This window comes from Thunnus thynnus, chromosome 8 (assembly GCF_963924715.1).
Source record: "Thunnus thynnus chromosome 8, fThuThy2.1, whole genome shotgun sequence".
NCBI lineage: Eukaryota > Metazoa > Chordata > Actinopteri > Scombriformes > Scombridae > Thunnus > Thunnus thynnus.
This window is the reverse complement of record NC_089524.1, coordinates 23,920,920-24,058,654: the sequence shown is the minus strand read 5'-3', so window position 1 is coordinate 24,058,654 and position 137,735 is coordinate 23,920,920. Positions and strand designations below refer to the sequence as shown.

At 39.2% G+C, this 137,735-nt stretch overlaps 6 protein-coding genes and 5 long non-coding RNA genes across 15 annotated transcripts; 8 read left to right on the top strand and 3 right to left on the bottom strand.

Moving 5' to 3' along the window:
• The first annotated feature begins 17,984 nt into the window (after positions 1-17,984).
• On the top strand, positions 17,985-20,270 carry LOC137187996 (granzyme B(G,H)-like). The gene is made up of 5 exons (XM_067597322.1): positions 17,985-18,136; positions 18,240-18,399; positions 18,683-18,818; positions 19,102-19,329; positions 19,443-20,270. The coding sequence occupies exons 1-5, from the start codon at positions 18,079-18,081 to the stop codon at positions 19,605-19,607; spliced, it is 747 nt and encodes a 248-aa protein (XP_067453423.1). The 5' UTR covers positions 17,985-18,078; the 3' UTR covers positions 19,608-20,270.
• A 3,163-nt stretch (positions 20,271-23,433) lies between these two features.
• LOC137187994 (granzyme G-like) lies at positions 23,434-58,579 on the top strand. 3 transcript variants are annotated; one of them, XM_067597318.1, is made up of 5 exons: positions 23,434-23,931; positions 56,547-56,700; positions 56,994-57,129; positions 57,408-57,635; positions 57,749-58,579. In XM_067597318.1, exons 1-5 carry the CDS (start codon positions 23,757-23,759, stop codon positions 57,875-57,877), a joined length of 822 nt encoding a protein of 273 aa, XP_067453419.1. In that variant the 5' UTR covers positions 23,434-23,756; the 3' UTR covers positions 57,878-58,579. The 3 variants fall into 3 exon arrangements, with proteins under 3 accessions (XP_067453419.1, XP_067453418.1, XP_067453420.1); XM_067597317.1 differs by lacking the exons at positions 56,547-56,700; positions 56,994-57,129; positions 57,408-57,635; positions 57,749-58,579 and adding exons at positions 24,035-24,194; positions 24,477-24,612; positions 24,893-25,120; positions 25,234-26,066 and having other exon boundaries at positions 23,772-23,931; XM_067597319.1 differs by lacking the exon at positions 23,434-23,931 and adding an exon at positions 56,275-56,422.
• On the top strand, positions 28,883-47,529 carry LOC137187995 (granzyme G-like). 2 transcript variants are annotated; one of them, XM_067597321.1, is made up of 5 exons: positions 28,883-30,249; positions 30,365-30,524; positions 30,818-30,953; positions 47,050-47,277; positions 47,391-47,529. In XM_067597321.1, the coding sequence occupies exons 1-5, from the start codon at positions 30,075-30,077 to the stop codon at positions 47,517-47,519; spliced, it is 828 nt and encodes a 275-aa protein (XP_067453422.1). In that variant the 5' UTR covers positions 28,883-30,074; the 3' UTR covers positions 47,520-47,529. The 2 variants fall into 2 exon arrangements, with proteins under 2 accessions (XP_067453422.1, XP_067453421.1); XM_067597320.1 differs by lacking the exons at positions 47,050-47,277; positions 47,391-47,529 and adding exons at positions 31,232-31,459; positions 31,573-32,405 and having other exon boundaries at positions 28,906-30,249.
• On the top strand, positions 35,816-38,219 carry LOC137187991 (uncharacterized). Its single transcript, XR_010929311.1, has 2 exons — positions 35,816-37,616; positions 37,810-38,219. It is a non-coding gene; the product is annotated as an uncharacterized lncRNA (long non-coding RNA).
• LOC137188002 (uncharacterized) lies at positions 42,639-46,748 on the bottom strand. Its single transcript, XR_010929314.1, has 3 exons — positions 45,859-46,748; positions 45,537-45,733; positions 42,639-44,418 (listed from the first exon to the last, which is right to left on the bottom strand). It is a non-coding gene; the product is annotated as an uncharacterized lncRNA (long non-coding RNA).
• Positions 58,580-62,982: 4,403 nt separating the features above from the next.
• LOC137188456 (uncharacterized) lies at positions 62,983-64,081 on the top strand. The gene is made up of 2 exons (XR_010929411.1): positions 62,983-63,783; positions 63,977-64,081. It is a non-coding gene; the product is annotated as an uncharacterized lncRNA (long non-coding RNA).
• Positions 64,082-66,027: 1,946 nt separating this feature from the next.
• LOC137188001 (uncharacterized) lies at positions 66,028-73,498 on the bottom strand. The gene is made up of 3 exons (XR_010929313.1): positions 73,169-73,498; positions 69,764-72,049; positions 66,028-68,928 (listed from the first exon to the last, which is right to left on the bottom strand). It is a non-coding gene; the product is annotated as an uncharacterized lncRNA (long non-coding RNA).
• A 9,624-nt stretch (positions 73,499-83,122) lies between these two features.
• On the top strand, positions 83,123-85,416 carry LOC137187998 (mast cell protease 1A-like). The gene is made up of 5 exons (XM_067597323.1): positions 83,123-83,263; positions 83,379-83,538; positions 83,832-83,967; positions 84,243-84,470; positions 84,584-85,416. Exons 1-5 carry the CDS (start codon positions 83,206-83,208, stop codon positions 84,746-84,748), a joined length of 747 nt encoding a protein of 248 aa, XP_067453424.1. The 5' UTR covers positions 83,123-83,205; the 3' UTR covers positions 84,749-85,416.
• A 2,641-nt stretch (positions 85,417-88,057) lies between these two features.
• LOC137187999 (granzyme G-like) lies at positions 88,058-117,971 on the top strand. Of its 2 annotated transcripts, XM_067597325.1 has the most exons (6): positions 88,058-88,061; positions 115,867-115,942; positions 116,084-116,243; positions 116,565-116,700; positions 116,887-117,108; positions 117,215-117,971. In XM_067597325.1, the coding sequence occupies exons 2-6, from the start codon at positions 115,885-115,887 to the stop codon at positions 117,365-117,367; spliced, it is 729 nt and encodes a 242-aa protein (XP_067453426.1). In that variant the 5' UTR covers positions 88,058-88,061; positions 115,867-115,884; the 3' UTR covers positions 117,368-117,971. The 2 variants fall into 2 exon arrangements, with proteins under 2 accessions (XP_067453426.1, XP_067453425.1); XM_067597324.1 differs by lacking the exon at positions 88,058-88,061 and having other exon boundaries at positions 115,788-115,942.
• Positions 88,580-89,845, top strand: LOC137187993 (general transcription factor II-I repeat domain-containing protein 2-like). The gene is made up of 2 exons (XM_067597316.1): positions 88,580-89,547; positions 89,741-89,845. The coding sequence occupies exon 1, from the start codon at positions 88,601-88,603 to the stop codon at positions 89,522-89,524; it is 924 nt and encodes a 307-aa protein (XP_067453417.1). The 5' UTR covers positions 88,580-88,600; the 3' UTR covers positions 89,525-89,547; positions 89,741-89,845.
• On the bottom strand, positions 90,458-98,635 carry LOC137188000 (uncharacterized). The gene is made up of 2 exons (XR_010929312.1): positions 98,203-98,635; positions 90,458-98,074 (listed from the first exon to the last, which is right to left on the bottom strand). It is a non-coding gene; the product is annotated as an uncharacterized lncRNA (long non-coding RNA).
• Positions 117,972-137,735: the final 19,764 nt, after the last annotated feature.

Genomic DNA, 137,735 nt, shown 5'->3' with positions numbered 1-137,735 from the left:
TGAGTAAATGTACTTAGTTACTTTCCACCACTGGTTCCCAGTAAGTTAGTGTTTGCTTCGGTCAGAGGTAGCAGAGTGTGTTTCCAGAGCATGAAAGGCAGCATCTCACACTCCTTACTGGAAGGTTCTGGCTCCAAAAATAAAATATGGTGCCAACCATAGGCAGCAAAGGCTTCAAACTGGCTCCAATCCAATCTACAAAGTGAGCAACAGTCACATTTTGATAAACTTCACAGGGAATAATAGAAAGGAGCAATCTTTAATGTCATTAGTGTCACCTTTGCTTTTCCTGCTATGACAAGTCAAAATGTTTGCTGTGAAAAGGGCCCATTCCCCAAGGAGCATTTTGGCTTCTTGCTTCCTTTTACATGCGCAACTGATCACACAGATGACATTAATCAAAGTCTGAGAAGTTTCAAGTGCTTAAGGCTCAAGGTTGACATTAGGACTGGGCCTCCTGTACTGTAGCAGAAATCCTGCCTCCCTAGAAATATTGTAATGCCAGATCCTAAGAGAAAGAGAACGCTGATTAGAGTCAACCACAGTTCATACCAAGTCTTAGGTCCAGGGGGTGGACAACACAATAAAAACACCAAATAGTAAGGATAAGCCACACAAATACTGTGCAGTGGGATATTGAGTCATTTGTTAAGAAATCTTTAACAATTGAAGGTTGGGAGGGATACAATGCTACACTCTCCTGATCTCATAAAGGTTATTGTTCAGAAGGCTCTTGCTCTTTAGTGTCCATGAGAACACTCTTTGATTTGTTTAGCAGTGTTTATGTGCACATCATGATCTTGGAAAACAGTATCACTGTGAGAGAACAGTGTTTGTGCCACTTGGACCTTTACATGGTCTCATTCTTTGGCTGTTATATGGCAGAGCAATAATCAGATGTAATGACACAAGATGGCTGCTCACACCATTACAGATCCACAATATTAAACTGTTGGCAGAAGTCAATGAACACTGAAGGCATCCTTTGGCTTATTCCAAACATAAAGTTGCCTGGAGGAAGGAAAATGAGTGAAAGATGAGATGACTCACCGGACCAAATTTGGTTGTGAATATTGGAAACTTGAAGAAAGCAGGACAATGAATAGACCTCTTCCTGCTAATTATCAATCAACTTAATATGTGTCATCTGTGTAGCCTGATTTATTATTGTGATGTAATTATTTCAAGGTCAGACATTTTTCAAATGTGGTTATGTTCTCCACCTTTATCACGCAAGATTACTTGTGTGGATCAAGATTCAAACAGAAGTGAAGAACACAGAGTTTAAAATGTTGATTAATGGCCTTGTTTGCTTCTCTTGAGGTTGGACTTTCTAAGTTCTACTTAGTTCGACTTTCTACTCTCCTCTCCGCCCACAGTCTGCTATCGCAACTTGTCAACATACATCTCTATGTAAAATCACTTTGGTATTTTTAATGGTACTTACCGATGCCGTTTCTCATGTGTAAAGGTTAGTGTTGACATTTAGATACAGCATGCTGTTTTCCTGGAGATGTAATGTGACTGGATAGGTCAGCTGAAATTATGCTGTACAGCATAAATTTCTGGGTGAACTACTTAAAAACAGTCTGACAATATGGGGGACAGAGAGCAAGATTCATACAAATTTTCCAAATGGCATTATTCAGTCAAGTGTACCTGACTTGACCTGCACACATCTTAAACCTCTGAATGTTTTTCCTCCAACCAATTTGTAGAGGAAAGACATCATTTAATTGTACCTATGAGACAGCAAGGCCATGACATCGAGCCGCTGAGTCACTCTCTGTAAAGACTGCGCTCCCCCACATATCCACCTCCACAGCATACATGTCTGCAGGAGAGATTAGACTATGCTACATTCCTTCCTTAATGTCTTCAGTTCTGATTATATCCAGACACAATACGTCTTGTTCTTCAAGGTTCCCAGCTAAGCAGACTGACCAGGAGGCAGGAGCTCACCATCTGAAAATGCAGACGTGTAGTTGTTATGATGTGTCTCAATGATGATGGTTTTACGGTGTGCCGTATGGTTTATGTTGGATTGTGTTGATGGAGGAAATACTGCTGGTGGTGGTGATGCATTGTGTAGTTTTAAAGAAGCACAGATTAATCAGTTCATGATTTGTGACTACATGGGAAATTCAAAGTAATCACAGCCTGTAATTTGGGTCACATAGTGGCCATTTCATGAACTTTATGATGTAAGAGGCTAAAAACATGGTTATAGTGTCAATACAGTATAAATATTCTCATCTAGACAACATCTGGGAGGCATACATGAAACATTTTCTTTCTGCTTTCTTTACTTCATAAAACTTTGTGAGTGATAAGACACAAGGGTGATGAAATGCATGTTGTAGGTGGCGAGGGCCCTTTTGTTGCATGTCATGTCCCACTTTCTCTCCCTCATTTCCTGTCATCTTTTTACTGACTGTTAATAAAGACATAAAGATACAAAAAGACTGTTGTCAGCCTACATGTATGGCTATGACTATGTATAAGCTGAGACAATATTTTTTTGAACAAAATGTCATGTGAAAAAACATGCATTGATCTGAACTGAGATAGAGATTTGGATTCAAAATTTTAAAAATGCCTTTATTAACAAAGTACAGAATAACGATGAAAACATCTATTTCTTCCATTCATAAAACAAGACAAAATTTAACATGCACATACTTTCAGTCACATTTCCTATACATGTGCAACCACTACCCGCCAACACACACACTCACACTAATGTGCACACACCCATACACACACAGACACAGGCAGATAACAGAGACACACACACAAAACTCACAAACCTGTGTGCAACATTGTAAAAATAAAAAAAAACAACAACACACACACCACATCTAAAACACCAGACACCATGATTAGCACTACCTTTAGTACACAGAACACAGTGTTCTACTCACAGACCTATAATCACTTGACTCTCCCTCAGTCTGCAGACGTCTACACACCAGACCCTCTGAAATACATCAAGCTCCTTCAACTCAACATATTATTCATATTCAGCCCTGAGGCACACAGAGAGCAACTTAAATAATAATTTTGGCTCCACCAGAGCCCAACAGCCTTCAATTAGTAATGCCTTGTAAGCCATGAGGCCAACTGCCAATTTAGACTAATGAAATGAAAATATTAAACACAGCACCTTTTGCCTTTGCCTGCACATAACACATTGGACCCAGTAAACACAAATTTACTGCAGTCTTATCAGAGATAGCAGATAGTAAAGGACGTACTGTAGAGGAAACACTAAATACGATGCATGGATTCCGGTGCGTTATTGTACAAAATGCACATTTGAATCAAAGTTTGGACAAAAATAATTGGTTGCTAGTGCTCCATGAGAGAGAAAGAGAAAAAGAGAGAGAAGCTGTTGTTGGAACATTGCATTTGAAAGTAGCCCACAGAGACATGTTAAGACTGTTCCTGTCTGTTGCCATCAGCAAGACTGACGGTTGCTGCAGATTCCATCCTCAACTTAAAACTAAATCTTAGTTTTCCTCTCATGGATACTTCAAGCCTCAATGATGTGCATGTGTCCCATTAGAGCACTCTTAAAGGGACATACTGTACTTCCTGACTTCCAAAAGCAAAGAGAGGCCATATTATGAAAGAATATTACAGTCTGGATCAGAGTCTGGATAATGGGGGCCAATGGCTTTCTAACAAAGTAAACACAAATTTAATTCATGTGTGTGTGCCCTTTGTTTTATTAGAGAGAGATTATAAAACAGTCCATTTGGTAAAAGATATCTCCCGGGCTGTAAACTTGAGAGATATATACCAACCCTGCTATAATTTTGCTCAAGAGATCAACAGAAGCAAAGAAAAAAAAGAAGAGAAAGAAATTCAGCTTCATATATTGCAACATCAATAGATATAACATGTGCTCCTGTTTCCATCAAGGAGGATGGTGTAATGGCCTGAGGTGAGGTAAAAGATCACTAAAATAACACCAAACTGGACATGTCTATCAATCTTATGTTTAGGCTGGTCTCACTCAATGTAAGGATTCGAGAAAAGTAAGCTCAGCTCTATAAAGGGCCACTCGATAGACCATGAAAGGAAAGATGAAATCTGTGTTGGCCTGCAGCTTCTTACCACATCATAGCACTTGGTCAAACAGCCTCTCCAGCCAGGCTGCCTCAATGAGGGACTTATGGGGGAGGGATAGATTTGTAAGGGGGGACCCATCCATCTGGGAAAGTGAGCATTCAGAAACAAAGGTCTCATAGAGTGAATCTCAGCATGTTAGCTGTTCTTGTGCCATCTTCAGGGAGATTGAGGCAATTTTCACAATAATAATTTTGAAAACTCTGTTTATATTACAAATATGATTCCATCCACAATACTGTTTTTGGATCGTTTTTTAAAAAAGATCACCGCCCTTTGCCCTCCAGTTGGTTAAACCTCTGTCTTGTTGTCTAAAACTTGTGATTACTTATTTGTGTTTCAGTAATGACTAACACATGAAGTACAAATATGCATGTGTTGTCATTGCTCTTTTTTTTTGTTGTGGGATATAAGCGTAAGCATTATGTCAAGGGTCAGATACATAACTAACACCTTCTAATCAAGACAAACTGTAATTCATAGTCTGCAGCTTTGCTACCTTTGACTAAATCCTTATTTTATGCTTGCAAATTCATCTGGCAGCATAAACATAACCAATGGAAATGACAGAAGGTGTATTGCGTGATCAGCTGACAGACAGTGCTCTTGAAGAGTGTGAGTAAAAATTTGAACTGTTGAAGAAACTGGATGGAAGGCCAAACAAAGTGAGAATGTTTTGAATGTTTTCCACATTAGTGTGGACATGGCCTATGTAGGAAAGAATGCTATTTCCTGTAATAGTACTGTTACAGCTCTCTACAACAACAGCAGCTGTATATTTACCCAGCTTCAAACGTGTTGTTTTTCTATCTCAAAATGCATCTGCAACACTTCACACTGAAGTCTTTCTGCAAGGCATGTTCTCTTTGCAGAATACACAAATTACTCATCCATTTCCTAAAATTCTTATCACTCTCATCTTGTAGCGGTGATGGTAAAATAAGAATAACGAAGTTTATAGGCATGCATCTCAAGTAACCACACTGTCTCACTGAGAGAGAGTTGCACCAGACTTTGCTGAGTGACAAAACCTCCTTCTGTCCAATGAGTCTGATTCAACAGAGTGTCTTACCATTTGTACATATAATGTGTCCTCCTGATCCCCTGTTTTTTCCACCCTGTGTGTATTGTGCATGAACTAAGTCACCTTCAAGTGCCCATTGTTTACACAGCACATGGCAGAATACACATGGCAGCTTTATTATATTTTGGCTTGAGTCCCACATACCAACCAGTACCAATTTTTGGTAATTTGATAACACAATATTTATTTTGGAAATATGCACCATGTAAACACAATATCCACTAAAATTAATAATAGTCTTCAAACTGTATTTAACAGAGGCCCCACTTACAAAACAAGGCAATAATTATCACCTTAAGGTCTTTAGCACTAATATTCTGATTAAGTGGTGCATATAGACAAACCACTTTGAACCACATCAATTACCAATTACCACAAACCAACTGATACACAATGAATGTAGGGTTTTGGGGCCCTGGTGACTGGGAGCCTCCAGGCAGTTGTATGCTTTGCCCGGTTCTGCCTTGATTTAAAAGTGGGGCTCATTTTCACTGGTGCAAGTGCTGTATGTCAGCTTCTCCAAGTAGCTTAACTAACATCTGGGGAAGCTAAATCTTCAGACACCTCTTGGCTTCCACATGTTCCTACATCTGACTGCAGATCTGGCAACAATAAAAAGTTGCACTTGCTAAAACTAGGTCATGGCCACAGCTACCTGGTTGGAATAACCTGCATAATGCCCAGGGAATCCTTCATGTCTTCCTGACTTTCCTTTGAGTGTGAGCTAGGAGCATTAGAGTCGCAGTGGAACACTTAAAGCTGAGTAGGTAATGTATTTTAGAGGCATTTTTTTGTTATATTTGTTGAAATTCTCAGTACATCTTGACAGCAATCAATAAATCAAATGCTCTGACAATAAAAAGAAAAATATCCAGTATCTGTGGCTGGCACAGGCCTGTAAGAAGTTGGTCCAATCATTTCATTCAGCCTGAATGAAATAATTGGACAGGCTACCTGCCTATCTGCGCACACTCAGCCTGTGCACTCATTGCGCATGACTAAGAAAGTTTAGAGGCCAGGTGAGCAGTGGGATACCGACGGACAGGAAGTGACGGGACTGCATGAATAGTAGAAGGAGAGAAGAGAAAGACAAGATTATCAACAGAAAGCAGAATGAAAAGCAATGTGCAATCACCGGACTATTGCCTGTAGCATTGGGGAAACTGAACAGTGCATAACCTTATAAACAACAAGACTTTCAATGGAAGTGAACTCGGCTCCCAAAAGTGAAAAGCAGCGATATATTTTTACGCATCACTGCGGCTTCAGGTCAGATACTGAGCTACTGGGTTCGGAGGTGCGGGGCCGGCTCTCTGATGGACTGGTGACTGAGGAGGTTTTGGAGACGGACAATTTCACTCGAGCAGGTAGATGGGACACTCATTACTTTTGTGGTGGACTTCAAACAGGTTAGAGGTGGTCTGGTTTACAGTTTACAGTTTACTGAAGGTTGTTGTGCCTTGAGAGGAAGTTGTGTGTGTGAATGGGTGCAGTAGGCTAGTAAGCTGTTAAACTGTTGTGTTGCGTGCGAGTATGAAGCGTGTGCATATGTCCATGCTCCTCTGGTGGGAGGGGCTTAGGACAGAGAAGAGAGGGGGGAGAGCTGCAGAAGGAGGGCTTTATTTTCAAATTCTGGCTTTTTTTTAATTTGTCTTTACCAGAACACTGTCTACCCCAGCTTTAATGAGGTGTTGAGTGTCTTTCCAGTCTCAGATCTGGTGTGCCAAAGGTCCAGTGATTATCCAATTTAGTACCTCATAAGCAACTGAAGGGAGTGAGATCCAGTGATTCTGGCAGCTGAACATATATCACTGATAATAAGCCTGGAAAGAATGAGTGACAGGGATGGGAGAGATTCTACTGCTTCACAACTCAAGCTGTGGAAGTGGGTTATGATATTTATCTCTACTTCTAATCTCTTATAAACAAGATGAAACATGCAAGCACATTTTAACCACAGGTCACCGTCTTAGGAGTTTATGAACTACTTTCTGTTGTGGCTTGGGTCTCAGATCAAACCACAGATAATTGCAGCAGCTGCTCTGTCATGTAACATGGCCTCGTTACATTCTCATTCTTATGCTTTTTTATTTTGTACTACTTGTCTGAGGGGTTGGATAGGGTAAAGTGTGCAAGAATGGAAAAGAAGGGCAAATGAGCAAAACACTGAAATTACTTAAACAAATGTGGATAATATGGAATTTCCACTTCCTCTAAATTAAAAATAAATTTCTGTATGGGTTTGCTGAATCTCTACTTATTGCACATGGTTGTTTGAAGTTGCAGTTGTGCATATTTTTTTAAAGAGGTGAATTCAAGCCCTCTCTTTTGCTCCAAATACCGTCCCTCAATCCGGACTGCCTACTCTTCTTTTCCAGAGGTTATATTGCTTAGGCAGATAAAACACTCCTGCAGTCGTGGTACTGTAGGAAGTAAAATTCTTCTTCAGTCAACACTTGACCTTGTCATTTTTTTCATAAAATGAAATAACTTTACAGCAGCATTGTCAGCATGAGTGTCAAATATCCTGCAGCATTTAAATATTTTCCAGTGTTGCACAGCTGTGTAACAAAATAATCTCATAGTGACAAGTTTTAACAACTTCAGATTTTCTAAAAGAAGTTTACAATGTTAAATTCATGAGTGTTTATGATAATAACATCTCCACTATTGCATCAGACCTCAGCAATATCCTACATTATTTCACAATTTGTTTTCTCAGATCATGAGTGGCCTGTAATATGAACACTCTGGGAGTTTGAGGAGAGTATCATACTGGGACTGCAGCACAAGGCCAGACATTTGAAACATGAATCACTGTGGCAAAACAGATTAGTGTTCATCCTTTAAGCATGTCAAACAAGGCAAAACAATATTTCCTTTCCAGAGGTCATAAAGGCTCTGTGTATCCTGTGGATGAAGCTTTACTGCATCAAAATAATATGCATGTGCATCAGTTACTAAACTCCTACAGTCTATAAGGTAATATGTGCAGACAGTCCATGGTGACTGGTCCTATTTTTAACAGCAACTCAGCAATCTTGAAAATCAGTTGTTGCAGCAAAATGTGATCTAGAATTGGTGTTTATGTTGTATAGTGTTTCAATTTTAGAGGGAGAAACTGAAGGTACTGGGGCCACAATTTCTCTCCGAAGTGATCTGCAGTCATGCCATAAATATGTCTTGAAGTATGCACAGGCCCGACTCTTGACAACAGGGGGCCCTAGGCAAGATTTTCTTTGGGGGCCCTCCTTACTTTGCCTGGAGACGAGAATGATTAAATAAAACTATAACCATAAAAAGCTTAATTATAAAATAAGGGTTGCGTTTAAAAGTAAAATACATAAGAGAGAGCTTTTGAAAAATGTGCATCTTGAAATAAAGTGGATTGATCATACTGGACTCTTTTTTTCTTTCTCTTGTTTATTTTCTGTGCCTTCAGTTCAGATTTGAGTGGGTATGTTTGCTCAAAAGATTTGCGTTTTCTCTCGAAGCGGCTCTTCACAATCACCACGGTCTCAGAACATATGAGACATACTGGTTTTGAACTTCCTGTGGGAAGAATGAACATGTAAGAGTCTGTTCATTCTTGATTAAAATCTCTGTTTTCGCTGTCTACTTTTCTCTTTTTAGAGCATGCCATGTGAAATTACTTTTCTCCATCTGTAATCTCTCATCACATCTCTCCCCTGTTTGTGTGTGTTACTCAAATCGCAATGCTTATCAGAATGCACAGGTTTGATTGGCTGAGTAGCACCATGTTAGATGATTTACGATACATGCAATTGTTGTGTGAGTTTGCTGGGTGGCTAAACCGGTGCCATAAAGAAAAGCTGTGCCGGGTCAAATAGAAACGCTGTGTCAAAATTTAAAAATTCTCAATAATTAATCAGTTATATAAATTAGATATACTAAATTCTAAACCTAGACATGGGGCCCCCTGGGTCAGAGAGATGTTGATTAGCTTGACATGATCTACCCATCGAGGAGGGGGCACGCACAAACCGCTTGGATATGATGGGAATGAGATACCAACTGTCATCACCACCCCCTCAGGTATCCCATCACACCATCCTTCTTACTATCAGCTGAAGAACCTCATGCTCCCTCCTGTTGATTCCTGCGTGTCTTTCCTCATTTCCTTTTGAACAGTTCTTCAAAATGGTCCTGATTTACCCAGCCAAATGGAGTCAGAGCTAGGTCAATAAACAGCAGGTGTGACAGTGAAAAATAGCAGCTATTATGTGAGTGACTGAACTGTTGATGTCATGTTACACAACTACTAAATCATTAAGAGAGAGGGCAGGCTAGCTTTGGTGTATAAAACCACAACAAAGCACAAAGGAAAGTTATTCTAACATGTAGCCAGAACAATTAGCTAAGCAATGAAACGGCTCTGACTCTTACAGCAGTAGATTCTCATGGTGAGGGTCCAGCAATGTACAGTGAGGCTTATTATAGTTTTTTGTTGTAAATCTTACTTTCAGTCAAACACACTTCCAACCCACAAAGAAACCTTAGAGCACATTTGTGGTAGTAGGGGTGGTCTTTGGAAAATGAACCATGTCATATTTTCATTATCAAAGCAATGACTCACAAAAGTATATACCCATATAGACCCATTAGGCACAAATGCACATACGTGCGCAGACACAAACACACCACCCCCCTCCTGTCTGAAAACAGCTGTCAGGAATCATCCGATAAGAAGTGCTCATCTGTTTTCTCTATTGAAAAATCTCCTTTAATGACAAACACAGACTGTCTGACTCCTCTTCCACCTCTCGGAAAGGCCACTCTAAAGATACGCACTCTATTGTTCTCATCTTCTTTATTCACCTCCTGTCTGTCCACTGTGTATCCAAATACCTGCCTTTTCTTCTCCTGCTGACTGCCAAATACTCAGAATACCAGTGTTCTTTTCCATCTGGTGGGACCAATCTATTCAAGGTTTCCTGTGTAAAAGTGATCTCTGGGGACTTGAACACTGAGAAGCTTGGCCCCAATAAAATGCATCTACACTGCACTGCAGGTATTCCCGTTTTGCACTATCAGATAATGGTAGATACTTCTCAGTAATGTATAAATATCTTTGTAAAATCCCCTTATTGCAAAATACAGTGAAGACACCTTAAGCGGAAGAGGTGTTCAAAAGTGTGACCTGATTCATATCACAACTTAACAACTTACAACCCATTAGAAGTGTGTGGCAGTGTATTTATCTGCAGAGACTTTGCCCTCTGCCAGTATTTTCTTATTTCTCATTATTTTGCTGTGTTTGGAAAGCCTCTGGGCATCAACCCCTGGGCAGTGGGTGTGAAGTCCCCAGCCAATAACTCGTACATAACTCGGACTTGTAGTGTGGCGACCAGGTTACATCGCTGTTTCCATCTCTCTCCTCTGTTCCGTTCTGCTCTCTGTCTCTGTGTAATGGATGTATAAAGAGTTGCAGGTCTGTGTGTCTGCTTGACTGAGCGGGTCTGAGCTGCACATTCACAGAGCAGAGAGGCCACAGCGGACAGGATGAAGCTCTGCATTCACACAAAATCCGATAATGCGGCACCTTCCTGCAGGGTGGTGCAGAGGTGTGGGTTTGTTTATTTGTGGTTTAGAATGTAACTGCCGTGAAACAATGAGAATATAAGATTTTATTTATCTGATTCACAGCTTTGTTCTCACCAGTGCCGCTCGCTCTCTTCATTCACTCTCTAGCTCACTCGACCATTGCCGCTCTCTCGTTAAGGGAGGTAGGGGCCAACTTTGATTGCTGTGTGTTTACAAACACCAACCGACAAATCCTGCATAGCATACCTTTAAGAAATTAAAGCAACACATCTAATAAGTTGTGGACTGTTTAAAACACACAACTCAAGTTGTGTTAAATCTATGCACTCGCTCACACCAAATCAGAAACAGCCATGTAAAAACAGATGCTGGATGAAAACAGATGATTCCTGTGAAATTCACTTCAGCCTCCTAGAGCAGAGAAGGCAGGGAGAGAGTTTAACATGTCATGGTTCAGGGAATGAAGCTAAAAATCAAAGTGGCTACCTGTCGCACTATTCCTCAGGGAACCTGTCCTTACAATAATGATGACTTTTCCAATTCTGTCTTTTTAACTTTAAAAAAACAAAAGAAAATCTGCTCACAACCCATCACAGACATAGAGATGGGTCCTGAACTGAACAGGCTATATGTTGGATATCATAACCCAATATGATATTATCAGATGGAGCTAGTTCTAACTTCAGCATCTGGCACTTCGATCATCTCCCTCAGCTATACTGAGGGTAATGGGAATGTCTAAATATAATCTTACCATTCCTATTAATTACATCTGACCCTTACGTTGTCCTCCATAAAAAGGGCTGATGTATTAGTCTTATGTTGCCTACTTACAGACCTGTTTTGCACCACAGCGAAAACCTATACAGCACCCTTTCAAAGGTCTGTTTTTGTTTCCATACTGTTTGACCAATGCATTTTTCTTTCAGAGGCGCTCTGTGTGGTCAGAAAACTGGATCTGTGTGCTCAGACAGCCGAACTGATGAGGAGACACTGCATACCGCGAAGGTATTCTGTATAAGCATGTGTATATGCATATATCTGCGTGTGTGTGTGTATGAGAGTGAGGCAGATGTCACTCTATATTTCTAGATTACCTGAGACTCTGAATGTCTCAGTCAGACTTTAAGTACTGTAAAAAAGACCCTTTATGTGTCTCTTTTGATGAGGAATAAGAACTACGGCAACTGTTTGAATTTACCCAATTTATGACAGTTTTGTAAACTCCTTCCCTGAACAGCGATTGTCCAGTCGACGCTTAACAGCTGTAACTAGGCATGGCGGGCCTGTCAAGCTTTGGATTTATCTTCATGTTGAAGTGGTATGCATGGGGTTGTAGTAAGAGTAATGGTTTGTGGTTTTCTTTTTTAACACTATAAAATCAGAGAGCAAAAGTGTAAGTCGTAGTGAAAAAAGTGAAATGTTAGTATTTTGCCCTCCTTGACTAGGAAATTTGAGATGTGCTACCTTTTTTTAAATATTTTTGGAACATGCCTACTGGATTTTGGGTTTAGCACTCCACTGAGAATCGTTGTTGAAGCACAACCTCCTTTTCCAATTCAGATTTAACACTGTATTTGCCTGCTCTAACATAAGCTGCAAATGTTAGTATGTCTGGCTAACTAGCTTACTACCTACGGTAACCCAACATTATTTCAAGGCCAAGGCAGAATTTCATTCTACATTATTTTGTGGGGTTCCAGGGGTTACATTTACATTTATAAATTTGGCAGATGCTTTGTACTTACAAAGTGATGTGCAAATGAGGTACAATCCAAGCCACTGTAGACAAATGCTTTTTCTTTATTTGAATATTTTGCTTGGGACAACTTTTGCCTCATGTCTTTTAGCACATACATGCAGCCATTAAATTAATATATATGATTCCTTTACAGGGTTCTCATTTTAAAACAAGCAAGCTGGAAACATTAAAAGGTCAGCTGGAGGCAGTGTTTTCAACCAATTAATGGAGCCAATGTTAGCTTAATTAGCTAGCTAGATATTCTGACAAAAACGCCAACAGCAGGAGTCAACAAAATCAATGGTTGCTGGCTAGAAATGAGAAGTCTACTTTCTGTCTATAATCACTGAACCATTGTTTAAGATTTTACCAAGAATTTCTAGAGGTAATCTGCAACTGTCATCACTGTTAACTGCATATGTGCCAGAGCATAGCAACAGTAACTATTGGGGGGTGGGATTAAGCAAATTGTCTGATTCACTGGATAATGTTAGTTTTTGCTTTATATCACAAGGGAAATTAGATGTTTATCTTCACCTCTGAGATTTCTTCAATTTTTTTCTGTATTTTTTGGGGGGAGGTTTGGGCGGATGGGGCTTGTAATATTGGGTTATTAACACAAACCCCACAATTTATCACAATGATCACATATATCCCAATTTATCAAGCCCAATATTGGAATATTGGCTTAGATAAATAAAACTGACTAGACTTGACTTCTCAAACTCTATAACCCTAACCCTAACCCTTTTCATGTAATAACCCCAGACTAGACTGAACCAGACCAAGATTCAGGTCTTGTTGTACACGTTTTAAAAGTGGGTTTATACCATTTCCTCATTTTTGACTGGTCCACTTCAAAGGCTTGACGAATAGTAGAAATTAATACATGAAAGCTTTTTAGCTACCGGTATCACTTTTCTTGCAAAAAATGGGGCCTAAATGTTTTGCTGGAAGAGCTTCATTCTTCAACAAAATGAAAGGGAGTAAAAAGAGGAAAATTCCCATCCTCTTATTATGCTGGTTTAAATCTGATACATCTAAATATGAATTCCATGTCTAAAGCGGATAGACACCATATGTTTTTTGGATTGAAATGGTTTAAGCAGAAAAGAAAAACACCCATAGAGCTGATATAATTTATGTCGTTCAAGGCTCAGTCAAATTATTTGTCTCTTTTCTCTCTCTTTTTTCTTGCCTTGTTATTTGAGCAGAGAATCAGTTTTTGGCATTAAGCCACCTGTAGTTTTCTCAGGTAATTACAAACATTCATAAACTGTCTGAGTATTCATATTTTCATTGTTTAGGTCAATATTGTGGGGTTTTGTGGGTGCTTACACAACTACATTGGACAGCTGTGAATGAACAAAACAGTCAACAAGAAATTAAGGATGTGCCACTGATGTAGTTTGTTTGCAGTTAACACCCACAAGAAGCCTCTGATGAAATAAACACAGCATGGCTTAGTAGTGGAGCGAAATGTGCTGGAGATGTGCTACTTGAGGGTAACAGCACATCCTCTACAGAAAGCACAAGCAGAAATAAGATTAATCAATTTAAGATATTGATATTGGTTTATTAGATATACATATTGGTTTGAATCATATGGAAGAATATCTGGTCTGCTACTGAGGTTCTGGTAAGTGCAGTAGGACTGACTGTCAGATGAGAGGCCAAAGTCTGCATCAGAAGTCTTTTCCATGAAATGTGAGTCTGTGGTGGGAAAGTGAACTTTACACACATGCAAACACGCACACACTTTGATAAGAAAAACACATTTTCCTGTGTTTCACAACAGTGAAAACATTGCATCTTATGAGTATTTATTCCAAATTGACAAGTCCTTTATTAATACCTTTCTCTTGCTATTTCAATTAGTGCCATTTAAATAAAATGCACTGCAGGTTTAAGATATGAGTCATTTTCAGAGCTTTCCTAACTATAGAGCTGCATGAAGTCTGAACAATTTCTGTTTTTAAAGTGGTGACAGTTACATTTTTTTGGCATTTTTGTCATGAAATTGGTCATTTTAAATGAAACTCACATGTATTACAGATCACAGCACCGTACAATGACATTAAGAGAAAATGAGAGGCACTTTGTGGAGAGGCATTAAAATTCAGATTTATCAGTGAGGTGAAGGCAATGCTATACAGAAAACACACATTTTGAGCTTGGGGGCAAAATCAAAATAACTGCCAGTGCTACATCCTTTTCTAGTTTATTGGATGTTTTCATTATGCACTGTCTGTCAAAGTTCATTTGAACAGCACATACCTCATTTTAAGTGAGTATAAACAGTCAAAGGCCTGACTTGGAAGAAAAATGTTTTATTGAAATCACAGGTGCACCTGACAATGCTTTCTTGTCTTTCTCTTGCAAAATCTCTCCAGGCATCAACAGCTAGCTCTGTCTATTTGTGTAGCATTACTTTTCCAGCTGTGAAAATACTGCTTAAATAGTTTTAAAATGAATGAATGACCTTTTATTCATGCAGGCTTAAAACAAGTGGCTGGAGGTGTAATTACAAACCTTCGCTTGTTTGACAGCTACTCTGTTCATATTACTAGAGGACAGGTGATTAGGCATGAAGCATTAGTTAGAAAATGCAGTTGTATGTTAAATCTTTTCATCCTGAGAAAGGAAATGTTTACTGCTGATTGCATCATGTTTTGAATAACCACAAGGCTATGCGTGCTGTTTGTTCTGTAGTTTCCATTTCAGTGTAAATGACAACATCAAAGCAAAAAGATAGCAGTTTACTGTGGTTTGTGTCACAGACCTTATGGGATGCTGTGGAACAAGCATTATCAGTGTGAATTTCATAAACGGATGTTCAATTTAGTAGGGTGGTGTGTCAAACCTCAGAACTTTTTTTGAGCACTGGCTGAATTATGTGTATGAGTATTGAAAACACTCTTCTTCCTTCCTGCTGATGTAGTGCAGAACAGTTGTATGTATGCACTGAAAACATCAAACAAAACCTCAGCAGAGTCCTCTAAATTTGTTACTTTATTATCAATAAATGTTTTGGTATTTTCTTCTGAATCTGGATCAGCATTAAAATGCACATAGTGATAGCAAACCATACAATACATGTGCCAGATTGTATTCTTTCAAGTAAGTGGAGTAGTTCTTGAGCAAACAGTGAAAATTTTCAAGAATCTATCTAATCTATCTTGCGATGATTATCTATGGTTAACAACCTAGACCATGGTGCAATAATGAGACTGCTAAAAGGACAAGATGAGGTCAGGTCAGGCGTCATCAGTGTTTTGCTGGCATCATATTGTGCAACTGAAGAGTGATAGTGTCAATAAACAGAAATTAAGTCTGGTTTTGTGGAAGTATATTATAACCATCTTGTGAGGTCAGCAATATTGTCTAATTTCAGCCAAACTGAATGTGTGAGCATATGTGTGTGTGTGAGTGTGTGGAGCCCATTTGGGAATGCTGTCTTATTTCTGTCTGGGAACTGTCTTATTTCTCCTGAAAACGGTGATGTGTTCCCATCACAGAGGCTGAGCTACAGTCTTGGAATCCAGACTTGTCCTGTCCTTTCTTGTGGACAGGAAGTGCTTCTGTTTGGCAGCTTGCATCTCCAGAACACTGGGCCACTCCACAGTTAGTAAGCCATAATCCTACTGTGAGAAAGAGCATATATGAAAGAGCATACATCAGGGATGCATGGTTATAGGTGGGAGAAAGAGTGATGTGAGGATGAAGTTGAATAACTCTGACTATATTTGTGTAAAACAAGAAAGACATATGTAAGAACAACACAGACATGAGTCAGCTAATATGTAGATAATTGTTGAAAACAGTCAGTATCACATCAGGGTGGCTTGGGGGCCATAAATCTCTTTTACCATATGTGATTTCGGTTAAACCCACAGTTTGATACTGTGAATGTTTAAGGAATGTCTGTTTCTATGTCTGTTGCTTTTTATTGTTGTCATTTTCCTTTCTTCTTAATAAACATGCAATTTGCACCGTGATTGATGTTTTTTATGACTGTTATTGCATTCCCCCTTTCCTTGTTGCTGTGTCCAATGGCTAAACCAGCTAGTCCTCTCAGCCCCATGGTGCCTATAAAAGTGACGGCCTAAAGATAAAGGCCCTGCTTTACCAAGCAAGTTCTCCTCTGCATCCCATCCTGTAATTCCCATTATGGTCCTGGACTCCAGGAGCTCACATCCCAAAAACCTGTTCTCTCATGTCCTTCTCATCCTCCCCCACCTTGTATTTTTTCCCCCCTCTTAAACACACGCAAACTCTATTGTGCATCGTTCAAAACTATTATAATAACATTTTTGACTAAGATATCAGGCGGACATACTTGAGTCTAGACTGAGGTGTGAAGAGATGTAACAGACATATTTGTATTCTGTGGTCAGTTGGCTGCATACTTTCAGGCTTGTGAAACTATTTTCAGTGTTGCATGGCTCTTCAAATCTTTTTGATACAGAGCCTCATTCACATGTTTGGTCCAAAATTATTGTTCTGATCCACCATCCAAAATCCTTTTTCATCTCTCATTGGTTGCTAAAACACAGCCATAGCCTACGATACAGCAGTGCCTTGAAAGTGTATTTTCCGTCATGTGTGCCAAACTGAAACAAATAGGCCTGCTGAGCACACAAGCTATGAACAGACATTATAAAGAGCTTTTGATTTATGTCACAAATGCATTTTCCTAATAAAGAAATGATTATAGTTTGGCTCCTTTCTTAAAAGGAAAAATTAAGATTTACCGAAATATTCTTTTACTTTAATGCTGATTTATAAAAATGCAGTCTACTGACTGATCTCCTTTTCCCTTCAACAGACCTTGATGACTTCTTCATTCCTCTGGTAGCTCAGTGGTCACATTTAACTTTAAGTTCCATGAACCACACTTTCAAACTCATTCTATTTTCATGCACTGTGTTATGATGTGATAACATCAGAATAATGTTACCTTTGGGACCGTGTGACAGACATACAGGCTCCTCTGAGAGAGTGACGACTTTGAACAAGAAATGCTCCTAGAGGTCTTCAAAGCGGTGCATGTTACCACAGAGGAATCAGTACCTAAATTGTGACCAGGTATAACACAGTTTACTACACTGATCTGATTTATGCTGAAGCGTGTGCCATTACCCTGCAGTCATGTACATACTTAAGAAGTGACTTTTAATGTGATGTAAATTTCAGCAAATTAAAATCCAGGCCAGATATTTGTGATAAAAAAAAGTGTTAAATTTAAAGCATTGTTTACCTATCAAAAATCTTGACTTGAAATATCAAAATATCTAAATACAATAACAAATATACTCAGCAAATATACTCAGGCAGTATGTAATCAGACATGAAAATGTCAAAATCTTTTGTCATGCTCTGTAGGTGACAGAGGCACCCTCCTTATGAATGTGGGTCAAAACCACATTGTTTGCATATGCACATTCCACAAACGCTTCCTTCTATCTCTAATACAGCAGAGCATTTAAAGACTGAAATTGTCGGTGATGTGTGCCATTGATCTTCAGTAGCTCAAGTGGACTGTGATCTCACCATGAATATCCAGTGTAAACTTGTTATACTGATACTTGCGCTGACTCTTGATGATCAAGGTAAGTTAAGCATAGTTTATAATGTACATACAGGGTATTATAGTAGCATTATAGTAACATGTATATATATGTTTATATTAATTTATTTATTTTCCTCTCCTAGTTCATACAGGGAAAATTATTGGAGGTCATGAGGCTGTGCCACATAGCAGGCCCTACATGGCGCTTTTGGAGATGAAGACGCCACGTGATCAAACAAAACACTGTGGTGGCTTTCTTCTGAATGAGGATTTTGTGATGACTGCAGCCCACTGTCAAGCCAAGTAAGTTGAACAAACTTTATGTTTACCTACTGACACAGATGATTCTAGGAATTCTGGATCCCCTGATAGAATAAAAACCAAGACTCTCTTATTTGTCCCCACATGTATTAAGATTGCAGCAATACATGATATCTATGTAACAAATATGCTCTGTGATGGCTTTGTGAATACAACATAAATTTAAGTCTCTTAATATTTTCATATTGTGAATGCAAAGCCTACACAGAAAAAAAACTAGTTTATTCTTAGATCATGTTTTGCATTTAATTTCATGTCATTTCAGGTCCTACACAGTCTTACTAGGAGTTCACATTTACAGAGAAAAAACTAATGGCATACAGGAGATACCTGTGGACCAAACATTTCCACATAAGGACTACAATGCAACTGACTTGACAAATGACATAATGTTACTCAAGGTAAAACATAGATTAATGACTTTAAAATTATTGCAATTAATAGCAAAAATTTTATTTTTGTTTATTTTTGGAATTTTAAATTTTTGTTTGTGATTATTTGCAAATGCTCTATTGAATGCATTTATCAAAAAGAGAACTTAAATAATGCATGCACATCCCTGAACAATAAATAATCAGATAATGTGTTAGTAACAGATAAATGTAAGTATTGGAGAAATCTGAATTGATATTTTACCTTCATACTTGTTTTGTTTTTTGTTTTTATTTCTCCCTGTTCCACAAGTTGAGCTCCAAGGCACATTTCAGCAAAACTGTGAAACCCATTGGTCTCGCAGGTCAAGGTGACGGCTCTCTGCCAAAATCATGTATAGTCTCCGGCTGGGGCACAACAAGCAGCAACAAAGGATATATGTCTCATAGACTCATGGAAGCCAATGTAACACTAAGTGATGAAAAGCAGTGTGTTGTAGAAAACTCATACTGCTCTCAGGGAGACATTGGACCGGGTGTGGTACGTACATTTATAACATTTATAACATAACATGGACAAACAAACGTTGGTCAACAATGATACTTAATTCACTGGTGTTGAGGAATCACTGCATCCTGTATATGTACTTCCAGGGAGACTCTGGTGGTCCACTGGTCTGTGAAGATGGAAAGGCATACGGGGTGGTGTCCTCCGCCTTCAGTCCACATGGAGGTGGCCCAAAAATGTACAATTATGCCAAGATTCCTGACTATAGATACTGGATCGATTCATTCATGAAATATAATGGAAAGCTCTAATACATGTTACATTCAATTGACCAAATCCAATTTGAATTTACAATAGACTACTTCATTTAAATTGTATAACACTGGAGAATTTCAAAATTGATATTTAAGTTGCTGTTATCACTGGCTGCATAGCAATGACACTGCTAAATATGCTTTGCACAGATTTAAAAATTCAAAATATACTTTACTTCAATGTTTCTAAATCATATCTGTTTCTAAATCAATGAAATTTTCTTTAGGCAAATTGAACCAAAACTCTGAAAAAAAAAAAAATGATTTGGTCAGTTTATGTGACATGTTTTGGCTTTTTTAAGGCACAGCGGTTTTTCTGCTACAGAGGCTACAAAAATGTTTTGTCAATGAAATGTAGGATATTCCAGGCAAATTCCAGGTATTGCTACAGTTAAAACCAGACATTTAAGTGTACACTCAATGCTGTTTTAGAGACGTCATATCTATTGATATTTAAACATAGTATGTCCTGTCTCTTAAATACAATGTTGCATGTAAGAAATACATTAATGCTCTGTGCATCTTCTTTTAGACTAGATTAAATGAAAACAGACTCATTTTTGTTTGTTTTGTACTAAACAAACTTTTGCTTTCTCTGCATGTTCTCTCAGTTTTTCTGTGCACTTTGCTTATTGAGCATTAAATCAACAAAAAAGACAACACTGCCTCCTTGTGAACTGACTGTTTCGGCATTAAATAAGACTACTTTGTTTTATTACTCCTCCAAATGTAGACATTTTTAATTAATTGTATACAACTAGGAAGCTCACTTATGTTAAAAATAAACCTGCTTCACATCTCAAATGCACCACTGCCTCAATACACTTTGATTATCATTACTATTTCAAAATGTGACATCAGATGAAAAGTCAAAGTGCATGGTTTCTTTAAATGGACATATTTCATTGAATAAAAAAGCTGGAGTTGCACTAATGTGGCTCACCGCAGCTCTTTCACTTGATCAATGCATCTCAATAAGCCATCTTAAATGGACTCGCTCCTAAAACATTGTCATCCTAAAGGAGATGACAGAGCGGAAAGGAAAGAAAGTCTTTATCTAATTTGCAGTTAAAGGAGATACTATGGTTTTGCGCAAGCTGTCAGCACACACCCTTGTTGAGCCACACACAAAGCAAGCCATTATGTACTCTTATCAATGTCTGCTGATGTGTCGAATCCACTTTATGCAGTTCTCTTAAACCATCATTCAGGTGGAGATCAATGATTAGGAACCACTGTCTGTGTAGTCAGGGATGGCTTTGGGAGTAAATTTATCTTCATCATATGGTGAAATTGTGGACCCAAGTATGCCTGATGTATCAATGAAAGGCTTGTGGTAGTCTGCACATAGGCTTAACTGCTTCAGGTGCGCAACACTCCCCTCAGCCTGTGGCCTCCACCTCTAGGCCCTCAACAATGCAAATGGTAAGGCTTTTTTAATTTCTAGTAGTCCTGCGTCCATCTTATAAAGTGAGCCTTACCAAGAATGCACCACGCTAAGTGAATCATGAACCCAGTACAACATCAACATGACTGAAAAGTCTATCCCAGTCATCTCTGTTGCTTGATGAACACCTCAGTGTCCTATCAACTAAAACTATTTTTACAGGTTCAAGCAGACAATGTGAAGTCCCTCTATAAACGGAACCTGGAGCTGGACATTAAAAAAGTGTTGGAGATTAAAAAGCTCAAACTAGAAATTGAGCAACTGGAGTATGAGAAGGCAGTATTGCAGTGGATGGTACCTGAAAATGTTTTTGTTTAAGCACGATTGACATTGTATGCTTTGACTTTTTTTCTTTTCCCAGCAAAGGCAGACATTTTAATGAATAAACAAGTGATTGGTTTATTCTTTTTTGTTGTTTTTGTTGTTGTTACATTGTTCAGTGATGGCCTGTCTGATGGCTGTACCAGTGGAGTGATCGAGGGCGATGGGGTCCACAACGACGGGTGCCATTAATGGCTCTCTCTTTCCTTATAGTGGCAATGTTGTGGAACACCACACATGCTGATGTTATTTGGCAAGCCTGCTTGGGAGAGACCCTCAGGCCACGGAGGCAGTTGAAACGGGACTTGATGACCCTGACAGTCAACTCTATGTTGACCCTGCATTTACAGAGAGCCACATTAAAACACCTTTGTAGTGGTGTCTGTGGGTCAGGATAAGGGGTCATCAAGTATCGTGTACATGCGTATCCTCTGTCCCCCAGTAGAAGTCCTTTAAAATGTTGTGTTAATAAAAGGAGAGGAAATTACTTGATCAGTGTCACAGTTAAACAAGCAATAGAATTAACTGTGTATATTTGCCATAACTTGCTCAAACCGATGACCCGGTGACGACCGAGCCAGGCCATCTAGCATCCAGACTTGTGAACATTAATTGGTGGTCACAAGTCATCTGCAACGGCATTTTAGGTTAATTTCACAATGAAAGCACTGAGACAAAGTTACCAGTGACTGCTTTTTAAAGGGAACCCATTGTGTTTATTAATGGTGACAAAGTACTGTAAAAAATTTTGTGCTTTATGTGAATATTTCTGACAAATGTGCAAAGTCTACTGTGCAGCACTATTACAAAGACATAGTGTAGCTGCATTATATTCGTCTTCATAAGTTGCATTATTAGCACCGTATCTCTGTTCTGACATTATATTGTAAAGCTATTTCTTTGTTTGTGACAGTGTTAGTGTTATCACAGAGAAACTCAGCAGCTGACGTCAGGCTGCAGCTATAACGTCGTTCCTGTGGTTGCTTCCTCCTCCACACTCTGTTGTTTCTGATTCCACAGCGCGATATTCAGCCTTGTATCATGAAACTAGTTTTCTTCCAAATATGATGATATTTTAAAGTCTTTAGTAGAATGATGTTTTAGTGTCTGCTTTTTTTTTTTTTTTTGCTAGATGGAGTGTTTTGGGAGAACCACCTTTGAGAGGGGAACTCTGGGTGCAGGCAACATGGAAGGAGGTTAAACATTATTCATTTCCATATACTACCCATACTGTAACGATACAGTGCTGGTTGAAAATCAGCAAAGTTTCCCTTTAATACATCCATGGTCTACACTCTAGCAACTCCAGCCAAACTTGCATTTGTGTTTCCTTTGCAAAAACCTGTTGGTTATTCCTCATACTCAAATACTTTCTCTTTTAAAAGCAAAGCATACTGTTTGAAAATACAAACATTATAGCATAAATCTAAGCACTGTGTTGCTTGTCCGTGTATATTTTTCTATATAAGCACTCAAACCATCCAAGGGTTATGTTAGAATGAATAAGATTTCATTAATTACAACAAGGGTAATAACATAGATAACAATTTTATTTAGAATACTGTATTATAATGCTAAGGCTAAGTAGTTCTACCCTGCAATACTCAAATAATGCTGTCTTTACATCCATACTTTAAATCATCAGTACAAACTTGAAAACACATGAATGAATAGGCAATATAACAATAGTTCAGAAAAAAAGAAAAAACAAAACAGAAAAAACAGACAAAATAGAAACAAATCCTTCCCTCATCACAACTGATTTTATTACTGTAAAGGAACAAGGGCATGAAGAGGACGCCAGTGGCTTATGTTCAGGAAAAAGGTCTAACAGTGGTTGGCACAGTAAAAGACTACAGAAATTTTACTTACTAACTGTTGCCTGTCTCACAATTCAGGCTTCAGGATTTGGTGGGGAATCATTTTATTTCAAAACCTTAAAGACTGATAAAAATATTACTTTACCGTAATGTACAATAATGTAAATACAGTAATAAAAATGGAGTGTGTCAATTGATCTCTTATGAGTTTTTTTTTTTTTTTTTTGGCAGCTAAAAGGTCTAATTTCATGTTACTATAAGTTTCACGAACACCACTTTCAAACCACTGCTTGTTTACGCACTGTCTTATGACATGATAACATTAGAATAATGTTTCCTTTGGGGCTGTGTGATCTCTAAGAGAGCCATGGCACTGAGCATGAAATGCTAATAGATCTTCAGTAAATCTGCAAGGCTGTGTGTGTCACATCAGAGTCATCAATAAACCACACACAGCATATGTAATTTATCAAACACTGAATAAAGACTTTTGACTTGTTCCTTGAAAATCTAACCTTTGTGATAAGGGCCTCCTCCTCAAAACCACATTGTTTGCATATGCACACTACACAAACGCTTCCTTCTTTCTCTAATACAGCAGAGCATTTAAAGACTGAAATTGTCGGTGATGTGTGCCATTGCTCTTCAGTAGCTCAAGTGGACTGTGATCTCACCATGAATATCCAGTGTAAACTTGTTATACTGATACTTGCGCTGACTCTTGATGATCAAGGTAAGTTAAGCATAGTTTATAATGTACATACAGGGTATTATAATAGCATTATAGTAACATGTATATATATGTTTATATTCATTTATTTATTTTCCTCTCCTAGTTCATACAGGGAAAATTATTGGAGGTCATGAGGCTGTGGCACATAGCAGGCCCTACATGGTGCTTTTGGAGGGGAAGACGCCAAGTGGTAAAACAAAACACTGTGGTGGCTTTCTTCTAAATGAGGATTTTGTGATGACTGCAGCCCACTGTCAAGCCAAGTAAGTTGAACAAACTTTATGTTTACCTACTGACACGGATGATTCTAGGAATTCTGGATCCCCTGATAGAATAAAAACCAAGACTCTTTTATTTGTCCCCACATGTATTAAGATTGCAGCAATACATGATATCTATGTAACAAATATGCTCTGTGATGGCTTTGTGAATACAACATAAATTTAAGTCTCTTAATATTTTCATATTGTGAATGCAAAGCCTACACAGAAAAAAACTAGTTTATTCTTAGATCATGTTTTGCATTTAATTTCATGTCATTTCAGGTCCTACACAGTCTTACTAGGAGTTCACATTTACGAACAACAAACTAATGGCATACAGAAGATACCTGTGGACAAAGCATTTCCACATGAGGACTACAATCCAACTGACTTCACAAATGACATAATGTTACTCAAGGTAAAACATAGATTAATGACTTAATTATTGCAATTAATAGCAAAAATTTTATTTTTGTTTATTTCAGGAATTTTAAATTTTTGTTTATGATTATTTGCAAATGCTCTATTGAATACATTTATCAAAAAGAGAACTTAAATAATGCATGCACATCCCTGAACAATAAATAATCAGATAATGTGTTAGTAACAGATAAATGTAAGTATTGGAGAAATCTGAATTGATATTTTACCTTCATACTTGTTTTGTTTTTTGTTTTTATTTCTCCCTGTTCCACAAGTTGAGCTCCAAGGCACATTTCAGCAACACTGTGAAACCCATTGGTCTCGCAGGTCAAGGTGACAGCTCTCTGCCAAAATCATGTATAGTCTCCGGCTGGGGCACAACAGGCATCAACAAAGGACATATGTCTCATAGTCTCATGGAAGCCAATGTAACACTAAGTGATGAAAAGCAGTGTGTTACCGAAAACTCATACTGCTCTCAGGGAGACATTGGACCGGGTGTGGTACGTACATTTATAACATTTATAACATAACATGGACAAACAAACGTTGGTCAACAAAGATACTTGATTCACTGGTGTTGAGGAATCACTGCATCCTGTATATGTACTTCCAGGGAGACTCTGGTGGTCCACTGGTCTGCGAAGATGGAAAGGCATACGGGGTGGTGTCCTCCGCCTTCAGTCCACATGGAGGTGGCCCAAAAATGTACCATTATGCCAAGATTCCTCACTATAGACACTGGATCGATTCAGCCATGAAACATAATGGAAAGCTCTAATACATGTTACATTCAATTGACCAAATCCAATTTGAATTTACAATAGACTACTTCATTTAAATTGTATAACACTGGAGAATTTCAAAATTGATATTTAAGTTGCTGTTATCACTGGCTGCATAGCAATGACACTGCCAAATATGCTTTGCACAGATTTAAAAATTCAAAATATACTTTACTTCAATGTTTCTAAATCATATCTGTTTCTAAATCAATGAAATTTTCTTTAGGCAAGTTGAACCAAAACTCTGAAAAAAGATAAATATGATTTGGTCAGTTTATGTGACATGTTTTGGCTTTTTTAAGGCACAGCGGTTTTTCTACTACAGAGGCTACAAAAATGTTTTGTCAATGAAATGTAGGATATTCCAGGCAAATTCCAGGTATTGCTACAGTTAAATCCAGACATTTAAGTGTACACTCAATGCTGTTTTAGAGACGTCATATCTATCGATATTTAAACATAGTATGTCCTGTCTCTTAAATACAATGTTGCATGTAAGAAATACATTAATGCTCTGTGCATCTTCTTTTAGACTAGATTAAATGAAAACAGAATCATTTTACTTTGTTTTGTACTAAACAAACTTTTGCTTTCTCTGCATGTTCTCTCAGTTTTTCTGTGCGCTTTGCTTATTGAGCATGAATTAAATCAACAAAAAAGACAACACTGCCTCCTTGTGAACTGACTGTTTCAGCATTAAATAAGACTACTTTGTTTTATTACTCCTCCAAATGTAGACATTTTTAATTAATTGTATAGAACTAGGAAGCTCACTTATGTTAAATATCATTAACCTAATAGCTCACCAAACTATCATATCTGGGAAAATTTCAAAGTTGTATCTTAAGGAGGGACAGGAGTGATGCTGAAATGCAACTCAAATGTCTTTTGTTCGCTGTTTGACTTTGTCATTAATTTTCTGTTTACATACCAAGATAAAGTTATGGGTGCTCAAAGGAGTTATATTTGTTGACAAATACATTAATACACACTTATATCTGCTTAAAACTATATTATAGTGTGTTATAAACCATTCATCATTCGGCTATATATTGTTTATAAATGCTAAATATGAGGACTTGAAGTAAAGTGTCACTGCAATAGTAATACAAGAACATAATTATTTATTACTCCACTTATTGAGCCACAGTATTGCTAGTTTTGCCCCTTACTGCAACAGAAACGATGGCTATTCAACCTGATGTAAGTCCATATCTCAGAAAATAAACTTGCTTCACATCTCAAATGCACCACTGCCTCAATACACTTTGATTATCATTACTATTTCCAAATGTGACATCAGATGAAAAGTCAAAGTGCATGGTTTCTTTAAATGGACATATTTCATTGAATAAAAAAGCTGGAGTTGCACTAATGTGGCTCACCACAGCTCTTTCACTTGATCAATGCATCTCAATAAGCCATCTTAAATGGACTCACTCCTAAAACATTGTCATCCTAAAGGAGATGACAGAGTGGAAAGGAAAGAAAGTCTTTATATAATTTGCAGTTAAAGGAGATACTATGGTTTTGCGCAAGCTGTCAGCACACACCCTTGTTGAGCCACACACAAAGCAAGCCATTATGTACTCTTATCAATGTCTGCTGATGTGTCGAATCCACTTTATGCAGTTCTCTTAAACCATCATTCAGGTGGAGATCAATGATTAGGAACCACTGTCTGTGTAGTCAGGGATGGCTTTGGGAGTAAATTTATCTTCATCATATGGTGAAATTGTGGACCCAAGTATGCCTGATGTATCAATGAAAGGCTTGTGGTAGTCTGCATATAGGCTTAACTGCTTCAGGTGCGCAACACTCCCCTCAGCCTGTGGCCTCCACCTCTAGGCCCTCAACAATGCAAATGGTAAGGCTTTTTTAATTTCTAGTAGTCCTGCGTCCATCTTATAAAGTGAGCCTTACCAAGAATGCACCACGCTAAGTGAATCATGAACCCAGTACAACATCAACATGACTGAAAAGTCTATCCCAGTCATCTCTGTTGCTTGATGAACACCTCAGTGTGCTATCAACTAAAACTATTTTTACAGGTTCGAGCAGACAATGTGAAGTCCCTCTATAAACGGAACCTGGAGCTGGACATTAAAAAAGTGTTGGAGATTAAAAAGCTCAAACTAGAAATTGAGCAACTTGAGTATGAGAAGGCAGTATTGCAGTGGATGGTACCTGAAAATGTTTTTGTGTAAGCACGATTGACATTGTATGCTTTGACTTTTTTTCTTTTCCCAGCAAAGGCAGACATTTTAATGAATAAACAAGTGATTGGTTTATTCTTTTTTGTTGTTTTTGTTGTTGTTACATTGTTTAGTGATGGCCTGTCTGATGGCTGTACCAGTGGAGTGATCGAGGGCAATGGGGTCCACAACGTCGGGTGCCATTAATGGCTCTCTCTTTCCTTATAGTGGCAATTTTGTGGAACACCACACATGCTGATGTTATTTGGCAAGCCTGCTTGGGAGAGACCCTCAGGCCACGGAGGCAGTTGAAACGGGACTTGATGACCCTGACAGTCAACTCTATGTTGACCCTGCATTTACCGAGGGCCACAGTAAAACACCTTTGTAGTGGTGTCTGTGGGTCAGGATAAGGGGTCATCAAGTATCGTGTACATGCGTATCCTCTGTCCCCCAGTAGAAGTCCTTTAAAATGTTGTGTTAATAAAAGGAGAGGAAATTACTTGATCAGTGTCACAGTTAAACAAGCAATAGAATTAACTTTGTTGTAAATGGTACTTACATTTTTTTTGTTTAAGCATGATTGACATTGTATACTTAGTAGTTAAACATGCAATAGAATTAACTGTGTATATTTGCCATAACTTGCTCAAACCGATGACCCGGTGACGACCGAGCCAGGCCATCTAGCATCCAGACTTGTGAACATTAATTGGTGGTCACAAGTCATCTGCAACAGCATTTTAGGTTAATTTCACAATGAAAGCACTGAGACAAAGTTACCAGTGACTGCTTTTTAAAGGGAACCCATTGTGTTTATTAATGGTGACAAAGTACTGTAAAAAATTTTGTGCTTTATGTGAATATTTCTGACAAATGTGCAAAGTCTACTGTGCAGCACTATTACAAAGACATAGTGTAGCTGCATTATATTCGTCTTCATAAGTTGCAATATTAGCACCGTATCTCTGTTCTGACATTATATTGTAAAGCTATTTCTTTGTTTGTGACAGTGTTAGTGTTATCACAGAGAAAATCAGCAGTTGACGTCAGGCTGCAGCTATAACGTCGTTCCTGTGGTTGCTTCCTCCTCCACACTCTGTTGTTTCTGATTCCACAGCGCGATATTCAGCCTTGTATCATGAAACTAGTTTTCTTCCAAATATGATGATATTTTAAAGTCTTTAGTAGAATGATGTTTTAGTGTCTGCTTTTTTTTTTTTTTTTGCTAGATGGAGTGTTTTGGGAGACCACCTTTGAGAGGGGAACTCTGGGTGCAGGCAACATGGAAGGAGGTTAAACATTATTCATTTCCATATACTACCCATACTGTAACGATACAGTGCTGGTTGAAAATCAGCAAAGTTTCCCTTTAATACATCCATGGTCTACACTCTAGCAACTCCAGCCAAACTTGCATTTGTGTTTCCTTTGCAAAAACCTGTTGGTTATTCCTCATACTCAAATACTTTCTCTTTTAAAAGCAAAGCATACTGTTTGAAAATACAAACATTATAGCATAAATCTAAGCACTGTGTTGCTTGTCCGTGTATATTTTTCTATATAAGCACTCAAACCATCCAAGGGTTATGTTAGAATGAATAAGATTTCATTAATTACAACAAGGGTAATAACATAGATAACAATTTTATTTAGAATACTGTATTATAATGCTAAGGCTAAGTAGTTCTACCCTGCAATACTCAAATAATGCTGTCTTTACATCCATACTTTAAATCATCAGTACAAACTTGAAAACACATGAATGAATAGGCAATATAACAATAGTTCAGAAAAAAAGAAAAAACAAAACAGAAAAAACAGACAAAATAGAAACAAATCCTTCCCTCATCACAACTGATTTTATTACTGTAAAGGAACAAGGGCATGAAGAGGACGCCAGTGGCTTATGTTCAGGAAAAAGGTCTAACAGTGGTTGGCACAGTAAAAGACTACAGAAATTTTACTTACTAACTGTTGCCTGTCTCACAATTCAGGCTTCAGGATTTGGTGGGGAATCATTTTATTTCAAAACCTTAAAGACTGATAAAAATATTACTTTACCGTAATGTACAATAATTTAAATACAGTAATAAAAATGGAGTGTGTCAATTGATCTCTTATGAGTTTTTTTTTTTTTTTTTTGGCAGCTAAAAGGTCTAATTTCATGTTACTATAAGTTTCACGAACACCACTTTCAAACCACTGCTTGTTTACGCACTGTCTTATGACATGATAACATTAGAATAATGTTTCCTTTGGGGCTGTGTGATCTCTAAGAAAGCCATGGCACTGAGCATGAAATGCTAATAGATCTTCAGTAAATCTGCAAGGCTGTGTGTGTCACATCAGAGTCATCAATAAACCACACACACCATATGTAATTTATCAAACACTGAATAAAGACTTTTGACTTGTTCCTTGAAAATCTAACCTTTGTGATAAGGGCCTCCTCCTCAAAACCACATTGTTTGCATATGCACACTACGCAAACGCTTCCTTCTTTCTCTAATACAGCAGAGCATTTAAAGACTGAAATTGTCGGTGATGTGTGCCATTGCTCTTCAGTAGCTCAAGTGGACTGTGATCTCACCATGAATATCCAGTGTAAACTTATTATACTGATACTTGCGCTGACTCTTGATGATCAAGGTAAGTTAAGCATAGTTTTTATGGCATTTTATAATGTACATACAGGGTATTATAGTAGCATTATAGTAACATGTATATATATGTTTATATTCATTTATTTATTTTCCTCTCCTAGTTCATACAGGGAAAATTATTGGAGGTCATGAGGCTGTGGCACATAGCAGGCCCTACATGGTGCTTTTGGAGGGGAAGATGCCAAGTGGTAAAACAAAACACTGTGGTGGCTTTCTTCTGAATGAGGATTTTGTGATGACTGCAGCCCACTGTGAAGCCAAGTAAGTTGAACAAACTTTATGTTTACCTACTGACACGGATGATTCTAGGAATTCTGGGTCCCCTGATAGAATTCCTCATCCCAAAAACCAAGACTCTCTTATTTGTCCCCACATGTATTAAGACTGCAGCAATACATGATATCTATGTAACAAATATGCTCTGTGATGGCTTTGTGAATACAACATAAATTTAAGTCTCTTAATATTTTCATATTGTGAATGCAAAGCCTACACAGAAAAAAAACTAGTTTATTCTTAGATCATGTTTTGCATTTAATTTCATGTCATTTCAGGTCCTACACAGTCTTACTAGGAGTTCACATTTACAAAAAAAAAACTAATGGCATACAGGAGATACCTGTGGACCAAGCATTTCCACGTAAGGACTACAATGCAACTGACCTGACAAATGACATAATGTTACTCAAGGTAAAACACAGATTAACGCCTTTAAAATTATTGCAATTAATAGCAAAAAATTTATTTTTGTTTATTTTTGGAATTTTAAATTTTTGTTTGTTATTATTTGCAAATGCTCTATTGAATGCATTTATCAAAAAGAGAACTTAAATAATGCATGCACATCCCTGAACAATAAATAATCAGATAATGTGTTAGTAACAGATAAAGTATTGGAGAAATCTGAATTGATATTTTACCTTCATACTTGTTTTGTTTTTTGTTTTTATTTCTCCCTGTTCCACAAGATGAGCTCCAAGGCACATTTCAGCAACACTGTGAAACCCATTGGTCTCGCAGGTCAAGGTGACAGCTCTCTGCCAAAATCATGTATAGTCTCCGGCTGGGGCACAACAAGCAGCAACACAGGATATATGTCTCGTACACTCATGGAAGCCAATGTAACACTAAGTGATGAAAAGCAGTGTGTTACCAAAAACTCATACTGCTCTCAGGGAGACATTGGACCGGGTGTGGTACGTACATTTATAACATTTATAACATGACATGGACAAACAAACGTTGGTCAACAATGATACTTGATTCACTGGTGTTGAGGAATCACTGCATCCTGTATATGTACTTCCAGGGAGACTCTGGTGGTCCACTGGTCTGTGAAGATGGAAAGGCATACGGGGTGGTGTCCTCCACCTTCAGTCCACATGGAGGTGGCCCAAAAATGTACAACTATGCCAAGATTCCTGACTATAGATATTGGATCGATTCATTCATGAAATATAATGGAAAGCTCTAATACATGTTACATTCAATTGACCAAATCCAATTTGAATTTACAATAGACTACTTCATTTAAATTGTATAACACTGGAGAATTTCAAAATTGATGTTTAAGTTGCTGTTATCACTGGCTGCATAGCAATGACACTGCCAAATATGCTTTGCACAGATTTAAAAATTCAAAATACACTTTACTTCGATGTTTCTAAATCATATCTGTTTCTAAATCAATGAAATTTTCTTTAGGCAAGTTGAACCAAAACTCTGAAAAAAGATAAATATGATTTGGTCAGTTTATGTGACATGTTTTGGCTTTTTTAAGGCACAGCGGTTTTTCTGCTACAGAGGCTACAAAAATGTTTTGTCAGTGAAATGTAGGATATTCCAGGCAAATTCCAGGTATTGCTACAGTTAAAACCAGACATTTAAGTGTACACTCAATGCTGTTTTAGAGATGTCATATCTATTGATATTTAAACATAGTATGTCCTGTCTCTTAAATACAATGTTGCATGTAAGAAATACATTAATGCTCTGTGCATCTTCTTTTAGACTAGATTAAATGAAAACAGAATCATTTTAGTTTGTTTTGTACTAAACAAACTTTTGCTTTCTCTGCATGTTCTCTCAGTATTTCTGTGCGCTTTGCTTATTGAGCATGAATTAAATCAACAAAAAAGACAACACTGCCTCCTTGTGATCTGACTGTTTCAGCATTAAATAAGACTACTTTGTTTTATTACTCCTCCAAATGTAGACATTTTTAATTAATTGTATACAACTAGGAAGCTCACTTATGCTAAATATCATTAACCTAATAGCTCACCAAACTATCATATCTGGGAAAATTTCAAAGTTGTATCTTAAGGAGGGACAGGAGTGATGCTGAAATGCAACTCAAATGTCTTTTGTTCACTGTTTGACTTTGTCATTAATTTTCTGTTTTATTTAATTATTTATTACTCCACTTATTGAGCCACAGTATTGCTAGTTTTGCCCCTTACTGCAACAGAAACGATGGCTATTCAACCTGATGTAAGTCCATATCTCAGAAAATAAACCTGCTTCACATCTCAAATGCACCACTGCCTCAATACACTTTGATTATCATTACTATTTCCAAATGTGACATCAGATGAAAAGTCAAAGTGCATGGTTTCTTTAAATGGACATATTTCATTGAATAAAAAAGTTTGAGTTGCACTAATGTGGCTCACCGCAGCTCTTTCACTTGATCAGTGCATCTCAATAAGCCATCTTAAATGGACTCGCTCCTAAAACATTGTCATCCTAAAGGAGATGACAGAGTGGAAAGGAAAGAAAGTCTTTATCTAATTTGCAGTTAAAGGAGATACTATGGTTTTGCGCAAGCTGTCAGCACACACCGTTGTTGAGCCACACACAAAGCAAGCCATTATGTACTCTTATCAATGACTGCTGATGTGTCGAATCCACTTTATGCAGTTCTCTTAAACCATCATTCAGGTTGAGATCAATGATTAGGAACCACTGTCTGTGTAGTCAGGGATGGCTTTGGGAGTAAATTTATCTTCATCATATGGTGAAATTGTGGACCCAAGTATGCCTGATGTATCAATGAAAGGCTTGTGGTAGTCTGCACATAGGCTTAACTGCTTCAGGTGCGCAACACTCCCCTCAGCCTGTGGCCTCCACCTCTAGGCCCTCAACAATGCAAATGGTAAGGCTTTTTAAATTTCTAATAGTCCTGTGTCCATCTTATAAAGTGAGCCTTACCAAGAATGCACCACCCTAAGTGAATCATGAACACAGTACAACATCAACATGACTGAAAAGTCTATCCCAGTCATCTCTGTTGCTTGATGAACACCTCAGTGTCCTATCAACTAAAACTATTTTTACAGGTTTGAGCAGACAATGTGAAGTCCCTCTATAAACGGAACCTGGAGCTGGACATTAAAAAACAGTTGGAGATTAAAAAGCTCAAACTAGAAATTGAGCAACTGGAGTATAAGAAGCAGGTATTGCAGTAAATGGTACTTTCCTTTTTTTTTGTTTAAGCATGATTGACATTGTATACTTAGTAGTTAAACATGCAATAGAATTAACTGTGTATATTTGCCATAATTTGCTCAAATCGATGACCCGGTGATGACCGAGCCAGGCCATCTAGCATCCAGACTTGTGAACATTAATTGGTGGTCACAAGTCATCTGCAACTGCATTTTAGGTTAATTTCACAATGAAAACACTGAGACAAAGATACCAGTGAAGGCTTTTTAAAGGGAACCCATTGTGCTTTTCAATGGTGACAAAGTACTATAACAAACTTTGTGCTGTATGTGAACATTTCTGACAAATATGCAAAGTCTATTGTGCAGCACTATTACACAGCTTTAGTGCAGCTGCATTATATTCGTCTTCATAAGTTGTAATATTAGCACCATATCCCTGTTCTGAAATTATATTGTAAAGCTATTTCTTTGTTTGTGTTAGTGTTATCACAGAGAAACTCAGCAGCTGACGTCAGGCTGTAGCTATAACGTCGTTCCTGTGGTTGCTTCCTCCTCCACTGTAGGGGACACTGTGTGCGATAGTCACTGGTGTGCTACAACCTGATATTCCTGGCCTCTGTCAGAAGGCTTGGGCAACTCATTCGATGAAGAAAGAGCTTCCACAGATTGTGTTCATTCTCACTGCCAGAATACCTTACTGAAGGGTTGTTTGTGGAATATCATCAACATGTGCAATGTGTGGTATATCTGAAATAAACAATGGAAAAAATATAATGAATGATAATCTCCAGGAAACTGCTTCCCTTTTTGTACAGGTGGCACAGAATACATATGCTGGATAATCCAAAATGAAGCAATAATGCCCTCTAGTGGCCAAACACATTAGGATGACTTGTACCAGTTGAACCATCCACTACACAATCAATGGTAATAAATGGTGTTAAATGCCATATTATTATTTTTATTATTATTATATATAAATAAGTAGATAATAAGTAGTAGATGTAAGTAGTATCACAATGTTCAGGCTAGTATGACATATAGAGCAGTAAGGATAACATAAATCAACATATCAATAAGAATGAACTAAAGGCTTATAACAATATAGGGTAGCCAGATGCTTCTTCAACCTTGTGTACGCAAAGCTACGAGATATGAACGTTGCCACATGTACAACAGATTAAACATATTTATCAACATAACACATGAATTATTTCCTTGATTAGTCTGTACAAATGCTGAATACTGCCTTGTATCCTACTGAACTAGCACAAACCCATGAAGCTACATATCATAGCATCATCCACCTGCTCCTGCTAACATTACCCTCTTTCAATCACAGAGTGTCACAGAACAGAATGCAGTTTACATGCTCATAAACGCACACACATGTCCACAAACAAAGTGAACAGTAAGTCCATAAATGAAGGAAAGAACTCAGTACACAACTGGACTGAACATGTGCAGATGTTTTCTTTGGATCTAGTCCGTATTCCCCGCCCCCTATTGTCAGTGATGTCACGGGTGAGCCCAAGTTGTAGCAGCAACAGGGGGTTTTGTACATCCACACTCTGTTGTCTCTGATTCCACAGCGCGATATTCAGCCTTGTATCATGAAACTAGTTTTCTTCCAAATATGATGATATTTTAAAGTATTTAGTAGAGTGATATTTTAGTGTCTGCTTTTTTTTTTTTTTTTTTGCTAGATGGAGTGTTTTGGGAGACCCACCTTTGAGAGGGGAACTCTGGGTGCAGGCAACATGGAAGGAGGTTAAACATTATTCATTTCCATATACTACCCATACTGTAAGGATACAGTGCTGGTTGAAAATCAGCAAAGTTTCCCTTTAATACATCCATGGTCTACACTCTAGCACAGGGGTGTCCAAACTACGGCCCGCGGGCCAACTACGGCCAGCCATCCATTTTTAATTGGCCCGTATCAAAGTCTAAAAATGTAATGGACTACGGCCCACACATAATATTTGTGCTTAACTGTGTTGTACTTCTTAGTTAAAACACTAGGTGGAGCTACTGTCTTAAACAAGGCAGCGTCTCTTCAAAGCAAGCAAGAAAAAAAATGCTGAGGGTCACCAGAAATGGCGGACCCGAAGAGACGCAAGATTGCTAACGAGTGCAGAAAATTTCAGACTCGGTGGAAAAATGAATATTTTTTTGTAGAAAACAAGGGGAAGTGTGTTTGTTTGATTTGTAATGAGAGTGTTGCCGTGATGAAAGAGTACAATGTACGAAGGCATTATGAAACGAAACATCAGACCTTCACGTCCTACACTGGCGCTGAGTGGGAAGAGCTAGCCTGCTAACGCAGCAACAGTTTTTTTTCCGTGCTAACAAAGCTCAAGAAAATGCAACGATAGCCAGTTATGAAGTAGCTCAACTCATTGCCCTACACGGGAAACCTTTCTCAGACGGTGATTTCATCTAACAGTGCCTCACTAAAGTCGTGGGAATAATGTGCCCGAAGAAAATGCAGGATTTCAACAATGTCAGCATGCCCAGAAATACAGTGAAGACTTGTCAAACAACTTAAAACAGCAAGTGTCACATAAAGCTTGTGCTTTCGATTTTTACTTGATTGCGTGTGATGAGAGCGCAGATGCCACGGACACTGCACAGTTGTTCATTTTTTTGCGGGGAGTGGATGATACTTTTTGCATTACGGAGGAACTGCTTGATCTTCGGAGTCTAAAGAGGACAACAACTGGGAAGGACATTTTTGAAGCTGTCTCAGATGCAATTGACCAGGCTGGACTTCAATGGGACAAGCTGTTTGGAATTACAACGGATGGGGCTCCAGCAATGACAGGCGAGCGCAAAGGAATGGCATCTTTAGTATGCGCCAAGGTGCGGGAGAGCGGAGGTGAGGCTGTCAAAATGCACTGCATCATCCACCAAGAAGCCCTCTGTGCTAAGACAGTACAGCTTGGCGACGTGATGAACACAGTTGTGAAAACTGTCAACATAATTCGGGCACGAGGGCTTTACCACAGAGAATTTCAAGCATTACTCTCTGATGTCGATGCTGAATACGGGGACCTACTCTACCAGTCTGAAGTGTATTGGCTCAGCCGCGGCTCCGTGCTGCAGCGGTTTTATTCCCTGAGATCAAATATCGGCAAGTTTTTGAAAGAAAAGGGCAGACCTCTGCATGAGCTCAGTGACCCTTTATGGTTGGCAGACCTGGCTTTTTTAGTTTATCTCACTGATCATCTCAACACCCTGAACAAGAGACTACAAGGCAAAGAGCAGCTGGTACCACAGCTGCATGCACACATGAAAGCATTCCGTGCGAAGCTCCGTCTCTCCGAGTCACAACTGCGCAACTTTAATGTAGCGCACTTCCCAACACTGACTGAAATCAAATGCGCATTTCCAAATGCTAAGCTCTCTGCTAAAATGGGAGAATATGTGTCTGTGATCACATCTCTCATTACAGAAGTCACTCTTCTGCGCTTTCAAGATTTTTCTGTCATTGAGAAGGAAATCACACTGTTTGCGGCTCCGTTTTCGGTGGATGCAGAAGAAGTGAGAGTCTGCAATTAGAACTGATCGAACTGCAGTGTGATGATTCTCTGAAGAATCAACATCAGCTTCTCTCCCTACCTGACTTCTACCGGAGCTTGGAAAAGGCCAAGTTTCCTCTGATAAGACGCCACGCAAAACAAATGATGAGTCTGTTCGGCTCAACATACATCTGTGAGCAGACATTCTCGCTGTTAACGCTGATCAAAAGCAGATTGAGAACCAGAATGACCGACAGCCTTCTCCGTGACATCCTTCACATCTCAACCACCAAACTTACTCCTGACGTGCCAGCTCTCCTTCAGACCAAAGCGCAGCATCACTGCTCCCACTGAGCGCAACATTCTTCCCATTACAGGTGAGTCGAAAATATACACACAGTTTTCATGTGTTAATAAGCCCAATTACTTAATAAATTCAGTCAATTAAAGTTGATGATAATTTCTTAACAAACGTTAGTTGATGTTTTAATAAGCCCAATAATTTATTTGTGTAATAAGCTTGAAATATCCACATCCTCTATTTCTCTTCTTGTCTCTCCCTTCATACAGGACAATGAAGGGGGATCAGCACCCTAAGAAACAATCTGAGGCTGTCACTGAGAGAATGACCTGCCAACCTTTTTATAAAAAATAAAATGAAAATCTACTAATGGAGAGCTGTGATGGAGGCTTTTTTTCTTCAAACATGTTCAGTTATCAAACGTAATTTACCTGCAGTAGTGCATTAGAAGTGAGACAGTATACCTCACGTCTAGTGAGTGGCCCAGTCCTTTGTATATTTTTCTGTATGTGGCCCTCAAGAAAAAAAGTTTGGACACCCCTGCTCTAGCAACTCCAGCCAAATTTGCATTTGTGTTTCCTTTGCAAACACCTTTTGGTTATTTCTCATACTCAAATACTTTCTCTTTTAAAAATAAAGCATACTGTTTGAAAATACAAACACTACAGCATAAATATAACCACCGTGTTGCTTGTCTGTGTAGGTTTTTCTATATAAGCACTCAAACCATCCAAGGGTTATATTAGAATGAATAAAATTTCATTAATTACAACAAGGGTAATAACATAGATAACAATTTTATTTAGAATACTGTACTATAACGCTAAGGCTAAGTAGTTCTACCCTGCAATACTCAAATAATGCTCTTTATCTCCATCCCTTGAATCATCAGTACAAACCTGAAAACAAATTAATGAATAGGCAATACAACAATATTTTAGAAAAAAAAAAATAACAGAAAAAACAGACAAGATAGAAACAAATCCTTTCCTCATCACAACTGATTTTATTACTATAAAGCAGGGCTTTTCAACTTCAATAGCAAATGGGCCAAATAGGAAAATCACTGGGGGTCTGCGGGCCACACATAATACTTTGTCAATTAATGGTTACAAATAACTTACAGTATAATGTTAATAGATATATAACTACATAGAATAAACTAGTCACGTGCATCCCTTTTCTTTCACTTTAATTGTATCATTACAATCAATTCCAGACAGCAGCCAGTCTATACAAAAAGTAGGAAAGCTATGGTTACAAAGCTTGAAACAGAAGTGCAAAGAGTAGCAATTTAAAAACCAAGGAGACATGAGGTGTTTTTCTGACAGGTCCATATCCACAAATGTAGAAAACAAGATGAATATAGTAAAACAGTATCCATCAGGCTAACAGTAAGTAGGCCTGTTTATAACATCCTCAACAACACTTCCAAGCATACATAAGGAGCTTTTAAAATAGGTCCATATCCTTAAATGCTAAATGCAAGATGAACATAGTAAAACAGTAGCCATCAGACTAATAATAAATGGGCCTGTTCATGGTACTATCAAAAACAATTCCAAGCAGACATATGGTGCTTATAGCAGGTCCATATCCATATTTGTTAAGGGTGAAAACAGTTGAACAGTATCAAGACTAACAATAAGTAGGCCTGTTTGAATCATCATAAAACAGATCTGTAGTCTTTGCATATTCACTAAGATGGCATTAAATGCCTCAATCAGGTGATTTACTACTACAGAACTACCATACAAATCAGACTTCTGTCATTTTGAGCCTGTTTGAGTCAATAAGAGAAATTACACTGCCTTGATTTCGCTATTTCAACAGTTTGGCTCATAAGTAGTAAGGGCAATCCTGAGACACTAATGCAACTTCTCATTGGTCATGGAATAACGTGCCCTTGTTTTGATGGCATTCATACAAGAAAACTAGACTCACAAGTGTAAGTGGATCCAAACATTGTCAGTATTAGCAAGGCCACTTTCCTTATTGTGGGGTACTGATATTGGCTAACATGCTTAGACCAAAAGTCCACTGCACCCTCAGACTGCAAGTGCTGTTTTAAAGCAAAGGAGGACTGCACATCAACCAATTCCATCTGAAAGATGTTCTCATCAATACAAGACATTACCTCTTTTGATTTTACACAGAAGTCTGCCTCTGGTTTTATGGAAAATGGGTCACGAGTGTGGTGGAAATCTGAAAAATAAAAAGCTGACAATGACCAAGTTGTCTTAATGTCTTTTAATGAGAACCTTGCAAGGGATCAGTGTACAGTCACAACAAAGCGTAATTGCAGACTTTGTTGGTTGTGGCCCTGGTGTTGTGTTGGTATTTGTTTGTGCATGTTGACTGTCTAAATTGAAGCTGATTGGAATCACAATTACGAGAACAATTAAATCACAAAAAGAGAACACATTGAACCTTGCGAACCACACCATCCAGGACATCTGAATGGATGCCATGGCCGTCGTTCGGGTTCCATCATTGATCCCACGATGGTGACACTGAGATTCACTCAGCACATCACTTAGTTGGAGCCTGGCCCGCTCTTGTCGGACAGTATGCCAATACTGTCACTTCTACTTCTCTTCCTGGTGTGTGAATGGATGTCTTTGTGTTGGTCACCTGAGAGCAGCAATCCACCTACACTCTCGTAGAGTCCTCAATCGCGCCGTGGTGACTTACTCTGTTGTAGGTGTCTCTGGTGGAGGTGGAACTCTTTTGCAGTGGCTGGCATGGATCCAGGTGACTCTTTCAGTGACCTTTACTGCCATCTGTGTGGTCAACAGCACCTGGAATGGGCCCGCCTACCGCTTAGAGTGCCAAGCCTTTCTTCTCAAGTCTTTCAATACTATCCTGTCACCAGGCTGCAGGTCATGAAGAGGTCCTGTGACTAGAGTTGGTAGTGCTTCTTTCACCTGGTTGTGTATGTTAGATAAAAAAAAGAAGATAAGTTAGCACAGTAACGAAGCATTTCATCTTCACAGTGGACTGTGGATGGTAATTGTCTTTTGACAGGTCCAATGCCTGTGTTGGCTGCTCACCCAAACAGGATTTCAAATGGACTAAGGCCGTATTTTGGTCTGACCCTAGCTCTCATTTGCATAAGAACAATTGGGAGTGTCTTTGTCCAAGACAAGCCTGTTTCCTTTTGCCAATTTATTTTTTAAGGTGCCATTCTCTCACTCAACAGCACCACCACTGGCTGGATGATAAGCACAATGCTGTCTCATGTCAATGCCAAAATATTTACCAACTTGTTTTAGATCAGCACAGACAAACGGTGTTCCATTATCACTGCTAATTCTTCCCGGAATTCCTGACAATGATAAGAGCTTTAGCAACAGCACCAGTGTCTTGTTTTGCTATGGGAAAAACTTCAATCCATTTGAAAAACATGTCAATAATTACCAGACAATATTTCTTTCCTCCACTTGGTGTTAGTTCAATGAAATCCATCTGTAAGTGATCAAATGTTTTTTTCTGGTGGAGGGTGTACTGCTTGTGGTGTTTGAATACCAATACCAATGTTGTTTGTGGCACAAACTTATTGTGGCAACACAGTTGTGTTCTTCTCCATCACCTTCTGTGGGGAGAAGAGTTGCAGGATTAAGAACATTACATCTTTTCACAGTGATGTTAGGCATTTCAAGCAACACAGTGTTGTAACGGAGCCATCTTGCTGCAGAAAGATGAGATGTTTTCTGTTTGAGCAAAATCAATGAAACAGCATGTGGAACGAGCAAAGTTAGGTCAGAGTACCCCACTATGTCTCTGGAAGCCATCACAGCTTTTTCTGCAGCCGTAACAGCTCTCAGACATGTAGGAAGTCCTGCAGCTACAGGGTCAAGTTTGAAAAGTAAGCTACAGGTCTCTGTTTGCCTCTATGGTCCTGGAGCAGCACTAAAGTCATGCATCCTCCATTTTCGTCAACAGTCTGGGTGAAAGGTTGACTTGGATCAGGTAATCCAAGAGTCGGAGTCGTTTGGAGAGCAAGTTTCAAATCAACAAATGCTTTTTCTGGTTCAGCAGTCCATGTCACCTTACTGTGTGCCTGCAGGCCTCGCCTGTCCGAGATTGCACTCGGGGGCACCTCGAGGACAGCATAGTTGGGAATGAATGATCTGCAATAAGAACACATTCCTAAAAAAGACATGACTTGTTTCTTTGTAATTGGTTGTGGAAGGTTTTGATTGCTTTTATTCTTTTTGGGGAGAGGGATTTGCCCTCTGATGTGATCACATGACCCAAAAATGTCACTTCTTGTTGTACAAAATGCAATTTTGACAGGGTAGCTTTATGACCTTCTTTATCCAAATGTTTCAACAGTGCAATTGTGTCTTTTTCACACTGAGCTTGAGTTGGAGCACAGATCATGAAATCATCAACATATTGCAACAGTGCACTTCCTGGTGACAGTTTTAATGAGCTCAAACTTTCTTTCAACGCAACACTGTAGATGGTAGGTGATTCACAAAACCCTTGACAAAATCGTGTGAATGTGCAGTTTTTGCCATTGAAAGAAAATGCAAACCAGGCGGCACCTGAGAAAGAATAGTATATGGGTTAGGGACATTTGGAGCACATTGTTGTACAGCATCATTCACACTTTGCAAGTCTTGTAAAAAAAGCCATTCACCTAGCTGTCCTTCATCCCTGATTTTTTTCACTGGGAAGATTGGTGTGCGCACAGGAGAATTTTCACAAGGAATGATTACACCTGCCTTTAATAAAGCATTAAAGACTGGTGTAACGCCCTCAACCGCTTATTTTTTGAGAGGATATTGTGGTTGGCAGGGCCTGTAATCAGATTTTGGTGTTATCACAACTGGCTGCATTCCTTTAATCAGACGAACATCATGTTTGCCTTGGGCCCACAGAGTCTTTGGGACTTCCTGTAGGGCTGGGCTGTTTATGACATCACAGGTGTCATGCATATATGCAGATGTGTGTTGTGTCTGGTATCAGCTGAACAGATCTGAGTGTGTGAACAACTGAGGTGTATTTTTGTCGATAAACCTTCAAAACAGGATTATATTGAACATAAGGATCAGATTTTGACTCCCACATTTATGCACTAACACCGCTGTGTGTGTTGTGAACTTCTGTCAGACGAGTGAGATAGTTGTGAACACTCTCATCATCTTCTTGTTTACATGAGGAGATTTTGCTCATGTCCAATCTCACAGTGAATGCTGCTTTGATGTGCTCACAGAGATCTGTGATGTGTACTCTATAGGCTGCGTTGTCATTATGCACCCAGTCGGGGTTAGCCAGTGTCATATCATTCTCTGGATATCCTGCTGAGATCTTTGCCCAATTATTGCCCATCTTTACCATCAGGAGCCATCTCAGTTCAGAGGTTGTTGGGTGAAACTCTCTGCAAAACAGAATCAGTTCAGCTGCAAATTTCACACCACCTCCATTTGATGGTGATGAAAGGTGCACCTTCTACCTCCATCATGGGGAGATTCAGGATCCGGTCCATGTTTCCCTCTGTGTCAGGTCCCACTGGAGATGGGGGCTGATGAATGAAAGCACAGGGACGATGGTTGGATTTTGAGATCTTTTGAATACTAGACCAGACCTGGTATAAGAAGGGGAGGCAGCTTTGTCCTGTTGATTTGTTGTTGCTGTGGCCTCATCCAAAAGTTGTCGTAAGCCAGATGTATCAGGGTAGATGAGGGGAACATGAGATGGGGGAAGGTTAGAGTTATATGGTGGTGTAGCTCTTGGCCGTGGATCAGGCGTCTGATGAGCTTGGGCTGCTGGTTCATCTTGTTGTTGTGGCGGATTGAGGCGTCTCCTGGGCAGCACCCAGTTGAATTCAGAATCCTGCATTTTGACACACTGAGACACAGATGAGGTTTTATCTGTCCCTGCCTGTGTTTTTCTGTCCCTCTTTTGTGCTTCTTTCATCCATAAACTAAAAGCTTTCCAATCTCCTATGAACTTCCTCCTGCCTTTTTATCCTCAGTCTTTTTTTCCTTCTCCTGCCGTCTTTCCTTCAGCTGATTTAGCTGTCTGATACTGAAACTTCCTGTACTCAGAAAGCCACATTCAGTAATCCAGATTATTATTTGTTTCACAGATGAATCACCATAGTTCACTCTCATGTAGTTTATATTTGGAGCGGACAGGTTCACATTATCATATTTGTACTTTGTATGATTTTTATTGTTAACGCTACCCATTTTGGCAGATTAAAAGAAAAAAAATGTAGTAAGAGATTTGAGTTATGTGTTCAACTAATCTCCAAAGTACACCCGTTAAGAATATCAGAAAACTAATCAATGTTAGTGTACCCAAAATAATGTGACCAATTTCAGTATGGTGTCTTATTACTGTCAAATTCTCAATTTTTTTTTTTCATCAAAACAGGGTGATCAGAACAGAGAAATTATCTACGTTTCCTATGTGCGTTTTCTGAGTCTTACCTCACACATTATTATAAGTATTACCAAGTAATAATTCTTCCACACACTATTGTGATTACAGTAAACTCTCTTTGAGGTGGACTCGTCAGTGCACCTCCAGGTTTCTATTAAACCTTGGTTAAAAAAACTGTTGGGACTCTTTCCTGATTGGTAGATCAAAATCTCTTTCTTATTTCACCATTAATATTTTCAACCTTTTTAGTAGCCCTTTTTTTTCTCTCTGAGTCAATTTCCAGATTCTCACCAGTTCAGGATCATTGGTTTTAGCGCTGAGTGAGTCCGGCCTCGGGTTTTAGGCCCTCCGTCTCACCCGTCCTTGTGGCGAGGTTGAAGCTGAAGATTTGGCGTCAGGATGATCGGCCCCCTTCGACTCCGAGTCCAGACACCCTCAGTCGAGCAATCCCACTTCTGACACCAGTTTGTGGTAGAAATCTGGAAAAAAAAATCTGACAATGACCAAGCTGTCTTTTTGTCTTTTAATGAGAACCTTGCAAGGGATCAGTGTACAGTCACAGCAAAGTGTAATTGCAGACTGATAATCAAATACAAAGTGTACATACTCTTTATAGACAAGGAGTGTGGGAAACAGTATCAGGATGTGTGTGGGGTGCAGTGCCGGATGTCATCAAAGCTGTCTCAAAAGGGACTGACAAAAACCAATAATGAGCATACGACCAGATGGTTACATGTTCAAGGTTATAGGTTAAGGTTAAATGTGAGTTTATCCAAAGTGCAAAGTCTGAAATGTGGTGCAGAGGATACAAAGTGTGTTTTTTCCATTACACAAGCAAACTGCAATACCTCAATGGGAATGCTGAAGCCTTGGAATCTCTCAGTAAAGTTCTCAGTCAATTTTGTCATGAAGTCTGTCATGACGGGTGTTATGTGTGCCCCAGGTGCTGTGCTCATGAATGCACGGAGTTCTGGGAAGTGCAGCACTTTTGTTACCATTAGGTCTGTTGTGAAAATCGTTAACTTTTTCTTGAAGGCACAAAGCCTCTCAACCAAATCAGCAATAGATTTTTCCCACTCCTGCACTTCCAAATTCAAAGTGTCCAAAAATGTCACACAGAAAGTGGACTTCTGCCATAAACTGTTCATCCAACATGCACTCCATGAGGTTTGTTGCCCGTTTGTGTTTACACATGCAAAGGAAAGACACAATCTCCTGGCTGAGTTGACAGAAACAGTCCAGAAACTTTCCTTTGCTGAGCCATCTGAGGTCGTTATGGACAAATAAGTCAGTGTGTTCTGCAGAGGTGTCAGCAAGTAGCTGACGGAAGAGGCAATGTTGCAGGCTGGAGGTTGATCGAATAAAATTCCCAATGTTCATAACAGTGTCCATAGTGTTTTTCAGACCACCACCGAGCGTTGCACACAGCAAAGACTGATGAACTGCATATGTGGGGCTATGGCTGATAGCCTCGCCACCAGCCCTTGCACTCTACCAATCATAGTTGGAGTGCCATCATTAACCAACAGGCAAACTTTTTGCAAATCCAGTTCACGCTCATTAAAAAATGAGACAATCTTTTGAAAAATCACCTCACCTGTAGTGTGTCCCTCCAATGGAATAAGTCCCAGAGATTCTTCCCAAAAGCACACTCCGTCGAAAAACCTGACATAGATGCATAGCTGGGCCATGTCGGTACGATCAGTTGATTCGTCGACAGCGATAGACATCACCTCTGCTTTTTGAAGGTTTTCCAAAAGCTTTCTTGAGACATCCTTTGCAAGTAGTTCCACTCTGCGAAGAGTTGATGTGTCCGAGAGAGGTACTTTTTTAATGGTTGAAGTGACACTTTCCTTAACTATTTCATCAACAACCATTTCATCAATGACAGCAAGCATGCAATCTCTAACGGTTTCCACCTCGGTAAAAGGCCTCTTCTCTCTGGTTAGTGTCCAGGCTACATGCAGGGATACTATCATGGCTCTCTCTTGTTCCGTGCAAAAGCGACCAAGGGCCACTTGACTCCATTGAAAAGATGCTGGCAGTCCCTGTACTTTCCTTCTCCGTTCCTCCAAGCCCTCTGCAAAACTGGCAGAAAACGAGCCATGATTTGACTTGTAAAGCCTCTTCACGTTATATTCTTTCATCACAGCAATGCATTTGTTGCACAATAAACACACCGGTTTATTACTTGTTGCAGTTGGCAAAGTGAATAAATACTTCTCAGTCCATTCGCTTTTGCAATTGGCAATTTTCACAACCAACTTTACGTCTCTCTAGCTTCGACCGGGACATTTTGAAGCTTGCTGTTAGGTAAAGTGAGTTTCTCTGTGGCCCGCCCGGGCCTGCCAGCCCAGAGTGCAACTTGACCCAGTGAGCAAATGGCAGGTGTGGAGCGGGTGTGATACTTCTTCTTTTTTCCGTTTTATGGCTGTTTTATCGTTTTTATGGCAACCAGCATTAAGGCGCATTACTGCCACTTACTATGTTGGAGTGTGAACCACAGCTATCTGTCCCCTTAAACAAAAAAATAAATAAATAAATAAATGTTACCATGCTAGCCTGATTTGCAGGCAGCCTCTTGCAGGCCATAGAAAAATTCGAAAGGGCTGTATCCGGCCCACGGGCCGCTAGTTGAACAGGCCTGCTGTAAAGGGACAGGGGCATGAAAAAGACGCCAGTGGCTTACTTTCAGGAAAAAGGTCTAACAGTGGTTGGCACAGTAAAAGACTACAGAAATTTTACCTACAAACTGCATTTCCACATAAGGACTACGATGCAACTGACTTGACAAATGACATAATGTTACTCAAGGTAAAACATAAAATATTGCCTTCAAAATTCTTGCAGTTAATGGCAAAAATTTTATTTTTGTTTATTTTTGGAATTTTATATGTTTGTGATTATTTTCAAATGCTTAATTGAATGCATTTTATACTTTAAAAAAGGAATTAAATAATGTATGCCTACTCCTGAACAATAATTAATCAGATAATGTGTTAGTAACAGATAAATGTGAGTATTGGAGAAATCTGAATTGATTTTTACCTTGATACTTTTGTTTGTTTGTTTGTTTGTTTGTTTGTTTTTATTTCTCCCTGTTCCACAAGATGAGCTCCAAGGCACATTTCAGCAACACTGTGAAACCCATTGGTCTCGCAGGTCAAGGTGACAGCTCTCTGCCAAAATCATGTATAGTCTCCGGCTGGGGCACAACAAACAGCAACACAGGACATATGTCTCATAGACTCATGGAAGCCAATGTAACACTAAGTGATGAAGAGCAGTGTGTTACCGAAAACTCATACTGCTCTCAGGGAGACATTGGACCGGCTGTGGTATGTACATTTATAACATTTATAACATAACATGGACAAACAAACGTTGGTCAACAATGATACTTAATTCACTGGTGTTGAGGAATCACTTCCTCCTGTATATGTACTTCCAGGGAGACTCTGGTGGTCCACTGGTCTATGAAGATGGAAAGACATACGGGGTATTGTCCTACACCTCCAGTCCACATGGAGGTGGCCCAAAAATCTACCGTTATGCCAAGATTCCTCACTATAGCTGCTGAATCGATTTGGCCATGAAATATAATGGAAAGCTCTAATACATGTTACACTCAATTGAGCAAATCCAATTTGAATGTACGGTAGACTCGTTTGTTTAAATTGTATAACACTGGAGAATTTCAAAACTGATAATTAAGTTGCTATTATCATTTGCTCCATAGCAATGACACTGCTAAATATGCTTTGCACAGATTTAAAAATTCAAAATATACTTTACTTCAATGTTTCTAAATCATATCAATGAAATTTTCTTTAGGCAAGTTGAATCAAAACATTGTAAGAAGATAAATATGATTTGGTCAGTTTATGTGACATGTTTTGGCTTTTACAAAAATGTTTTGTCAATAAAATGTAGGATATTCCAGGCAAATTCCAGGTATTGCTACAGTTAAAACCAGACATTTAAGTGTTCACTCAATGCTGTTTTAGAGACGTCATATCTATTGATATCTAAACATAGTATGTCCTGTCTCTTAAATACAATGTTGCATGTAAGAAATACATTAATGCTCTGATCATCTTCTTTTAGACTAGATTAAATGAGAACAGAATAATTTTAGTTTGTATTCTACCAAATAAACTTTTGCTCTCTCTGCATGTTTTCTCAGAATCTCTGTATGCTTTGCTTTTTGAGCATGAATTAAATTAACAAAAAAGACAACACTGCCTCCTTGTGAACAAAGTGTATTTTTGAAGTCTGAGCTGACACTCTTCTTATCATGAAGTTTGAACCCAATCAAGTCTCTGCCTGTTCTTGAAAAGACCCTGTAATTGCATTTTTAACAGTATCTGATGATGATGATTTTGAGACTGGTTCAGCATTAAATAAGGCCACTTTGCTTTATTATTCCTCCAAATGTAGACATTTTTAATTAATTGTGTACAACTAGGCAGATCACTTATGTCAAATATCATTGGATATCCTTATAGCTCACCAAACTATCACATCTGGGGAAATTTCAAAGTTGTAGCTTATGGAGGGACAGGAGTGATGCTGAAATGCAACTGCAAGGTCTTTTGTTAGCTGTTTAACTTTGTCATTCATTTTCTATTTACAGATGAAAAGTCAGAGTGAATGGTTTCTTTAAATGGACATGTTTCATTGATTAAAAAAGCTGGAGTCGCACTGATGTGGCTCAACACAACTCTTTCACTTGATCAATGCATTCCGAGAAGCCATCTTCAATAGCCTCGTTCCGAAACACTGTCATCCGACTGTATTGCTATGGTGCTCAAGAATGTAAATTTTTATAGGCTATTTACTAACAATGACTATTTTCTCTATCATTTAACAAATGGTCACTGAATTCTCATCAGAAGGTGGCAGTAGACTGTGCACCTGTCTTATATTCCAGAATGGCTGAAGTTGCCACCTCATTGCTGTTAACTTTCTCCACTTGAAGTTTAGCTCTTTTTCTCTTAGTTGGGCCTTTGCAGAGCTTTAAAGTAAAGGTTTTTTTAATCTCAGAACAGACCCACAGTCCATGTTTGGATAGCAAACCATCAAATAGGAACCACTGCTCGATACCCAAAAATCCACTATTAAGCCAAGATTCCTGAGCACAGACGCTGGATCGATTCAATCATCAGCAATCAAGGAAAGTGTATAAAAGTAATTTGTTGGAGACAGTGTTGTTAATGCAGTTAAATGACAAAGCCACAGCATTTTAATTTAAATGTGTTTATTTCAGTTTCTTTGCATAACATTGGAGAACTTGAAAACTGATTATTGAGATGCAAATATCATGACTAATTCCATAAAGCAAAATTTGGACTTTTGACTTACCTTATATATTTTATTGACATACTTCATTTTGGTGCTTCCAAATGATATCAATGTCTAAATTGAAATGCATATTTGGCAGAAAAGACTAAAAGTATATGAATGTGATTTGGGTAATTTAAGAGAGTGACATGTTTTGGCTTTTTATGATCCATCTGTTTACCTGTTATTCGAATTACAATTAAATGTCATTTTATAACTGCTCAAACTATATCTTCAGGGGAAATTTCAAAGTTGTCCTTAAGGAGGAACAGGAGTGATGCTGAAATGTCTTGTGATAGTTTACATTAATTTTATGTACATCCATGAGGTATATGAACAAAAATGGGTATGGACATTAATAAGGCATTTCATTTAAAACATGCACGTTAAGCATGCTTAAAGTTATAGTACATGACATTCAGCCACTGGATGTCCCACTATAGCACCAACATCTCAGACCAAAACAAACGTGTTTCGTTTACTCAATAAAGTTGAAAAAAAAAAAAAGAAAGCCGAAACTCAGATCAAATTGTCAAACTAGGCAGCGCTGATCAAATATGGATCAAAACCTTATGACTGCATTGCCTATTTCTCGCCTCAAATGTTTTCAGAAACATATTTTAGTGTACTGTTTAGCTGTAATTTGAGAAAGTTTGTGACACGGCCGCCTTCTTGGAAATGGACGTGCAGGACACGAAGGGACTCAAATGCACTAACATGCAAATGCGGCCAGTGTGGCCACCAAGAACAGATGCTCGGATAACAACACACACAGAAGGAGTGTGACTTCAGTCACTGCTCAGGTTGCATTACTCAGCTACATCCTTACATAGCACATAGTTGTTTGCTGACATCCAGTGAGGCTCAATGTCATTTATTGCACCTTTAAATAATACAAATTAAATATGACTCTATATACAGCAAGAGGAATAAATTAGTTTTTACTGTCAGAGTTCTTGTGTTGAGGACATTTTAAGAACAGAATGTGTCTGCTTTTGGCCATTAGTGACATTAGTCGTCTGTGCCAATGTTATGTTAAAAAATTGACAAGTTTATTAAAGAAAACAGGACATTTCTATGTCTGATGTCTTTTCACTTTGCAAGTGCCTCAACATGTAGTTCTTCTATCAGATGCTGGCTTTACAGCTTTAATACACTGCTTTCATGTGGTTTCTCAACTACGTGCTTGATTTTGATGCTGGTGCAGCGACAAGCGGAATGATATTTTGTTATTTTCCAAACACTGAAGTTTGCTTGGCCTGTTTGTGTGGTATCAGGGGCAGGATGCACGACACACTGGTGTCATTTAAATGAGACAATACAATGCAAGTTGTGGGTATTATGGTGGAAATTGGGTCCTTGACACTGAAAATATACACAATCTCACTTCAGTGGCATCTTACTTGAGGCAAATGCGCAGCAATAATGGAATTATAATTAACATGTTAATAAACAATTTGAATTAGCTTAACACTTACCATTCAGTAGATGTGATTCAGCATCAAAAAATAATGTTTAATGTGGTTAAATCAGTCTGCATTGATCTATAAATTAATATGAGTGATTCTTACAATATTGGTTGTCCAGAGCTGCATAATAACTTTCTGTATGAAAAGCATCTCTTTCAGTTCATTAAATCCCTGCAGCCATCTGAAAGCAGCAGGACAGCTACTGTTTCCAAATGTCACTTTGGAGAATACTGGAGCTCCACACTAAGTCAAACAGAAATTAAATTTGTCTAATACAGCAGACATATCTACTCTTTAAATAACCTGTCCTGTGTTCTCCTTTGAGAGAAAAATCCAAAGTCAAAAGGGAGAAATGTAGATTCTAAAGTCTTTGATTTTATGATGGCATCTCCTAGATTTACTTTAATTCCATGAAACTCGGTTTTGCTATAGCTAGACTCCTTATTTCAAAGCAGGAAATCAAATCTTGCATAAACCTTTTGTCTTCTATATATTCATACATTTCACTCCAAATAGGAAGTGAAATGGAAGGCCGAGGGTCCAGTGATTGTCCAATTAAGTACTTCCATTAGAAACTCAAAAGGAATGGTATCTAGTGATTCTAGACACAGTATATATATCACTGAATGTTCTTAATAAGTTCTTAATGATGACAGATAATTAAGGTACCATATTCTGCTGTCACACAACTAGGGCAGAGGAAGTGGTTTATGATATAAATCTATACTTCTTGTAAGTTTCAACATTAACCATGTCAGCACATTTCAAACAGATATGAAAAAAGACACAGAGTAAACTGGAATCAGATACTGCTTCCAAAAATAATTATTTTATTTTCAATTAATTAAAGCGAGGGAGACTTTTATCAAGAACTCACTCTACACGTCTGTCAGCTGGACTCTATTGTGCAGTTCTATCCATTCCATATTCACTCCTATTTTAACTTTTGCCACTTAATTTTCTGTTGTGTTCACTTCATACTGCTCTAGTTCTTTTTGGTGCATTGTAACGTGTCCTTGGGTGTTCGGTGGGGTGCGACAGCAAATAAAATGAATTATTATTATTAGTATTATTAAATAGTACAAAAAATGGAAGGCTTCAGGCTTATGCAGTGCAAAGAAAGGGGATGCATTAAAGAATTATGATAAAAAAAAGCTTAATCAAAATGCAAGGCAAGGCAGGTTTATTTATATAGCACATTTCAGCAACAAGGAAATTCAAGGTGCTTTACATAAAATATTTAAAGCATCAAGATAAAGTGCAAAAGAAACAACATAAAAGGACATTTAAATACAAACAGAAAGAGTCATTAAAGAGCTAAGAGAACAGAAAATAAAAACAAGCTAAAATAGAACACTGTGGGGCTGTGCTGGACCCTCAGGATATTAGTCACAAAATATGTATGCAAATCAAATGAATAGCCTACACTGTCACTACACACTATCCAGTTGACTGTTTGCCCCCCTTAACAGTGTAACTAGGCATGGCATGCCTGTCAAGCTTTAGATCTCTCCACATACAGAGATATGCATGGGCCTATATTAAGATCAATATCTAAAGAGTTTGGGGAGTGGTGTCTTTTCTATCACCTTTCAAAAACAAAAACACAAGACCAAAAATATAAGGAATAGATTAAACTGTGTTTATATGTAACATACACTGCAAATGTTACTATGCCCATTTATGTAAATAGCTTACTACCCACATTAGTAACCCGTATTAATTCAAAAGGGACATGTCATTAGCTAAGTATATTAATATGTGGTGTTACATACCCATTCAAGGCAATAAATAATCACTGGGAACCAAGATGCTACAATGTCTGAGAGTAAGAGTTTAGAGTAACAATAACAGTTCTGTCGTGCTCTTTGTTTGATTTGGGTAAGTCTCTACCATGGATCTATTATAAGAACTGAGGGGTGTACTATGAAGTAAGTTTGACATAGCCAGGCTTTCTTTGCATGAGCTGGCTCAACAAAACCTAAAACCCCACTCAGCAATAATGGGTATTGCGTGTCCCCATAAAAGAGGGCGTTTGGCACATCATTTGACTCTTCTTCTGCAGAAAATATTATTATGGCAAAAAGCAATACTGTTGCTGCAAATAAGGCAAGAGAGGAATGCTGGCAGAAAATTGTGTAAATTTGAAAGTTAATATATTTATTTTACTACCCAATGCACTCTCAATGCCTCCTGTTTATTTCTATCGTGAAAACTGTAGAGCTCTTAAACTTTAAACTTGATACAGCATATTTAAACATTATACTCAAGAACTGCATTTAGGTCTGACACTGTCCCATAATGAAGGATAAGTGAAAATAACTTTACTCTTTGGCCAAATCAAAGTGAAATGAATTTTATTGATTGAATATTATCTATGATAAATACCAATAGACTAATCAATTTTCTATTCCATTAGCTGCGGTACCAGCAGTGTAAAACAGACTTGGCAGCAAATCAGGACAAAGTATAAAAACATAATCCAAAGTGTAGCTGTTGTGCTTTCATCATTTTTTAGTATATGGATGATATGGTGTGTAAAATTTAAAGTGTTAATATTATCTGAAGCAAACAGGAAAAAAATGACAGGAGGAAGATTGGAGAGGGGGCATCTCCACCAGACTACACAATTTATTTTATTTATAATATTTTATAATATTTTATTATTTTTATCATGTGGACCCAATTACAACTAATGTATTGATGAAAGGCTTGTGGTAGTCTGCACATAGGCTTAACTGCCTCATATGCAACACTCCAACACTTCTCCAAGTGACTTCAACAATGCAAATGGTAAGGGTTTTACATTTTGTAGTAGTCTTATGTCCATCTTATAAAGTGAGCTTTGCACCACGCTAAGTGAATCATGAACACAGTACAACATCAACATGACTAAAAAAGTCTATCCCAGTCATCTCTGTTGCTTGATGAACGCCTCAGTGTCCTATCAACTAAAACTATTTTTACAGGTTCAAGCAGGCAATGTGAAGTCCCTCTATAAACTCAACTTGGAGCTGGACATTAAAAAAGAGTTGGAGATTAAAAAGCTCAAACTAGAAATTGAGCAACTTGAGTATGAGAAGGCAGTATTGCAGTGGATGGTACCTGAAAATGTTTTTGTTTAAGCACGATTGACATTGTATGCTTTGACTTTTTTTCTTTTCCCAGCAAAGGCAGACATTTTAATGAATAAATAAGTGATTGGTTTATTCTTTTTTGTTGTTTTTGTTGTTGTTACATTGTTTAGTGATGGCCTGTCTGATGGCTGTACCAGTGGAGTGATCGAGGGCGATGGGGTCCACAACGTCGGGTGCCATTAATGGCTCTCTCTTTCCTTATAGTGGCAATGTTGTGGAACACCGCACATGCTGATGTTATTTGGCAAGCCTGCTTGGGAGAGACCCTCAGGCCACGGAGGCAGTTGAAACGGGACTTGATGACCCTGACAGTCAACTCTATCCTGACCCTGCATTTACCGAGGGCCACATTAAAACACCTTTGTAGTGGTGTCTGTGGGTCAGGATAAGGGGTCATCAAGTATCGTGTACATGCGTATCCTCTGTCCCCCAGTAGAAGTCCTTTAAAAAGTTGTGTTAATAAAAGGAGAGGAAATTACTTGATCAGTGTCACAGTTAAACAAGCAATAGAATTAACTGTGTATATTTGCCATAACTTGCTCAAACCGATGACCCGGTGATGACCGAGCCAGGCCATCTAGTATCCAGACTTGTGAACATTAATTGGTGGTCACAAGTCATCTGCAACGGCATTTTAGGTTAATTTCACAATGAAAGCACTGAGACAAAGTTACCAGTGACAGCTTTTTAAAGGGAACCCATTGTGTTTATTAATGGTGACAAAGTACTGTAACAAATTTTGTGCTTTATGTGAATATTTCTGACAAATGTGCAAAGTCTACTGTGCAGCACTATTACAAAGCCTTAGTGTAGCTGCATTATATTCGGCCTCATAAGTTGCAATATTAGCACCGTATCTCTGTTCTGACATTATATTGTAAAGCTATTTCTTTGTTTGTGACAGTGTTAGTGTTATCACAGAGAAAATCAGCAGCTGACGTCAGGCTGCAGCTATAACGTCGTTCCTGTGGTTGCTTCCTCCTCCACACTCTGTTGTTTGTGATTCCACAGTGCGATATTCAGCCTTGTATCATGAAACTAGTTTTCTTCCAAATATGATGATATTTTAAAGTATTTAGTAGAATGATATTTTAGTGTCTGCTTTTCCCTATTGCTAGATGGAGTGTTTTGGGAGACCCACCTTTGAGAGGGGAACTCTGGGTGCAGGCAACATGGAGGGAGGTTAAACATTATTCATTTCCATATACTACCCATACTGTAACGATACAGTGCTGGTTGAAAATCAGCAAAGTTTCCCTTTAATACATCCATGGTCTACACTCTAGCAACTCCAGCCAAACTTGCATTTGTGTTTCCTTTGCAAAAACCTGTTGGTTATTCCTCATACTCAAATACTTTCTCTTTTAAAAGCAAAGCATACTGTTTGAAAATACAAACATTACAGCATAAATCTAAGCACTGTGTTGCTTGTCCGTGTACGTTTTTCTATATAAGCACTCAAACCATCCAAGGGTTATGTTAGAATGAATAAGATTTCATTAATTACAACAAGGGTAATAACATAGATTACAATTTTATTTAGAATACTGTACTATAACGCTAAGGCTAAGTAGTTCTACCCTGCAGTACTCAAATAATGCTGTCTTTATATCCATACTTTAAATCATCAGTACAAACTTGAAAACACATGAATGAATAGGCAATACAACAATAGTTCAGAAAAAAAGAAAAAACAAAACAGAAAAAACAGAGAAAATAGAAACAAATCCTTCCCTCATCACAACTGATTTTATTACTGTGAAGGAACAAGGGCATGAAGAGGACGCCAGTGGCTTATGTTCAGGAAAAAGGTCTAACAGTGGTTGGCACAGTAAAAGACTACAGAAATTTTACTTACTAACTGTTGCCTGTCTCACAATTCAGGCTTCAGGATTTGGTAGGGAATCATTTTATTTCAAAACCTTAAAGACTGATCAAAATATTACTTTACCGTAATGTGCAATAATTTAAATACAGTAATAAAAATGGAGTGTGTCGACTGATCTCTTATGAGTTTTCTTTTTTTTGGCAGCTAAAAGGTCTAATTTCATGTTACTATAAGTTTCATGAACAACACTTTCAAACCACTGCTTGTTTACGCACTGTCTTATGACATGATAACATTAGAATAATGTTTCCTTTGGGGCTCTGTAATCTCTAAGAGAGCCATGGCACTGAGCATGAAATGCTAATAGATCTTCAGTAAATCTGTAAGGCTGTGTGTGTCACATCAGAATCATCAATAAACCACACACACCATATGTAATTTATTAAACACTGAATAAAGACTTTTGACTTGCTCCTTGAAAATCTAACCTTTGTGATGAAGGCCTCCTCCTCAAAACCACATTGTTTGCATATGCACACTACGCAAACGCTTCCTTCTTTCTCTAATACAGCAGAGCATTTAAAGACTGAAATTGTCGGTGATGTGTGCCATTGATCTTCAGTAACTCAAGTGGACTGTGATCTCACCATGAATATCCAATGTAAACTTGTTATACTGATACTTGCGCTGACTCTTGATGATCAAGGTAAGTTAAGCATAGTTTTTATAGCATTTTATAATGTACATACAGGGTATTATAGTAGCATTATAGTAACATGCATATATATGTTTATATTCATTTATTTATTTTCCTCTCCTAATTCATACAGTGGAAACTGTTATTGGAGGTCATGAGGCTGTGGCACATAGCAGGCCCTACATGGCGCTTTTGGAGATGAAGACGCCAAGTGGTAAAACAAAACACTGTGGTGGCTTTCTTCTAAATGAGGATTTTGTGATGACTGCAGCCCACTGTCAAGCCAAGTAAGTTGAACAAACTTTATGTTTACCTAATGACACGGATGATTCTAGGAATTCTGGGTCCCCTGATAGAATTCCTCATCCCAAAAACCAAGACTCTCTTATTTGTCCCCACATGTGTTAAGACTGCAGCAATACAAGATATCTATGTAGTAAATATGCTCTGTGATGGCTTTGTGAATACAACATAAATTTAAGTCTCTTAATATTTTCATATTGTGAATGCAAAGCCTTCACAGAAAAAAAACAAGTTTATTCTTAGATCATGTTTTGCATTTAATTTCATGTCATTTCAGGTCCTACACAGTCTTACTAGGAGTTCACATTTACGGAGAAAAAACTAATGGCATACAGGAGATACCTGTGGACCAAGCATTTCCACATAAGGACTTCAATCCAACTGACTTGACAAATAACATAATGTTACTCAAGGTAAATCATAGATTAATGCCTTTAAAATTATTGCACTTTATAGCAAAAATGTTATTTTTGTTTATTTTTGGAATTTTAAATTTTTGTTTGTGATTATTTGCAAATGCTCTATTGAATGCATTTATCAAAAAGAGAACTTAAATAATGCATGCACATCCCTGAACAATAAATAATCAGATAATGTGTTAGTAACAGATAAAGTTTTGGAGAAATCTGAATTGATATTTTACCTTCATACTTGTTTTGTTTTTTGTTTTTATTTCTCCCTGTTCTACAAGTTGAGCTCCAAGGCACATTTCAGCAAAACTGTGAAACCCATTGGTCTCGCAGGTCAAGGTGACAGCTCTCTGCCAAAATCATGTATAGTCTCCGGCTGGGGCATAACAAGCAGCAACACAGGATATATGTCTCGCAGACTCATGGAAGCCAATGTAACACTAAGTGATGAAAAGCAGTGTGTTACCGAAAACTCATACTGCTCTCAGGGAGACATTGGACCGGGTGTGGTACGTACATTTATAACATTTATAACATAACATGGACAAACAAACGTTGGTCAACAATGATACTTGATTCACTGGTGTTGAGGAATCACTGCATCCTGTATATGTACTTCCAGGGAGACTCTGGTGGTCCACTGGTCTGTGAAGATGGAAAGGCATACGGGGTGGTGTCCTCCGCCTTCAATCCACATGGAGGTGGCCCAAAAATGTACAATTATGCCAAGATTCCTCACTATGGCTGCTGAATCGATTCATTCATGAAATATTATGCAAAGCTCTAATACATGTTACATTCAATTGACCAAATCCAATTTGAATTTACAATAGACTACTTCATTTAAATTGTATAACACTGGAGAATTTCAAAATTGATGTTTAAGTTGCTGTTATCATTGGCTGCATAGCAATGACACTGCCAAATATGCTTTGCACAGATTTAAAAATTCAAAATAGACTTTACTTCGATGTTTCTAAATCATATCTGTTTCTAAATCAATGAAATTTTCTTTAGGCAAGTTGAACCAAAACTCTGAAAAAAAAAAAAAGATTTGGTCAGCTTATCTGACATGTTTTGGCTTTTTTAAGGCACAGCGGTTTTTCTGCTACAGAGGCTACAAAAATGTTTTGTCAATGAAATGTAGGATATTCCAGGCAAATTCCAGGTATTGCTACAGTTAAAACCAGACATTTAAGTGTACACTCAATGCTGTTTTAGAGACGTCATATGTATTGATATTTAAACATAGTATGTCCTGTCTCTTAAATACAATGTTGCATGTAAGAAATACATTAATGCTCTGATCATCTTCTTTTAGACTAGATTAAATGAAAACAGAATCATTTTTGTTTGTTTTGTACTAAACAAACTTTTGCTTTCTCTGCATGTTCTCTTAGTATTTCTGTGCACTTTGCTTATTGAGCATGAATTAAATCAACAAAAAAGACAACACTGCCTCCTTGTGAACTGACTGTTTCGGCATTAAATAAGACTACTTTGTTTTATTACTCTTCCAAATGTAGACATTTTTAATTAATTGTATATAACTAGGAAGCTCACTTATGTTAAATATCATTAACCTATTAGCTGACCAAACTACCATATCTGGGAAAATTTCAAAGTTGTATCTTAAGGAGGGACAGGAGTGATGCTGAAATGCAACTCAAATGTCTTTTGTTCACTGTTTGACTTTGTCATTAATTTTCTGTTTTATTTAATTATTTATTACTGCACTTATTGAGCCACAGTATTGCTAGTTTTGCCCCTTACTGCAACAGAAACGATGGCTATTCAACCAGATGTAAGTCCATATCTCAGAAAATAAACCTGCTTCACATCTCAAATGCACCACTGCCTCAATACACTTTGATTATCATTACTATTTCCAAATGTGACATCAGATGAAAAGTCAAAGTGCATGGTTTCTTTAAATGGACATATTTCATTGAATAAAAAAACTGGAGTTGCACTAATGTGGCTCACCACAGCTCTTTCACTTGATCAATGCATCTCAATAAGCCAACTTAGATGGACTCGCTCCTAAAACATTGTCATCCTAAAGGAGATGACAGAGAGGAAAGGAAAGAAAGTCTTTATCTAATTTGCAGTTAAAGGAGATACTATGGTTTTGCGCAAGCTGTCAGCACACACCGTTGTTGAGCCACACACAAAGCAAGCCATTATGTACTCTTATCAATGTCTGCTGATGTGTTGAATCCACTTTATGCAGTTCTCTTAAACCATCATTCAGGTGGAGATCAATGATTAGGAACCACTGTCTGTGTAGTCAGGGATGGCTTTGGGAGTAAATTTATCTTCATCATATGGTGAAATTGTGGACCCAAGTATGCCTGATGTATCAATGAAAGGCTTGTGGTAGTCTGCACATAGGCTTAACTGCTTGAGGTGTGCAACACTCCCCTCAGCCTGTGGCCTCTACCTCTAGGCCCTCAACAATGCAAATAGTAAGGCTTTTTTAATTTTTAGTAGTCCTGTGTCCATCTTATAAAGTGAGCCTTACCAAGAATGCACCACCCTAAGTGAATCGTGAACACAGTACAACATCAACATGACTGAAAAGTCTATCCCAGTCATCTCTGTTGCTTGATGAACACCTCAGTGTCCTATCAACTAAAACTATTTTTACAGGTTTGAGCAGACAATGTGAAGTCCCTCTATAAACGGAACCTGGAGCTGGACATTAAAAAACAGTTGGAGATTAAAAAGCTCAAACTAGAAATTGAGCAACTGGAGTATGAGAAGCAGGTATTGCAGTAAATGGTACTTTCCTTTTTTTTGTTTAAGCATGATTGACATTGTATACTTAGTAGTTAAACATGCAATAGAATTAACTGTGTATATTTGCCATAATTTGCTCAAATCGATGACCCGGTGATGACCGAGCCAGGCCATCTAGCATCCAGACTTGTGAACATTAATTGGTGGTCACAAGTCATCTGCAACTGCATTTTAGGTTAATTTCACAATGAAAACACTGAGACAAAGATACCAGTGAAGGCTTTTTAAAGGGAACCCATTGCGCTTTTCAATGGTGACAAAGTACTATAACAAACTTTGTGCTGTATGTGAACATTTCTGACAAATATGCAAAGTCTATTGTGCAGCACTATTACACAGCTTTAGTGCAGCTGCATTATATTCGTCTTCATAAGTTGTAATATTAGCACCATATCCCTGTTCTGAAATTATATTGTAAAGCTATTTCTTTGTTTGTGTTAGTGTTATCACAGAGAAACTCAGCAGCTGACGTCAGGCTGTAGCTATAACGTCGTTCCTGTGGTTGCTTCCTCCTCCACTGTAGGGGACACTGTGTGCGATAGTCACTGGTGTGCTACAACCTGATATTCCTGGCCTCTGTCAGAAGGCTTGGGCAAATCATTCGATGAAGAAAGAGCTTCCACAGATTGTGTTCATTCTCACTGCCAGAATACCTTACTGAAGGGTTGTTTGTGGAATATCATCAACATGTGCAATGTGTGGTATATCTGAAATAAACAATGGAAAAAATATAATGAATGATAATCTCCAGGAAACTGCTTCCCTTTATGTACATGAGGGCATAGAATACATATGCTGGATAATCCAAAATGAAGCAATAATGCCCTCTAGTGGCCAAACACACTAGGATGACACGTACCAGTTGAACCATCCACTACACAATCAATGGTAATAAATGGAGTTAAATGCCATATTATTATTTTTATTCTTATTATATATAAATAAGTAGATAATAAGTAGTAGATGTAAGTAGTATCACAATGTTCAGGCTAGTATGACATATAGAGCAGTAACGATAACATAAATTAACATATCAATAAGAATGAACTAAAGGCTTATAACAATATAGGGTAGCCAGATGCTTCTTCAAGCTTGTGTACGCAAAGCTACGAGATATGGACGTTGCCACATGTACAACAGATTAAACATATTTATCAACATAACACATGAATTATTTCCTTGCTTAGTCTGTACAAATGCTGAATACTGCCTTGTATCCTCCTGAACTAGCACAAACCCATGAAGCTACATATCATACCATCATCCACCTGCTCTTGCTAACATTACCCTCTTTCAATCACAGAGTGTCACAGAGAAGAATGCAGCTTACATGCTCGTAAACGCACACACATGTCCACAAACAAAGCGAACAGTAAGTCCATGGATGAAGGAAAGAACTCAGTACACAACTGGACTGAACATGTGCGGGTGTTTTCTTTGCGGATCTAGTCCGTATTCCCCGCCCCCTATTGTCAGTGATGTCACGGGTGAGCCCAAGTTGTAGCAGCAACAGGGGGTTTTGTACATCCACACTCTGTTGTCTCTGATTCCACAGCGCGATATTCAGCCTTGTATCATGAAACTAGTTTTCTTCCAAATATGATGATATTTTTAAGTATTTAGTAGAATGATATTTTAGTGTCTGCTTTTTTTTTTTTTTTTGCTAGATGGAGTGTTTTGGGAGACCCACCTTTGAGAGGGGAACTCTGGGTGCAGGCAACATGGAAGGAGGTTAAACATTATTCATTTCCATATACTACCCATACTGTAAGGATACAGTGCTGGTTGAAAATCAGCAAAGTTTCCCTTTAATACATCCATGGTCTACACTCTAGCACAGGGGTGTCCAAACTACGGCCCGCGGGCCAACTACGGCCAGCCATCCATTTTTAATTGGCCCGTATCAAAGTCTAAAAATGTAATGGACTACGGCCCACACATAATATTTGTGCTTAACTGTGTTGTACTTCTTAGTTAAAACACTAGGTGGAGCTACTGTCTTAAACAAGGCAGCGTCTCTTCAAAGCAAGCAATCAAAGAAAAAAAATGCTGAGGGTCACCAGAAATGGCGGACCCGAAGAGACGCAAGATTGCTAACGAGTGCAGAAAATTTCAGACTCGGTGGAAAAATGAATATTTTTTTGTAGAAAACAAGGGGAAGTGTGTTTGTTTGATTTGTAATGAGAGTGTTGCCGTGATGAAAGAGTACAATGTACGAAGGCATTATGAAACGAAACATCAGACCTTCACGTCCTACGCTGGCGCTGAGTGGGAAGAGCTAGCCTGCTAACGCAGCAACAGTTTTTTTTCCGTGCTAACAAAGCTCAAGAAAATGCAACAATAGCCAGTTATGAAGTAGCTCAACTCATTGCCCTACACGGGAAACCTTTCTCAGACGGTGATTTCATCTAACAGTGCCTCACTAAAGTCGTGGGAATAATGTGCCCGAAGAAAATGCAGGATTTCAACAATGTCAGCATGCCCAGAAATACAGTGAAGACTTGTCAAACAACTTAAAACAGCAAGTGTCACATAAAGCTTGTGCTTTCGATTTTTACTTGATTGCGTGTGATGAGAGCGCAGATGCCACGGACACTGCACAGTTGTTCATTTTTTTGCGGGGAGTGGATGATACTTTTTGCATTACGGAGGAACTGCTTGATCTTCAGAGTCTAAAGGGGACAACAACTGGGAAGGACATTTTTGAAGCTGTGTCAGATTCAATTGACCAGGCTGGACTTCAATGGGACAAGCTGTGTGGAATTACAACGGATGGGGCTCCAGCAATGACAGGCGAGCGCAAAGGAATGGCATCTTTAGTATGCGCCAAGGTGCGGGAGAGCGGAGGTGAGGCTGTCAAAATGCACTGCATCATCCACCAAGAAGCCCTCTGTGCCAAGACAGTACAGCTTGGCGACGTGATGAACACAGTTGTGAAAACTGTCAACATAATTCGGGCACGAGGGCTTTACCACAGAGAATTTCAAGCATTACTCTCTGATGTCGATGCTGAATACGGGGACCTACTCTACCAGTCTGAAGTGTATTGGCTCCGTGCTGCAGCGGTTTTATTCCCTGAGATCAAATATCGGCAAGTTTTTGAAAGAAAAGGGCAGACCTCTGCATGAGCTCAGTGACCCTTTATGGTTGGCAGACCTGGCTTTTTTAGTTTATCTCACTGATCATCTCAACACCCTAACAAGAGACTACAAGGCAAAGAGCAGCTGGTACCACAGCTGCATGCACACATGAAAGCATTCCGTGCGAAGCTCCGTCTCTCCGAGTCTCAACTGCGCAACTTTAATGTAGCGCACTTCCCAACACTGACTGAAATCAAATGCGCATTTCCAAATGCTAAGCTCTCTGCTAAAATGGGAGAATATGTGTCTGTGATCACATCTCTCATTACAGAAGTCACTCTTCTGCGCTTTCAAGATTTTTCTGTCATTGAGAAGGAAATCACACTGTTTGCGGCTCCGTTTTCGGTGGATGCAGAAGAAGTGAGAGTCTGCAATTAGAACTGATCGAAATGCAGTGTGATGATTCTCTGAAGAATCAACATCAGCTTCTCTCCCTACCTGACTTCTACCGGAGCTTGGAAAAGGCCAAGTTTCCTCTGATAAGACGCCACGCAAAACAAATGATGAGTCTGTTCGGCTCAACATACATCTGTGAGCAGACATTCTCGCTGTTAACGCTGATCAAAAGCAGATTGAGAACCAGAATGACCGACAGCCTTCTCCGTGACATCCTTCATATCTCAACCACCAAACTTACTCCTGACGTGCCAGCTCTCCTTCAGACCAAAGCGCAGCATCACTGCTCCCACTGAGCGCAACATTCTTCCCATTACAGGTGAGTCGAAAATATACACACAGTTTTCATGTGTTAATAAGCCCAATTACTTAATAAATTCAGTCAATTAAAGTTGATGATAATTTCTTAACAAACGTTAGTTGATGTTTTAATAAGCCCAATAATTTATTTGTGTAATAAGCTTGAAATATCCACATCCTCTATTTCTCTTCTTGTCTCTCCCTTCATACAGGACAATGAAGGGGGATCAGCACCCTAAGAAACAATCTGAGGCTGTCACTGAGAGAATGACCTGCCAACCTTTTTATAAAAAATAAAATGAAAATCTACTAATGGAGAGCTGTGATGGAGGCTTTTTTTCTTCAAACATGTTCAGTTATCAAACGTAATTTACCTGCAGTAGTGCATTAGAAGTGAGACAGTATACCTCACGTCTAGTGAGTGGCCCAGTCCTTTGTATATTTTTCTGTATGTGGCCCTCAGGAAAAAAAAGTTTGGACACCCCTGCTCTAGCAACTCCAGCCAAATTTGCATTTGAGTTTCCTTTGCAAACACCTTTTGGTTATTTCTCATTCTCAAATACTTTCTCTTTTAAAAATAAAGCATACTGTTTGAAAATACAAACACTTACAGCATAAATATAACCACCGTGTTGCTTGTCTGTGTAGGTTTTTCTATATAAGCATTCAAACCATCTAAGGGTTATGTTAGAATGAATAAAATTTCATTAATTACAACAAGGGTAATAACATAGATAACAATTTTATTTAGAGTACTGTACTATAACGCTAAGGCTAAGTAGTTCTACCCTGCAATACTCAAACAATGCTCTTTATCTCCATCCCTTGAATCATCAGTACAAACCTGAAAACAAATTAATGAATAGGCAATTCAACAATATTTTAGAAAAAAAAAAATAACAGAAAAAACAGACAAGATAGAAACAAATCCTTTCCTCATCACAACTGATTTTATTACTATAAAGCAGGGCTTTTCAACTTCAATAGCAAATGGACCAAATAGGAAAATCACTGGGGGTCTGCGGGCCACACATAATACTTTGTCAATTAATGGTTACAAATAACTTACAGTATAATGTTAATAGATATATAACTACATAGAATAAACTAGTCACGTGCATCCCTTTTCTTTCACTTTAATTGTATCATTACAATCAATTCCAGACAGCAGCCAGTCTATACAAAAAGTAGGAAAGCTATGGTTACAAAGCTTGAAACAGAAGTGCAAAGAGTAGCAATTTAAAAACCAAGGAGACATGAGGTGTTTTTCTGACAGGTCCATATCCACAAATGTAGAAAACAAGATGAATATAGTAAAACAGTATCCATCAGGCTAACAATAAGTAGGCCTGTTTATAACATCCTCAACAACACTTCCAAGCATACATAAGGAGCTTTTAAAATAGGTCCATATCCTTAAATGCTAAATGCAAGATGAACATAGTAAAACAGTAGCCATCAGACTAATAATAAATGGGCCTGTTCATGGTACTATCAAAAACAATTCCAAGCAGACATATGGTGCTTATAGCAGGTCCATATCCATATTTGTTAAGGGTGAAAACAGTTGAACAGTATCAAGACTAACAATAAGTAGGCCTGTTTGAATCATCATAAAACAGATCTGTAGTCTTTGCATATTCACTAAGATGGCATTAAATGCCTCAATCAGGTGATTTACTACTACAGAACTACCATACAAATCAGACTTCTGTCATTTTGAGCCTGTTTGAGTCAATAAGAGAAATTACACTGCCTTGATTTCGCTATTTCAACAGTTTGGCTCATAAGTAGTAAGGGCAATCCTGAGACACTAATGCAACTTCTCATTGGTCATGGATTAACGTGCCCTTGTTTTGATGGCATTCATACAAGAAAACTAGACTCACAAGTGTAAGTGGATCCAAACATTGTCAGTATTAGCAAGGCCACTTTCCTTATTGTGGGGTACTGATATTGGCTAACATGCTTAGACCAAAAGTCCACTGCACCCTCAGACTGCAAGTGCTGTTTTAAAGCAAAGGAGGACTGCACATCAACCAATTCCATCTGAAAGATGTTCTCATCAATACAAGACATTACCTCTTTTGATTTTACACAGAAGTCTGCCTCTGGTTTTATGGAAAATGGGTCACGAGTGTGGTGGAAATCTGAAAAATAAAAAGCTGACAATGACCAAGTTGTCTTAATGTCTTTTAATGAGAACCTTGCAAGGGATCAGTGTACAGTCACAAAAAAGCGTAATTGCAGACTTTGTTGGTTGTGGCCCTGGTGTTGTGTTGGTATTTGTTTGTGCATGTTGACTGTCTAAATTGAAGCTGATTGGAATCACAATTACGAGAACAATTAAATCACAAAAAGAGAACACATTGAACCTTGCGAACCACACCATCCAGGACATCTGAATGGATGCCATGGCCGTCGTTCGGGTTCCATCATTGATCCCACGATGGTGACACTGAGATTCACTCAGCACATCACTTAGTTGGAGCCTGGCCCGCTCTTGTTGGACAGTATGCCAATACTGTCACTTCTACTTCTCTTCCTGGTGTGTGAATGGATGTCTTTGTGTTGGTCACCTGAGAGCAGCAATCCACCTACACTCTCGTAGAGTCCTCAATCGCGCCGTGGTGACTTACTCTGTTGTAGGTGTCTCTGGTGGAGGTGGAACTCTTTTGCAGTGGCTGGCATGGATCCAGGTGACTCTTTCAGTGACCTTTACTGCCATCTGTGTGGTCAACAGCACCTGGAATGGGCCCGCCTACCGCTTAGAGCGCCAAGCCTTTCTTCTCAAGTCTTTCAATACTATCCTGTCACCAGGCTGCAGGTCATGAAGAGGTCCTGTGACTAGAGTTGGTAGTGCTTCTTTCACCTGGTTGTGTATGTTAGATAAAAAAAAGAAGATAAGTTAGCACAGTAACGAAGCATTTCATCTTCACAGTGGACTGTGGATGGTAATTGTCTTTTGACAGGTCCAATGCCTGTGTTGGCTGCTCACCCAAACAGGATTTCAAATGGACTAAGGCCGTATTTTGGTCTGACCCTAGCTCTCATTTGCATAAGAACAATTGGGAGTGTCTTTGTCCAAGACAAGCCTGTTTCCTTTTGCCAATTTATTTTTTAAGGTGCCATTCTCTCGCTCAACAGCACCACCACTGGCTGGATGATAAGCACAATGCTGTCTCATGTCAATGCCAAAATATTGACCAACTTGTTTTAGATCAGCACAGACAAACGGTGTTCCATTATCACTGCTAATTCTTCCCGGAATTCCTGACAATGATAAGAGCTTTAGCAACAGCACCAGTGTCTTGTTTTGCTATGGGAAAAACTTCAATCCATTTGAAAAACATGTCAATAATTACCAGACAATATTTCTTTCCTCCACTTGGTGTTAGTTCAATGAAATCCATCTGTAAGTGATCAAATGTTTTTTTCTGGTGGAGGGTGTGCTGCTTGTGGTGTTTGAATACCAATACCAATGTTGTTTGTGGCACAAACTTATTGTGGCAACACAGTTGTGTTCTTCTCCATCACCTTCTGTGGGGAGAAGAGTTGCAGGATTAAGAACATTACATCTTTTCACAGTGATGTTAGGCATTTCAAGCAACACAGTGTTGTAACGGAGCCATCTTGCTGCAGAAAGATGAGATGTTTTCTGTTTGAGCAAAATCAATGAAACAGCATGTGGAACGAGCAAAGTTAGGTCAGAGTACCCCACTATGTCCCTGGAAGCCATCACAGCTTTTTCTGCAGCCGCAACAGCTCTCAGACATGTAGGAAGTCCTGCAGCTACAGGGTCAAGTTTGAAAAGTAAGCTACAGGTCTCTGTCTGCCTCCATGTTCCTGGAGCAGCACTAAAGTCACGCATCCTCCATTTTTGTCAACAGTCTAGGTGAAAGGTTGACTTGGATCAGGTAATCCAAGAGTCGGAGTCATTTGGAGAGCAAGTTTCAAATCAACAAATGCTTTTTCTGGTTCAGCAGTCCATGTCACCTTACTGTGGTGCCTGCAGGCCTCGCCCGTGTGAGATTGCGCTCAGGGGCACCTCGAGGACAGCATAGCTGGGAATGAATGATCTGCAATAAGAACACATTCCTAAAGAAGACATGACTTGTTTCTTTGTAATTGGTTGTGGAATGTTTTGGATTGCTTTTATTCTTTTTGGGGAGAGGGATTTGCCCTCTGATGTGATCACATGACCCAAAAATGTCACTTCTTGTTGTACAAAATGCAATTTTGACAGGGTAGCTTTATGACCTTCTTTATCCAAATGTTTCAACAGTGCAATTGTGTCTTTTTCACACTGAGCTTGAGTTGGGGCACAGATCATGAAATCATCAACATATTGCAACAGTGCACTTCCTGGTGACAGTTTTAATGAGCTCAAACTTTCTTTCAACGCAACGCTGTAGATGGTAGGTGATTCACAAAACCCTTCTCTGGATGGACTGGAACACTGAAAATGCGTTCGCCAAATCGACCACTGAAAACCATTTACTTTCAGGCGGCACCTGAGAAAGAATAGTATATGGGTTAGGGACATTTGGAGCACATTGTTGTACAGCATCATTCACACTTTGCAAGTCTTGTAAAAAACACCATTCACCTAGCTGTCCTTCATCCCTGATTTTTTTCACTGGAGATTGTGAAAAGATTGGTGTGTGCACAGGAGAATTTTCACAAGGAATGATTACACCTGCCTTTAATAAAGCATTAAAGACTGGTGTAACGCCCTCAACCGCTTATTTTTTGAGAGGATATTGTGGTTGGCAGGGCCTGTAATCAGATTTTGGTGTTATCACAACTGGCTGCATTCCTTTAATCAGACGAACATCATGTTTGCCTTGGGCCCACAGAGTCTTTGGGACTTCCTGTAGGGCTGGGCTGTTTATGACATCACAGGTGTCATGCATATATGCAGATGTGTGTTGTGTCTGGTATCAGCTGAACAGATCTGAGTGTGTGAACAACAGAGGTGTATTTTTGTCGATAAACCTTCAAAACAGGATTATATTGAACATAAGGATCAGATTTTGACTCCCACATTTGTGCACTAACACACTGACTCACCCATGGACCCAAATCTTGCCATTTTCCTTCCCTGTGTTTGACATGTGGATATGAAACAGGAATGTCAAAAAGAGAATTGGAACCTGGATCACTGAAAGAGAAATATGGTGAAGATTCATCAATTTGCTTTGGTTTTGTTTGTTCAGGCAAGGTCACTGAAACGGCATATCTGTGTTTATTCCAAAACATGTTACTTAATGTTAGCTTTTCGCTCAGACAACCATCTTTGAACCATCTTTTCTCAAACTCTGCATCTCCCCCTTCATGTATGTGTGCAGTGCAGTGTAGGTCTTGTGGTTGCATGTAGTCTGTGTCTATGTTGAATGTGAGTGTGCATGAACTCTCAACATCAGCAGTGTTTACGGAAGTCACAGCTGATGTGCAGAGCTTGCGTTCATACACATAAAGCAGTGTGTCAGGGCTGTATTTCACAAATACGTGAGTGTCAGGGAACTCAAGTTCACTTGTTCGAATAACAATAACCCCTTTTGATGTTGAAACAAGACAAATACCCAAGAAACACATTACATCTCTTCCCATTAGATTGATTGGACAACAGTTTGACAACAATAATGAATGCTTAAATTTGCCTGTAACATCATCAGTGCATGATAATGGAGATCTGTATTTTTCCAGAACTGTGTCACCTGACACCCCTACAGACTTCATGTATCTTCCGCTCATCTTTGGAGGTGTTAAAAAAGTATCAGCTCTAATAACAGATTGTATTGCACCAGAATCAACAAGAAATGTTGCATGCTTACCATGTACAAGAAGTGTGTGTGTCGGCATGCCTGCGTAAGCATCAGTTGAGTATTTAGCATATGTGCCTACATGCTGTGTGTTTGCTGTTTCCTGCTTCTTCTCTAACTGAGCTATGGCATCATCAATCAGTGTATGCATATGTGTGTGCATGGTGCAATCACCTGTCTGATGTGTAGGTTGTCTCTCATCGTGCGTCAGTGTGGTCAAAGTTAAAGGTGCTGATTCCTCCCCCTCCTGAGCTGCCGCCCCGAGTCAATCGGCTTTGTGCTTGAAAGTTGGATTTTTCTTTACGCAGTCTTTGGCCCAGTGTCCTCTCTCACCACAATGAAAACAAGAATCTGGATCAGTTGTGTGTCATCCTCTACAGCCACCTCTAAGTCCGCCTCTGCCACGGCTGTGTTTGCGCCTTCTGGCATGTCCTTGGAACATAGTCAATGCAGCAATGTGCAGATCTTTCTCTTTCTTTTCTCCTTTCCTCACTTGGCTTTCTTTGAGGATTTTCTCAGCGTGCACAGCATGTGCTTCAATGAGGCTTAATTTGCGTTTAGTCCCAGGTGATGAATATACGTTTCACTATGTAGGAAATATCAGGTTCCAGTCCATTCAGGAAGCTGTTTCTCAAATGTACTTCCCATGCTGTAATAGCATTATCATTCAGGTCAGCTGTAGGTGTCAGCCCGCTGTGTGTGTTGTGAACTTCTGTCAGACGAGTGAGATAGTTGTGAACACTCTCATCATCTTCTTGTTTACATGAGGAGATTTTGCTCATGTCCAATCTCACAGTGAATGCTGCTTTGATGTGCTCACAGAGATCTGTGATGTGTACTCTATAGGCTGCGTTGTCATTATGCACCCAGTCGGGGTTAGCCAGTGTCATATCATTCTCTGGATATCCTGCTGAGATCTTTGCCCAATTATTGCCCATCTTTACCATCAGGAGCCATCTCAGTTCAGAGGTTGTTGGGTGAAACGCTCTGCAAAACAGAATCAGTTCAGCTGCAAATTTCACACCACCTCCATTTGATGGTGATGAAAGGTGCACCTTCTACCTCCATCATGGGGAGATTCGGGATCCGGTCCACGTTTCCCTCTGTGTCAGGTCTCACTGGAGATGGGGGGTGGTGAATGAAAGCACAGGGACAATGGTTGGATTTTGAGATCTTTTGAATACCAGACCAGACCTGGTATGAGAAGGGGAGGCAGCTTTGTCCTGTTGATTTGTTGTTGCTGTGGCCTCATCCAAAAGTTGTCGTAAGCCAGATGTATCAGGGTAGATGAGGGGAACATGAGATGGGGGAAGGTTAGAGTTATATGGTGGTGTAGCTCTTGGCCGTGGATCAGGCGTCTGATGAGCTTGGGCTGCTGGTTCATCTTGTTGTTGTGGCGGGTTGAGGCGTCTCCTGGGCAGCACCCAGTTGAATTCAGAATCCTGCATTTTGACACACTGAGACACAGATGAGGTTTTATCTGTCCCTGCCTGTGTTTTCTGTCCCTCTTTTGTGCTTCTTTCATCTATAAACTAAAAGCTTTCCAATCTCCTATGAACTTCCTCTTGCCTTTTTATCCTCAGTCTTTTTTTCCTTCTCCTGCCGTCTTTCCTTCAGCTGATTTAGCTGTCTGATACTGAAACTTCCTGTGCTCAGAAAGCCACATTCAGTAATCCAGATTTTTATTTGTTTCACAGATGAATCACCATAGTTCACTCTCATGTAGTTTATATTTGGAGCGGACAGGTTCACATTATCATATTTGTACTTTGTATGATTGTTATTGTTAACGCTACCCATTTTGGCAGATTAAAAGAAAGAAAATGTAGTAAGAGATTTGAGTTATGTGTTCAACTAATCTCCAAAGTACACCCGTTAAGAATATCAGAAAACTAATCAATGTTAGTATACCCAAAATAATGTGACCAATTTCAGTATGGTGTCTTATTACTGTCAAATTCTCAATTTTTTTTTTCATCAAAACAGGGTGATCAGAACAGAGAAATTATCTACGTTTCCTATGTGCATTTTCTGAGTCTTACCTCACACAATATTATAAGTATTACCAAGTAATAATTCTTCCACACACTATTGTGATTACAGTAAACTCTCTTTGAGGTGGACTCGTCAGTGCACCTCCAGGTTTTCTATTAAACCTTGGTTAAAAAAACTGTTGGGACTCTTTCCTGATCGGTAGATCAAAATCTCTTTCTTATTTCACCATTAATATTTTCAACCTTTTTAGTACCCCTTTTTTTCTCTCTGAGTCAATTTCCAGATTCTCACCAGTTCAGGATCATTGGTTTCAGCGCCTCGGGTTTTAGGCCCTCCGTCTCACCCGTCCTTGTGGCAAGGTTGAGGCTGAAGATTTGGCTTCAGGATGATCGGCCCCCTTTGACTCCGAGTCCAGACACCCTCAGTCGAGCAATCCCACTTCTGACACCAGTTTGTGGTAGAAATCTGGAAAAAAAAAATCTGACAATGACCAAGCTGTCTTTTTGTCTTTTAATGAGAACCTTGCAAGGGATCAGTGTACAGTCACAGCAAAGTGTAATTGCAGACTGATAATCAAATACAAAGTGTACATACTCTTTATAGACAAGGAGTGTGGGAAACAGTATCAGGATGTGTGTGGGGTACAGTGCCGGATGTCATCAAAGCTGTCTCAAAAGGGACTGACAAAAACCAATAATGAGCATACGACCAGATGGTTACATGTTCAAGGTTATAGGTTAAGGTTAAATGTGAGTTTATCCAAAGTGCAAAGTCTGAAATGTGGTGCAGAGGATACAAAGTGTGTTTTTTCCATTACACAAGCAAACTGCAATACCTCAATGGGAATGCTGAAGCCTTGGAATCTCTCAGTAAAGTTCTCAGTCAATTTTGTCATGAAGTCTGTCATGACGGGTGTTATGTGCGCCCCAGGTGCTGTGCTCATGAATGCACGGAGTTCTGGGAAGTGCAGCACTTTTGTTACCATTAGGTCTGTTGTGAAAATCGTTGGCTTTTTCTTGAAGGCACAAAGCCTCTCAACCAAATCAGCAATAGATTTTTCCCACTCCTGCACTTCCAAATTCAAAGTGTCCAAAAATGTCACACAGAAAGTGGACTTCTGCCATAAACTGTTCATCCAACATGCACTCCATGAGGTTTGTTGCCCGTTTGTGTTTACACATGCAAAGGAAAGACACAATCTCCTGGCTGAGTTGACAGAAACAGTCCAGAAACTTTCCTTTGCTGAGCCATCTGAGGTCGTTATGGACAAATAAGTCAGTGTGTTCTGCAGAGGTGTCAGCAAGTAGCTGACGGAAGAGGCGATGTTGCAGGCTGGAGGTTGATCGAATAAAATTCCCAATGTTCATAACAGTGTCCATAGTGTTTTTCAGACCACCACCGAGCGTTGCACACAGCAAAGACTGATGAACTGCATATGTGGGGCTATGGCTGATAGCCTCGCCACCAGCCCTTGCACTCTACCAATCATAGTTGGAGTGCCATCATTAACCAACAGGCAAACTTTTTGCAAATCCAGTTCACGCTCATTAAAAAATGAGACAATCTTTTGAAAAATCACCTCACCTGTAGTGTGTCCCTCCAATGGAATAAGTCCCAGAGGTTCTTCCCAAAAGCACACTCCGTCGAAAAACCTGACATAGATGCATAGCTGGGCCATGTCGGTACGATCAGTTGATTCGTCGACAGCGATAGACATCACCTCTGCTTTTTGAAGGTTTTCCAAAAGCTTTCTTGAGACATCCTTTGCAAGTAGTTCCACTCTGCGAAGAGTTGATGTGTCCGAGAGAGGTACTTTTTTAATGGTTGAAGTGACGCTTTCCTTAACTATTTCATCAACAACCATTTCACCAATGACAGCAAGCATGCAATCTCTAACGGTTTCCACCTCGGTAAAAGGCCTCTTCTCTCTGGTAAGTGTCCAGGCTATATGCAGGGATACTATCATGGCTCTCTCTTGTTCCGTGCAAAAGCGACCAAGGGCCACTTGACTCCATTGAAAAGATGCTGGCAGTCCCTGTACTTTCCTTCTCCGTTCCTCCAAGCCCTCTGCAAAACTGGCAGAAAACGAGCCATGATTTGACTTGTAAAGCCTCTTCACGTTATATTCTTTCATCACAGCAATGCATTTGTTGCACAATAAACACACCGGTTTATTACTTGTTGCAGTTGGCAAAGTGAATAAATACTTCTCAGTCCATTCGCTTTTGCAATTGGCAATTTTCACAACCAACTTTACGTCTCTCTAGCTTCGACCGGGACATTTTGAAGCTTGCTGTTAGGTAAAGTGAGTTTCTCTGTGGCCCGCCCGGGCCTGCCAGCCCAGAGTGCAACTTGACCCAGTGAGCAAATGGCAGGTGTGGAGCGGGTGTGATACTTCTTCTTTTTTCCGTTTTATGGCTGTTTTATCGTTTTTATGGCAACCAGCATTAAGGCGCATTCCTGCCACTTACTATGTTGGAGTGTGAACCACAGCTATCTGTCCCCTTAAACAAAAAAAAAAATAAATAAATAAATGTTACCATGCTAGCCTGATTTGCAGGCAGCCTCTTGCAGGCCATAGAAAAATTCGAAAGGGCTGTATCCGGCCCATGGGCCGCTAGTTGAACAGGCCTGCTGTAAAGGGACAGGGGCATGAAAAAGACGCCAGTGGCTTACTTTCAGGAAAACGGTCTAACAGTGGTTGGCACAGTAAAAGACTACAGAAATTTTACCTACAAACTGCATTTCCACATAAGGAAAATCAAGGTAAAACATAAAATATTGCCTTCAAAATTCTTGCAGTTAATGGCAAAAATTTTATTTTTGTTTATTTTTGGAATTTTATATGTTTGTGATTATTTTCAAATGCTTAATTGAATGCATTTTATACTTTAAAAAAGGAATTAAATAATGTATGCCTACTCCTGAACAATAATTAATCAGATAATGTGTTAGTAACAGATAAATGTGAGTATTGGAGAAATCTGAATTGATTTTTACCTTGATACTTTTGTTTGTTTGTTTGTTTGTTTGTTTGTTTTTATTTCTCCCTGTTCCACAAGATGAGCTCCAAGGCACATTTCAGCAACACTGTGAAACCCATTGGTCTCGCAGGTCTAGGTGACAGCTCTCTGCCAAAATCATGTATAGTCTCCGGCTGGGGCACAACAAGCAGCAACACAGGACATATGTCTCATAGACTCATGGAAGCCAATGTAACACTAAGTGATGAAGAGCAGTGTGTTACCGAAAACTCATACTGCTCTCAGGGAGACATTGGACCGGCTGTGGTATGTACATTTATAACATTTATAACATAACATGGACAAACAAACGTTGGTCAACAATGATACTTAATTCACTGGTGTTGAGGAATCCAGGGAGACGCTGGTGGTCCACTGGTCTATGAAGATGGAAAGGCATACGGGGTATTGTCCTACACCTCCAGTCCACATGGAGGTGGCCCAAAAATCTACCATTATGCCAAGATTCCTCACTATAGCTGCTGAATCGATTTGGCCATGAAATATAATGGAAAGCTCTAATACATGTTACACTCAATTGAGCAAATCCAATTTGAATTTACGGTAGACTCATTTGTTTAAATTGTATAACACTGGAGAATTTCAAAACTGATAATTAAGTTGCTGTTATCATTTGCTCCATAGCAATGACGCTGCTAAATATGCTTTGCACACATTTAAAAATTCAAAATATACTTTACTTCAATGTTTCTAAATCATATCAATGAAATTTTCTTTAGGCAAGTTGAATCAAAACATTGTAAGAAGATAAATATGATTTGGTCAGTTTATGTGACATGTTTTGGCTTTTACAAAAATGTTTTGTCAATAAAATGTAGGATATTCCAGGCAAATTCCAGGTATTGCTACAGTTAAAACCAGACATTGAAGTGTTCACTCAATGCTGTTTTAGAGACGTCATATCTATTGATATCTAAACATAGTATGTCCTGTCTCTTAAATACAATGTTGCATGTAAGAAATACATTAATGCTCTGATCATCTTCTTTTAGACTAGATTAAATGAGAACAGAATCATTTTAGTTTGTTTTCTACCAAATAAACTTTTGCTCTCTCTGCATGTTCTCTCAGAATCTCTGTATGCTTTGCTTTTTGAGCATGAATTAAATTAACAAAAAAGACAACACTGCCTCCTTGTGAACAAAGTGTATTTTTGAAGTCTGAGCTGACACTCTTCTTATCATGACGTTTGAACCCAATCAAGTCTCTGCCTGTTCTTGAAAAGACCCTGTAATTGCATTTTTAACAGTATCTGATGATGATGATTTTGAGACTGGTTCAGCATTAAATAAGGCCACTTTGCTTTATTATTCCTCCAAATGTAGACATTTTTAATTAATTGTGTAAAACTAGGCAGCTCACTTATGTCAAATATCATTGGATATCCTTATAGCTCACCAAACTATCACATCTGGGGAAATTTCAAAGTTGTAGCTTATGGAGGGACAGGAATGATGCTGAAATGCAACTGCAATGTCTTTTGTTAGCTGTTTAACTTTGTCATTCATTTTCTATTTACAGATGAAAAGTCAGAGTGAATGGTTTCTTTAAATGGACATGTTTCATTGAATAAAAAAGCTGGAGTCGCACTGATGTGGCTCAACACAACTCTTTCACTTGATCAATGCATTCTGAGAAGCCATCTTCAATAGCCTCGTTCCGAAACACTGTCATCCGAGTGTATTGCTATGGTGCTCAAGAATGTAAATTTTTATAGGCTATTTACTAACAATGACTATTTTCTCTATCATTTAACAAATGGTCACTGAATTCTCATCAGAAGGTGGCAGTAGACTGTGCACCTGTCTTATATTCCAGAATGGCTGAAGTTGCCACCTCATTGCTGTTAACTTTCTCCACTTGAAGTTTAGCTCTTTTTCTCTTAGTTGGGCCTTTGCAGAGCTTTAAAGTAAAGGTTTTTTTACTCTCAGAACAGACCCACAGTCCATGTTTGGATAGCAAACCATCAAATAGGAACCACTGCTCGATACCCAAAAATCCACTATTAAGCCAAGATTCCTGAGCACAGACGCTGGATCGATTCAATCATCAGCAATCAAGGAAAGTGTATAAAAGTTAAAATAATTTGTTGGAGACAGTATTGTTAATGCAGTTAAATGACTAAGCCACAGCATTTTAATTTAAATGTGTTTATTTCAGTTTCTTTGCATAACATTGGAGAACTTGAAAACTGATTATTGAGATGCAAATATCATGACTAATTCCATAAAGCAAAATTTGGACTTTTGACTTACCTTATATATTTTATTGACATACTTCATTTTGGTGCTTCCAAATGATATCAATGGCTCAATTGAAATGCATATTTGGCAGAAAAGACTAAAAGTATATGAATGTGATTTGGGTAATTTAAGAGAGTGACATGTTTTGGCTTTTATGATCCATCTGTTTACCTGTTATTCGAATTACAATTAAATGTCATTTTATAACTGCTCAAACTATATCTTCAGGAAAAATGTCAAAGTTGTCCTTAAGGAGGAACAGGAGTGATGCTGAAATGTCTTGTGATAGTTTACATTAATTTTATGTACATCCATGAGGTATATGAACAAAAATGGGTATGGACATTAATAAGGCATTTCATTTAAAACATGCACGTTAAGCATGCTTAAAGTTATAGTACATGACATTCAGCCACTGGATGTCCCACTATAGCACCAACATCTCAGACCAAAACAAACGTGTTTCGTTTACTCAATAAAGTTGAAAAAAAAAAAAAGAAAGCTGAAACTCAGATCAAATTGTCAAACTAGGCAGCGCTGATCAAATATGGATCAAAACCTTATGACTGCATTGCCTATTTCTCGCCTCAAATGTTTTCAGAAACACACAGGAGTGTGACTTCAGTCACTGCTCAGGTTGCATTACTCAGCTACATCCTTACATAGCACATAGTTGTTTGCTGACATCCAGTGAGGCTCAATGTCATTTATTGCACCTTTAAATAATACAAATTAAATATGACTCTCTATACAGTAAGAGGAATAAATTAGTTTTTACTGTCAGAGTTCTTGTGCTGAGGACATTTTAAGAACAGAATGTGTCTGCTTTTGGCCATTAGTGACATTAGTCGTCTGTGCCAATGTTATGTTAAAAAATTGACAAGTTTATTAAAGAAAACAGGACTTTTCTATGTCTGATGTCTTTTCACTTTGCAAGTGCCTCAACATGTAGTTATTCTATCAGATGCTGGCTTTACAGCTTTAATACACTGCTCTCATGTGGTTTCTCAACTACGTACTTGATTTTGATGCTGGTGCAGCGACAAGCGGAATTTGTTATTTTCCAAACACTGAAGTTTGCTTGGCCTGTTTGTGTGGTATCAGGGGCAGGATGCATGACACACTGGTGAGGTTCATTTAAATGAGACAATACAATGCAAGTTGTGGGTATTATGGTGGATATTGGGTCTTTGACACTGAAAATATACACAATCTCACTTCAGTTGCATCTTACTTGAGGCAAATGCACAGCAATAATGGAATTATAATTAACATGTTAATAAACAATTTGAATTAGCTTAACACTTACCATTCAGTAGATGTGATTCAGCATCAAAAAATAATGTTTAATGTGGTTAAATCAGTCTGCATTGATCTATAAATTAATATGAGTGATTCTTACAATATTGGTTGTCCGGAGCTGCATAATAACTTTCTGTATGAAAAGCATCTCTTTCAGTTCATTAAATCCCTGCAGCCATCTGAAAGCAGCAGGACAGCTACTGTTTCCAAATGTCACTTTGGAGAACACTGGAGCTCCACACTAAGTTAAACAGAAATTAAATTTGTCTAATACAGCAGACATATCTACTCTTTAAATAACCTGTCCTGTGTTCTCCTTTGAGAGAAAAATCCAAAGTCAAAAGGGAGAAATGTAGATTCTAAAGTCTTTGATTTCATGATGGCATCTCCTAGATTTACTTTAATTCCATGAAACTCGGTTTTGCTATAGCTAGACTCCTTATTTCAATGCAGGAAATCAGATCTTGCATAAAGCAACAACATGGTGTTCAATCATAGGCAGAGCAGACGGTCACACTGAGCCAGACAGCTACGTAATACTAGAGCCACAGACTCTGAACAACAACCCACAGTAATTTTCCTGCTAAAGAAGTCTCCTTTTTTTAATCTAACTTTAACAAACAAAATAACTTAAACAGTGAGGAGTTGTACTTATGTGTCTTACCACACTTTGCCAACATCTAAGGCAATACTATCTGGCCTAAATACATAAACCTTTTGTCTTCTATATATTCATACATTTCACTCCAAATATAATAAGGTCAGGCGCTACATATCTTGGAATAACCTGCATATTGCCCAAGGAATCCTCCATGTCTTACTGACTTTCCTGAGTGTGAGTGAGGAACATTAGGGTCACAGTGGAACACTTCGTGCAGTGCTGAATGTCTTTCCTGTCTCAGCACTGGAAGGCCGAGGGTTCAGTGATTGTCCAATTAAGTACTTCCATTAGAAACTCAAAAGGAATGGTATCTAGTGATTCTAGACACAGTATATATATCACTGAATGTTCTTAATAAGTTCTTAATGATGACAGATAATCAAGGTACCATATTCTGCTGTCACACAACTAGGGCAGAGGAAGTGGTTTATGATATAAATCTATACTTCTTGTAAGTTTCAACACTAACCATGTCAGCACATTTCAAACAGATATGAAAAAGACACAGAGTAAACTGGAATCAGATACTGCTCCCAAAAATAATTATTTTATTTTCAATTAATTAAAGCGAGGGAGACTTTTATCAAGAACTCACTCTACACGTCTGTCAGTTGGACTCTATTGTGCAGTTCTATCCATTCCATATTCACTCCTATTTTAACTTTTGCCACTTAATTTTCTGTTGTGTTCACTTCATACTGCTCTAGTTCTTTTTGGTGCATTGTAAGGTGTCCTTGGGTGTTCGGTGGGGTACGACAGCAAATAAAATGAATTATTGTTATTAGTATTATTAAATAGTACAAAAAATGGAAGGCTTCAGGCTTATGCAGTGCAAAGAAAGGGGATGCATTAAAGAATTATGATTAAAAAAAAAGCTTAATCAAAATGCAAGGCAAGGCAGGTTTATTTGTATAGCACATTTCAGCAACAAGGAAATTCAAGGTTCTTTACATAAAACATTTAAAGCATCAAGATAGAGTGCAAAAGAAACAACATAAAAGGACATTTAAATACAAACAGAAAGAGTCATTAAAGAGCTAAGAGAACAGAAAATAAAAACAAGCTAAAATAGAACACTGTGGGGCTGTGCTGGACCCTCAGGATATTAGTCACAAAATATGTATGCAAATCAAATGAATAGCCTACACTGTCACTACACACTATCCAGTTGACTGTTTGCCCTCCTTAACAGTGTAACTAGGCATGGCATGCCTGTCAAGCTTTAGATCTCTCCACATACAGAGATATGCATGGGCGTATATTAAGATCAATATCTAAAGAGTTTGGGGAGTGGTGTCTTTTCTATCACCTTTCAAAAACAAAAACACAAGACCAAAAATATAAGGAATAGATTAAACTGTGTTTATATGTAACATACACTGCAAATGTTACTATGCCCATTTATGTAAATAGCTTACTACCCACATTAGTAACCCGTATTAATTCAAAAGGGACATGTCATTAGCTAAGTATATTAATATCTGGTGTTACATACCCATTCAAGGCAATAAATAATCACTGGGAACCAAGATGCTACAATGTCTGAGAGTAAGAGTTTAGAGTAACAATAGCGGTTCTGTCGTGCTCTTTGTTTGATTTGGGTAAGTCTATACCATGGATCTATTATAAGAACTGAGGGGTGTACTATGAAGTAAGTTTGACATAGCCAGGCTTTCTTTGCGTTAGCTGGCTCAACAAAACCTAAAACCCCACTCAGCAATAATGGGTATTGCGTGTCCCCATAAAAGAGGGCGTTTGGCACATCATTTGACTCTTCTTCTGCAGAAAATGGACTGATCGTGTGCTGCCTACTTCAATCAAGAGGAACAGGTTGTTAGAATGGATAGCTATGAAGAATATAAAAATATTATTATGGCAAAAAGCAATACTGTTGCTGCAAATAAGGCAAGAGAGGAATGCTGGCAGAAAATTGTGTAAATTTGAAAGTTAATATATTTATTTCATACCCAATGCACTCTCAATGCCTCCCGTTTATTTCTATCGTGAAAACTGTAGAGCTCTTAAACTTTAAACTTGATACAGCATATTTAAACATTATACTCAAGAACTGCATTTAGGTCTGACACTGTCCCATAATGAAGGATAAGTGAAAATAACTTTACTCTTTGGCCAAATCAAAGTGAAATGAATTTTATTGATTGAATATGATCTATGACAAATACCAATAGACTAATCAATTTTCTATTCCACTAGCTGTGGTACCAGCAGTGTAAAACAGACTTGGCAGCAAATCAGGACAAAGTATAAAAACATAATCCAAAGTGTAGCTGTTGTGCTTTCATCATTTTTTAGTATATGGATGATATGGTGTGTAAAGTGTTAATATTATCTGAAGCAAACAGGAAAAAAATGACAGGGGTAAGATTGGAGAGGGGGCATCTCCACCAGACTACACAATTTATTTTATTTATAATATTTTATAATATTTTATTATTTTTATCATGTGGACCCAATTACAACTAATGTATCGATGAAAGGATTGTGGTAGTCTGCACATAGGCTTAACTGCCTCATATGCAACACTCCAACACTTCTCCAAGTGACTTCAACAATGCAAATGGTAAGGGTTTTACATTTTGTAGTAGTCTTATGTCCATCTTATAAAGTGAGCTTTGCGCCACGCTAAGTGAATCATGAACACAGTACAACATCAACATGACTAAAAAAGTCTATCCCAGTCATCTCTGTTGCTTGATGAACACCTCAGTGTCCTATCAACTAAAACTATTTTTACAGGTTCAAGCAGACAATGTGAAGTCCCTCTATAAACGGAACCTGGAGCTGGACATTAAAAAAGAGTTGGAGATTAAAAAGATCAAACTAGAAATTGAGCAACTGGAGTATGAGAAGGCGGTATTGCAGTGGATGGTACTTGAAAATGTTTTTGGTTAAGCATGATTGACATTGTATGCTTTGACTTTTTTCTCTTTTCCTAGCAAAGGCAGACATTATTAAGAAACAGGGAAACACATCCTGTGATTGGTTTATTTATTTATTTATTTATTTTTCTTGTTGTTACATGAAAAATTGTTCAGTGATGGCCTGTCTGATGGCTTTACCAGCGGGGTGATCAAGGGTGATGGGGTCGACAACATTGGAGGGGCTCTCTCTTTCCTTATAGTGGCAATGTTGTGGAACACCGCACATGCTGATGTTATTTGGCAAGCCCGCTTGGGAGAGACCCTCAGGCCATGGAGGCAGTTGAAACAGGAGTTGATGACCCTGACAGTCAACTCTATCCTGACCCTGCATTTACCGAGGGCCACATTAAAACACCTTTGTAATGGTGTCTGTGGGTCAGGATAAGGGGTCATCAAGTATCGTGTACATGCGTATCCTCTGTCCCCCCCAGTAGAAGTCCTTTAAAATGTTGTGTTAAGGGTCAGGCTGCGGCTATAACGTCGTTCCTGTGGTTGCTTCCTCCTCCACACTCTGTTGTTTCTGATTCCACAGTGCGATATTCAGCCTTGTATCATGAAAGTAGTTTTCTTCCAAATATGATGATATTTTAAAGTATTTAGTAGAATGATATTTTAGTGTCTGCTTTTCCCTATTGCTAGATGGAGTGTTTTGGGAGACCCACCTTTGAGAGGGGAACTCTGGGTGCAGGCAACATGGAAGGAGGTTAAACATTATTCATTTCCATATACTACCCACACTGTAACGATACAGTGCTGGTTGAAAATCAGCAAAGTTTCCCTTTAATACATCCATGGTCTACACTCTAGCAACTCCAGCCAAACTTGCATTTGTGTTTCCTTTGCAAAAACCTGTTGGTTATTCCTCATACTCAAATACTTTCTCTTTTAAAAGCAAAGCATACTGTTTGAAAATACAAACATTATAGCATAAATCTAAGCACTGTGTTGCTTGTCCGCGTATGTTTTTCTATATAAGCACTCAAACCATCCGAGGGTTATGTTAGAATGAATAAGATTTCATTAATTACAACAAGGGTAATAACATAGATTACAATTTTATTTAGAATACTGTACTATAACGCTAAGGCTAAATAGTTCTACCCTGCAATACTCAAATAATGCTGTCTTTACATCCATACTTTAAATCATCAGTACAAACTTGAAAACACATGAATGAATCACATCAGAGTCATCAATAAACCACACACACCATATGTAATTTATCAAACACTGAATAAAGACTTTTGACTTGTTCCTTGAAAATCTAACCTTTGTGATAAGGGCCTCCTCCTCAAAACCACATTGTTTGCATATGCACACTACACAAACGCTTCCTTCTTTCTCTAATACAGCAGAGCATTTAAAGACTGAAATTGTTGGTGATGTGTGCCATTGATCTTCAGTAGCTCAAGTGGACTGTGATCTCACCATGAATATCCAGTGTAAACTTGTTATACTGATACTTGTGCTGACTCTTGATGATCAAGGTAAGTTAAGCATAATTTTTATGGCATTTTATAATGTACATACAGGGTATTATAGTAGCATTATAGTAACATGTATATATATGTTTATATTCATTTATTTATTTTCCTCTCCTAGTTCATACAGGGAAAATTATTGGAGGTCATGAGGCTGTGGCACATAGCAGGCCCTACATGGCGCTTTTGGAGATGAAGACGCCAAGTGGTAAAACAAAACACTGTGGTGGCTTTCTTCTGAATGAGGATTTTGTGATGACTGCAGCCCACTGTCAAGCCAAGTAAGTTGAACAAACTTTATGTTTACCTAATGACACGGATGATTCTAGGAATTCTGGGTCCCCTGATAGAATTCCTGATCCCAAAAACCAAGACTCTCTTATTTGTCCCCACATGTATTAAGACTGCAGCAATACATGATATCTATGTAGCAAATATGCTCTGTGATGGCTTTGTGAATACAACATAAATTTAAGTCTCTTAATATTTTCATATTGTGAATGCAAAGCCTACACAGAAAAAAAACTAGTTTATTCTTAGATCATGTTTTGCATTTAATTTCATGTCATTTCAGGTCCTACACAGTCTTACTAGGAGTTCACATTTACGGAGAAAAAACTAATGGCATACAGGAGATACCTGTGGACCAAGCATTTCCACGTAAGGACTACAATCCAACTGACTTCACAAATGACATAATGTTACTCAAGGTAAAACATAGATTAATGACTTTAGAATTATTGCAATTGATAGCAAAATTTTTATTTTTATTTTTAGAATTTAAAATTTTTGTTTGTGATTTTTTGCAAATGCTCTATTGAATGCATTTATCAAAAATAGAACTTAAATAATGCATGCAAATCCCTGAACAATAAATAATCAGATAATGTGTTAGTAACAGATAAAGTATTGGAGAAATCTGAATTGATATTTTACCTTCATACTTGTTTTTGTTTTTTGTTTTTATTTCTCCCTGTACCACAAGATGAGCTCCAAGGCACATTTCAGCAGCACTGTGAAACCCATTGGTCTCGCAGGTCAAGGTGACGGCTCTCTGCCAAAATCATGTATAGTCTCCGGCTGGGGCACGACAGGCATCAACAAAGGACATATGTCTCATAGACTCATGGAAGCCAATGTAACACTAAGTGATGAAGAGCAGTGTGTTACCGAAAACTCATACTGCTCTCAGGGAGACATTGGACCGGGTGTGGTACGTACATTTATAACATTTATAACATAACATGGACAAACAAACGTTGGTCAACAATGATACTTGATTCACTGGTGTTGAGGAATCACTGCATCCTGTATATGTACTTCCAGGGAGACTCTGGTGGTCCACTGGTCTGTGAAGATGGAAAGGCATACGGGGTGGTGTCCTCCGCCTTCAGTCCACATGGAGGTGGCCCAAAAATGTACAATTATGCCAAGATTTCTGACTATAGATACTGGGTCGATTCATTCATGAAATATAATGGAAAGCTCTAATACATGTTACATTCAATTGACCAAATCCAATTTGAATTTACAATAGACTACTTCATTTAAATTGTATAACACTGGAGAATTTCAAAATTGATGTTTAAGTTGCTGTTATCACTGGCTGCATAGCAATGACACTGCCAAATATGCTTTGCACAGATTTAAAAATTCAAAATATACTTTACTTTGATGTTTCTAAATCATGTCTGTTTGTAAATCAATGAAATTTTCTTTAGGCAAGTTGAACCAAAACTCTGAAAAAAGATAAATATGATTTGGTCAATTTATGTGACATGTTTTGGCTTTTTTAAGGCACAGCGGTTTTTCTGCTACAGAGGCTACAAAAATGTTTTGTCAATGAAATGTAGGATATTCCAGGCAAATTCCAGGTATTGCTACAGTTTAAAGCAGACATTTAAGTGTACACTCAATGATGTTTTAGAGACGTCATATCTATTGATATTTAAACATAGTATGTCCTGTCTCTTAAATACAATGTTGCATGTAAGAAATACATTAATGCTCTGTGCATCTTCTTTTAGACTAGATTAAATGAAAACAGACTCATTTTAGTTTGTTTTGTACTAAACAAACTTTTGCTTTCTCTGCATGTTCTCTCAGTATTTCTGTGCGCTTTGCTTATTGAGCATGAATTAAATCAACAAAAAAGACAACACTGCCTCCTTGTGAACTGACTGGATTGTTTTATTACTCCTCCAAATGTAGACATTTTTAATTAATTGTATACAACTAGGAAGCTCATTTATGTTTAATATCATTAACCTAATAGCTCACCAAACTATCATATCTGGGAAAATTTCAAAGTTGTATCTTAAGGAGGGACAGGAGTGATGCTGAAATGCAACTCAAATGTCTTTTGTTCGCTGTTTGACTTTGTCATTAATTTTCTGTTTACATACCAAGATCCAGTTATGGGTGCTCACAGGAGGAGTTATACTTGTTGACAAATACATTAATACACACTTATATCTGCTTAAAACTACATTATAGTGTGTTATAAACCATTCATCATTTGTTTATATAATGTTTATAAATGCTAAATATGGGGACTTGAAGTAAAGTGTCGCTGCAATAGTAATACAAGAACATAATTATTTATTACTCCACTTATTGAGCCACAGTATTGCTAGTTTTGCCCCTTACTGCAACAGAAACAATGGCTATTCAACCAGATGTAAGTCCATATCTCAGAAAATAAACCTGCTTCACATCTCAAATGCACCACTGCCTCAATACACTTTGATTATCATTACTATTTCCAAATGTGACATCAGATGAAAAGTCAAAGTGCATGGTTTCTTTAAATGGACATATTTCATTGAATAAGAAAACTGGAGTTGCACTAATGTGGCTCACCACAGCTCTTTCACTTGATCAATGCATCTCAATAAGCCATCTTAAATGGACTTGCTCCTAAAACATTGTCATCCTAAAGGAGATGACAGAGCGGAAAGGAAAGAAAGTCTTTATCTAATTTGCAGTTAAAGGAGATACTATGGTTTTGCGCAAGCTGTCAGCACACACCCTTGTTGAGCCACACACAAAGCAAGCCATTATGTACTCTTATCAATGTCTGCTGATGTGTTGAATCCACTTTATGCAGCTCTCTTAAACCATCATTCAGGTGGAGATCAATGATTAGGAACCACTGTCTGTGTAGTCAGGGATGGCTTTGGGAGTAAATTTATCTTCATCATATGGTGAAATTGTGGACCCAAGTATGCCTGATGTATCAATGAAAGGCTTGTGGTAGTCTGCACATAGGCTTAACTGCTTCAGGTGTGCAACACTCCCCTTAGCCTGTGGCCTCCACCTCTAAGCCCTCAACAATGAAAATGGTAAGGCTTTTTTAATTTCTAGTAGTCCTGTGTCCATCTTATAAAGTGAGCCTTACCAAGAATGCACCACCCTAAGTGAATCATGAACACAGTACAACATCAACATGACTGAAAAGTCTATCCCAGTCATCTCTGTTGCTTGATGAACACCTCAGTGTCCTATCAACTAAAACTATTTTTACAGGTTTGAGCAGACAATGTGAAGTCCCTCTATAAACGGAACCTGGAGCTGGACATTAAAAAACAGTTGGAGATTAAAAAGCTCAAACTAGAAATTGAGCAACTGGAGTATGAGAAGCAGGTATTGCAGTAAATGGTACTTACATTTTTTTTGTTTAAGCATGATTGACATTGTATACTTAGTAGTTAAACATGCAATAGAATTAACTGTGTATATTTGCCATAACTTGCTCAAATCGCTGACCCGGTGATGACCGAGCCAGGCCATCTAGCATCCAGACTTGTGAACATTAATTGGTGGTCACAAGTCATCTGCAACGGCATTTTAGGTTAATTTCACAATGAAAACACTGAGACAAAGATACCAGTGAAGGCTTTTCAAAGGGAACCCATTGTGCTTTTCAATGGTGACAAAGTACTGTAACAAACTTTATGCTTTATGTGAATATTTCTGACAAATATGCAAAGTCTATTGTGCAGCACTATTACACAGCTTTAGTGCAGCTGCATCGTCTTCATAAGTTGTAATATTAGCACCATATCCCTGTTCTGAAATTATATTGTAAAGCTATTTCTTTGTTTGTGTTAGTGTTATCACAGAGAAACTCAGCAGCTGACGTCAGGCTGTAGCTATAACGTCGTTCCTGTGGTTGCTTCCTCCTCTACTGTAGGGGACACTGTGTGCGATAGTCACTGGTGTGCTACAACCTGATATTCCTGGCCTCTGTCAGAAGGCTTGGGCAACTCATTCGATGAAGAAAGAGCTTCCACAGATTGTGTTCATTCTCACTGCCAGAATATCTTACTGAAGGGTTGTTTGTGGAATATCATCAACATGTGCAATGTATGGTATATCTGAAATAAACAATGGAAAAAATATAATGAATGATAATCTCCAGGAAACTGCTTCCCCTTTTGTACATGAGGGCACAGAATACATATGCTGGATGATCCAAAATGAAGCAATAATGCCCTCTAGTGGCCAAACACACTAGGATGACTTGTACCAGTTGAACCATGCAGAAAATTTCAGACTCGGTGGAAAAATGAATATTTTTTTGTAGAAAACAAGGGGAAGTGTGTTTGTTTGATTTCTAATGAGAGTGTTGCCATGATGAAAGAGTACAATGTACGAAGGCATTATGAAACGAAACATCAGACCTTCACGTCCTACGCTGGCGCTGAGTGGGAAGAGCTAGCCTGCTAACGCAGCAACAGTTTTTTTTCGTGCTAACAAAGCTCAAGAAAATGCAACAATAGCCAGTTATGAAGTAGCTCAACTCATTGCCCTACACGGGAAACCTTTCTCAGACGGTGATTTCATCTAACAGTGCCTCACTAAAGTTGTGGGAATAATGTGCCCGAAGAAAATGCAGGATTTCAACAATGTCAGCATGTCCAGAAATACAGTGAAGACTTGTCAAACAACTTAAAACAGCAAGTGTCACATAAAGCTTGTGCTTTCGATTTTTACTCGATTGCGTGTGATGAGAGCGCAGATGCCACGGACACTGCATAGTTGTTCATTTTTTTTGCGAGGAGTGGATGACTTTTTGCATTACGGAGGAACTGCTTGATCTTCAGAGTCTAAAGAGGACAACAACTGGGAAGGACATTTTTGAAGCTGTGTCAGATTCAACTGACTGGACTTAAATAGGACAAGCTGTGTGGAATTACAACGGATGGGGCTCCAGCGATGACAGGAATGGCATCTTTAGTATGCGCCAAGGTGCGGGACAGCGGAGGTGAGGCTATCAAAATGCACTGCATCATCCACCAAGAAGCCCTCTGTGCCAAGACAGTACAGCTTGGCGACGTGATGAACACAGTTGTGAAAACTATCAACATAATTCGGGCACGAGGGCTTTACCACAGAGAATTTCAAACATTACTCTCTGATGTCGATGCTGAATACGGGGACCTACTCTACCAGTCTGAAGTGTATTGGCTCAGTCGCGGCTCCGTGCTGCAGCGGTTTTATTCCCTGAGATCAAATATCGACAAGTTTTTGAAAGAAAAGGGCAGACCTCTGCATGAGCTCAGTGACCCTTTATGGTTGGCAGACCTGGCTTTTTTAGTTGATCTCACTGATCATCTCAACACCCTGAACAAGAGACTACAAGGCAAAGAGCAGCTGGTACCACAGCTGTATGCACACATGAAAGCATTCCGTGCGAAGCTCCGTCTCTCCGAGTCACAACTGCGCAACTTTAATGTAGCGCACTTCCCAACACTGACTGAAATCAAATGCGCATTTCCAAATGCTAAGCTCTCTGCTAAAATGGGAGAATATGTGTCTGTGATCACATCTCTCATTACAGAAGTCACTCAGCGCTTTCAAGATTTTTCTGTCATTGAGAAGGAAATCACACTGTTTGCGGCTCCGTTTTCAGTGGATGCAGAAGAAGTGGAGGAGAGTCTGCAATTAGAACTGATCGAAATGCAGTGTGATGATTCTCTGAAGAATCAACATCAGCTTCTCTCCCTACCTGACTTCTACCGGAGCTTGGAAAAGGCCAAGTTTCCTCTGATAAGACGCCACGCAAAACAAATGATGAGTCTGTTCGGCTCAACATACATCTGTGAGCAGACATTCTCGCTGTTAACGCTGAACAAAAGCAGATTGAGAACCAGAATGACCGACAGCCTTCTCCGTGACGTCCTTCACATCTCAACCACCAAACTTACTCCTGACGTGCCAGCTCTCCTTCAGACCAAAGCGCAGCATCACTGCTCCCACTGAGCGCAACATTCTTCCCATTACAGGTGAGTTGAAAATATACACACAGTTTTCATGTGTTAATAAGCCCAATTACTTAATAAATTCAGTCAATTAAAGTTGATGATAATTTCTTAACAAACGTTAGTTGATGTTTTAATAAGCCCAATAATTTATTTGTGTAATAAGCTTGAAATATCCACATCCTCTATTTCTCTTCTTGTCTCTCCCTTCATACAGGACAATGAAGGGGGATCAGCACCCTAAGAAACAATCTGAGGCTGTCACTGAGAGAATGACCTGCCAACCTTTTTATAAAAAATAAAATGAAAATCTACTAATGGAGAGCTGTGATGGAGGCTTTTTTTCTTCAAACATGTTCAGTTATCAAACGTAATTTACCTGCAGTAGTGCATTAGAAGTGAGACAGTATACCTCACGTCTAGTGAGTGGCCCAGTCCTTTGTATATTTTTCTGTATGTGGCCCTCAAGAAAAAAAGTTTGGACACCCCTGCTCTAGCAACTCCAGCCAAATTTGCATTTGTGTTTCCTTTGCAAACACCTTTTGGTTATTCCTCATACTCAAATACTTTCTCTTTTAAAAATAAAGCATACTGTTTGAAAATACAAACACTACAGCATAAATATAACCACCGTGTTGCTTGTCTGTGTAGGTTTTTCTATATAAGCACTCAAACCATCCAAGGGTTATATTAGAATGAATAAAATTTCATTAATTACAACAAGGGTAATAACATAGATAACAATTTTATTTAGAATACTGTACTATAACGCTAAGGCTAAGTAGTTCTACCCTGCAATACTCAAATAATGCTCTTTATCTCCATCCCTTGAATCATCAGTACAAACCTGAAAACAAATTAATGAATAGGCAATACAACAATATTTTAGAAAAAAAAAAATAACAGAAAAAACAGACAAGATAGAAACAAATCCTTTCCTCATCACAACTGATTTTATTACTATAAAGCAGGGCTTTTCAACTTCAATAGCAAATGGGCCAAATAGGAAAATCACTGGGGGTCTGCGGGCCACACATAATACTTTGTCAATTAATGGTTACAAATAACTTACAGTATAATGTTAATAGATATATAACTACATAGAATAAACTAGTCACGTGCATCCCTTTTCTTTCACTTTAATTGTATCATTACAATCAATTCCAGACAGCAGCCAGTCTATACAAAAAGTAGGAAAGCTATGGTTACAAAGCTTGAAACAGAAGTGCAAAGAGTAACAATTTAAAAACCAAGGAGACATGAGGTGTTTTTCTGACAGGTCCATATCCACAAATGTAGAAAACAAGATGAATATAGTAAAACAGTATCCATCAGGCTAACAGTAAGTAGGCCTGTTTATAACATCCTCAACAACACTTCCAAGCATACATAAGGAGCTTTTAAAACAGGTCCATATCCTTAAATGCTAAATGCAAGATGAACATAGTAAAACAGTAGCCATCAGACTAATAATAAATGGGCCTGTTCATGGTACTATCAAAAACAATTCCAAGCAGACATATGGTGCTTATAGCAGGTCCATATCCATATTTGTTAAGGGTGAAAACAGTTGAACAGTATCAAGACTAACAATAAGTAGGCCTGTTTGAATCATCATAAAACAGATCTGTAGTCTTTGCATTTTCACTAAGATGGCATTAAATGCCTCAATCAGGTGATTTACTACTACAGAACTACCATACAAATCAGACTTCTGTCATTTTGAGCCTGTTTGAGTCAATGAGAGAAATTACACTGCCTTGATTTCGCTATTTCAACATAGTTTGGCTCATAAGTAGTAAGGGCAATCCTGAGACACTCATGCAACTTGTCATTGTTCATGGAACAACGTGCCCTTGTTTTGATGGCATTCATACGAGAAAACTAGACTCACAAGTGTAAGTGGATCCAAACATTGTCAGTATTAGCAAGGCCACTTTCCTTATTGTGGGGTACTGATATTGGCTAACATGCTTAGACCAAAAGTCCACTGCACCCTCAGACTGCAAGTGCTGTTTTAAAGCAAAGGAGGACTGCACATCAACCAATTCCATCTGAAAGATGTTCTCATCAATACAAGACATTACCTCTTTTGCTTTTACACAGAAGTCTGCCTCTGGTTTGGTGGAAAATGGGTCACGAGTGTGGTGGAAATGTGAAAAATAAAAAGCTGACAATGACCAAGTTGTCTTAATGTCTTTTAATGAGAACCTTGCAAGGGATCAGTGTACAGTCACAAAAAAGTGTAATTGCAGACTGATAATCAAATACAAAGTGTACATGCTTTTTATAGACAAGGAGTGTGGGAAACAGTATCAGGATGTTTGTGGGGTGTGTGGAGTTGACATGATCATTAGCTCAGGGCGGGCTGGCATACAGAACAAACAAGAGTGGTTAGCATGCTGTCGTGTGGTGTAGTTAGTGTACATCAACCAGGCATTGTTTTTCATAAAGTCAGGGTGGTCAAAAGGAGTTTTGTATGCAAAACGTTGGTTGCTCTTAAGCGACAATGTGGTAACATTAGCTGGTTGTGGCCCTGGTGTTGTATCGGTATTTGTTTGTGCATGTTGACTGTCTAAATTGAAGCTGATTGGAATCACAATTAAGAGAACAATTAAATCACAAAAAGAGAACACATTGAACCTCGCAAACCGCCAGGACATCTGAATGGATGCCATGGCCGTCGTTCGGGTTCCATCATTGATCTCACGATGGTGACACTGAGATTCACTCAGCACATCACTTAGTTGGAGCCTGGCCCGCTCTTGTCGGACAGTATGCCAATACTGTCACTTCTACTTCTCTTCCTGGTGTGTGAATGGATGTCTTTGTGTTGGTCACCTGAGAGCAGCAATCCACCTACACTCTCGTAGAGTCCTCAATCGCGCTGTGGTGACTTACTCTGTTGTAGGTGTCTCTGGTGGAGGTGGAACTCTTTTGCAGTGGCTGGCATGGATCCAGGTGACTCTTTCAGTGACCTTTACTGCCATCTGTGTGGTCAACAGCACCTGGAATGGGCCCGTCTACCGCTTAGAGCGCCAAGCCTTTCTTCTCAAGTCTTTCAATACTATCCTGTCACCAGGCTGCAGGTCATGAAGAGGTCCGGTGATTAGAGTTGGTAGTGCTTCTTTCACCTGGTTGTGTATGTTAGATAGAAAAGAGGATAAGTTAGCACAGTAACGAAGCATTTCATCTTCACAGTGGACTGTGGATGGTAATTGTCCTTTGACAGGTCCAATGCCTGTGTTGGCTGCTCACCCAAACAGGATTTCAAATGGACTAAGGCCGTATTTTGGTCTGACCCTAGCTCTCATTTGCATAAGAACAATTGGGAGTGTCTTTGTCCAAGACAAGCCTGTTTCCTTTTGCCAATTTATTTTTTAAGGTTCCATTCTCTCGCTCAACAGCACCACCACTGGCTGGATGATAAGCACAATGCTGTCTCATGTCAATGCCAAAATATTCACCAACTTGTTTTAGATCAGCACAGACAAACGGTGTTCCATTATCACTGCTAATTCTTCCCGGAATTCCTGACAATGATAAGAGCTTTAGCAACAGCACCAGTGTCTTGTTTTGCTATGGGAAAAACTTCGATCCATTTGGAAAACATGTCAATAATTACCAGACAATATTTCTTTCCTCCACTTGGTGTTAGTTCAATGAAATCCATCTGTAAGTGATCAAATGTTTTTTTCTGGTGGAGGGTGTGCTGCTTGTGGTGTTTGAATACCAATACCAATGTTGTTTGTGGCACAAACTTATTGTGGCAACACAGTTGTGTTCTTCTCCATCACCTTCTGTGGGGAGAAGAGTTGCAGGATTAAGAACATTACATCTTTTCACAGTGATGTTAGGCATTTCAAGCAACACAGTGTTGTAACGGAGCCATCTTGCTGCAGAAAGATGAGATGTTTTCTGTTTGAGCAAAATCAATGAAACAGCATGTGGAACGAGCAAAGTTAGGTCAGAGTACCCCACTATGTCTCTGGAAGCCATCACAGCTTTTTCTGCAGCCGCAACAGCTCTCAGACATGTAGGAAGTCCTGCAGCTACAGGGTCAAGTTTGAAAAGTAAGCTACAGGTCTCTGTCTGCCTCCATGGTCCTGGAGCAGCACTAAAGTCACGCATCCTCCATTTTTGTCAACAGTCTAGGTGAAAGGTTGACTTGGATCAGGTAATCCAAGAGTCGGAGTCGTTTGGAGAGCAAGTTTCAAATCAACAAATGCTTTTTCTGGTTCAGCAGTCCATGTCACCTTACTGTGGTGCCTGCAGGCCTCGCCTGTGTGAGATTGCGCTCAGGGGCACCTCGAGGACAGCATAGCTGGGAATGAATGATCTGCAATAAGAACACATTCCTAAAGAAGACATGACTTGTTTCTTTGTAATTGGTCGTGGAATGTTTTGGATTGCTTTTATTCTTTTTGGGGAGAGGGATTTGCCCTCTGATGTGATCACATGACCCAAAAATGTCACTTCTTGTTGTACAAAATGCAATTTTGACAGGGTAGCTTTATGACCTTCTTTATCCAAATGTTTCAACAGTGCAATTGTGTCTTTTTCACACTGAGCTTGAGTTGGGGCACAGATCATGAAATCATCAACATATTGCAACAGTGCACTTCCTGGTGACAGTTTTAATGAGCTCAAACTTTCTTTCAACGCAACGCTGTAGATGGTAGGTGATTCACAAAACCCTTCTCTGGATGGACTGGAACACTGAAAATGCGTTCGCCAAATCGACCACTGAAAACCATTTACTTTCAGGCGGCACCTGAGAAAGAATAGTATATGGGTTAGGGACATTTGGAGCACATTGTTGTACAGCATCATTCACACTTTGCAAGTCTTGTAAAAAACACCATTCACCTAGCTGTCCTTCATCCCTGATTTTTTTCACTTGGAAGATTGGTGTGCGCACAGGAGAATTTTCACAAGGAATGATTACACCTGCCTTTAATAAAGCATTAAAGACTGGTGTAACGCCCTCAACCGCTTATTTTTTGAGAGGATATTGTGGTTGGCAGGGCCTGTAATCAGATTTTGGTGTTATCACAACTGGCTGCATTCCTTTAATCAGACGAACATCATGTTTGCCTTGGGCCCACAGAGTCTTTGGGACTTCCTGTAGGGCTGGGCTGTTTATGACATCACAGGTGTCATGCATATATGCAGATGTGTGTTGTGTCTGGTATCAGCTGAACAGATCTGAGTGTGTGAACAACAGAGGTGTATTTTTGTCGATAAACCTTCAAAACAGGATTATATTGAACATAAGGATCAGATTTTGACTCCCACATTTGTGCACTAACACACTGACTCACCCATGGACCCAAATCTTGCCATTTTCCTTCCCTGTGTTTGACATGTGGATATGAAACAGGAATGTCAAAAAGAGAATTGGAACCTGAATCACTGAAAGAGAAATATGGTGAAGATTCATCAATTTGCTTTGGTTTTGTTTGTTCAGGCAAGGTCACTGAAACGGCATATCTGTGTTTATTCCAAAACATGTTACTTAATGTTAGCTTTTCGCTCAGACAACCATCTTTGAACCATCTTTTCTCAAACTCTGCATCTCCCCCTTCATGTATGTGTGCAGTGCAGTGTAGGTCTTGTGGTTGCATGTAGTCTGTGTCTATGTTGAATGTGAGTGTGCATGAACTCTCAACATCAGCAGTGTTTACGGAAGTCACAGCTGATGTGCAGAGCTTGCGTTCATACACATAAAGCAGTGTGTCAGGGCTGTATTTCACAAATACGTGAGTGTCAGGGAACTCAAGTTCACTTGTTCGAATAACAATAACCCCTTTTGATGTTGAAACAAGACAAATACCCAAGAAACACATTACATCTCTTCCCATTAGATTGATTGGACAACAGTTTGACAACAATAATGAATGCTTAAATTTGCCTGTAACATCATCAGTGCATGATAATGGAGATCTGTATTTTTCCAGAACTGTGTCACCTGACACCCCTACAGACTTCATGTATCTTCCGCTCATCTTTGGAGGTGTTAAAAAAGTGTCAGCTCTAATAACAGATTGTGTTGCACCAGAATCAACAAGAAATGTTACATGCTTACCATGTACAAGAAGTGTGTGTGTCGGCATGCCTGCGTAAGCATCAGTTGAGTATTTAGCATATGTGCCTACATGCTGTGTGTTTGCTGTTTCCTGCTTCTTCTCTAACTGAGCTATGGCATCATCAATCAGTGTGTGCATATGTGTGTGCATGGTGCAATCACCTGTCTGATGTGTAGGTTGTCTCTCATTGTGCGTCAGTGTGGTCAAAGTTAAAGGTGCTGATTCCTCCCCCTCCTGAGCTGCCGCCCCGAGTCAATCGGCTTTGTGCTTGAAAGTTGGATTTTTCTTTACGCAGTCTTTGGCCCAGTGTCCTCTCTCACCACAATGAAAACAAGAATCTGGATCAGTTGTGTGTCATCCTCTACAGCCACCTCTAAGTCCGCCTCTGCCACGGCTGTGTCTGCGCCCTCTGGCATGTCCTTGGAACATAGTCAATGCAGCAATGTGCAGATCTTTCTCTTTCTTTTCTCCTTTCCTCACTTGGCTTTCTTTGAGGATTTTCTCAGCGTGCACAGCATGTGCTTCAATGAGGCTTAATTTGCGTTTAGTCCCAGGTGATGAATATACGTTTCACTATGTAGGAAATATCAGGTTCCAGTCCATTCAGGAAGCTGTTTCTCAAATGTACTTCCCATGCTGTAATAGCATTATCATTCAGGTCAGCTGTAGGTGTCAGCCCGCTGTGTGTGTTGTGAACTTCTGTCAGACGAGTGAGATAGTTGTGAACACTCTCATCATCTTCTTGTTTACATGAGGAGATTTTGCTCATGTCCAATCTCACAGTGAATGCTGCTTTGATGTGCTCACAGAGATCTGTGATGTGTACTCTGTGGGCTGCGTTGTCATTATGCACCTAGTCGGGGTTAGCCAGTGTCATATCATTCTCTGGATATCCTGCTGAGATCTTTGCCCAATTATTGCCCATCTTTACCATCAGGAGCCATCTCAGTTCAGAGGTTTTTGGGTGAAACGCTCTGCAAAACAGAATCAGTTCAGCTGCAAATTTCACACCACCTCCATTTGATGGTGATGAAAGGTGCACCTTCTACCTCCATCATGGGGAGATTCGGGATCCGGTCCACGTTTCCCTCTGTGTCAGGTCTCACTGGAGATGGGGGGTGATGAATGAAAGCACAGGGACGATGGTTGGATTTTGAGATCTTTTGAATACCAGACCAGACCTGGTATAAGAAGGGGAGGCAGCTTTGTCCTGTTGATTTGTTGTTGCTGTGGCCTCATCCAAAAGTTGTCGTAAGCCAGATGTATCAGGGTAGATGAGGGGAACATAAGATGGGGGAAGGTTAGAGTTATATGGTGGTGTAGCTCTTGGCCGTGGATCAGGCGTCTGATGAGCTTGGGCTGCTGGTTCATCTTGTTGTTGTGGCGGGTTGAGGCGTCTCTTGGGCAGCACCCAGTTGAATTCAGAATCCTGCATTTTGACACACTGAGACACAGATGAGGTTTTATCTGTCCCTGCCTGTGTTTTCTGTCCCTCTTTTGTGCTTCTTTCATCCATAAACTAAAAGCTTTCCAATCTCCTATGAACTTCCTCTTGCCTTTTTATCCTCAGTCTTTTTTTCCTTCTCCTGCCGTCTTTCCTTCAGCTGATTTAGCTGTCTGATACTGAAACTTCCTGTGCTCAGAAAGCCACATTCAGTAATCCAGATTTTTATTTGTTTCACAGATGAATCACCATAGTTCACTCTCATGTAGTTTATATTTGGAGCGGACAGGTTCACATTATCATATTTGTACTTTGTATGATTGTTATTGTTAACGCTACCCATTTTGGCAGATTAAAAGAAAAAAAATGTAGTAAGAGATTTGAGTTATGTGTTCAACTAATCTCCAAAGTACACCCGTTAAGAATATCAGAAAACTAATCAATGTTAGTATACCCAAAATAATGTGACCAATTTCAGTATGGTGTCTTATTACTGTCAAATTCTCAATTTTTTTTTTTCATCAAAACAGGGTGATCAGAACAGAGAAATTATCTACGTTTCCTATGTGCGTTTTCTGAGTCTTACCTCACACAATATTATAAGTATTACCAAGTAATAATTCTTCCACACACTATTGTGATTACAGTAAACTCTCTTTGAGGTGGACTCGTCAGTGCACCTCCAGGTTTTCTATTAAACCTTGGTTAAAAAAACTGTTGGGACTCTTTCCTGATCGGTAGATCAAAATCTCTTTCTTATTTCACCATTAATATTTTCAACCTTTTTAGTACCCCTTTTTTTCTCTCTGAGTCAATTTCCAGATTCTCACCAGTTCAGGATCATTGGTTTTAGCGCTGAGTGAGTCCGGCCTCGGGTTTTAGGCCCTCCATCTTACCCGTCCTTGTGGCGAGGTTGAGGCTGAAGATTTGGCTTCAGGATGATCGGCCTCCTTCGACTCCGAGTCCAGACACCCTCAGTCGAGCGATCCCACTTCTGACACCAGTTTGTGGTAGAAATCTGGAAAAAAAAATCTGACAATGACCAAGCTGTCTTTTTGTCTTTTAATGAGAACCTTGCAAGGGATCAGTGTACAGTCACAGCAAAGTGTAATTGCAGACTGATAATCAAATACAAAGTGTACATACTCTTTATAGACAAGGAGTGTGGGAAACAGTATCAGGATGTGTGTGGGGTGCAGTGCCGGATGTCATCAAAGCTGTCTCAAAAGGGACTGACAAAAACCAATAATGAGCATACGACCAGATGGTTACATGTTCAAGGTTATAGGTTAAGGTTAAATGTGAGTTTATCCAAAGTGCAAAGTCTGAAATGTGGTGCAGAGGATACAAAGTGTGTTTTTTCCATTACACAAGCAAACTGCAATACCTCAATGGGAATGCTGAAGCCTTGGAATCTCTCAGTAAAGTTCTCAGTCAATTTTGTCATGAAGTCTGTCATGACGGGTGTTATGTGTGCCCCAGGTGCTGTGCTCATGAATGCACGGAGTTCTGGGAAGTGCAGCACTTTTGTTACCATTAGGTCTGTTGTGAAAATCGTTAGCTTTTTCTTGAAGGCACAAAGCCTCTCAACCAAATCAGCAATAGATTGCTGTGGGGCTATGGCTGATAGCCTCGCCACCAGCCCTTGCACTCTACCAATCATAGTTGGAGTGCCATCATTAACCAACAGGCAAACTTTTTGTAAATCCAGTTCACGCTCATTAAAAAATGAGACAATCTTTTGAAAAATCACCTCACCTGTATAAGGAATAAGTAAGTAAGTAAGTAAGTAAGTAAGTAACCTGGAATAAGTCCCAGAGGTTCTTCCCAAAAGCACACTCCGTCGAAAAACCTGACATAGATGCATAGCTGGGCCATGTCGGTACGATCAGTTGATTCGTCGACAGCGATAGACATCACCTCTGCTTTTTGAAGGTTTTCCAAAAGCTTTCTTGAGACATCCTTTGCAAGTAGTTCCACTCTGCGAAGAATGATGTGTCCGAGAGAGGTACTTTTTTAATGGTTGAAGTGACGCTTTCCTTAACTATTTCATCAACAACCATTTCATCAATGACAGCAAGCATGCAATCTCTAACGGTTTCCACCTCGGTAAAAGGCCTCTTCTCTCTGGTTAGTGTCCAGGCTACATGCAGGGTTACTATCATGGCTCCCTCTTGTTCTGCGCAAAAGCGACCAAGGGCCACTTGACTCCATTGAAAAGATGCTGGCAGTCCCTGTACTTTCCTTCTCCGTTCCTCCAAGCCCTCTGCAAAACTGGCAGAAAACGAGCCATGATTTGACTTGTAAAGCCTCTTCACGTTTTATTCTTTCATCACAGCAATGCATTTGTTTTACAATAAACACACCGGTTTATTACTTGTTGCAGTTGGCAAAGTGAATATAGCTTCGACCGGGACATTTTGAAGCTTGCTGTTAGGTAAAGTGAGTTTCTCTGTGGCCCGCCCGGGCCTGCCAGCCCAGAGCGTAACTTGACCCAGTGAGCAAATGGCAGGTGTGGAGCGGGTGTGATACTTCTTCTTTTTTCCGTTTTATGGCTGTTTTATTGTTTTTATGGCAACCAGCGTTAAGGCGCATTACTGCCACTTACTATGTTGGAGTGTGAACCACAGCTATCTGTCCCCTTAAACAAATACAAAAAAATAAAAATAAATTTTACCATGCTAGCCTGATTTGCAGGCAGCCTCTTGCAGGCCATAGAAAAATTTGAAAGGGCTGTATCCGGCCCACGGGCCACTAGTTGAACAGGCCTGCTGTAAAGGGACAGGGGCATGAAGAAGACGCCAGTGGCTTACTTTCAGGAAAAAGGTCTAACAGTGGTTGGCACAGTAAAAGACTACAGAAATTTTACCTACAAACTGCATTTCCACATAAGGACTACGATGCAACTGACTTGACAAATGACATAATGTTACTCAAGGTAAAACATAAAATATTGCCTTCAAAATTCTTGCAGTTAATGGCAAAAAATTTATTTTTGTTTATTTTTGGAATTTTAAATGTTTGTGATTATTTTCAAATGCTTAATTGAATGCATTTTATACTTTAAAAAAGGAATTAAATAATGCATGCCTACTCCTGAACAATAAATAATCAGATAATGTGTTAGTAACACATAAATGTGAGTATTGGAGAAATCTGAATTGATTTTTACCTTGATACTTTTGTTTGTTTGTTTGTTTGTTTGTTTGTTTTTATTTCTCCTTGTTCCACAAGATGAGCTCCAAGGCACATTTCAGCAACACTGTGAAACCCATTGGTCTCGCAGGTCAAGGTGACGGCTCTCTGCCAAAATCATGTATAGTCTCCGGCTGGGGCACAACAAGCAGCAACACAGGACATATGTCTCATAGACTCATGGAAGCCAATGTAACACTAAGTGATGAAGAGCAGTGTGTTATCGAAAACTCATACTGCTCTCAGGGAGACCGGGTGTGGTACGTACATTCATAACATGACATGGACAAACAAACGTTGGTCAACAATGATACTTAATTCACTGGTGTTGAGGAATCACTGCATCCTGTATATGTACTTCCAGGGAGACTCTGGTGGTCCACTGGTCTGTGAAGATGGAAAGGCATACGGGGTGGTGTCCTCCGCCTTCAGTCCACATGGAGGTGGCCCAAAAATGTATAATTATGCCAAGATTCCTGACTATAGATACTGGATCGATTCATTCATGAAATATAATGGAAAACTCTAATACATGTTTCATTCAATTGACCAAATCCAATTTGAATTTACGGTAGACTACTTCATTTAAATTGTATAACACTGGAGAATTTCAAAATTGATAATTAAGTTGCTGTTATCATTTGCTCCATAGCAATGACACTGCTAAATATGCTTTGCACAGATTTACAAATTCAAAATATACTTTACTTCAATGTTTCTAAATCATATCAATGAAATTTTCTTTAGGCAAGTTGAATCAAAACATTGTAAGAAGATAAATATGATTTGGTCAGTTTATGTGACATGTTTTGGCTTTTGCAAAAATGTTTTGTCAATAAAATGTAGGATATTCCAGGCAAATTCCAGGTATTGCTACAGTCAAAACCAGACATTTAAGTGTTCACTCAATGCTGTTTTAGAGACGTCATATCTATTGATATTTAAACATAGTATGTCCTGTCTCTTAAATACAATGTTGCATGTAAGAAATACATTAATGCTCTGATCATCTTCTTTTAGACTAGATTAAATGAGAACAGAATCATTTTAGTTTGTTTTCTACCAAATAAACTTTTGCTCTCTCTGCATGTTCTCTCAGAATCTCTGTATGCTTTGCTTTTTGAGCATGAATTAAATTAACAAAAAAGACAACACTGCCTCCTTGTGAACAAAGTGTATTTTTGAAGTCTGAGCTGACACTCTTCTTATCAAGTCTCTGCCTGTTCTTGAAAAGACCCTGTAATTGCATTTTTAACAGTATCTGATGATGATGATTTTGAGACTGGTTCAGCATTAAATAAGGCCACTTTGCTTTATTATTCCTCCAAATGTAGACATTTTTAATTAATTGTGTAAAACTAGGCAGCTCACTTATGTCAAATATCATTGGATATCCTTATAGCTCACCAAACTATCACATCTGGGGAAATTTCAAAGTTGTAGCTTATGGAGGGACAGGAGTGATGCTGAAATGCAACTGCAAGGTCTTTTGTTAGCTGTTTAACTTTGTCATTCATTTTCTATTTACAGATGAAAAGTCAGAGTGAATGGTTTCTTTAAATGGACATGTTTCATTGAATAAAAAAGCTGGAGTCGCACTGATGTGGCTCAACACAACTCTTTCACTTCAATCAATCAATCAATCAATTTTTATTTATATAGCGCCATATCACAACAGAAGTCATCTCAAGGCACTTTTCACATAGAGCAGGTCAAGACCGTACTCTTTAATATACAGAGACCCAACAATTCCCCCATGAGCAAGCACTTGGCGACAGCGGTAAGGAAAAACTCCCCTTTAACGGGTAGAAACCTCAAGCAGACCCCGGCTCTTGGTGGGCGGCCATCTGCTTTGACCGGTTGGGTTGAGAGAGAGGAAGAGAGAGGGAAAGGGGGAGGGGGGACAGAAGAAAAAAATCACAACAACAACAACAACAAGCACAAGCAGCAACAGCCAGGGAAGGATGCCATCAGGACTGTGAAGGACCACGAAGGTTCGGCCCGGGACTCAGGTTTTCCTGTGAGATGAGAAAGCACAAAAAACTCAGAGGAAGAAGCAAAGTTAGTGACATGCATTGATGTTACATGAATGCATACAGATGGAGAGGAGGAGGAAGAGAGAGGAGCTTAGTGCATCATGGGAAGTCCCCCAGCAGTCTAGGCCTATAGCAGCATAACTAAGGGCTGATCCAAGGCGAGCCTGGTCGGCCCTAACTATAAGCTTTATCAAAAAGGAAAGTTTTAAGCCTACTCTTAAACATAGAGAGGGTGTCTGCACCCCGGACTGAATCCGGTAGATGGTTCCATTGAAGAGGAGCCTGATAGCTGAAGGCTCTGCCTCCCATTCTACTTTTAGAGACTGTAGGGACCACCAGTAAGCCTGCATACTGGGAGCGCAGTGTTCTAGTGGGATAATACGGTATTATGAGCTCTTCAAGATATGATGGTGCCTGACCATTAAGGGCTTTGTAAGTTAGGAGAAGGATTTTAAATTCTATTCTAAATTTTACAGGAAGCCAATGTAGTGAAGCTAAAATGGGAGAAATGTGGTCTCTTTTTCTAGTTTTAGTCAGAACACGTGCAGCTGCATTCTGGACCAGCTGGAGAGTCTTTAGAGACTTGTTAGGGCAGCCTGATAATAAGGAATTGCAATAATCCAGCCTAGAAGTAACAAATGCGTGAACTAGTTTTTCTGCATCTTTTAGGGACAGGATGAGCCTGATTTTTGTGATATTACGTAAGTGAAAAAAGGCAGTCCTTGAGATTTGATTTATGTGGGAGTTAAAGGACATATCCTGATCAAAGATAACTCCCAGATTCCTTACGGTGGTGCTGGAGGCCAGGGTAATGCCATCCAGAGTAGCTTTATCATTAGATAATGTGTTTCTAAGATGTTTAGGGCCAAGCACAATAACTTCAGTTTTATCTGAATTTAGTAGTAGAAAATTGCAGGTCATCCAGGTCTTTATGTCCTTAAGGCATGTTTGGAGTTTGTTTAACTGATTTGGTTCATCTGGCTTCACTGATAAATATAATTGGGTGTCATCTGCGTAACAATGAAAATTTATGGAGTGTTTCCTAATAATATTACCTAAAGGAAGCATATATAAGGTGAATAGAATTGGTCCAAGTACAGAACCTTGTGGAACTCCGTGTCTAACTTTTGCCTTCACGGAGGATTCATCATTAACATGTACAAACTGAAATCGGTCTGATAAATAGGACTTAAACCAGCTTAATGCAGTTCCTTTAATGCCAATTAAATGTTCCAGTCTCTGCAAAAGGATTTGATGGTCAATTGTGTCGAATGCAGCACTAAGATCTAACAGGACAAGTATAGAGACAAATCCTTTGTCCGATGCAGTTAGGAGGTCATTTGTGACTTTCACCAGTGCTGTCTCTGTGCTATGATGCGCTCTAAATCCTGACTGAAAATCCTAAAATAAACTATAGTTATGTAGAAAGTCACATAACTGATTAGAGACTGCTTTCTCAAGGATCTTAGATAGAAATGGAAGGTTAGATATAGGTCTATAATTGGCTAAAACGCCTGAATCAAGAGTAGGCTTCTTAAGAAGAGGTTTAATTACAGCTACTTTAAAGGACTGTGGTACATAGCCTGTTACTAAAGACAGATTGATCATATCTAGTAAAGAAGTGCTCACTAAGGGTAAGGCTTCCTTAAGCAGCCTAGTTGGGATGGGATCTAAGAGACAGGTTGATGGTTTAGCTGAACAAATCATTGAAGTTAGTTCAGACAAGTCTACTGGAGAAAAACAGTCCAAATATATGTCAGGATTTACTGCCGTTACCAAGGTTCCTGTGTTTGGGGAGAGAACGGTGCCCTTTGAGGGCAGGAGGTGGTTAATTTTGTCTCTAATAGTTAGAATTTTATCATTAAAGAAGCTCATAAAGTCGTTACTACTGAGAGCTATAGGAATACATGGATCAGTAGAGTTATGACTCTTTGTCAGCCTGGCCAAAGTGCTGAAAAGGAACCTAGAGCAGTTTTTATTCTCTTCTATTAATGCTGAGTAATAGGCAGCTCTGGCATTACAGAGGGCCTTCCTATATGTTTTAAGACTATCTTGCCAGACTAAGCAAGATTCTTCTACTTTGGTGGAACGCCAAATCCTTTCCAATTTTCGCGATGTTTGCTTTAATTTGCGGGTTTGGGAGTTATACCATGGAGCTAACCTCTTATGTTTTATTATCTTCTTTTTTAAGGGGGCGATGGAGTTCAGTGTTTGTCTTAGTGAGCCTGCAGCACTATCAATAAGATTATCAATTTGGGAGGGACTAAAGTTAACATAAGAGTCCTCTGTTGTATTGAGACATGGCAGTGAATTCAGTACTGACGGAACTGCTTCCTTAAATTTATCTACAACACTATCAGAGAGACATCTAGTGAGGACATTTTTGTCTAATGGTGTATAATCCAGTAATAGGAATTCAAAAGTTATTAAAAAATGATCTGATAAAATAGGATTTTGTGGAAAAATTATTAAATGTTCAATTTCAATCCCATAAGCCAGAACAAGGTCTAGGGTGTGGTTAAGACGGTGAGTGGGATTATTTACACACTGAGAGAAGCCAATTGAGTCTAATAATGAGATAAATGCAGTGCTGAGACTGTCATTATCAACGTCCACATGAATATTAAAATCACCTACTATAATTACTTTATCTGTACTAAGGACTAAATACGACAAAAACTTGATCAATGCATTCTGAGAAGCCATCTTCAATAGCCTCGTTCCGAAACACTGTCATCCGACTGTGTTGCTATGGTGCTCAAGAATGTAAATTTTTATAGGCTATTTACTAACAATGACTATTTTCTCTATCATTTAACAAATGGTCACTGAATTCTCATCAGAAGGTGGCAGTAGACTGTGCACCTGTGTTATATTCCAGATTGGCTGAAGTTGCCACCTCATTGCTGTTAACTTTCTCCACTTGAAGTTTAGCTCTTTTTCTCTTAGTTGGGCCTTTGCAGAGCTTTAAAGTAAAGGTTTTTTTACTCTCAGAACAGACCCACAGTCTACGTTTGGATAGCAAACCATCAAATAGGAACCACTGCTCGATACCCAAAAATCCACTATTAAGCCAAGATTCCTGAGCACAGACGCTGGATCGATTCAATCATCAGCAATCAAGAAAAGTGTATAAAAGTAATTTGTTGGAGACAGTGTTGTTAATGCAGTTAAATGACTAAGCCACAGCATTTTAATTTAAATGTGTTTATTTCAGTTTCTTTGCATAACATTGGAGAACTTGAAAACTGATTATTGAGATGCAAATATCATGACTAATTCCATAAAGCAAAATTTGGACTTTTGACTTACCTTATATATTTTATTGACATACTTCATTTTGGTGCTTCCAAATGATATCAATGGCTCAATTGAAATGCATATTTGGCAGAAAAGACTAAAAGTATATGAATGTGATTTGGGTAATTTAAGAGAGTGACATGTTTTGGCTTTTTATGATCCATCTGTTTACCTGTTATTCGAATTACAATTAAATATCATTTTATAACTGCTCAAACTATATCTTCAGGGGAAATTTCAAAGTTGTCCTTAAGGAGGAACAGGAGTGATGCTGAAATGTCTTGTTATAGTTTACATTAATTTTATGTACATCCATGAGGTATATGAACAAAAATGGGTATGGACATTAATAAGGCATTTCATTTAAAACATGCACGTTAAGCATGCTTAAAGTTATAGTACATGACATTCAGCCACTAGATGTCCCACTATAGCACCAACATCTCAGACCAAAACAAACGTGTTTCGTTTACTCAATAAAGTTGAAAAAAAAAAAAAAGAAAGCCGAAACTCAGATCAAATTGTCAAACTAGGCAGCGCTGATCAAATATGGATCAAAACCTTATGACTGCATTGCCTATTTCTCGCCTCAAATGTTTTCAGAAACATATTTTAGTGTACTGTTTAGCTGTAATTTGAGAAAGTTTGTGACACGGCCGCCTTCTTGGAAATGGACGTGCAGGACACGAAGGGACTCAAATGCACTAACATGCAAATGCGGCCAGTGTGGCCACCAAGAACAGATGCTCGGATAGCAACACACACAGAAGGAGTGTGACTTCAGTCACTGCTCAGGTTGCATTACTCGGCTACATCCTTACATAGCACATAGTTGTTTGCTGACATCCAGTGAGGCTCAATGTCATTTATTGCACCTTTAAATAATACAAATTAAATATGACTCTATATACAGTAAGAGGAATAAATTAGTTTTTACTGTCAGAGTTCTTGTGCTGAGGACATTTTAAGAACAGAATGTGTCTGCTTTTGGCCATTAGTGACATTAGTCGTCTGTGCCAATGTTATGTTAAAAAATTGACAAGTTTATTAAAGAAAACAGGACTTTTCTATGTCTGATGTCTTTTCACTTTGCAAGTGCCTCAACATGTAGTTCTTCTATCAGATGCTGGCTCTACAGCTTTAATACACTGCTTTCATGTGGTTTCTCAACTACGTGCTTGATTTTGATGCTGGTGCAGCGACAAGCGGAATGATATTTTGTTATTTTCCAAACACTGAAGTTTGCTTGGCCTGTTTGTGTGGTATCAGGGGCAGGATGCATGACACACTGGTGAGGTTCATTTAAATGAGACAATACAATGCAAGTTGTGGGTATTATGGTGGATATTGGGTCTTTGACACTGAAAATATACACAATCTCACTTCAGTGGCATCTTATTTGAGGCAAATGCGCAGCAATAATGGAATTATAATAACATGTTAATAAACTATTTGAATTAGCTTAACACTTACCATTCAGTAGATGTGATTCAGCATCAAAAAATAATGTTTAATGTGGTTAAATCAGTCTGCATTGATCTATAAATTAATATGAGTGATTCTTACAATATTGGTTGTCCAGAGCTGCATAATAACTTTCTGTATGAAAAGCATCTCTTTCAGTTCATTAAATCCCTGCAGCCATCTGAAAGCAGCAGGACAGCTACTGTTTCCAAATGTCACTTTGGAGAACACTGGAGCTCCACACTAAGTCAAACAGAAATTAAATTTGTCTAATACAGCAGACATATCTACTCTTTAAATAACCTGTCCTGTGTTCTCCTTTGAGAGAAAAATCCAAAGTCAAAAGGGAGAAATGTAGATTCTAAAGTCTTTGATTTCATGATGGCATCTCCTAGATTTACTTTAATTCCATGAAACTCGGTTTTGCTATAGCTAGACTCCTTATTTCAAAGCAGGAAATCAAATCTTGCATAAACCTTTTGTGTTCTATATATTCATACATTTCACTCCAAATATAATAAGGTCAGGTGCTACATATCTTGGAATAACCTGCATATTGCCCAAGGAATCCTCCATGTCTTACTGACTTTCCTGAGTGTGAGTGAGGAACATTAGGGTCACAGTGGAACACTTCGTGCAGTGCTGAATGTCTTTCCTGTCTCAGCACTGGAAGGCCGAGGGTCCAGTGATTGTCCAATTAAGTACTTCCATTAGAAACCTGTGATGCAACAAACTTTGCAGTGCCTTGGTAAACCTGACTTTGTTTTCTGACAGAATATGATATTGGATTTTGCCAACTCTGAGCACAGAACAGAACTACAGTGACTGGGTGACTACAAGTAGGTCCCCGTTCATCATCATCCAAAATAGGTAAAAGAAACAGTATTTCCTTGCAGTTTCTCACCCTTTTCCCCCATGATTGTTTCCCAAAACAAGCTGAAATGACAATCACAGACTCAAAGGTTTTTTTAACTGTCCACTGGCACCGTGCAGCACTCGGTAAGTTTGCAATGATCCTAGATACAGTATACAGATACAGATTCTAGACACAGTATATATATCACTGAATGTTCTTAATAAGTTCTTAATGATGACAGATAATCAAGGTACCATATTCTGCTGTCACACAACTAGGGCAGAGGAAGTGGTTTATGATATAAATCTATACTTCTTGTAAGTTTCAACACTAACCATGTCAGCACATTTCAAACAGATATGAAAAAGACACAGAGTAAACTGGAATCAGATACTGCTTCCAAAAATAATTATTTTATTTTCAATGAATTAAAGCGAGGGAGACTTTTATCAAGAACTCACTCTACACGTCTGTCAGCTGGACTCTATTGTGCAGTTCTATCCATTCCATATTCACTCCTATTTTAACTTTTGCCACTTAATTTTCTGTTGTGTTCACTTCATACTGCTCTAGTTCTTTTTGGTGCATTGTAAGGTGTCCTTGGGTGTTCAGTGGGGTACGACAGCAAATAAAATGAATTATTGTTATTAGTATTATTAAATAGTACAAACAATGGAAGGCTTCAGGCTTATGCAGTGCAAAGAAAGGGGATGCATTAAAGAATTATGATTAAAAAAAAAGCTTAATCAAAATGCAAGGCAAGGCAGGTTTATTTGTATAGCACATTTCAGCAACAAGGAAATTCAAGGTTCTTTACATAAAACATTTAAAGCATCAAGATAGAGTGCAAAAGAAACAACATAAAAGGACATTTAAATACAAACAGAAAGAGTCATTAAAGAGCTAAGAGAACAGAAAATAAAAACAAGCTAAAATAGAACACTGTGGGGCTGTGCTGGACCCTCAGGATATTAGTCACAAAATATGTATGCAAATCAAATGAATAGCCTACACTGTCACTACACACTATCCAGTTGACTGTTTGCCCTCCTTAACAGTGTAACTAGGCATGGCATGCCTGTCAAGCTTTAGATCTCTCCACATACAGAGATATGCATGGGCGTATATTAAGATCAATATCTAAAGAGTTTGGGGAGTGGTGTCTTTTCTATCACCTTTCAAAAACAAAAACACAAGACCAAAAATATAAGGAATAGATTAAACTGTGTTTATATGTAACATACACTGCAAATGTTACTATGCCCATTTATGTAAATAGCTTACTACCCACATTAGTAACCCGTATTAATTCAAAAGGGACATGTCATTAGCTAAGTATATTAATATCTGGTGTTACATACCCATTCAAGGCAATAAATAATCACTGGGAACCAAGATGCTACAATGTCTGAGAGTAAGAGTTTAGAGTAACAATAGCGGTTCTGTCGTGCTCTTTGTTTGATTTGGGTAAGTCTATACCATGGATGTATTATAAGAACAGAACTGAGGGGTGTACTATGAAGTAAGTTTGACATAGCCAGGCTCAACAAAACCTAAAACCCCACTCAGCAATAATGGGTATTGCGTGTCCCCATAAAAGAGGGCGTTTGGCACATCATTTGACACTTCTTCTGCAGAAAATGGACTGATCGTGTGCTGCCTACTTCAATCAAGAGGAACAGGTTGTTAGAATGGATAGCTATGAAGAATATAAAAATGTTATTATGGCAAAAAGCAATACTGTTGCTGCAAATAAGGCAAGAGAGGAATTCTGGCAGAAAATTGTCTAAATTTGAAAGTTAATATATTTATTTCATACCCAATGCACTCTCAATGCCTCCCGTTTATTTCTATCGTGAAAACTGTAGAGCTCTTAAACTGGAAGGCTGCCTCATATGCAACAATACAACACTTCTCTAAGTGACTTCAACAATGCAAATGGTAAGGGTTTTACATTTTGTAGTAGTCTTATGTCCATCTTATAAAGTGAGTTTTGCGCCACGCTAAGTGAATCATGAACACAGTACAACATCAACATGACTAAAAAAGTCTATCCCAGTCATCTCTGTTGCTTGATGAATGCCTCAGTGTCCTATCAACTAAAACTATTTTTACAGGTTCAAGCAGACAATGTGAAGTCCCTCTATAAACGGAACCTGGAGCTGGACATTAAAAAAGAGTTGGAGATTAAAAAGCTCAAACTAGAAATTGAGCAACTGGAGTATGAGAAAGCGGTATTGCAGTGGATGGTACTTGAAAATGTTTTTGGTTAAGCATGATTGACATTGTATGCTTTGACTTTTTTCTCTTTTCCCAGCAAAGGCAGACATTATTAAGAAATAGGGAAACACATACTGTGATTGGTTTATTTATTTATTTATTTTTTGTTCTTGTTGTTACATGAAAAATTGTTCAGTGATGGCCTGTCTGATGGCTTTACCAGCAGGGTGATCAAGGGTGATGGGGTCGACAACATTGGAGGGGCTCTCTCTTTCCTTATAGTGGCAATGTTGTGGAACACCACACATGCTGATGTTATTTGGCAAGCCTGCTTGGGAGAGACCCTCAGGCCATTGAGGCAGTTGAAACAAGACTTGATGACCCTGACAGTCAACTCTATCCTGACCCTGCATTTACTGAGGGCCGCATTAAAACACCTTTGTAGTGGTGTCTGTGGGTCAGGATAAGGGGTCATCAAGTATCGTGTACATGCGTATCCTCTGTCCCCCAGTAGAAGTCCTTTAAAATGTTGTGTTAATAAAAGGAGAGGAAATTACTTGATCAGTGTCACAGTTAAATAAGCAATAGAATTAACTGTGTATATTTGCCATAACTTGCTCAAACCGATGACCCGGTGATGACTCTCAGAAAATGTCATGAATCAAGCCAGGCCATCTAGCATCCAGACCTGTGAACATTAATTGGGGGTCACGGCATTTTAGGTTAATTTCACAATGAAAACACTGAGACAAAGATACCAGTGACGGCTTTTTAAAGGGAACCCATTGTGCTTTTTAATGGTGACAAAGTACTGTAACAAACTTTGTGGTTTATGTGAATATTTCTGACAAATGTGCAAAGTCTACTGTGCAGCGCTATTACAAAGCCTTAGTGTAGCTGCATTATATTCGGCCTCATAAGGTCTAATATTGGCAACACATCTCTGCTCTGTCATTATATTGTTAAGCTATGTCTTTGTTTGTGTTAGTGTTAGTGTTATCATGGAGAAACTCAGCAGCTAAAGTCAGGCTGCAGCTATGATGTTGTTCTTGTGGTCACTTCCTCCTACACACCCTGTTGTTTCTGATTCCACAGCATGATTAAAAAGCTCAAACTAGAAATTGAGCAACTGGAGTATGAGAAAGAGGTATTGCAGGAAATGGTACTTAATTTTTTTTGGTTAAGCATGATCGACATTGTATACTACTTTTTTTTTTGTTTTCCCAGCAAAGGCAGACATTTTAATGAATAAATAAGTGATAATAAATAAGTGATTGGTTCATTCTTTTGTTGTTGTTGTTGTTGTTACATTGTTCAGTGATGGCCTGTCTGATGGCTGTACCAGTGGGGTGATCGAGGGCGATGGGGTCTACAACGACGGGTGCCATTAATGGCTCTTTCTTTCTTTATAGTGGCAATGTTGTGGAACACCACACCTGCTGATGTTATTTGGCAAGCCCACTTGGGAGAGACCCTAAGGCCATGGAGGCAGTTGAAACAGGACTTGATGACCCCAAAGGTCATCTCTATCCTGAAACCTGCATTTACCACATTGCCACATTAAAACACCTTTGTAGTGGTTTCTGTGGGTCAGGATAAGGGGTCATCAAGTATCCTGTACATGCCTATCCTCTGTCCCCCAGTAGAAGTCCTTTAAAATGTTCTGTTAATAAAGGGAGAGGAAACTACTTAATCAGTGTCACAATTAAACAAGCAATAGAATTAACTGTGTGTATTTGCCATACCTTGCTCAAACCATCACCCTGTGATGACTTTCGGAAAATGTGTGAGTCATGAACCAAGCCAGGCTGTTTAGCATCCACACTTGTGAACATTAATTGGTGGTCACAAGTCATCTGCAATGGCATTTCAGGTTAATTTCACAATGAAAGCACTGAGACAAAGTTACCAGTGAAGGCTTTTTAAAGGGAACCCATTGTGCTTATTAATGGTGACAAAGTACTGTAACAATTTTTGTGTTTTATGTGAATATTTCTGTCTACTGTGCAGCACTGTGACAAAACTTTAGTGTACCAGCATGCAATGTGCATATGTGCTACCAATCACCCAACAAAAATGAGTACCAAATAGTTTACCTGAATATTGATGCTGTGAAAGGACTTTCTATTAACAAAATCGCCCTCACGTTCTGCTAAGACTCCAGTGATGATGACCCTAGAGAATCCTATGAAGGAATTAGTTTTATATATTTCATATGCAAGTAAAACATCATACTGATTAATAATATAGTGAACATACAACAATGTATGTTACCTGCGATTTTATAGAAGGCTTCTTTTATAGCCAGCATGGGCAAATGGCCAGGGAACACAACAAACATATTCAGTAGTTCATGAGAGCAAAAAAACCTTGCGAATAGTGCAGCATACAGTATTCTTGGTCAGATTGCCTGCATCACCAACTGAATGCATGTAAGTTCCAGGCAAGAAACGTAATCCATGCAGTTTATGCTACTGCATTACTAATGAATGGCTCAACAAATTTTCATATGTCATGTATTCCCTCATCTATATCGCTCGGAATTGCCCGGAAAAGCCAAACGGTGCTTTTTATAGACGATTTAAATCTGAAACTCTTAACATAACGTCCTCTGGAGCAGGTTAGGTATGCAGCATAAGTTACCATGGCAGTTCAGCCAGGTTAAAAGAGAGTCACCTTCATGACATTGAAAACTCTGGCTTTAGGCTCAACATACCTCACTAACCCATTAATGTCATTTCATAGTACACCCCTCTGAATACTGATTCAAAGAAAGACTCAAAGATGGTGCCAATTCAACTGAATGTTACTTGCTCACCTGGCACATGAGCCAAAGAAGTTTCTAGCTTCTGGGTTTGCTTCCGCCTCGTGTGGCCCACTGAATATGTGAAGTAGTGTTTCTCCTTTGCATATTTGGAAAGTTTTACAAATATAAAACCTTCAAGGATTAAAGATTCACAATACAAAGGCTAATACTTGACCTTATTTGCACTCTGAGGTGTCCTGTCAACAGTTTTACAGATGTCTCTTTTATAATGGTGGTCTATGGGGAAACTACTTTTTAGGACTACAGGGGAGTTTTTTGCTGCAATACTGCGAGAAGCCACTAGGAAAAATAGGCAGCAAGGTTGAGTGGCAGAGCCATATCCAGTGAAAGAGAAAATTCATCACTGTGAATATGATGATTTCTTTAAACTAGGTCATCTATATAGTAAAAATGTGCAATTATTTTTGAAATTGGTGCCCAAAGACTAGAGAAAACTGAGAAAAAGGCTGTAGATTCCCCATACCACTGTGGGGGGAATCCTACAACAAGCAGAATGCATTGTGCACATCCCGTTCAGTCATCTACTGATGGTGTGTTTATGGAATGCAGGTGGCGAGTACAGATACAAAGTTTCAGAGACAAAGTTCGTGAGCAGCATTATATCTCTTTACTAAGGCTTATTTTCATTTACAAACTTTTTCCTCATCAAGTTGGGATATATCGTAGCAGTGTGCAAGGATCATAAAACAAACGGTGCGCTGCAGTCAGTTAACATTATGTGGATCATTGCAAACTTACCGAGTGCTGCACGGTGCCAGTGGACAGTTAAAAAAACCTTTGAGTCTGTGATTGTCATTTCAGCTTGTTTTGGGAAACAATCATGGGGGAAAAGGGTGAGAAACTGCAAGGAAATACTGTTTCTTTTACCTATTTTGGATGATGATGAACGGGGACCTACTTGTAGTCACCCAGTCACTGTAGCTCTGTTCTGTGCTCAGAGTTGGCAAAATCCAATATAATATTCTGTCAGAAAACAAAGTCAGGTTTACCAAGGCACTGCAAAGTTTGTTGCATCACAGGGCTTTCTGTTCTGTCTCCATTCCCTCTGCACTGGGCACCAGTATTCGATGCTGCAGCCGCCTGTCTGACTGTAGCGCCTCTTTCAGCTGCTGCTATTCCATAGCTCCCGTGGTTGCTCTCTCCTCCATACTCTGTTTTGTCTGATTCGACAGCACTATGTTCAGCCTCATAAGTTGTAATAGTTGCGCCACATCTCTGCTCCGACGTTATATTGTAAAACTAGTTGTTTGTTTGTGTTAATGTTAGTGTTATCATGGTAAAACTCAGCAGCTGAAGTCAGGTCATGGCTGTAACGTAGCTCTGGTCGTCGCTTCCTCCTCCAGACTCTGTTGTGCCTGATTCCACAGCGCGATATTGGGCCTTGTATCATGAAACTAGTTCTCTTCCAAATAGGCTGATATTTTAAATTATTTAGCAGAATGATATTTTAGTGTCTGCTTTTCCCTATCGCTAGCATAACATGGTAGACAGAGTGTTTTGGGGGACCTACCTTTGAAGGCACCACTACAGAAAATGAGGAAATGTAGTTTGTCCTTTTCCGGGATATGACTAGGGAGCTCTGGGTGCAGGCAACATGGAGGGAAGTTGAATGCACGATATGTAATTTCTGCTGCTAAGGATCTCTCAATCAAAACAATAACAAAAGACGGAGTGTTATGATGTTGTGAAGAAGCATGGGATCATGGGAGTTGTTGTCTTCATTGTTAAACAACCAGCTTCTCCTGCATAGGATTACTTGAGTGTTCATCGTTCAGGATGTTTTTACCTTGAGCCGAATAATCCGTAGAGGTCTCATCCACCCCAGAACAAACAGATCCGGTGATTGAAACAAGTAAAAACACTGAACAAAGCATTTTCACATAAAAAATCAGTGTTTCTCTGACACTGTCCGGTGGACTTCTGGTAGGGGCTGCGAGCCGAGCTGCTGTTAACATTCGCTCAGCTTGTTTCTCTGACAACTTAAAATACAGACGTTCAGCAGGTCCTCCAAAACAAACGTGGATTAAAACCAGTAAAAACACTGAATAAAGCAGTTTAGCTAAGGCTAAATAGTTCTACCCTGCAATACTCAAATAATGCTGTCTTTATATCCATACTTTAAATCATCAGTACAAACTTGAAAACACATGAATGAATAGGCAATACACCAATAGTTCAGAAAAAAAGAAAAAACAAAACAGAAATAATTGACAAAATAGAAACAAATCCTTCCCTCATCACAACTGATTTTATTACTGTAAAGGAACAGGGGCATGAAGAGGACGCCAGTGGCTTATGTTCAGGAAAAAGGTCTAACAGTGGTTGGCACAGTAAAAGACTACAGAAATGTTACTTACTAACTGTTGCCTGTCTCACAATTCAGGATTCAGAATTTGGTGGGGAATCATTTTATTTCAAAACCTTAAAGACTCATCAAAATATTACTTCACTGTAATGCCTAATAATTTAATTACAGTAATAAAAATGTTTGTCGACTGATCTCTGATGAGTTTTTAATTTTTTTTGGTAGCTAAAAGGTTTAATGTCATGTTACTACAAGTTTCACAAACAACACTTTCAAACCACTTCTATGTGTTGTGTGATCTCTGAGAGAGCCACAGCACTGAGGACAAAATGCTCTTGAGGACAAAATGATCTTCAATAAATCTTCAAGGCTGTGTTTTACAACAGTCATCAATAAACCACATACACCATATGTACTTTATCAAACACTGTATAAAGACTTTTGACTTGTTCCTTGAAAATCTAACTTTTGTTATAGAGGCTTCCTCTTCAAAGCCCCATAGTTTGCGCATGCACATTGCGCAAACACTTCCTTCTTTCTCTAAGCAGCAGAGCATTTAAAGACTGAAACTATCGGTGATGTGTGCCATTTCTCTTCAGAAGCTCAGGTGGACTGTGATCTCATCATGAATATCCAGTGTAAACTTGTTATGCTGATACTTGCGCTGACTCTTGATGAACAAGGTAAGTTAAACATAGTTTTTACGGTATTATATAATGTACACACAGGTTATTATAACATGCAGTTTAGACCGCAGTACATGAGAAACTACATTCCACTCTCAGTACTGTGTAGTATAGTGCATTTATTTACCTCTCCTCTAGTTCATACAGGGGAAATCATTGGAGGTCATGAGGCTGTGGCACATAGCAGGCCCTACATGGTGCTTTTGGAGGGAGAGATGCCTCGTGGTAAAACAAAACACTGTGGTGGCTTTCTTCTGAATGAGGATTTTGTGATGACTGCAGCCCACTGTCAAGCCAAGTAAGTTGAACAAACTTTATGTTTACCTACTGACACGGATGATTCTGAGACTCTTTTTCTATATCCCCACATGAATTAAGATTTCAACTTTACAGCATCAATTTGACAAATATTCTTCATGAATTGTGACATAAATTCAAGTCTTTTGATGTTTTTATTTTGTGAATATAATGCTTTCACAAATCTGTTTTTTTAATCATACTTAAGGACAAAAATACATACACAAACACACAAAGAAAAGAAACAAAAACTCAAAGAAAAAAATCCTAATCAATGAATTCCCAGTTAACTTTTTTTGCTTTTAATTTCATGTCTTTTCAGGTCCTACACAGTCTTACTAGGAGTTCACATTTACGGACAAAAAACTAATGGCATACAGGAGATACCTGTGGAACAAGCATTTCCACATGAAGACTACGATGCAGCTGAATACAAAAATGACATAATGTTACTCAAGGTAAAAGAAAAAAAAAATGTAAAACCCCTGTAGTAGCAGAAAAATGGTTTTGTGTTTTTCATCTCCAATTTTTCTCTCATCATAGTATTAAATTATCTATTAAATGCATTAATCAAATGGAGTACTAAAATACTGTACAGTTTGATGTTTATATTTTTTATATTTTTTTTCTCCCTGTTCTTCAAGTTGCACTCCAAGGCAAAATTTAGCAAAAATGTGGAATCCATTGCTCTCGCAGATCAAAGTGGTGACTCACTACCACAATCATGTATTGTCTCCGGCTGGGGCAGAACGGAGAACAGCAATAAATATATGTCTCCTAAACTCATGGAAATCAATGTAAAACTAATTGAGACGTGTGTTAAAGAAAAATCATACTGCTCTCAGGGACACAATGGACCTGATGTGGTACGTACATTTATGTAACACAACATGGACAAACTTAATCTGGTTAACCATGATACTTAATTCACTGTTGTTGAGGAATAACTGCATCCTGTATATGTACTTCCAGGGAGACTCTGGTGGTCCACTGGTCTGTGAAGATGGAAAAGCATACGGGGTGGTGTCCTCTGCCTTCAGTCCACCTGAAGGTGGCCCAAAAGTCTACCATTATGTTAAGATTCCTGACTATAGAAGCTGGATTGATACAATTATGAAAAAATAAAAGAGTTCTTATACATGTAACACTTGATTGACCAAATCAAAACATTTGAATTTGCAGTGCTGCCATACAAAAGTTTGGATTTCCTTGCTTTACACAGATTTAATCAAAATATGCTACATATGACTTTTTTTTTTGGCAAGTTCAGTCAAACGATATAAAATATGTGAATGTGGTTTGGTTAATTGAAGAGAGTGACATGTTTCTGCTTTTTATGCTTAAGCTGTTTTTCTGCTGCAGTAGGCTACAAAATTGATAACTATAGTTTCTGTCAATGCATTTTAGGTTATTCTAGACACATTACAAATTTAAACCAAGTATGTGGGTTTTTCGAGGCTAGACTTCAATACACCAATAATGGCACACAGTATAGGTTGGAGTGACGGGTTGGGGTACCATTCAAAAATTTAGACTCAGTGATGTTTAATCAGTGTAAATATCTATTGATACAGTATTAGATACATATGTCCTACTGCTCTTAAATGCATTATATATATTAAATACATTACTGCTTTTGCATCTAAGTTTTGAATTGATGAAATGAAAACAAAGAATCCTGTTTTGTACCATCTTTTTAAACAATAAACTGTTGCTATATGACCAATCAGTTCTGCTGAATATCATTTGATATCCTCCTCCAGCTATGACATCTGGGACAAGAGTGATATTGTACTGTAACTGCAATGTCTTTTGATAGCTTACAATAATATGAGAAAATATGTGCAGTACATGAAATCTATTATCAAAAACTGGTGACAGAAATTTGTAAAAGCATTTCATGTAAAACAAATTAAAACCATACAAATGATGAAAGGTATAACAAATCAGATTGTACTGTCAGGATAGTTGTACTGAGAAGAATGTAAGAATCAAATGTAACTGATTTTGTATATTCCTAATTTTTGTCAAAACAAAATGATTAAACATGTTCTATAGGTAACAGTGAGGCTCTTAAGTCAACCCTCTGTTTGACAATTTTTAAATCTGACCAGCATGTCTTGACTAAAGACGGTTTTGATTTTGGTGACTGCATATGCTTTCCTGTAGCACCACCAACAGGCAGTTTCCATTTTTACATGACCATCGTCATTTGCATCTGGGTAGTTTAGGCCTCAGCCTACATGGGTGGCTTCTTGCTCTTCTCTTCCTCCCAGGCCTCCACCAGCCAGATGGGTTAGGGTTTTGTTTGCATGTCTCACATACTTCACCCATCCACGCATTGTATTCATTACTGACTTAGCTGACTAACATTATTATATTTTATCTTAAGTTGACAGTAAATGTTGTTTTAGAAGCTTTGTTCATGTGTGATTCCCTTTTTTGTTGCTGACTCTGAATCAGTTTGTGACACCATATTGGTGATTGTATTAATAAACACATATGCATCTGTTTAATAATGCACAAAATATATATTTATAAATATAATAATCCATGCAGAAAACCCATTTGTTAGGTTTTACTTATTGAAAATATTGAACTTACATACAGTACTGGTCAAAACTGTGTGTGAACTTTTGACGGGTTCTGTATGTATTCAGATGAGGAAGCAGCCAATATGCCTCAATGTTGAAGCCAATTTACAGTTGCCTCAAGATGTAGATCTTCTAGTGGTCACTTGATACAGCTCTCAGGTGGTTTATCTGTCTTGCAGATACTCCATGCTCTGTCAGACCATCTGTGAACTTCTATATCAACTGTTTAAAGGGGTTATGGCTGCTAAAATCTCAATCTGAGGGATGCGTGCATTTTTCTGAAAAACTCCCAGTATGTTGCTCTTTTCACCCTTCCCACAATCTTGAGAAGTCTCTTATTCCTACTTACTCTGAATAATTCAGGGACCTAGAGATGGGCAGGGGCCAGGACACAAAGATAATATATACTTAGTGTCTCAGAGCTGTTGTTATGGTGTTGTCAGAGGTGTGGTCCTGTGCTCCTTTACTCAGGAAAACCCTCTGTCAATAGCCTTAATACCTGATTCATAGAGTGCAGATTTTTCTAACCTGGTGCTGTTTGTACCGTAAATGTATCTGTGGCTTTGATGTAACTCTGCAGTCTTGAGTCATCCTGCTCTAAGCATTGGTTTTGATACAAGTATACAAGAACAGAACTATTTTATGTAACGGTTTAATACACTTCACTGAATGAACAGAAATATGAATAAAAGCTTATTGGTTGCAAAAAAAGAGGATACTGAAGTTAGTTACATAATTGCGTGGTGGTCTGTGGTTAAGATATACATGAATATAGAAAGTATAGACACTGACATTTAAGTATATGAAGACACAAATCTTTCTCTATATTGGAGTATTATTAGGGACCGAGCCCAAAAGGCAGAGGACTACTGTAAAACAGCAGTCCTTACCTAAGGGCGAGGACCCTATTGTTTTTCATGTGTTTGTTTGTTTGTTTGTTTGTTTGTTTGTTTCTTTCTTTCTTTCTTTCTTTCTTTCTTTATTATTACGGGACTCAAACCCTAAATTTGACCCCCTAAACATGCTCAAAAACTCACCAAATTTGGCACACACATCAGGTCTGGTGAAAAATTTGATAAAATGTAAAAATTAACCCCGAAAGTGCCAAAATGTGCTCTCTAGCACCACCTATGTAACTAAAATGGCCGCCACGGCCCGTAGGAATGTTGTAGAGAAATCAAACCAAAACTCAATTATTTGTCTCAACAAGACCTACAAATCATACACTGACATCCCTGACCTAAATCCAACAGGAAGTCCACAATTAGCCTTTCAAAATAAGACTTTGCCCCAATTTTGGCCCCCGAACAAACGCTATCTCCTCTGAGGGCGTTAATGGTATCAGCTTCAAACTTTAATAGGTGACTTATGACACTATGCTGAAAAAAGGTGTTAAAAACTTTGTAATAACTCGAACGGTTGCAGTGCCACATCACACCTTACAATGTAAACCAATGGGGAGGCAATCTATGGGCATGGACTTTGTGTCAAACAGAGGCTTCTGACATCTAAACTCCTGACTACTTTCAAACCTGTATGAATGGATTCACAACGAAATTTCCTACTAAAAAATATGAAATTAAATTATGTAAGATTTGGCCAAAGTCATGGGATTTATGAGGAGATTTCACAAAAAGCGTACTCTAAAATCCTCCTCTCCAACTGCTCCTGGTGATGTCACTCCCTCAGTGCTGTGAAACATTCCGCAATACACACTCATTATAAAATCACAGGAAGAGCAAGAAAAGACTTTAAAACTCACTCTCTAATATCTCAAAAACAATAAAAGATAGAAAAAACATGTAAATTCAAGATTTATAGGTCAAAGTCATGACTCATTTAAAGTTCAAATGAAGTTTGTATCTAAAACTATGTGGAAGCAGTAAATGTTCAAAAAGGTGTGGGTTCGCTCACACTCTCCATTCAAACTCCAAATCAAACTTTGACCAGGTCATGTGGGTTAAAAGTCTTTCCTTTTCTAAAAATAGACTTGATGAAAATGAGGAAAATAATTTGTTTTACACACAAACAATTCAATTTACTAATTGAAATTCAAGTGAATGGGCCCAAAACTTGCATGATTTTGATGACACAGGTGTGAGCAAGACAGACATGTCTCACACTGCAGAAAATTCTCATCCTGTCAATCAATCTTTCAAAATAAAAGCACACCACATTTGTAATAAATATCCCTCATTTTTAAAAAGCAAAATGATCTGATCCCGACGGGCCATAGTGCGAGGTCCTGACCAACACTGCTTGCAGCTTTAATTATATAAGCAACTTCTGACTCTATAAACCTTTCTCCACATTGGAGCAATACAGTAGAGTGTTATGTTGAAGGACAATATAAGCATGCCTCTGACTCTATAAAGGGGAATTTGAGATCTTGAACCACTAAAGTAAAATGAACACTGCAAAATTCTAATTCTTCTGTATTTTGTAATGGATAGATGGACATATTTAAAGGGTTGTTGAATATTTGTCATAGTAATAAGTTAGGGTAAGAGCTTTTATAGTTTTCAGCAACTGTTTTAGCAAGGCATCATGAGGGCTCAGCATAGCTGCACATTATGGTGAAAACACTACATAAAAATCTACTTCAGTTACATCACTGTGATGCTCACCACAGCTGTTATACAGTAGCTAGTTGGCTCTGTACAGTCCCCTAGAGGATCTCCATGTCATGCCTGGGTCACTTTTGAAATGTAGGAGAAACAAGGAACATTAACCACTTAAAACAGCTCTATTCAAAATATTACTTAAGATTACTTCTTGTCTGCACCTTCAAAATTTAACATTGTCGTCAAAAGCACCATGTATAATATGTTGACTGTCTACTGTATTGTGAACACTGACTGTTGCTGATAAGGTGTTGTCTCCCCTGCTATCTCGGTATCCACCAGCACTCCTGTATCTTTTTCCGAAGGGGCTTTATTCACTGACTTCATATCTCTTGATCCTGCTGGCCCTGTATCAAGTCTCTATTCATATGAACACCACATCTTCTGCACCTATGAAAGAAGGGAGGCACACATATGTGGGGAGTTTATAGGTTTTTCTGAATATTTTGAATAATAATATTTTTGCCAAGAAGAAACCACCAAAAAATAAGCTTTTTAAATTTGTAATATTAGAGATATATAAGAATCCAGCAACTGCATTATTCACTTAAACCAAATGGGGAATGAACTGCTCCAACATATTAATTTCCTCAACTTCTTCTGTTCAAAAGAAAAAAAGAAAAAAAAATTATAATTGTAATACACTACACAGACACCGACAATAAGAAACTTAATCTTATAAGCTTTACAAATTAGAATTGATTGCATGTTACTGGAAAGATTAGTTCCAAGCTATTCAAGTATGTGTACCAGTATGTGGCGACACATTAGTACAGCAACTGCACAATCTAATGCACCAAGTACAACTGAACTTTTAGGTAAACCTATGATTAGCCTCCAAAATACTCCTGCAACATTTAATGATTTTTATTTGTAAGCACTACCCCAACACTAGGATAAAGCAAAACTCATTTTAACAGCCTAACATTAGTCCTGAAACCCCAGTAGGCCCAATACTAACTTCACATAACTATTTTGGCTGATAAAGAAATAATAATGTTCTGTTGTAGCTAGCTAAACAGAGCTCATAAATAATAAATACTCTATAAGATAGTAGTTGGTTAAGAGCTGGAAAAATATTCCTATCTAGCCAAATGGACCGGTAAAAGGACAGCTAAAGAGATTACCGCAGCTTTATGCTACTTTAAAGAGTTGACTAGCTAAAAAATGATGTAGTTCCTCCTTGGTTAAATTCATTGATAGAGCTCATGCAAGAGTTAACTACAACCATGGCTGTTTCCCAATTGAGCAGAAAAAAGGCTACCATTGTAGTTTGTAGCTTATAATTGAACAAAAAAAACAAAAAAAACGTCCAGTAATATTTCACCAGCCTTTTTCGTGGCAGCCATTTGACTTGTCATAGCAGCAAAGGCACAGGTGCAACTAATAATGTCATGATTACATAATGATTGATGATTATTACATTAGATAAGAGATAATAAATGAGCCTGCATACACAACACCTGGGCCCTGGAGATGGCTCACCTAAAATAACCTATAGACAAGTGGTTGGTTATGCACCATCTAATCTGTTCCTTAAATGTTTGCAAGAAGCATGTAGGTCCACTATACTTTAATGTTTCCCAATAGAGAGTTTCTTCTCAACGCTTTCTTTCTATGTTATCTTGAACAATAGTAAATACATTGACTTGAGGTTTGGTGTATGGAAATGCTGTTAAAATGGCCTCTGCCAAAAAGCTGTATGTTCAAGACAATTGAAAAAGCGGTATATTAAGAGGCTTGAACAAACTGATGCTTTCCACCCCCTTGTCCACTAGGTGGAACCACTGAATCAACAACAACAATATTCCTCACAGAACCATTTGCTGCTGCATACAATTTGGAGCATAGTTTGGTTTAAATTTACAGTAGGCTTCAGTTGAGGGACACCTGACATTTCACCTAACTGGTACCCAAACAAGATGCAGCAAAGACAATTATATCAATGACATTTAGTATGCAATATGACATAACAAGAAAATGTGTAAATAAATAAGTTGAATGCATTTGACAAATATGGTGTAATCATTATACAAGTCTTCCAAACGTTAGCTAAAGTTACTAAAAATAAAAAAAGATGCAATAAAGGAGGAAGATGATGAATATATACGTTATAGTTAACTACTGAGCAGAAATATTTGCAATAAGCTGTTCTGAAACTGTAATCCTGGGGTGTCTCTAAAACAAACGCTCTTGCTGTAGGCAATTAAGATTAGAAAGTTAAGACTACAGTCAAGTTAAAAATAGAAGTAGATACTGTTGCAGTAAGCACTCTTAACTTCTGTACTACCCTTTTTCTACCTCAGCACCTCCTACACACAATACACCTCATGGCTTCCTGTGCAACACCACAGTTTTCCATTGTGGTATTCTAAGACCCGTCAAGTTTCGCTTACAACTTTAATCAGGTGAGAACCTGCAAAATAGTCCTGCTGAGATATTCAAAGAGAATGCACATGTTGAAGAGCTATGTTTATGCTAAGTCTGAAAAATGAATGCCTTAACTGTCATTCTGGTGCACACCTGTTGATTTAATGTCAGATTTTTTTCCATCAATCAATCAACCAGACAAACCGACGACAGAAATCTGTCAATTAAGCAATCAGCCAGTTAGTTACATAATAAAAATGCTTCTCTCTTAAGTGTTTGAAACTGTGAATGTTTGTCTTTTTTCTATTTTTGCCATGTCATTTATGTTATTTTAATTGATATGACAGAAGGGGGCACTCTAAGCAAACCCATTGCAGGCTTCCTCATGCAAGTTGGAGTGTGGACCAGTACCTCCTCTGAGAGGTTCATTGACTGCAGCCCACAAGTGCCTGCACTTGACTCTCTGTTTGATGTTGATTGCTATTCCGGAGCCACAGCTTTGCAGAGGCTTGGTGTTTTGATGCTGTCTGTCAGATATGCATTTTGACTGTGATGCTGCTTTGTTTATCTCAGATGATGATTTATTTATTATTATTTAATTTACCCTATAACACAAATCAGTGCACACTTGAATACCAACAGATACATTCCAGAAATAATAATTATATCCACCTGAGATTCATGTGTGACCGTTTTTTTTTTTTTTTTTAAATATATTTTATCCAATATCAGTGTTATGAGGATCACATAAATGTAGTCACACAGTCATGAACTGAAAGATAATAATGTGAAAAGCTGCCCGTGTGCCTTTAAGAGGCAAGATCACATTGTTATTCTGGGTTTGTCCACAAGCCGACTGTGGAGGTGGACAGATAGTGGTTCTGAGGGTGGTGTGTGGGGGAGAGAGTAGGTGTGGGAGGGGCGTGTGTAGGAGTCTCATAATATGAGTCTCCAGGGGCCAGTATGGATTAGAAAAAGAGGGAGAGAGAGAGAGAGAGAGAGACACTGCGATGTGGATAAGATGTCCTTAGGATGCATCCCGTGCTTTACAGCAACGTCCAAGGAGGCATAGATTGATCCCGTGTTCCCCTGTTCTCCGGAATGGTGTTGCAGGCTGAACACTCAAGGCTAAGCTGCCCATTAACAAGCCAATAATTTGTGTCATTATATGAAGACTGCAGCTGGTGCCACTGATGCACTGCTTCTCACATGTCAGGGCTGAAGACTGAAAGGAGTCTTAGCGTGGTTCATTATAAAGCCGGCCTCTCATCCCTGCTTCCATCCTTTGTCTTGGAAGCATGCGTGGCAGAAAAGGCTTGGCCTGGATAGCTTATTTATTTCCTCCCCAGCTCCCTTTTTGAAACACAGCATGCTCAATATAAAATCAATGTATTAAGTGTTCTTGAGTATACAGAGTGACGTGCTGCCATTCCCACTCTATGCCTTTGGCTGTGATTACAGCTAATTTGAATGATTGAAATGCTTCCATAGTGAAGCTGGAGTGAGTGAAGTGAAGGGCTCACACAGATGAAGGGGGAGGAGGCGAGAAAGACTTGGCTCTACTCCAGGTGGAGGAGGTGAGTCATTCCCCACACAGATAGACAGTCTATCAATGTGTGTGTGTGTGTGTGTGTGTGTGTGTGTGTGTGTGTGTGCGCACACATGTGTTTTTGTTTATGTGTGCCCACATGCCCAAATTGTTGTCGAGAGAATAAAATAAGGCTGCTGGCAACAGAGTGAAGGAGAATGAATACCACTGTATACATTGTGCTTTTCTGTGTGTATGTTTTTGTGATTTTGTGTGTAGTGGATAGGCTATCTCTGGTTTTAGGGCAGCTGACTCTGATGCCCAAGGTGGGCGTAAGATTCACGTGGCTCAGCATCAGACTAAATGAGGGCAACAGGGCATCATTTTTATTTTAAGAGAATTTATCTGTATTTTTTATTTAACCTATATTTTCAAAAACAAGCAAACACAAAAAAGAGGACTGACCAAAATAGCAACAAATTTAGCTCTTAAATATGCATTCAGATAGTATATTTGCACACTTTTTATCAATTGTTTGCATCTTTGTGCATTCATGTGTGCAAAACTTTCATTTGTTTATGTTGCAGATGCACAGCGACTACATTTTTTGGGCTACTCTACTCCGGTGCATATGGTGGGCGTCATGTTCATGTGGTCTCGGCATCAAACTAAATGAGGACAGTTAGAAGTTTCACTAGCAAGTTCTTTCACGTTCTACTGATCTGGAAACAAGATCACTTGTTTAGGTGCTGCATGTGTGTCACATTTATTATTCATCTCACCAGGACAGTCTCCGTACAGAAACACACACATACTCATAAAGGCAAGCACGCACGTGCCCTCCCACACTGAACGTTAAGGCAAATGAGTTTTGTTCCATTTGCTCTTGAGAAGGAATGCTTAGCCCTTATCAGATAGTATAGACACATGTCATCATATTCACAAGGTATTTCTGGGTAACTGCAAGCAAGTTGTTGATTACTTGTCATCCAACAAGGGAGGGGTGTATACAAAGAGGACATTCTGTTCTAGACAAAGCAAGCATGCAGGCATACAACTCTGCTGCCTTCCTCCACCCCCGCCTGCCCATGCACCCCAGCCTACTAGCCTGTCTCCAAAGAACTCGCCAGACTCTTTTAGTCTGTCTCTCTCTCTCTGTCTCTCTCTCTCTCTGTCTCTCTCTCTCTCTCTCTCTCTCTCTCTCTCTCTAACTATTTATCTATCTATCTATCTATCTATCTATCTACTCCACCAACACCATTGAGGAAGCACAAATAAAAAGTTGTTGTCATAGAAACCTGCTGTGCCTTTCCTCCTCTCCCCTCATCATCCCCTCAGCACACTCAAACTTGTATACACACACACACACACACACATACACACATACACACAAAGCTATCTCGCGTCTATTCAATAAACTCTCAAGCGACATGGACGACGTCAAGAAACAGTGCAGAAAAATGATGGCTAAGTCTTATGGATAGAATGCAGAGTAACACAGAGAGATACAAGAAATTATTAAAAAAGTACAACCCTATCCTAACCCTAATTATTATAATGCAGTCTGAACACATTGACTCTTGAGTCATGAGACTAACTGATCAGTAGTGGTAAAAGTGAAACTTTCCTTAGAAAATTAACTCTATGATCTCCAGCTCAAATAAGAGATAATTTTAGTCTGAATTGCCTTGTTGTTGTTATTGCCATCAGGCCAGAAATGAGATACATGATCGATGTTATTGCACACCATCAGAAAAAGCAACACAGATTCTACAGCTCTTCAGCAGCCAGATAGATTTTTGCAGATAGTTTTCAAAAGAAACGTTGCTGTCACCTCAAAGATAAACACAACAGTCATTTCTCGCTGTAGAAGACAAAATACACACAGTATATTATGTAAACTGATACCAGCTAGTCATTTTTGCACATTTAAAAACTGAAACTCAGTGGTGATACAGGCGATAACCCATATGCAAAAGTTTATGACTACATTTTCCCAAACACAGAAATAGCTTCTTGATCAAAGGTAGAACAGGAATGACTCTATAGTGAAGTGCAGGTTTCAGATGGAGGAGCAGCTGGTCAACTGCTGCTGCTGTTGTTGCTGTTGTTGTCTTCCCTGTGGTGACGATGTGGTTCTGAGGAAGCCAGCTTCCCTTGTTATCTCCTAAGAGAGCAGACACATACGTAACACACACATGCACACAAACAGTGGCGCATGTTGCCGTGGGTGTGTCCCCAGCTGTTCGTATAGGGCTGACGCACTTCCACTACAGACCCCGTGCACGCTCCCAGGAGAGGACACATGTCCCACAGGTCTCCATTCATTCAAGGTGAGACGCAAATGACATGACAAGTTGCTACCATGACAACGGTTGGTTGGGTAAAGCCGTGCGGCATGAGTCTACATGTTGGCTGGTAATGAAATCGCCCCTCCTTTCTTCTCCTCTGCCTCTTCCACTGGAATAGAAGAAAGACTGTCACGGTGCACACTGGGTTTCCAGTGTTCTGTATCCTCTACCATCATACTGTGTTTTCATTATTGTGTTGGTGGGTGGCATAGGCCTATATACTGATTTGTAGTGTGGGTGTTGAGAATCTGCAGATTCTGGTCAGGTGTCTGGCTACCTTCAATCAATATCTCATCAATTCACTAGATGTAATTGTTCAGGTGCTGATTGCTTCTCGAAGCTGTTTCAGTGTGGTTTCTACCCTGCTATTCTGCAAATTTGGGGGGTGGGGGTTCAGTGCATTGTTGCTTTCAGGATCAGACACAGTGTAATTTGAATGTTAGTTTGCCAAGGATTGATGAGCCTGCACTTCCCAACTCTCTGGTCCTGATGTGATGCATTGAGCGTGATTGGCATGTGCGGAGAGAAAATAAGCCAAAAGAAAACAGAAGAACAAAGTGTTTGTCAAATTAGTCTATCATCCCCCCAACAGCTAATGTATTTGATATGATAATTATGTTTATTTATTTTCCGGATACTTGTTACACTAATTAGACTTAAACAAGCTTATTAGGCAGAGGTCTGCATGGAAGAGACACTTTTTGCTTGTATACAGACTTGCCTTTTGTGTTTCTGTTTTTATTTATTTTACCTTTTTTTTTAATCAGAATTGAATCACCATTGATGAAATTATACATGCTCTTATTAACAACCTATAATCAGTGTTTAAATCATTAAGGCTGATCTTAATCAAATTAGCTGACTTCACCCTAAGCAGGCGAAATGTCAGAGCCCTCTACTACAGGACTGACTAAATCTAATAAATCAGTAATCTTATATGGTGATAGAGCGTCTGTGCCCCCTCCTCTGCAAATAATTGTGTCAAAGCCAATGTTTTATAAAAGATCTTTTCTCCCCTTCTATTCCAGTTCATTCACCCTGCTCTAAATATTGTATTCAGACAGACCGCCACCACAACAGCCTGTAGATAAGAAGATACATTGCTGGTGACATTTAAAAGGAGTCACTACCCCCTCATCTGCCTGTCCATTGTCAGCATCCTCCGTGGCCTATAATGAGAATGTGCACACAGGCCATTATAAATAGTCTGTGTCCTGGTTAAATGCAACACCTCTCTTTGGGTGCTATTTGGGCTGCATGATTCATTGTGATTCATGCTCGTGTGTGTTCTCTCTGTTCTCACAGATGAGCTGGATGACCGGGGGGAGGAGATAAGGACTGCAATGGGAACATGGATCATGGGTGTGTGTGTGTGTGTGTGTGTGTGTGTGTGCATGTGTGCATGTGTGTGCGTAGGCTGTGCCACGTGTGTAAGTGGTAAATTGAACAAAGAACGAAAGAGATGGAGAGATTGAAAGTGCACATTTGAAGTGCCAAATTTGTCAGCCCACTTTTGAGCCCACTTTCAGAAAAATCAGGCCTACTTGAAGGAGGGAGGAAAAAATAGCTAACAGAAAAAAAAAAACAATAATTCCCTTCACAGCCAACTGCAATGGTACATCTGTATTGTGTGTGGCTGTGTGTGTATGTGTGTGTGTGTGTGTGTGTGTGTGTATGTGTGTGCATCCCTGCTTGATGTACACGTGCCCGGTAGTCTGCAGAGGCAGGTGCAGCTGCTTAAAGAATGGGCAACCTTGTTATCACACCAGTGGTATTTTCCAACTGTGCATGCATACTCTACATCCACCTCCTCCTTAGCTGTGATAGACATCATGATTGAGTGATGGACACCTATTTAATTGCACCCTGCTGTCTGTTGTCTATGTACCAGCAAGGTAGGAGGGAGAAGCAAGAGCTAATGGACTGATATGAGAGCCAGCCATGAGGGCACATACTGTACTGTGCTCTTTGTGTGGCTCTCTGTACAACCTAATATGCTGCCTGCTTGTTTAGCCACTAATTATTTACACTGATATCACTTGGCATCTGCTGGTGGGACTGTATGCATATTTGTTTTTGTTCGTGCGTGTGTGTGTGTGTGTGTCCATGTCTGTGATTTCTAGTGCACACTAGCTCCCAGTGGCCATGTGGGTGTGTGGTGGGTAGCTCAGAGTTGCATTAATAGCCAAAGGGCAGGCAGGGAGGGAGGGAGGACATAGACAGGAAGAGGAAATACAGTTTACTGGTCGCCCACCACTTCCTGTGTGTCTCCTACACTCACAGCCCACGGACCAGAGTTGCTACTAAAACCAGTTTGCTGCAGCGCAACAGAGATAAGATAGAACCAAAGGTAAACACGGTGACAAAAGGGTACGGTATGCCACTAAGAAAATAGTGATGGGTTTGTCACTATAGGAAGGTTATGCAAGTTGCTGGAAATGACCTGCCCACACTGCCCTACCCTGTCATTTTCTACTTGCCAAGTATGTGAAGTGAGGCAATGAGGTGTTACAATGACAAGAGAAACAACAGATGAAAGATTGTACTTAAATTGATGAGCAGTCTGTCAACTTCACCCTATCACTACATGATCAAAGCCCAACATTAATTCAAATCTTATATTCACACTCTAAACAAGTTATACCTTCAAACTGAGAGTGGAGTCAACAAAGCTTGACACTCATTCCTCCCTTAAGAGATAACTGGAGGGTTGCAGTATCAAGACATATCCAGCAGAGGTCCTTCTCTCATTAAGTGTTGTCAGCGTCTGTCTCTGTAGTCCATCTTGAAGTGGGGAACAGAAGTGGATAGGTGTTTACAGCAAGGGGAACACAACAATTCAGGGACCCCCCCCTCCCCTGCTATAACAATGTAAAGGTGAGTAGATGCTTACAAAGTTTAATCTATTCATATGAAATCTAATGATGAGAAGTCTTTTAAACACTTACCGCACTATAGAATGACTCTTTGGGACACATTTTGGACCACACCACAACACCTACAAGCAGTCACCACCACTGCTGACACTGTGTAGGAGCAGGGGCCTTGCTGTTGAGTTGCAGTCATGCAGGGAGAGAGATTGGATGGGCTGATAAGAAGCCCCCGGTTTGCACACATACTGTGCTCTGGTAAGAGGCAAACCCCCTGCCCTTCTGGGATCCCACATCCCCATTGAACTTTCCACCCACTCACCAAGGAATGCGGAGAGGGGGAGGAGAAGTTGGGGGGGGGGGGGGGGGGGGGGGGGGGGGGGCTGTAAGAGGCTGATATGGGGGATATAAAGGGAGGGGAGGGACAGGGAACTGAATGAGGAAAGAAAGAAAAAGATGAGGAAAGGCTGAGTAAAACAAAATATGATATGTGATATATGAAATATGATATTAAATGGCCCTTGTGATAATACCCAGTTTTCTCATCAGACTGTTTGTGTGGTAATTAGATAATGTGAGAACAGGGACGGGAATGTAACGACAAAGCCAGCAATGACACATCATGCGGGTCCTAGCAGAGAAGACCATTTGAGGGGATTGCATAGTTGAAGGTTTTCCACTCCGTCTTTTACTGAACAGGTGGGGATTGACATGTACAAGAAAGGGCATGGGAACAGAACAATGCCAGACACACACAGACACACACACACACACACACAAACTCTACATGCACAAACACACGAAAACGCATACTCATATATAATTATCTAATGACGTAGCATGATGTGTCAGTGTCTCTGTCATCACCACAAGGTGATCCAGATAATATATTGTGTGTGTGTTTGTGTGTGTTTGTGTGTGTGTGTGTGTGTGTGTGTGTGTGTGTGTATCTGTTTTGTTTTTGTCTCAACAGTAAAAACCTGTTTGTGCCACATGACATCACAAGCCCTTAGGTGCGTGTTTCATTTTGTTTTTGACACTCCGGTCTTGTCAACAAGTTGCTAATGCCTCTCTCCATCCTTTTTTCTCTCTTTCCGCTGACTTTCTCAGAGGACCTTAGCACTGATGAAAGCAGGTGCCTCGGTACGCCTCTCATTGAATTAGGAATTCCACAGCGTAAAGTGGCAGCATTGTTGATGAAAGGTTAGAGCTGTTTCAAATTCTCCCCCTAAATGAAAAGGCCCTCACTCCAGCGGTTGTACAAAAAGAAGGGATGACATTTTGGTTGCATCAGCTGTATATCTAAAGTGTCTGCAGCAAAATGCCAAAACGATCAAAGCCAAATAGGGAGGATAATACACACAGAGAGCACCTAGGCGCTCTTTGTTAGGTTATCTGCCCACAAACCTTAGTCAGACCTCATAAATAGTCATTACGCCCCTCAGTGATAATTCTGTGAATACCCCCATTTAATGATAAACATTTACATGGTGGCAGTGAAAGGAATTTATCAGGTCTTTACATTAGGGATTAGATTCAGTGGTTGAATTAGCGTCTGTTAAAGGACAGAATGGAGGATTGGAAACTCAGTGGGTGGAACATGAAGAGATTTCATAAGAGGAGGCAGGTGGTGGTGACACAAGACATTTAAGCTCTCTCTCCTTCGTGGCATCAATCTCTGCATCTCGCTCTTTCTGTCTTTTCTTCTCATGCCACACCTTTGTGACATATCGCAGATGTGAATGGACATCTTCCCTTTGAGGTGCATGCTGGAGGATAGAGAAGAAAAATGATGCATTTTCAAAGGTGCTATGAAAGCACAGGATGTGAGAGGCTGGATCCTTGACCTTCATTGTCATTGCCCTCTGTTCAGGTCAGCCATGTACACGTCACCATGGCTCTGTATTGTTCATTGTTGTTAAGAGCAGACATGCTATCTGCTTACCTCGCCAACCTGCCGCTGTTCTGGCACTGCTGACTCTCTGTGACTCACTAGGGCTCAAGCACTTCATGTTTGCTCCTTTTTTCAGCCGGTGGCACCCCACAAAAGGGAGTCATCAGGTTCGAGGTTGAGTTATATATAAAGATTATCAAAGGAACATGATGTCGAAAGGTAAACTTTAATTCTGCGCCCGCCCAACAGGCAGACAGGGCTGGGAGGCAGCGCAAACAAAAAGGATGTATTTGCTTTTCATGTGAAAATCAATGGGCCCAGACAGATGGCGGTTTGTTTCTTCACTATTTACTCCCCGGCTCCATGACAAATGTCCTCGCCACCCCTCCTGGGCTGACGGTGCACAGGTAAGCAGAAAGCCATCCCTTCCTTCCCCACCCCAAATGGATGACAGATGTGCCAGCTACCGCCCTATTTCTTTCTTTCTCTCTCTCTCTAAGCACTCATCTATTATGCTGCTGTTGACCTAGCTACCGCAAACAACTCTGAACTCTTTTCAAAGGAAAGTTTTATTTGTTTGATAAATTATTCCATCAGATAAACATACTTATCTTCATCTTTATCAGAAACAAAGGCCAACTAACACTTAAAAAAGCCAACTGGAAATGTTTCGTTATCAAGAAACACAAGGCTTTTATTCATGTGCTATAGTTTAATGAGTCATATCATGGAACAGGAGACAGACAGCATCTATGGTCCATTACCACAAAAGAGATAGTGACAAATATGTTGATGAGTATTTCATGCCAGCTATGCCTGAAACATCTGAAGTCAGGGGGAAGGTTAACCTGATCTGTCTCATGTAAGAGGCTGAGGTGTTAAAAGGAGCAGACATACAAAAAATGCCTTACCATGCTTTCCTGAACCATAGAGAGGATACATCTTGTATCACTCAGAAATATTACAAGGAATTGTGTATTCATGTAAGAGCGATAACATCTCTTCATTCGAGGCTAAAAAGTAATATTTTTTAGATCAGCGCACCCACTCTGAAGGCTTTTTCCCTGGACACATATTTTACACAAATTGCTTTTACTGGAATTTGCCTCAACTGAGACTGTGTGTGAATGTTTTTCCTGCTCTCAATCAGTACAAACTCCAGCTCTGGAGGCAGGAATGATCCTCACTGGAATCACGCTGAGGTCTGCACTGCCGAATCTGTGGGTTTTAATAGAGCCTCGTGTGGAATCAGACTTTCCTTCTGCTGCTTGGAGAGATATTTTTAGTCAGACAGTGGCACTTCTGCAGTACACCAAGACAGAAGGTAGAGCTCTGATTTAGAAGTTTTTTTTTTTTTTTCTGTGAGTTTTGTTGGAAACTTGATTCACATTCACAGGCAGTCACACAAAGCCGCAAGCAGTAACAGGGGCCGCTGCTTCCCCTTTATTTCTTCTTATTTTGTAAGAGAGGGAGGGGTGAGAAACAGAGAGAGGAGGGGGTGGGTGGGGGTGAAAGTCAGCATTCCAGCTAGACCAGAGTGGAGCAGAGGTCGTACGGGTAGAGAGTATGGGTGGAGGTGTGGGTGTTGCGGTGGCGGTAGTGCAGGGGCGTAGCAGAGTAAAGAGCAAAGAGCAGTTCCTGATTCCACAGCCCTGAGCTCACCACCTTTGCGCCTGCCTTCAGCCACTCCTTTTCTCCTTCACACCATCCTCTTCCTTCTCCTCCCACTCCTCCTTCCACTATGTCTCTCCATCTGAGGTGTTAACTCCTTGTTGGGCAGTTCCAGAGTCGCTGGCATCAATGTCGGTTTTCATGGAAGCCTGGGGAAGAGGCGGGCGTGCAGCTATGGATCCTTACTGGAAGTCAAGGCGTGTGTGCCAGTAAAGTAGAAATGATTCACTGCGCAAATGTTTTTATCCATTTGCAACACCGTATAATCTGCCTGGCAATTAACTGTGACCTGGCATGATGGACGTGTCAGCACACACACACACACACACACACAAGTGAATACACAGTACAGGATCAATCAGTGAGGGAAAGAACAACACAAGATGAAACAGGGTAGACTGAGGAGGAGCCCTGGATTGGTCATGCCTGTGTTTAACCCATAAACACTAGGTTTAGTCAAGCTACGCTAAATCATGAATGTTGGCTGTATAAGTGTTTAACAATAGCAGATTAGTGATAAAGCCAACTGTTATTGAGTCATTCCAGTGAATATCTAAGGCTTGTCCACAATGGAGCATTATCTCAGCAAATAATGAAACACATTAAGCCAGACTGACAGGTGAATACAAGAATAGCACAAGACAGGAAATTGTGACAGACAAACATTATGTCATGGATGAGAAATAACAACCTAATATGGGTGAGTTTAGGAGAGGAGTTGGATGGGGTGGGAGTGCCTTGTGCAACACAGTACCTGGAATGGACTGGGTTGGGCTGAGCAGATACATGCGATCAATGTATGCTATGCTTCACTATAGCACACAGAGGCATGTGTGTGTGGATGTGAGAGCGCAGCATTACACAATACAAGCAGCAGACTGACATTTGAATGTGCTGACTGTCCTTTGGTAGGCAACGCACAGGTGACGTGTATGCAGCGGAAAAAGATGACCTTATGATAGATCAACTGTTAATGCTCCCTTCTTTTCTCTCCCTCACTCTCTAGCCCTGTTGCTGACCTTTGTCTTGTTCTACCCTACCCGCCCCTACCCCCACCCATGCTACCTTATTCTCTTTCTTACTTAGTTTAATAAAATAAACATAGCTCACATGGCTACATATTGTCCTCTGGCTGCCAGAGCTATGAAAAGATCCACTTGGCTGCATTTATTTATCAATGAATCTGGGCTGTGCCTCCCCTGCTTTCACTTAGCAGGATCAGGTGGTATATGATTAAGGGTGCTATTAGAGTTTGGCAGCTCTTGACTTTACTCCATAACCTCTGCTGGCATAATGTACTCTAATGTGTTTGAGTTCCATTTGAACTTCCAACTATCCTGCCGTCCCAGCATGTGGATGAAAAATGTCCACCTTTAGAGAGCACGCTACCATGTGCAAGTGTAATTAGCAGAGAAAAGTCAATGGGTCGTAGAATGTGAAGACATAAAGCATGGTATGTTCCTCTGTCTGGTGGTTATAATGACGCATTACTTTCTATTTCTGAACTTTCTATTTATTTCATTATGTTATTTATTCCTACTCTCATTTATTTTCCCTGGAATGAGAGAAGAAGGGGGTTAATGAACTTGGTTTGGGTGCATCTCTGTGTGCTTCTGTGCTCTCGGGTTTGTGGTGCCGCGGTCCACACACAGAATAGAGGATGTCAATGTAAACAGAGCCAGTCAGTGCAAAGGAATGTGTGAGGCACGCAAAAAACCCTGGGGACAAAGTCCAAAGGAGGAAGGGAGGGGTGAAGAAAGGAAGGAAGGGGGAGGAAAATGGAACAGAGAACAAGAGAGTGGGTAAAGAGAAAATTAGTCGAAGAAGAATACGACGTGAAAAAGGAAATACAGGATGATGTGAGAAGTTGAGAAAAAGAGTGGGAGAGGAAACATATTTTAAGCCCTCGGTGAAGAAAAGAGTAGTGATGTTTAGATACCAGAGGCGGAGAGGAAAGAGGACAAAAAGATGGAGATGGAGACAGGAGGAGGATCAGGACAGGACAGGAGAGGTGCTTTTAGGGTTGGCGAGACAAAGAAATGAGGAATGAGGACCAAAGTAAGAGGGAGAGGGATAAAGGCCAGTGGAGTGGGAGGAAATCAAGGAAGGGAGCAAAAACAGGAGGGGGACCTCAACCTGGAGTCAGAGATGGAAAGAGGGAGGAGGAGGATTGGTGAGATAGCAGAAAAAGGGGTGAGAGTACAAGGGAGGGTCGGTGAAGGGCAGAGGTGGGGGTAGATCATTCATTTGGAGTCGAGTGGCGTGAGGAAGGAAAAGCCATGATCAACTTCAAAGGCCTTAGGAGGCCTTGACAGAGAGGAGGGTTAGAGTTCTGTAATCCAAAGAGAGGTTAGGGGCCTGCAACTCTGGTTCCTGGTGCTGCTGAAACTAATTTAGCCAGCGGGCCCCAGAGGCCCCAAGAGGGGCTAGGTCGTAACCAGAGGAGCTGTGAGTGACAAAGTGCAGGGAGAGAAACACACACAACAGGACAGAATACTTTTACTGGTCTTCACCGGCCTACAGTACATAATGCACACAGGTTTGTTATATACAAAGTCATGCATGCTTTAATGAACAGATGAAAATGTGCAGGATCATACATATTAATAAACATAGATGCTCCTTCTCTCAGGGGAACTGGGGTCTGTTGTTAATATACATTGTGTATGTTATCAGCCTTATGAAAATGCTTTCTTGATCTGCCTACACGCCAGTAAGTATCACATTTGTACTTCATAGAAAAAAATGTCTGGGTGGATCTTACACTGTAGCTTGGCCACTGTACAGAGATTGAAATGATCAAAACAGATGCCTCTTCATCTTAACTAAGTCTAATTGACATGAGGGCGAGAAGGGAGGGGCGTGTCACGTGTCACATCATCCAGTAACACACTATTCACTTTCAGGAAAAGTTGAGGTTTTATGTTCAAGCAATTATGTTTTACAATCACCCACACTGAATTCCTTCTTTGCTGACACATATGGAATTACTGTACAGGCTCTGAACCACCCAAAATGACAGAAAACCATAAAAAATATGGGTAGGCTCTGTGAAAGGAGACACTCTTGTGACGAAGCTTCGGCACTCGATGTTAGCCTTTGAATGGACTGAATGTTAACTGCAGAGTAATCTGACGCAGAGTCAAATTGAGTAAGAACATCAACAGGCACAGCCTACATATTAGATGCATAAAAGCATTTGACATTTGACAAGAACTCTCTGAGTACTGAAATGTATGTGGGTGTGTAAAATGAATACATACATATACTCCTTTTATATATTTAATGATGTGCGTGTGCTGTGTGTGTGTGTGCCCCTATGAGTCTGTGTGTGTATGACGAGAGGCTGTGGCGAATGAGTCATCCTGCATTAATCATACAGAAATGCTTAGATCTCATTCACATCCTTGCCTGACCACCCATATGGAACTGACCATATACTGCATGTATGTAAACAGGCTGGAGACCGAGCCCGCTGCGTTGAGATAATAAAACCAAGACAAAAAGAGGATGTAATGAGTTGACTCACAGGCGTAGTCATAGAAAATGCGGCTGCATGGTGTCTTAAAGGAGAGAAAAGGGATTATAAGC

Excerpts from the sequence above, each read along its gene's own strand:
- LOC137187996 (XM_067597322.1), top strand. The coding sequence starts at position 18,079 with ATGAATATCCAGTGTAAACTTGTTATACTGATACTTGCGCTGACTCTT. Across the intron at positions 18,819-19,101 it reads ATGACATAATGTTACTCAAG|TTGAGCTCCAAGGCACATTT; the intron begins GTAAAACATAGA and ends CTGTTCCACAAG. Across the intron at positions 19,330-19,442 it reads GAGACATTGGACCGGGTGTG|GGAGACTCTGGTGGTCCACT; the intron begins GTACGTACATTT and ends ATGTACTTCCAG.
- LOC137187994 (XM_067597318.1), top strand. The coding sequence starts at position 23,757 with ATGCACACTACACAAACGCTTCCTTCTTTCTCTAATACAGCAGAGCAT. Across the intron at positions 57,130-57,407 it reads ATAACATAATGTTACTCAAG|TTGAGCTCCAAGGCACATTT; the intron begins GTAAATCATAGA and ends CTGTTCTACAAG. Across the intron at positions 57,636-57,748 it reads GAGACATTGGACCGGGTGTG|GGAGACTCTGGTGGTCCACT; the intron begins GTACGTACATTT and ends ATGTACTTCCAG.
- LOC137187995 (XM_067597320.1), top strand. The coding sequence starts at position 30,075 with ATGCACACTACGCAAACGCTTCCTTCTTTCTCTAATACAGCAGAGCAT. Across the intron at positions 30,250-30,364 it reads GCTGACTCTTGATGATCAAG|TTCATACAGGGAAAATTATT; the intron begins GTAAGTTAAGCA and ends TTCCTCTCCTAG. Across the intron at positions 30,525-30,817 it reads GCAGCCCACTGTGAAGCCAA|GTCCTACACAGTCTTACTAG; the intron begins GTAAGTTGAACA and ends ATGTCATTTCAG.
- LOC137187998 (XM_067597323.1), top strand. The coding sequence starts at position 83,206 with ATGAATATCCAGTGTAAACTTGTTATACTGATACTTGTGCTGACTCTT. Across the intron at positions 83,264-83,378 it reads GCTGACTCTTGATGATCAAG|TTCATACAGGGAAAATTATT; the intron begins GTAAGTTAAGCA and ends TTCCTCTCCTAG. Across the intron at positions 83,539-83,831 it reads GCAGCCCACTGTCAAGCCAA|GTCCTACACAGTCTTACTAG; the intron begins GTAAGTTGAACA and ends ATGTCATTTCAG.
- LOC137187993 (XM_067597316.1), top strand. The coding sequence starts at position 88,601 with ATGAACACAGTTGTGAAAACTATCAACATAATTCGGGCACGAGGGCTT.
- LOC137187999 (XM_067597325.1), top strand. The coding sequence starts at position 115,885 with ATGAATATCCAGTGTAAACTTGTTATGCTGATACTTGCGCTGACTCTT. Across the intron at positions 115,943-116,083 it reads GCTGACTCTTGATGAACAAG|TTCATACAGGGGAAATCATT; the intron begins GTAAGTTAAACA and ends CCTCTCCTCTAG. Across the intron at positions 117,109-117,214 it reads GACACAATGGACCTGATGTG|GGAGACTCTGGTGGTCCACT; the intron begins GTACGTACATTT and ends ATGTACTTCCAG.